Here is a 127,500-nt window from a genome sequence, read left to right as displayed (position 1 = left end):
TCCTTCGCTCTCATCTGCCTTTCCGCTTGCTATTTTCATTCCTAACAGAGTTCAGTTTAGGGCATCCTCACACTAGTTGACTTCTGCAAGAACTACAGCGACGCAAGCAAAACATGGATGGGCCAACTGCACAGCTAATGAAATGTAAAGAGTGCATGAAACCACTAAAGCATTAGCTCGCCAAAAAATGAAAAGTGTGTTATTAATTACTCATTACAATCAGTCATTCCAATGCCCTCAGTGAGACCTTCATTCAGGCCCGGATTAAGAATTCAGAGGGCCCTGGGCACAATGTCTTTTAGGCCCCCTTCCTGGCTGCACCCCTACAGTTGAATTAAAAAATAAGATTAATATATTCATTTTCTTTTCAGCTTAGTCCCTTTACTAATCTGGGGTCGCCACAGCAGAATGAAACGCCAACTTATCCAGCACGTTTTTACACAGCAGATGATCTTCATGCTGCAACTCATCACTGGGAAAAAGATTAATACAATTTTTTTTAAATAAAATGAATCTATACTGTATTGCCCGCATTTTTAAAATAAATGATATACAGTACATCAGTACATATATAGTCTACAAAAGATTTAACTTATTTATAAAGCATTTAAAGCATACTTTGAAAAAAATAATACTAAATACAACTAGTAAAAATTACTGAACTATATATAAAACTTAAATATAAAATAACTTCTACAAACTCATAATACATATGATTTGTATATACCACCTCTCCAATCCAGTCTTCTATAATACACACACTTATTAATGATTCCTACTTGTCTTCCTCGTGATGAAGAGTAGGCAAAATCCAATATGTAATGGGTAAAAAAAGAAGAACGTGTTCATCAGACGTTGGATTCAAACCGAGTTCATGATCGATTGCATCAAAACTTAATGCCATGCGCTGTACGAGCTACGCCCCTCACACTGCTTTTAATCACGCTCTTTAGTTATGTTGTTTCTGTCAGTCAAACGGTGATGGGCGGGAATGTCTTAACTAGCTTATTCCAACTAGGTGCGCTTTTGCACTTAGCCTAAATACACTACAAAATCTGCATTTTTCCCACCTCGCAGGGGCTCCAAATGCACACGGGCCCCTGGGCCTGTGCCCATAATGCCTATTGGTTAATCCGGCCCTGCCTTCATTCATCAAGATATTTTATATTTTTATTTGATATTTTATATCAAGATATTTTATGTTTGCATGTTCTCCCTGCGTTCGCATGAGTTTCCTCCGGGTGCTCCGGTTTCCCCCACAGTCCAAAGACATGCGGTACAGGTGAATTGATCAAGCTAAATTGTCCGTAGTGTATGTGTGCGTGAATGAGTTTCCCAGGGATGGGTTGCAGCTGGAAGGGCATTCGCTGTGTAAAAATATGTGCTGGACGGGTTGGCGGTTTAATCCACTGTGGTGACCCCAGATTAATAAAGGGACTAAGAGGAAAAGAAATCAACTGGTATGAACATAACAACCTTGATAATAAATCATAAAATAAAAATAAATTAATTAAAGCAATTAAACAACAAATGGGGGATATTTACCAATCACAGCAATCATAGAGTTAGGCCTGTCACAATAATCAATATATTGCCCATACATAAAAAACAATTCTAGCAACATTTTAGCTGATTGTGCAACCTCTCTATCTCTATTAGAGGTGTCAGTGTCAGTATAGTTAAAGAAACACTAAAGTATTTACTATAAAGTACTGTAGTATATTTTCATGTGGGTGAAAATAGATCTGGTAGCAGATATCGCAGCCTCTGTTATTTTTTACCTTGCACTTTTTTGTTAACATTTATTATTATTTACTTAGAATTTGCCTTTTTACATTCTGAGTCCAATGCCTATTATTAAACAGTTAAAATATTATTAAGAATGAAATATTATGTGTTGTTTGGAAAAGTGTACTTGCATTATGATGATATTATATTGTCATTCTGGCATTATATAATGAGTGGCATACTTACAATCACAGTAATATCATTTAGCGTAATATATATTGGTGGAATGTATGATACAGTAAAAATAGATATCGTGACAGGCCTACATAAAGTTCAAAATAGTATGTTCAATTTTTCCAATAAATTGTTGGCATTGTACTATAAATTTTGAGGAAATCCAGAAAAAGTTGCCATACAGTGTGAAATTGGTGTTAAAATTTTGATTCCAAGGAGCGTATCCTCTGGAGCTGAATGGTTAACGGTTTCTAACTTTTATCAAAACATATTCTTTTGTGTTCAACAACAATAACTGTAAGTGCGCATCTTAGTTTCAGTCTTACTCGCTCTGTGTTCAATTAAGAAATCTATGTAGTCAGTTTCTCGTCAGATGTCGTCTTTTAATCTCCACTTACAGATACATAAACCAATAAAAATAAAGTAAAATAAAAAATATAATCTCAAATTTCAAACATCACGGATGCTTTCAAGAAAACGGTGTGACTCCGTTGTCTTCTAAAGAATGCACCGTCAGACTTAACAGACGCAATTCTTAAAGAGCCAGTACACAATTTTTAACATGGTACATATTTTCAATGCAATGCACAGAAATGTTATCTAAACAACACATTTGAATAACGTAAATTCACGAATGCAAACAATTCAAAAATATTAAATATAATATAACATTGGTTATTCAGTCCAAACAAATAGGCTCCTACAACAACAACACACACACACAAAAAAACTCAAAAAGGTTTGTAACCATTTGAGGGTGAGAAATGGTGAGTAAATTATCATTATGGGGTGACCTATCCCTTCAAGACTGATCCGGATTAGAGCATTATAAAAGGTGCGGAGGCGAACAACCTAATCTCTAAACAGGCTTGTGTGCTTGACCCAGGGCTGACAGCAGCGTAATTGGGGTAATTACACCCCCTTAAACTATACACCCCATTCGCCCCCCTCACACTTGAATGTGCCCCCCATTTGTTTGCTATGAAATATTAACTGGAGTCAGCTGCGCACACGAGAGAGAGTGGAGGCCCAGCGCTCCCCATGACACATGTCAGATGAAAGGTACAGCTCTGCATTCACCAATTAGGACACAATAGCAGGTCACCATGTTTCTCTCACTGCCTGTGCATCTGTGTGTCTCATCTGATCAATGATGGGGAGAAAACCAGCAGCATGAAGTAGGAGAGAGATGAAGAGGTCAGAGGACGAGGGGGGGGGATCTGCTAATTCCTGCCCTGAACACTTGCCATGCTCACTCAATTTGACTAATTTTTGTTAAGCAGACTCATATGATTCAAAAAGTGCTGTCAATTTGGATATTTGTCAGAGGCTGTTTTATTAGTGTATTGTGGACTTTTTTGTTGGATCCTCCAAAGTCATTCATTCATTCATTTTCTTTTCGGCTCACTCCCTTTATTAATCTGGGGTCGCCACAGCAACTTATCCAGCATATGTTTTACGCAGCGGATGCCCTTCCAGCTGCAACCCATCATTGGGAAACACCCATACACTCTCATTCACACTCATACACTACGGACAATTCTATACCACATGTCTTTGGACTTGTGGGGGAAACTGGAGCACCCTGAGGAAACCCACGCGAACACAATGAGAACATGCAAACTCCACACAGAAATGCCAACTGACCCAGCCGAGGCTTGAACCAGCGACCTTCTTGCTGTGAGCCAACAGCACTACCTACTGCGCCACCACAATGCCATCCTCCAAAGTACAAAGTAAAATTTAATTATACTAAATACTAATTTTGTAATAGAAATGTAAATCTTCATTAGGACTATGTTATTTGTTGTCAATAAGAAAAGAAAATAGTTAATTTTAAACCAGTTACCCCTGATTAATAAGGGGACTAAACCGAAAAGAAAATGAATGAATTTGTTACACATACCGTATGTGTCAACTGACCCTGATATGTGGAACTGTTCAAGCCCAGGGAAAGAATCACACTCTTATTGAACTAAACTGAATCAACATTGAACTGACTTAAGTTGAATAATAGCAACACGATTGTCTTCTGTAGATCTGCTTATAGCTGTATTAAAAGTCTTAAATAGTTTATTAACTTCATTCAGCTGATCTCAACTCAAGTTGAGTAACAACATAACTATATTATCCAGAGCTGTTTATAGCGGAAATTAAATTAAAGCATCAAGGTACACCTTACTAGTACCAGGTTGGACCGCCTTTTGCCTTCAGAACTGCCTTAATCCTTCATGGAATAAATTCAACAAGATACTGGAAATATTCCTCAGAGATTTTTGTCCATATTAACATGATTGCTGCAGATTTGTTGGCTGCACCTCCATGATGCGAATCCCCTGTTCCACCAAATGCCAAAAGTGCTCTATTGGATTGAGATCTGGTGACTGTGGAGGCCATTTGATATACAGTGAACTCATTGTCATGTTCAAAAAACCAGTCTGAGATGATTCACGCATTATGACATGGTGTGTTATCCTGCTGGAAGTAGCCATCAGAAGATGGGTACACTGTGGTCAGCAATAATACTCAGATAGGCTGTGGCGTAGACGCAATGCTCAGCTGGTACTAATGGGCACAAAGTTTGGCAAGACAATATCTTTGACACCACCAGCCTGAATTGTTAATACAAGGCAGGACGGATCCATGCTTTCCTGTTGCTGATGCTCAGACCAGGAGAGTCGTCAGACCAGGCAATGTTTTTTCCAATCTTCTATTGTCCAATTTTGGTGAGCCTGTGCGATTTGTAGCCTCAGTTTCCTGTTCTTAGCTGATAGGAGTGGCAACTGGTGTGGTCTTCTGCTGCAGTAGGCCCATCTGCCTCAAGTTTCAACTTTTTGTCCATTCAGAGATGCTCTTCTGAATACTTCGTTTGTAAAGAGTGGTTATTTGAGTTACTGTTGCCTTTCTATCAGCTCGAACCAGTCTCGCAATGTAATTGGCTGATTACAAATTTGCGTTAACGAGCACTTGGACATATGTACCTAATAAAGTGGCCGGTGAATGTACATATATGTTTTAGGCTGAAAGAGATGATTTTTCTGAAATGCATTAAAAATGCTAATCTGAATGAGAAGCATTTCTTTCTAAAACACTGTTTTAAAATGAAAATACTGTAGTCTAAACTGGACCTAAGAGATTTTGTTATTGGTAAATGTGTCAGGAGTGTCTTAGTTAGCATCTGCCTGCATTGAAGATCTTAATTATTGATTATATAAATATTTATCTGAAACCCTTATCAAATCAACACTGAATAACAAAAAAAAAATGGTAAAAATGTTGTGGTTTCATTAATTCTACTATTTTCTTGTTTATTTCTGGGACTCTGTATTGCTAAAGGTGACTTAACTAATGGTTTTTGTTGCTGTTGAATGTGTATGTCTGTGTTAGCAGCTGATAGGTGCCACAGTGCCACAGCAGGGGTAAGACGGTGCAGAGGGCACACAGCCGGTAACAAACTCCCCACCCTGCTGTCAGTCCTGTGACATGGGAACCACCAGGCCTGCGCTCAATCACGTCCCAAACCAGCCTGCGCTTGCGGAGGTCCCAGATACCATGAATTCCTCCAAACCCTGCCTCTGTGAGAACCACATGAGGACAAAAAAAAGAAACTGGACCAGAATAGCCATTATGGCCCAGCAATGGTACAGTGGGCCCATATACCCACCACTAATGAGTTCCTCAAAGGCTCTCTGACATTTCATTATTGCACTCAGTCTCATGCAGAAGGTCATAGGGATAATGTGTTACAGTGAGGCTGGTGTGTGTTGTTGATGTGAAGTGCGTGTTTCTCAGGAGAGCCTCATGGCTGGGACGAGGGGTGGCCGACAGCTGAGTCCAACACTTTCCCATGTCGTCAGGGGTCATGGGATCAGCCCGCAGGCCGTGCGGCAGTTGCTTTGTCCACACAAGGATGGCCTGTTTGTGACTGCCAAAACAACGCAGAGGGAGTGAGAAACACAAAGCAAAACAGAAAGAGAGAGAATGAAAGAGAAAGACAGAGGCTGTGTATGTGTACAGACTCATCCACATACTATAAGCATGTTTCTGCAACTGCAGGCATTTGGCCAATGGGTTGATTTTGACCAAAACAGAACTATATTGAAAATTTGATGAAAGGTCAAACTGAAAAACAATCAATCTCAGAAACATAGATGGCCAAACGATGGACCGTTGTCCAGTCATAGTGACTGCAGTGCAACAAATCACAAGCAGATACAACAGTGGTGACCAGGGCAATGTGTTATAGCATATAGTTCATCACAGACTTCAGTTCAACAAAACATGAAATGGACCCTAGATCATCAAGAGTGGACTGAGGATGATTGGAAGAATGTGGCCTGACTGATCAAGATTCCTGGTGCATCATAATGATGGCAGAGTGCAGATACACTGATTACCAACAAAGGCCATGACACCTTTATGTACTGGTAAGCAGACAGATATCAAGTATTTTGAGAGATGTTTTTTGAGACACTTTAGGCCCCATTGAAAATATAAAAGGGTTGAAAATATTATGTGTGCATTTAGAACACATAAAATGCCTGCTTACTGCAATACTTATGAAAAAACAACTAGTTTAAAAGTTGATGGTGGACCACCATCTTTTCATGTAGTGAATATGACATTGTGATCTGTGATGGAATTCCCCCCCCCCCAACAAATTTTTGATGGATAAAATATGTTTTGCTGCTGAATATCTTGTAAATATGTCAGATTACAGAACAACAGCCATTTCATCTTGCCTTTCAAACCCCTGTAAATCTGACCTTCCTCATCTACAATGTTATTACACCTGAGCTGACATCACTTCTGGCTAACCGATGTGTTATGTACACTAAACCTGCTATTTTACTCTGGGAGAACGATACTGTTCAAAGTTTCAGAAGGCAACATTAGTTTACTTTGTCATCTGGCTATTATTTATCTCCTTTCTTCAGTTCAACTGATACACTGTCTGTGTTTAATTGTCATCTCCTTCCCTCAGGGCTTCAACGCCTCTGGATGTGATCTACCTTCATAACCTTACATACACTGTGTGTGAGTTCATTCCTCATGCAGCAGGCCTGGTCATGCAGCGAGGGTTTTATTTTACCAGGTGCAAGAGGACAAAACTCCACCATCCCAGGGCACATTTAAAATCACTTGTGCAGCTTCACTGTGGGACCCTCAGTCATAAATACCTCACTGCTGGGCTACTGAAATAACATAAGATTAATAAGACTGCTGCTGAGATTAGAAATTGACAGAATTTTGACATGTTTTTATACATCCAATAAGCATTTTACAATTTGAATTGTCTGAATTATGTACTCATTTATAATTTCATGCCCTCTACACTCTCAGAAATAAAGGTATGAGAGCTGTCACTAGGGTGGTCTCTTTTAAAAAGTGTACATTGGTACCTCAAAAGTATATATTAATACCTAAAACATTTAAGAGGTACAATTTTGTACTTTTTAAGTACTAATGTGAATCCCTGAGGTATTAATATATAATTTATATTAATAATAATTTCGTATTTTCATATAAAATCGTATTAATGTTAATATTCCCCTGAAATTACACAAATAGCAAAGCTGGCCTTTACAAAACATGTATAGCAAATTATAGTGCATTAAAAAATAAATATACTTTCAGGATTATCAGAGCTTCTGAGCTCCCTTTGGAGGTACATTTAAATGAGTTCAATCATATAGCATGAAGAAAAATGCATGTATGCAAATGGTACTTAAACGTAACCAAGCATGCAAACTACAGCTACAGCAACAGTGAATAAATAAAAAATACACACATTTGTGCAACCGCATTGTCTCAGTCACTCTTTCCTTTGGCTAAGTCTCTGCTTTATCAAGAATTGCCACAGTGGAATGAATCACCATTTACTCTGGTCATGGTTTAAAAATGTTTTTCCTTATGCCCAAAGTATACACGTTTGTTGTTTTTTTTGACGCATACACTAGTGGGTGCACAGTCAAAAGCACAGCCTTTCATAGTATAATTCATTTGTCTTGTATGCATACATGGTCATTAGCAGAATATGCAATACAACAACTTTTAAAGGACTATTTCAACCCAAAATGAAATTTCTGTTATTAATTGCAGACCCTCGTGTTGTTCCAGTCCCCTGTGACCTTCATTCATCTTCAGAACACAAATTAAGATATTTTAGATGAAATCTGAGAGCTCTGTCATCATCCATAGAAAGCAATGATCCTGTGACATTCAAATTCGAGCAAAGCAACCAAAATCAAAATATTCAATGTGTCTTTAGCAGTTCAGGACACTTCAAAAACACTTGATCAATCAAAAAGATTGTTTTTGATCTCTGAACATCTCTGGGCAATAAACGAAAGTCTCAGGGGATTGGAACGACATGAGGGTGAGTAATTAAAAACAATTTTTATTTTGTGGGTTACTAACACTTTAATATATCCCCTGGCCTACGAGCGTCCATCCATGCACAATTTTTCGAGTTATAAAACATCTTTGTATTTTTTTCATGCTAGGGTTGAACAAATTAGTGTAATTTCTAATCTCATTCTGCGATCTCTTGTCTATGTAGGCATCCATTGGTGCTGTTGCTTACACACACTCAGGTCTGTTCTAATTATGCGTACACTGTCAAAAATGTTGGGTTCCACATAATTCCATCACTGTTGTCCCAACACAAATCGTTTAACTTAATTGTTTTTACAAATTTAAGTGGATTGAACCTGAAACACTTAAGTTGTCCCAAAAAAGTAAGAATTGTGTTGTTTCAACTCATTTTAAAGAGCCCCTATTTTGAATGATAAAAGGTCATATTTTGGTTTTAGGGGTCTCCAACAACAGGCGGATATGATTGCAAGGTCAAAAAACACTTTCATTGTGTTATAATATGCATTTATTTTTACCTGATTATCCCAATGACTCCCATATATTTGTTCAGCGATTCATTTGTTCCTAAACCCCTCCTTAGTGCGAAGCTAATCTGCACTGATTGGACCGAAGACCCAGTCTGTTGTGATTGGTCGACTGCGTTCAGCGAAAGACAGAGAGAAATGCTCACCATGGCTGTGAAGTAGCAGCCAGCGAGTATGTGAAAGCCCAAATGCAGGAATGCAATAAAGCCATGCAGCTAAACACCAGCATATTACTCTACTCTAACGCGACACACATTCAGTATTAATCCACGCAGTGGCAAAAGTTGAACTATTTTGAAAATTAATCGCGCCACATATGAGGAACAGCTGATGGAGGCCATAGCAACAAACAGCAGAGGATCGCGAGTTCAGAAACGCATTTATATCAGTAAAAGAAGAAGCACATGCTGCATTTTCAATGTGGTTTTGGACTTGATATGTGAACAGCCCCATAAAGATTTAACCTGAGAGATAAAGATCAAGCACTGATCTATAATAAATTGATTACAAGCCGCGCGGATCAATAACAAATTATAACTTATAACACACTATTAAACACATATTTAGCAAACTACACAAAACAGGGCAACAATTTTAATTTCACTTACATATTATGATCCGGAGGAAGAAGAAACTGGTCCATATGAATTGTAACAGTATCTGACAAAGTCCCTGTCAAAGTCTGACAAAGTCCCATAGTCTCTGCTGCTCCTTCCTTTAATAGCAAACGGCCTGTGAATCCTGCATTGCAGAGTAGGTTATTGTATTAACCATCAGAAAAATGACAGGAACAAACACAGCACTAGGTTGGCTATACTGTAATGTGTTGTTGTGAAAATGAACTTTAACTCTTTATTCCCCGCAGCCAAATCTCCGTCTGTCACTGATCGTCATCTTAGTGTCATGATCCGTCCCGTGATCCCCCGCACTCCGCTAGTGTCTGAAGGGAAAGGCACGTTCACGTTTTACCGGATCTGGAACTACATATTTGGTGATGTACCGTATCGACATTGACGCATTCAAGCAAAAGATCCGAACCCAACATGATTCGTTTATTCAACTCTGAGTCGACTATTTCGCTAAAGAATCAATAGTTTTAAACACGGTGCACTTTTAGATTTAAACCTCAGCTTGATGTTTTCATTCACTTAGAGCTGTGTTACACACTGCATGGAAGGTCATTTTCAAAAACCCATAATAGGGGCTCTTCAAACAAGTTGAACAAGCAGCAAAAGTAATTTTGAGTGTATTCTGATGACGAAATTCACGCCACATGCACTGACCCTAGTGTACATAGAAAAAGTGAAGTATATTTTGAGCTTTACAAAAAATTCCCCAATGAAATCACAGAATTTCAGCTGAGAAAATGAATGTGAGCCCAGCGGAACAGCCGTCTACAAGTAGAGAGCAGTTACTCCAGCAGTTAACATGAGCCCTTTGAAGGAGATCAATGCTGAGACGGCTGTGTTTTAGATGGGGCCCCGTCCTTTACTGTGGCCCCTCTGCGTGTGTGGTGTGGTTAAGGCCCAAGAGTGATGGAAAACAACAAGAATCCTCATGCCATTTCCAATCAACTTTCTGTCTTACTTGCTTTCTGTCTGTGCGTCTGCTTCTTTTTACCCACATTCTTTCTCTGGTGGTTTGGGTGTGGTCAGGGGGATTCAGAGCCCCTCTTTTCTGTCGCCTACCAGCACGTCTGGCCCAGTGAGGAACAGCTTGGTTATTCTTGGCTTTTGCCGCTTTGTCGTTGGGCCACAATTTAAAACCACTTCTTTTTTTATTTTTCATCCAAGTTTTCACAAGGATGTTTTCAGAAACCTCACCCACATCAAACGGGACTGTCCGAATTTCCACTTTGTGCTCGGCATGCCATTATTGCGGCCCTGACAGAGAGGCTTCTTGCAGTCAAAGTTTACATTCCAGTCTATAAGTAGAATGTCCTGTGTTTTAAATAGTGTGGCATCAAGAGGACATCAGTTTCCTGGGTGACAAGAAGCTCTAGAAAAACACAGGTCGCCTTGACATAGACGTAGAGCTCTTGGAGGAATTGTTGGTCATGTATTCTGCTCATTCAGAGCTGCTTTACTGCAAACAATGACTCAAAGGTTTATGTGTCAGGCATCACAGACCATTGTATAGAATGAATGAGTCTGTTCCTAGTCTGGCAATCACGCGGTTTGATGCAATGGGAGAGGCAGGTTCTGTCAGGCAGGTCCGGACCTCCCGGCGCCTGGCCCGTCACACTGCCCAAGAGAAAACAACAACTTGGCTTTGACCACCAAACTGAGCTCTGAGGAGAAGTGAAGGATACCCGTGCTTCTCTCATCATTAATAAAAGTTTATGAACCCTTTAGTGGTGGTTCTTGTAAATAGCTTTGGCACACTGCTCGTCAATAGAATGTGCAAAAGAAGCTAGCAGAGGTATATAAACTGTCAAGAATATAATAGACAGTAATCAGACAAGCAGCAATAAAAAAGGTTTACTGGAATATCAAACTCATTCATTTATTCATTTTCTTTCCAGCTTAGTCCCTTTATTAATCTGGGGTCGCCACAGTGGAATGAACCGCCAACTTATCCAGCATATGTTTTAGGCAGCGGATGCCCTTACAGCTGCAACCCATCACTGGGAAACACCCATACACTCTCATTTACATACATACACTATGGACAATTCAGCTTATCAAATTCACCTATAGCGTATGTCTTTGGACTTGTGGGGAAAACCGGAGCACCCGGAGGAAACCCAGCGAACTTCTTGCTGTGAGGCGACAGTGCTACCTACTGCGCCACCATGCTACCGCACCACTCAAGTATGTTAAACTCAAATCTGTTTAATAGTTTCAATGTAAAGGGGTTTTTCTTCTTAATTGTCAAATGAAATTTAGTAAACACAGCTAAAAATGTCAAACTTTGTGTCTGCTTTGGGGAGTCATTTGAATGAAAGCTGAATTTTGGTGCCTAAAAATGCAAAACATTTTAAAAAAAGAGCAAGCTTTTGAAAACCTTTTTGAAAACTTAATGTGTTTGTGTAAATTACCAAAAAAAAAACATGAATTTGTAAAAACGATTAAGTCTCGCTCATTTGTACAAAACTGCATGTTCAGTCTATACACTTTAAAAAATATATGTTATTTAACAAGTTCTGTATTCACAGATGTTTTCTTTTTATTTACTGTTGTAAATTGCATTATCAGAGTTTTTTCTCTGCTTTGTCCACTTTTGATGTTGAAAATTCAACTCTATAGTTTTACAAAGTGACTTTTATTGACATCTTAGTAGTTTGAGACAAGATATTGTTTAAGAAACTAACTAAGTTTGTAAAAATAAAAGAAAATGTAATGGCAGCTTATTACCAGGGTTTTGTACTGAAATATACAACACCAACCCAGACAGTATATCACTTCAAACTACACTTTAGAAACACACTTTTCAAACACCAAAAGCTTTTGAATGAAAGATCAAGTTCCCAAAATGCAATTTAAAATCCCCAATAAGTAAGCTGAAATAAGTGATCAGGAAAACTGTCATTTTACAGATAATTTTTACAGTGTAGAGTAGATAATAGTGAAACAATAATAATGAACTAAGAGAATGTTCATTTGTGTAGTATTTTTTACAACGTGACTTTGCTGTTTATTGGCTTGGCATGTATAATACAGCATTTATGCACGTCTGTGAATGAATTTGATGGTGTGGGTTTTCTGATGGATGTCCGCTCCAGGATGGAGTAACGCATGTAAATTCTTATGTCTTTATGATTATTAATAAAGTTGAATGTTTAAGGGACTAGACTATATGATGACCTTAATGTGATCCAACTAAAACTGGAATAATATGTATGTCATTGCTTTTTCTGTAAGCCAAATGATTTGTTTCCTCAGGATCTACCCAGCAAGGTCAGAGGTCATGGAGACCTCTTGAGTGGACCTGGACTGTTGAAGAATTGGAAACAACTGTCTCTGAGTTATTTGCCATTTTATGTGTTAAAACTAATCTGTCAGTTTGGATGTAGATTGTACCGATTTTTAACCAGTTTTGATAACACTGCTGAGAGTACACTCTGCCTTGGGTAAGAATCAGATTGTACTTTGTGTGTGTCTTCTATTCCTTTTTGGACTATTTCACAGGTCTGGGGTCAGCTCTGAAGTGGCTGTCTGACGTTTGCATGCTTGAGATATTGAGATATTGTACATACACACACATGGAAATTTTTAAGTCTATCTATCAGGTTAAAACACCTATTTGTCAATGCAGTTAATGACGTTATGTAAGAGATTAGAAGAGATATAAGAGAAAGAAGTTAATTTTTGAGATTGTAATAAGACTGTCATGACAACTTTATAATCTTGATATAATTAATTAATCATTAAGTGTCATTCAGTCAGTTATGTCATTTTAAATGCAAAGGTGACATTGTTTGAGATGTCTCTGTTAAAACAATTTTGTCACTTTTGACTTTGTCACTTGACATTACCAAGATATCAACTTATCATGAATGAAACTGCTACATGAGTCATTATAACTGATTCATGAATATTTGTTTTCAGTGAAACAAACTGAAATTGTGGTTAAAATGTCTCATTAAAAGACTCAATACTCTGTCAAATAATTTTATAGCAGTGTCATTCATATTTAATCAAATTTAATGACATTTTAGAGCAGCCCAGGCTCATTCTGAAAACGTACCCTTTACAGACGTTTCTGGAGGCTGCGAAATACGTCCTGGCAGCACGTTTTTCTGCAGTTTTACTGCTGTGTACGCTTTTTGAGATCTCAAATTTCCCTCGCAAGTGCTATTCGCACCTGCTGTTCTTGCGTAAACCCACCAGAGGCCGCTGTCGACTGACTTTTTGACTGACTGAGTGAGCGATCGACTGATCCACCCTCCCCCTTCCCTAAACCCAACCAATTTTATTGATTGACCCGCCCACCCACTTCCATAAACCCAACCGACACATTTCAAAAGCAATTTTTTGGATTCTGTTTTTGACTTCCCTGCTTTCTGGAATCGTTCTTCACCGGACTCAAACCCCGTCGTCGTGGTCAACTTATGGATGGCTTTCCCGCTGATACCAGTTTGTCCAATTAGCTTGCCATGTACATCAGTGGACTTGAGACATGGAGAGGAGATGACCACGACGACGAGGTTTGAGTCCGGTGAAAAATGGTTCCAGAAATCGGTTAAGACATAAGCAGAAGCCACAAAAAAAAAAAGGAAATAACAGGGTGAGAATGAGGGTGAGAATGTGGTATAATCTGAAAACGTCGTAAAAATAAGGTGAGGGCTTTTCTTTTTCTGGATTGCTTTTTAAATTTGTCGGTTGGATTTAGGGAAGTGGGTGGGCGGGTCAATCTGTGCTTTTGAAAATAGTATTGTCGGGTTTAGGGAAGGAAGAGGGTGGGTTAGTCAATCGGTCAGTCGACAGCAGCCTCTGGTGAATTTAAGTGAGAACAGCAGCCGGTAATAGCACTCTGGTGGATTCACGAAAACAAAAACATAGCTCCTGGGACAGATTTGGCAGTCTCCAGAAATGTATATAGAGGTACGCTGTCAGAATGAGCCTCGGTTGATCATGTTTATGACAGATTTCTTACAAGTTATGTTGTCTTGGTAATATCAAGTTGTCATGGCAAAGACAGTTAATTATATATTTTATTAATGTCAAGTTATCAAAGACAGTCTTATGAACACCACCTTCAAGTAAAACATTACTTCAGTTTTTTTTCCTGTAATTGGACCCCTAAAGATTGTACTTAAATCCACAATGTATTTGCGTGGACCAACAACACCAAAGCAACCACATATCAATCTTCTAAAACAACTGAACCTTGAGGTCAAAGATCATCATGCCAACCTGGTATTGGTACAGAATTTCAGTTTTCATCCATTCTGTCTCATTCACACGTTCTACAGTCTCCGTTCCCAGCTCTCTCAATGCAGTGGCCCACAGAGGAAGTTCTCACCAGGGTTTTGAGACTCACCCGGTCATGATGAGATGCCAAGAAGAACATCTGCATGGATATGTTGACTACCAAAAGCTGGATGGATTCATCTTCTCTACATGTAAGAGGGTGGGACGGCTCTGCATCAAGTTTTCCCATACCAAGTGACTTCTGAAAATGAACATTTAATTGTTTGAATAGGCTGTTGATTAATTCATCATCATCAAATCTGCTTTAATTCACATTTAAGTGTGTGTATGTTTCAAATATAGCATGCAAAGACGCAATCAAAGTTTGCTATCACTGTCAGACATGTTTGATGAAATTCAGAAGTACATTTTGAGTCGATTTTCTATATGTAAGATGATCTGCTAAATCTTCTAATGTCTGAGCTGATATTTGAATTCTTGACTGTCTGAATGATTACAGATCTCCTTACTATAGACACACAGTGACAGAGTGTATGCGCTGAACTCCAGTGATCTCCTCCCTGTTTTTCTTGTGTCTTGTGAGTATTACCGCACAGCTTAACCATGTGCAAGAACAGCTGGATCCTGCTGTGGCCAACGGCTGCGCTCCTTTATTATGGCAGAGGGAAGTGACATCAGTAGCCCAAGACAACAATAAAGGAGACGAAATCACAACAGCCGACCTTTGGGACACATCAGGGCTGTGATTTTTGTTCGACTGAGCTCCAAACGCACGCAGCAGTTGTAGCTTCAGAGGATGTAATTAATCCAAGAACATATGCATTTGGAAAATATGGTGCGTTTCGCGTCTAGGAATGACACTAGCAGACATGCTCAAGAGAGCTAATAAAGCAAACATTCGTCAACAATATGCTAAAAGAAGCACAGGATTTTCCTCCCAATGAGTAACTGAGGATTACCTTTAGAATGGTATATATTATTCATTCATTCATTTTCCTTCAGCTTAGTCTCTTTTTCAGAGGTCACCACAGTGGAATGAACTGCCAACTATTCCGGCATAAGTTTTACGCAGCGGATGCCCTTCCAGCCACAACCCAGTATTGGGAAACACCCATATACACTTATGCACACAAATACACACACACACTATGGCCAATTTAGTTTATTCAATTCACCTATACTGCATGTCTTTGAACTATGAGGTAACCCAGTACTGGGAAACCCATACACTCTCGCACTCACACACTGCTAATACACTAATTCACCTACAGTGCATGGGGGAAAGCGGAGCACCCTGAGGAAACCCACATGAACATGGGGAGAACATGCAAACTCCACACAGAAATGTCAACTGGTCCAGCCGAGACTCGAACCAGCGACCTTCTTGCTGTGAGGCAACAGTGCTAACCACCGAGTATGTTTTAATTTTATTATAAACGTAAGAACTACAGTAACTGCATTAATATACTAAAATGACCTTGGGACCAGAGTTATTTGCAGGCTAACAAATTTTCCATAGGCAACAGTAGCCTAATTCAGCTATTTTTCTTGCAGTGATGCTTCTCTGTGCACAAATGTCTCACTGTCTGAACTGAGGTAAAGAATCAAACCTGCTCAGCTCCACACCTGTCTAGAAAAGTAGAACAGTCAGATTGTTTTTAGTCAGTCGGTTCATCCCAAAGGGACTTTTCTTTCCTAGTGTAGGCCTACTGCAATTCTAATGAGTTAGTTCATCCAAAACTACAGTTCTCTTACATAGAACATTTCATTTTTGGAATTGTTTTATTCTAAATAAGGGCACACTCACACTATGCTATCCGAACCGTGCCCAGGTGCGTTTCCTGGTTCCTTTGAGAAGTGTGAGTGGTTCAAACGGGCTCAAGCGTGGTTCAGTTGACTGGCCCAGGCCCTGTTGGAAGAGGTGTGCCAGAGCGCGGTTCACTTGGGCTTTGGCACGGTACACTAATAGTATGAGTGCAAAGCGAGCCTGAGCCCGATTTTCATATGGATTTATTAATCATTCTTACTTTTCAATGAACGCAAGATGTCATAGTTTATTAAAGATGCAAATCCCTCACTGCAAGTCAGCTGCACCTTCAGCAAACCTCCTAATACATGCAGCACGAGGACTTTTATGATTATTTATGAGTGTCAAATATTGGCTGATCTGTTTGGCGAACAGACTAAAGTGATATAACTAAAGAAATCTCCACTGTGCTGAGCGAGAGCGCTTCTTTTCTGTTAAACTAAACAGCGCATCATTGATGAAGTAAGCGTACTCAGGCTCGAATGCAAATAATGTGCAGGCTGTCGAGGGAGAGGGGAACAAGCCTGCTTCGACACGGTTCAAGGCAACTGTACATAGTGTGAGTACGCCCTGAATGTCGAATTGTTTTATTGAATTGTCTTGAATCTTCTATTTAAATGTCTTGTACAATCAATTGATCAATTTGAATCTGTTGTAGAGTCCGTATGTACTAGCTTTTTAAATTAGCAATATGTTAATTAGGGAGTAGCACTTTGTAGCCTATAATTTTACATCTCTGATTTAAATGATACAGACACTCACATAAATTTTCAGACACTCACATGAAAATATGCAACATAGGCTCATTCTGAAAATGCAGCCCTATATACATTTCTGTAGACATCAAATTATGAAGCCAGAGATACATATTTCATCTTTAAAACGAATGCTGCGGGTTGGTATGACGCTGTACCTTTTGTCACGTACCAGTTGACCGCTTACCACTGTATGGACAGCTTTTCTGCTGTTACCAGTTTGTCTGGTAGCTCGACACATACGTCAGCATAGTTGATATGCAGAGCAGAGTTGACCATGACAATGGGGTTTGAGTCTGGTGAAGAACTGTTCCAGAAAGCAGGTAAAACAAAAACCAAAGCCAAAAATAAATAAATAAATAAGTAAATAAAAGGTTGAGAATTCGGTCAAATCTGAAAACATGGTAAAAATCAAGGGCTTTTCTTTTGTGGATTGCTTTTTATAATACTGCGGTTGGGTTTAGGGAAGGGGGTGGGCAGGTAAATCTGTGCTTTTTAAACACTATTGGTTGGGTTTAGGGGAGGGGGAAGGCGGGGGGTATAGGTCGGTTGGTCAATCAGTAAATCAGTCACTTGACAGCGGCCTCAGGTGGATTTAAGCGAAAACAGCAGGCATGAATAGCACTCGCAAGAGAAATTAAGGATCTGAAAAAGCATCCTTCACGAAAACAAAAACTGCTAATTAAAACACAGCTCCTGGGATCTATTTTGCTCTCTCCAGAAATGTATATAAGGGTACATAATCAGAATAAGCCTGGGTTGCAACTATAGTAATTTATAATAAATACTATAGTGTTTTTAACCATACTGACACTGACACCTCTAACAGAGATAGAGATGTTGCACAATCAGTTAAAATATTGCTAGAATTGGTTGTTATGCATGGGCGAAATATTGCATCACCAAAAAATGATTGAGGTCATGTCCATGTGTTGTGCGATAAGTCGATAATTAGATTTTTGTGACAGGCCTGCATATTAATCATATCTAATATATAGCCACTTTTTCATATTTTTCTTACAACTATATTTGATGTTTATTGCCAGTACACGTTTTAAAGCTACTCTGTATATATGATTACATCATATTTAATATAGAGCACATGAGACGGACCAGCACATGTGTGAGAGGAAGCAAAGACCTGGCTGACTATCCCACTCGGGGATAGTGCCTCTTTTATGGGCCAGTCTGTGATTGTCCCTAGTTCCTGTTGTTCTATTTGTGACTCCGTGGTCGTCTCAAAGGTTTCCCACCAGATCGGATTGCCGCAGCACACAGCCTAGACAAAACTCCATTCAGGTCCTTACCAGGCCAGCTTCTCCCTCTCTCACCACCCTCTTTCCTGTAACCCTTCCCCAGTCGGGACCCAGCTGGAGAACAATGCGTCGTTACCTACAGTGTAGTGTGGCTGGGTGAGACAGAAACCAATCCGCCCCAAAACTGCCTGGGAATTGGCTCCTCAAGGGACAAAGGAAGCGTGTGTGTCTCTATATGTGTTTGTGTGCGTGTGTGAGAGAGAGAGCCAGAGAATGAGTTTGTGTTGAAAGCGCTTATGTGTATTTGTAAAGTAAACACACCGCTTTACAATAACACTGTTGCTGTAAAGATGGAGCTGTAGTTCGTTTTCGATGCAAACCCTTTTTAATGTTTAATCAGCCTTTAGTTTCAGTTTAAAACTCCAAACTTAAAACAAGATACATTTACTTTAGAAGTATAAATCAGAAGTATAAATAAAGGCCTGTCAAAATATTGGTGTTTGCTTTGTATAATATATTTCTTGTACATATTTTTTTCTGTCCAAACGTTTTAGGAGTGAGCCCCACTTAAAAAGAGGAGTGAATGCCTTAGTGTATACAGAACATAACTCTTGAAATTACAATATTTGTAACTGTTGTAAGCATTTCTGGCATCTGACATGTTTTGTATTTGCTAATTTTGTCTATATTAATATTTCATGGACCAAAGATTCATTAGATTCATCAATTTGAACTAAACCATCAGGGCTTAAGTTGGAGCCAAGTTAAGTTGGCTGCAGAATGCCATATAATGTAATGTGCATGTATACACGACCTGACAAAAGTCTTGTCACCTATCCAAGTTTTAGGAACAACGATTAATAACTTCTAATTGATCATTTGCTATCAGAAGTGGTTTATATGAAAGGCAAAGGCCTCTAGATTATGCTTATTTTACCTAAATAAAATATAATTATGCCTTGATTTTTAATTATTTAATAAGGACAGTAAGGTCTGACTTTGCTTAGACAAAAGTCTTGTCACATAACAGAAATAATGTACAGTATAGAATATAAAGTCATGGTGCAGTGGAAAAAGAATGAATATTGAGTATGACTCCCATGAGCTTGGAGGACTGCATCCACACATCTCTGCAATGACTCAAATAACTTATTAATAAAGTCATCTGGAATGGCAAAGAAAGCGTTCTTACAGGACTCCCAGAGTTCATCAAGATTATTTGGATTCATCTTTAATCCCTCCTCCTTCATCTTACCCCAGACATGCTTAATAATGTTCATTTTGGTGACTGGGCTGGCCAATCCTGGAGCACCTTGACCTTATTTGCTTTCAGGAATTTTAATGTGAAGGCTGAAGTATGAGAAGGAGCGCTATCCTGCTGAAAAAGTTGCCCTCTCCTGTGTTTTGCAATGTGCAGCACAAACATTTGATACCGCAGGCTGTTGATGTTGCCATCCACTCTGCAGATCTCTCGCACACCCTATACTGAATGTATCCTCAAACCATGATTTCTCCTTCACCAAACTTGACTGATTTCTATGAGAGAGACAGTGTTAACCACAGTGTTCAGAGGAGACAGTGTTAACCACTGAGCCACCGTGTTGATCAAGCATCTTGGTTCTTCATTTGTAATGGAGGTATGCTCCAACCAAAACCACTCCAGGCTGTTGGTAGAGTCCTGCTGATGATAAGGCTCTCTAAACTCCAGTGTTGACAGGTTTCTCTCTGCCAGGGAAACTGTGCTTCCTTGTCCTTTCCTTAGCTCAAGAAAATAAACGGCACACTGTGCAGGTTAAACAAAGTCAGGGAATGTGCAGGAACTGTGTAAGCTGTTTTGACATGGCATTACGAAGCAGCCCGCTTCCATAAATAAGCACACAATGCAGTGAAAATAACGTCTCTGAAAGAAAAATGTTTGCTTTGTTCTTTTTACTTGAACATACATTTCTTGGAGAGGAAAAAAGTAAAAGGCTATAATTACTTAAGCCCAGTCAGCTTAGGGTTGGTTCTTGTTCTCAGCCTTGTCGAAGGGTCACCGCAGAGGCAGCTGCCCACTTCCTGTTGGGGCAGCCTAGCACTTCTGCTTCTAGCAGCAAAACCTTGGGTGAGACATGCAGAAGAGCTCCTTATATGAACTCTTCTGACTTCAGTTGTGCACTAAGAAACTACTACTTTGAACTTTAGATATGCTTCCTTGTGCTAAACATTTCAATATTATTGCTACACAGTGTGTTGTGGGTGGTTCTAACATGAAGCTAAAATCATAGTTTGTGCAAAGTATTTAGTTTGTTAGTTGTACCTGCTTGTGCAAAACATCACACGACTGATGATAAATAACTATACCAAGATGTAGATTGTTTTGGCGCAGCAAAGTGGCTCAGTGGTTAGCACTGTCACCTCACAGAAAGAAGGTCGCTGGTTCAAGTCCTGGCTGGGTCACTTTGCATTTATGTGTGGAGTTTGCATGTTCTCCTCGTGTTTGCGTAGGTTTCTCCCAAAGACAAGCAAAACAGGCTCATTCTGAAAACGTAGCCCTATATACATTTCTGAAGATCGCGAATTATGTAGCCAGAAGTACATATGAACGCATTTCATTTTTAAAACGAACGCTATGGGGCGGTATGACGACCTTCCTTTTCACGCAGAACCACCAACTATTCTGGCATATGTTTTATGCAGCGGATGATCTTCCAGCCATACTGGGAAACACCCATACACGCTCACATTCAGACACACACACACACACAAGCGTGAAATTGTACCTCTATATACATTCTGGAGAGTGTATATAGTCGCAGGAGGTGAGTTTCTTGCAGTATTTGTTAGCGCGAATCCACCAGAGGCCGCTGTGTATGCTTTTTGAGATCTCAAATTTCTCTTGCGAGTGCTATTTGCGCCTGCTGTTTGTGCCTGCTGTTCTTAAAACCACAAGATGCCGCCGTCGACTGACTGTTTGACTGACTGAATGACTGACTGACCGATCGACTGACCTACCCTCCTCCTTTCCTAAACCCAACCAATAGTATTTTCAAAAGCACAGATTGACCCACCCACCCTGTTCCCTAAACCCAAACGAAAATTTTAAAAAGCAATCCAGAAAAAGAAAAGCCCTTGCCTGATTTTTACCACACTTTCAGATTTTACCACATTCCCACACTGTTATTTACTGGTTTATTTTATTTTTTGGATTCTGTTTTTGTCTGGCCTGCTTTCTCGAACCCCGTTGTTGTGGTCAACTCCTCTCTGCATCTCAACTCCGCCAACATACATGGCGAGTCACTGAACAAACTGGTAACAGAGGGAAAGCCGTCCATAGGTAGGTAAACGGTCAGCTGTAAGTGAGAAAAGGAATGGTGTTATAACACTCCGCAGCATTCGTTTTAAAGAGGAAATGCACGCATACGTACTTCTGGCTACATAATTCGCAATCTCCAGAAATGTATATAGGGCTATGTTTTCAGAATGAGCCTATGTTGGCTTTACGTTCCAGTTTAAGAAAGAACTTACGATCAGTTGGTGCAACTTTACCCTAGTACCGATTTATCTGCACCTGTATGATGGCTTGCGGAAAGATTTAAATATTCAGAGAGCAGGTCGCGTGCCAAATAAGACGCCTACTTCATCACACCACATCTTTTCTAGAAGTTTGCAAACTAATGCAAACTTGTCTGTCTGTGGGAAATAGAAAAAACAATGTAAAGTGGTGATACGTCATGGTGGAGTTTCCCACACACATTTACAACCCCACCTACTGCTGTAAAAATTATTATTTTGGGTGAACTATCCCTTAAAACCCCAATAGAGATACTAGCTTTAGCAAATACCTTTAAGGTATGGAGCATTGTAGCATTATATATTCACACACACTACTCAATATGCATGTACAAGCAAATAAATGCACAGTTGCACAGACACGCACTGACTGGCACTGATGACATAAAGACATACCAGTCTCTTCTGCTCATATCTGTCCTGGGGCAGGGGCAGGGGGTGGGCCACGTGTGGGTTGTGTGTCTGTGTTTTGCAAGTACAGGATGGGAGTGTGGTGGCTACATGTCCTCAGCTGTAATCCCTGACCCCCTCCTCTCGTCCCTCTCCTGTCCTGGGAAGCAGCAGAGGGGGGTTTCACACACACACAGACAGCTGCGGGGCTGGTGGAGAGCAGCCGTTACTGCAGGCCTGAGTACAGCCTGAGCCACAAGCTGTCTAACAGATATCAGACTGGAGGGGGGGTCACAGGCAGACAAGCCCAGAATATGCCAAAGACTTCACTGTGTGTGTGTTAAAGAGCATGCCATCTATCTTTCTATCTATCTATCTATCTATCTATCTATCTATCTATCTATCTATCTATCTATCTATCTATCTATCTATCTATCTATCTATCTATCTATCTATCTATCTATCTATCTATCTATCTATCTATTTGTCTGTCTATCTATATATTTGTCTGTCTGTCTGTCTGTCTATCTATTTATTTGTCTATCTATCTATCTATCTATCTATCTATCTATCTATCTATCTATCTATCTATCTATCTATCTATCTATCTATCTATCTATCTATCTATCTATCTATCTATCTATCTATCTATCTATCTATCTGTCTATCTGTCTGTCTGTCTGTCTGTCTGTCTGTCTGTCTGTCTGTCTGTCTGTCTGTCTATCTATTTATTTGTTTGTCTGTATATCTATATATCTGTCTGTATATCTATCTATCTGTCTATCTGTTTGTCTGTCTATCTATATATCCGTCTTTCTGTCTGTCTGTCTGTCTCTCTGTTTGTCTGTTGAGCCAACTTTAAAACAAGGCTTTGTTACATTTGTAAAGACTTTAAAATAAAGTCTCAATTTTTTTGTTGCATACTGAGGTTTGTCCCCTGACCAAAAGGGTCTTATGTAAGGGTCAGTTTTTGGGAATTGAGATTTTACATTATATAAAAGCTGTACAAATATGCTCTACATTGATGTATGGTTTGTTAGGACCATTTTTGGCTGAGATACAACAAATTGAAAATCTGGAATCTGAGGGTGTAATAAAATCTAAATTTTAAAATAAATCAGCATTAAATTTGTCAGAATTAAGTTTCAAGAAATGCATATTACTAATTAAATTAAATTACTAATCAAAAAATAAGCTTTCATATATCTACAGCTGGTAATTTACTAAATATCTTTATGGATCATAAGCTTTACTTCATATTCTAATAAGTTTTGGCATAAAAAATTATTATAATTTAGTATCTTGACCCATAAAACATAATACTAGGTTTGTGCTCCAGGGTCACATTTATTGCACAATTTTACTACACATTCAGTTTACTTTGGTATAAGTTATTTTAGATAAAACATTTGCTGTTTGCTCCCTCACCTTATATTTAGGGATTAAATTAGACACTCTGAGTTATGAATAGTGGAGAACACAGATTCACACTTTACAAGGTGTGTCATGATTGATATAGAGACACCCACTGCATTTACACACTACCGTCTATTAATCCGTGTATTCTCCTAAACTTTTCTCATGTTCCACAGAAATAAAGTCAAGCAAGTTTATAGTGCCATTAGGGTGAGTACAAAATGTCAGAATTACAATTTTTGCATGAACGAACCCTTTAAACTCCAACAGTTCGCCTGTACACGGAGTCATGTGAAAACTTGACGTGATGTAAAAATAGCCCATTTCCAGAGTTCCCACAACTCCACTTTCAGTCATAACAAGAGCCAGAGAGTGGCCAGTGTTTCATCTCGCATACTCCGTATTACAGGAACTTCTGAGCCGAGGTTTTGGGAGGCTGGTGGGGGTGAAACTCCAGTGTTTGTGTTACTGAAGCAGCGGGACCTTCCGAAAACAGACTGTCAGAGCTGAGCGGTGGCCTGTCACGTTAATGACTGCATAAACACTAATCAGCCTATCGAAATCTTACCTTCGCGACCTCTAGAGGCTTTAACATCACTCAAACTCCTCACACACTCCAACAAAGGAGCGCGAGCCTTACCAAAAGGTAAACGTGGGTCAAGGTTTAACCGAATCTTATACTGGAACAACACAGTTAAAGAAAAGATGCCTGGTTTTGAGCTATTTGCAATGGCCAGGCATAATGTATTGTGTTGCAGACTGAGAGATTAAAGCTGTCTATACCTGTCAAATGCAATAAAAGCACTATCAGGAGAGTCAGATCACTTTACTTGTGATCTCTGCATGGAAACTGAAGTCTAGGGTAAATCTCAGAGGATGTCAAGCAGTTAGTCTGTGAACCCTGACAGTTCCGTGACGTTTATGAGGCAAGTGTGACCTCACAGCTGCTGTCAGTGATCAAACTCACAGCTCCACAAGACTCCAGCACATCAGGTTAAACACTCGCACTGTTAAGTAAGCAGACTGGTGTGTGTGTGTGAATGTGTGAGAGGGTGTTTGCTGAAGGAATCTGGAGAAAGCATAGAGTGTGTTCACAACACCTGTCCAATCACATTAAAGAGATGAGAGCCAGAAACAGGGGGTGAATCTCAAAGAACTAAAAAAAAAAAAAAGATTATATTTCACAAACCACTTCATATTTTGCATCATCATCATCATCATCATATTACTGTTTTTATTTCTGTAATGTCCATATATACATAGAGCATAATTTGGAAAATATTTAAAAAAAGAAAAAAGGGGGGCTAATAATTCTGACTAACTGTATATGCTAACTAAAACATTTGGGGAAAATATTTTTTTACTGCTAATAATTTGTATAATATTTTGCTAATAATAATATTTAAAAAATTTGTTTGTATAATAACTTGGTTTATTTGAAGTTATAATACAAGAAAATATTAAAAATATTGTTTCAGGTTTTCTTTACTGGAATAAAATGTACAGCATATTTCTATTTGAATTAATATTATTATTAGTAGTAGTAGTAGTAGTAGTAATTGTGGAAATTATTAGCAATGAAAAATATAATATAATATCATAAAAATAAATATAATAAAAACAGTTTTATTGTTTTCATTTTTATAACCTTTTGTACCACTTATGTTTTTGAATTATATGCTGACTAAACGGGGGAACATTTTGTGAAAATATTTTTTTACTGCTAATAATTTTCATATTTTTTGCTAATAATAATAACATTGCAAATGACAATATGCTGTACATTTTTCCAACAAAATCTGAGACAATACTTTAAATATTTTTTGTATAATAACCTGGTTTGAAGTTATTATACAAGAAAATATTAAAAATATTGTTTCAGGTTTTCTTTACTGGAAGAAAATGTACAGCATATTGTCATTTCAATTAATATTATTAGTAGTAGTATTAATTGTGGTAATTATTAGCAATAAAAAATATAATATAATATCATAAAAATAAATATAATAAAAAGTTTTTTCATATTTTATGTTCAGTTTTATTGTTTTCATTTTTATAACCTTTTGTACCACATATGTTTTTGAATTATATGCTAACTAAACGGGGGAACATTTTGGGGAAATATTTTTTTACTGCTAATAATTTTCATATTTTTTGCTAATAATAATAACAATGCAAATGACAATATGCTGTACATTTTTCCAACAAAATTTGAAACAATATTTACATTTTATTGTATAATGACCTGGTTTACATGAAGTTATTATACAAGAAAATATTTGAAATATTGTTTCAGGTTTTGTTGACTGGAAAACATGTACAGCATATTGTCATTTGAATTATTATTATTATTATTATTATTATTATTATTATTATTATTATTATTCATAGTAGTAGTAGTAAATTTGTAAAAAAAAATTTAATTATTGTATAACTGATTTTAATATGCTTAATACAGTACTTACTAGTTCTATACCCTCCTTTTAAGCAAAAGCAGTTTCACTTAGTGTTGTTGCTAGTACCAGTCTCGTCTGCGATTTCTCCCCCCATAATGCTTTCCCCCTGTCAGGTTTCACTCTCTCTGTAGCTCCAGACAGACAGAGACGGGTGTTGGGCCGTCCCGCTGCATGGGGCTTTTTCCGGTTGCGTCTGCTGCCCTGCTGCTGGCCCTGAGAGATTGATTTCACGGCTCAGGCGGACCCTCGAGATCCCAGCTCACACTGCTGTCAAACAGGCTGATCTCTGACCCTCTGCATTACGCAGGTCACGGGGCAGCGCTCTCCCAGGCTGCCCGCACAAAGCCCAATATGCTGCCATTTTGTCAAGCCAAAGGTCAACTACTCGCATGTTTTGATCACTAGCGACTTTATCAAATTAGAAACTACATAAGTGAGAAGGTATTGTGGCTGTGTGTGTGTGTTGTGTGTGTGTCTGCAAGGATACATGAGTCTGAGTGGGTCTGCTGGGACTTGACAGCTAAAGTAGTGTTCCCAAATGTTTTTTCTTTTCTTTTTTCGTCTCATGTGCCCATGCAGAGCAGCAACGCTGATAGAAACACTTTGATGTTTCTGTATACAGTTGGATTATAGAGTTATGAAATCAATGCAAAAAGCAAACATGATGAGGACTTTGAATATTATGTTGAAGTTAGATATTGAAATCATACTTTTAGTAGTATTTTTCTAGTTTAAATCTAATAGGTTGGATACGTCAGAAGCACTGACTGGTTCATCTTTTGACATATTACAGTTTTTCTCAGTTGCTTTGGTGCATTTCTCACAACACAACACATTTGTGCACATCATAGTAGCAGTTTCTCATTCCTTCCAGCAAATTGCAAATGTTTTTGGACCTGCATCAAATGGTTTCATACAGCTCTCTGCTATTTTATAACATTATCATTTGCTTATGTCATGTCAGTCAAAATGAACTAAACTTGTGAATGCTGAATAGTCATTCCATAATAGTCCTCATTTCATTACCCGAGTCATTACATACAAAAATGTTGAACTAGTTGTCAAAATCTGTCAAGCAAATTTTATTTAAAAAAAATTACATCTTTTTTTCCTGAAAATGTCTGCTAAATTGAACAATTTCATGAATGATTTACAGACTTTTGTATGTTGTAGATTTAGTTCCAATATACTGCAATATTGTTTACAGTTGTGCACAGCTCTACCCAAAGGAAGTGTTTGTTTGTTGTAAATAAGGGTGTGTTTATTCTTTTACACAATGCTGTGAATAAATTAGAATTGCAAAGAGAAGTAAAAATGTGAAACATACATATTCAGTGTCTTGTACTCAGATACCTCACTAAATGCAGTGATGTCTAACTTTACTGTAGTTTTCAAATGGCTGTGCCAATAGTATTTAGTGCTGTATTGAGAATTTTCAGGAAGTGTCACCAAAATCAGATTTTTTTTTTGCATTGGAAAAAATGTACAGAGTAAACTGTCATAATGAAAACATGATAAAGCCATTTGACTATCTTGTTGATAAACAATGGTGTCAGGACATTTCATCTTGATGACACTGACACTTTCATTGACATCAATACTTGCCTTTGAGGAATGAGCTCTCCATTTTGAGCAAGTGACACGCTTTTGCAGATTATCAACTAGGTTTTGCAGTTTGTACTAATTGTTTTGAGAAATGCATTAACTGTTGTGCAAATGTAAATAGTGTTGTGAGAAATGCACCAAATCCACTGAGAAAAACTGTAAAACAAACGGGGGAGGGATTTTTTTAAAATGAATTGAAATATGTTTTATGTACAAAAGTATTTTTATTATTATTAAAATATTAATATAAATGAATTGTGCTGTTTCATTCATTCATCCATCCTTTCATTCATTTATACATACATAAAATGCATATGCTATATTTGTTATAGTTATTAAAAGTGTTTTTGTTTTTTGAAAGTCCAGTTTATCTTTCTTAATACATTTAATCAAAATAAAAATACAGAAACTTTGTGAAATTTACAATTTTAAATAACTTTTAAATAAATGTACATTTTTATCTAATTTCTTTTTAAGTTGAATTGATTATTTTATTTGATCTATTATATTAATATTATAAAATACTTTAATTAATTCATTAATTCATTAAATAATATTAATTAATTATATTTTTCATTTTATGTTATTTATTACAGGGATTTATAGCTGGCTTTTTTCATTTATTCATTTTCTTTTTGGCTTAGTCCCTTTTTTAGTAAGGGGTCGCCACAGAGGAATGAACCACCAACTTATCCAGCAACCCTTCCAGCCTCAACCCAGCGCTGGGAAACACCCATACTCACTCAATCACTATGGACAATTTAGCTTACTAAATTCACCTATAGCGCATGTCTTTGGACTTGTGGGGGAAACCGGAGCAACCGGAGGAAACCCACGCGAACAAGGGGGAACATGGAAAGCTCGAACCAGCGACCTTCTTGCTATTAGGCGACAGTGCTACCCACTGCGCCACCATGTCCCCCCATCCCAATATATTTATTCAAAATAAAAGTATAGAAGTGCAGCACGGTGGTGCAGTGGGGAGCGCTCTCGCCTCACAGCAAGAAGATCACTGCTTCATGCCTTGGCTGGGTCAGTTGGCATTTCAGTGTGGAGTTTGCATGTTCTCTCCGTGTTCGCGTGGGTTTCTTCCGGTGCTTCGGTTTCTCCCACAAGTCAAAAGACATGCGTTATAGGTGAATTGGGAAAGCTAAATTGTCCGTAGTGTATATGTGTGAATGAGAGTGTATGGGTGTTTCCCAGTGATGGGTTGCAGCTGGAAGCGCATCAGCTGCGTAAAACATATGCTGAATAAGTTGGCACTTCATTCCGCTGTGGCGACCCCAGATTAATAAAGGGACTAAGCTGAAAAGAAAATGAATGTGTGAAAAAAGTATAGAAATTTTGTGAAATATTATATTCAATTTTTTTTTAATATATATATTTTTATCTAATTTCTTTTTTAATTGAATTTATTATTTAATTTTATTTATTATATTATTATTATGTTTATTATTATTATTATTATTACATAATTCCTTAATGAATTAATCATATATTAATTAATTCATTCATTATATTTAGTATTTTATGTTATTTGCTGGTTTTAAACATACAGAATAATAATGAAATACAGTCATGTTAACCAGGGGTTCCCAAACTTTTCAGCCGCGACCCCCAAAATAACAGTGCCAGTGACTCGCGACCCCCACTATTATCTATTACCATATTAAGTAGATATAATAATACAAACGGTGCACGCAACGGCTCACACACACTAATAGGGCTATATAAACATGAGCATATTAACAACATAAAAAAGTGCAACAGTCTAAAACCATATAATTTATAATTATTACTATTATTTAATATCAACCTCACCTAATGAGACTGGTGGGCACAATGTTTACATCACAAGTCTTTTCTTGGGTTAATTTTGGAGACCATCACTCGGAAATCATCCTCCATTTTCAGTCGTGGGCTGTGTTTATTTTTAATGTACCTAAGTGCCAAATAGGTGTCAGTAAGTTTAGGCTGGTGCCTTAAAATCTATCTACTTAAATGGACACTATTGCTTTGTTGTTAATCTAACATAAAAACCACAGGCGTTGCAATCCAATGAAAAAAAAAATCGGAAGGCTGATGTTTTTTTTTATTTTCATGTTGTATTTTTAATGTAACTATTTATTATCTTCTATAGGTTAAGGATAAACAATGATCATTTTAACAGTTTATTCAAATTTATTATTAGATTTTGGGAAATCACCAAGTGACCCCCTCTCATTGCCCCATGACCCCCACTGTAGGAACCCCTGATGTAAACAACAAAAAAAGCTGTATTTTTAGCATCTTTAGTTCAGAAAGTATTCTAATGTGCTGGTCTGAAATATTGTTTACTATAATAAATGATGAAAAGTTGAGCTGCTTAATGTTTTGTGAATATATTTTAAGTACATTTGTTCAAGATCCTTTAATGAATCAAAAGAACAGACTTTATTGGACATTTTAATGCTTTATAACATCATAAACATTTTTGCTTGTTTGTTTTTAAAATGTTATGTATATTTGTTAATTAAAAGGATTAAATAATTTTTTGAAAGTCACTGAAAGCAAATCTTTGAATCATGTTGTAAACTTTCTCTGGTGCATTTTACGATCCGCCTGTCAAAGCTTTGCTATTTCTATTTCTTACTTGCAGACACACACACACACAGTCCCCACACACACCACCAACTATGCAGGCAGGAGGAGATGAAAGCATGAGAGTTCAGAGACCCTTTTCCTCCCTGCCCACAGTCCTGTTGCTGATGTGCTCATATGGATGACCACCCACCTCGAGTCACTCCACCACTTAAAACAGCTAATTACCAACAACTGCGTCTTATACCAACTCCAGCCAACATTAACCTCATACTAAAGAATCCCTCAAGAATCTTTCACCACACACCTAAAAATGCCATAGTTCCATAAAAGCCATTCTATCAAGATTGAACAGCCATTTATAACTCAAAGTCTCAGCCTAGCAAAACAGCGAAGCCATCAAAGAAGCTTTGTTTCAATTCTTTGGAAGGACAAATAAGGTGAAACTGCTTGATGTTGAATACTCAGGCTCTTTCACATAGAGTGTCATCAAATGACGCAAACCTATAGATCCCAATGGAACTATCTGCCAAAGAAAAGTGTCCTGAAAAAAAACGGATGTGAAATGTGTATAGCTAGCGCTCAAGAACAGAGATCTTTATAATAACTACACACTATGAATCATTTATTAAGCATTAGCAATGAGTTAACCAAGCAGCAACCTCCCGCTCTCCCTCATGAAGCAAATACGGAAGTAACTGAAACTGCAATTCTGCTGGTCCTGGCTCCATATAGAGCAAATTTATATTGACCCCACTGTAAAATGGCCGACTTTACAGCAGAAAAAAAGGTGTTTACAGCCTGGTACAAAGAACGATTTTGGTTCAAATAGCTAATATTACCCTTCATGACAACTCTGGGGGGGTTTTATTAAGTCTGCATAATTAAGGGCTTGGCCACTTGAGTGGCAGCTAGGTCTCGCTGGTCGCCGTCACGTCACCTCAGCTGATTCCGGCTGATTAGCCACTGAACTCGACATATACATCGTATTTTTGTTTTGTTTTATGTGGCTTTACACAGTCAATTGCCTTTTGGAATTATTTCTTACAATTATCAGATGATATGGCATGTTGTGTGCACTTAATTGTGCTCACAAACCATTTGTGAAATTATATACTTATTTACCATCTCTATGAATGTATTTGTTTTATTTCAAGATAATTTATCATTTATGTTTTTCTTCAGACCTGTAAAGCACTCCAGAATCTGACAGATTAGCTTTAGGCTCTAGAATAGTCATCTGAAGTGTTATTAGCTTTAGGCTCTAGAACAGTCATCATACAGTGTTATGCCACGATAGTTGGCCACGCCTACTGGTAGCTTCTTTTAGGTTCTTCAGAAACCTATGGGTGACGTCACGGATACCACATTCTTATCTTTTACAGTCTATGGAGTTAGTAAGCAGTTTATAACTACAGCTACAATTGATGTATTCTTGACTTATAAGCACATGTATAATGCACCCAATGATTGTGGTTTTATACTTTGTTAATGATTAATTATTCATTAATAAATTAATTATTGCGTTATTAACAAACCAGTGATTTAAGAATAGTTGGTGTTTTTTTAAACATTTATACATGTATTTATTATTTTTTCAGGCATTAAGTAATAGTTCACTCATTCATTCTTTTTCATTCAGCTTAGCCCCTTTATTAGTCAGGAGTCAGCACAGCGGAATGAACCAACGTCAGTGGTCCCCAAACTTTTTATCACTGCAGACGAGTGAACGGTTGACAATTTTATCGCAGGGGAGGGGGGCGAGGGGTGGGGTGTTGATGGTTTGTAGGTTGCTAGGCAATCATCAACCGTTTTATCTGAGGCCATTTGACAAGCTGACAAAACATTGCTGTCACTCTGATACAAGTTTTATTTATGGAGAATATTACAAAGCACTGCAGTGTTTGAGTGTTTTGTGTTTGTCCGAGATAATTAGTCTACTGAAATGTGTATATTCCATACAAGCTAAAGCTGATCAATCAGTTCTTGTCACATGACTCAAGGTGCGCTCTTTGCATTTATTTAACTGCGTGTGTCTAGAAGGCGCAAGCACATCCCGCCGCTTGCGCACGCAAGTCGCACACCTCCATTGTAAATAACAAACTCTAGAAAAGACGCGACATGCGAATGTCATTTGCGATCTCCAGCAGTTGATCTTCTTGCACAGACATGCTGTATTCACTTGATTTGTTGACAAATGGGTTGCACATCTATTCCTTGGCAGTCAGAGGGTCCTTCACTGGGACTTTTCCCCTTAGCAAAGAAGATTTCCAAAGACGTCTGTTTCTTACTCATTTTGCTGCTCGTGGGTTAAATTTGGGAAACCCAAGCGAACAAGGGGAGAAGATGCAAACTCCACAAAAAAATGCCAACTGACCCAGCCGGGGCTCGAACTAGTTGACAGTGCTAGCCACTGAGCCACTGCGCCGCCCCTAAGTAATAGTTACTTACTATATTAATAAATGATTTATTAACAAGATGGGTATTAGAAAAGTCACAGCAATTGTATAAATGTTGACAAAAAAGTTCTTTGCAAAAGAACTGACAGAAGTTTTGGTCCCACTTTATATTAACTGGCCTTTAATATGTACTTACATGGAAATCAAAAATTTGTTACAATGTACTTATTGTGTAAATACATGTTTCTACATTGTACGTTTGCTTGTTTATAGACCTGCATTTATTTTTCTGTTCATACATCTTTAATTTTTCTGTTGACCATGCCTTATACGTTAACCCACCCATACCACCAACCGTGTCCCTAACTCTACCCGAGCACCAGAAATATTCTGCAATACATTTTGAACAAATTAAGTACATTGTATTTATTTTAAATATATAACTTAATATAAAGTGGGGCTGAACTTTTAAATGATAGGTACATAATTGCACACAAATCCACTGTAAAAAGTGATTAGTTACATTACTTAAAAAATGAGTAAACGTGTTGCCTTAAAAGCAATCAGTTGACTTTACTTAAAAAAAGTGAGTCAGCCTATTGTAACCTGGAACTGTTAAAGTTAATTTAATTAATTTTTATAATTAAACACATATTTCATTTACTTAAAGTCTGTGTGAACCAGAGGTTGCTGAGACTTTTATTTCAGTAAGCGGATGTACTTCCACCTGAAACTAACCATTGAGTAGTGGGTGGAGCTTTTTTACGCATCATTCCCTTGTAAACTAATGGTAAGAAGGGTGTGGGTATGAATATTGTGGCTTAAGGGTCAAAATGACGCCAACAGAGAAGCCATCAAGCATATGGTCAAACTTTGATTGAAGATTACGAAAAAAAATTCTGTGAATTAACTTGTACAGATTTATTGTTCACATTAAAACCCTGCTCACACTGTTGGATTTCAGTTATGATTTGGTCGTCTAAGACAAATTTGTGAAATCCTAAGATTGTTACGTATAAGATACGGGGGAAGGATCCAAAGTGCAAGTAAAAAATGTTTATTTGACACAGTCAAAATAACCAGACAGGACAGGGAAAAATGAGTGAGAGAACGAGGGGTAAGGGTGGTAGCAACCGGGAGACAGACAGACGATAATCAGGTCCAGCAGACACTCCTCACAGTCCTGAGCACAGACAGACATACATGAGCAAACACAACGAACTGACAAGGAAACATAGAACTGTAGCCCAGATATAGACCCACAAATGAACCTCAGCTGTCGAGCTAATCAAAACAGCTGAGTATCGGCATGACACGTGACCATAACAAATACACGTAGACAACCAAAACAAAACAAACCCACGTGACAAAACAGACGCTCCGGAAAGCGCACAAACCTGCAATCGTGACAGTACCCTTCCTCTTAAGAGCACCTCCTGGTGCTCCCAGAAGAGCTTACCTGGCGATTGTAATCATCGATAAGAGAGTGATCCAATATGTCCCTAGCAGGAACCCAACTTCTCTCCTCTGGACCGTAACCTTCCCAGTCCACCAAGTACTGAAATCCTCGCCCCCTCCGTCTCGAATCCAGAATGCGCTTAACCGAATAAACGGTCTCCCCATCTACGAGACGCGGCGGGGGAGGGACCGGTGTAGGCGGATTAATGGCCGCATGAAAAACGGGCTTTAATTTGGAGACATGAAACACGGGATGTATTCTCCTGTACGTTGGAGGAAGTTTGAGGCGGACTGCCACCGGACTAATGATTTTGATGACAGTGAACGGGCCAATAAATTTAGGTGCAAGTTTATTACATACGGAACGCAAGGGAATATTCTTGGTTGAAAGCCACACTTTTTGACCGACGACGTAAACGGGAGGCTTAGACCGGTGGCGATCGGCTTTAGCCTTGGTGCGCGCACCCACTTGGAGGAGGGTCTGTCTGGCCCTGTTCCAAGTGCGTCGACACCTCTGGACAAAGGCGTGGGCGGAGGGGACCGCGACTTCGGATTCCAGACTGGGAAAAGCTGGTGGCTGGTAACCTAAACTACACTGAAACGGAGAGAGGCCCGTGGCAGACACTGGTAATGAGTTGTGTGCGTACTCCACCCAAGGGAGTTGCTGACTCCAAGAGGTGGGATTCTGGGAAACCAAACAACGTAACATGCGCTCGAGATCTTGGTTGGCCCTTTCGGTCTGTCCGTTACTCTGAGGATGGAAACCAGAAGAAAGACTTACAGTCGCCCCCAATAACCGACAAAATTCTCTCCAAAATTTAGAGACAAACTGAGGCCCCCTGTCAGAAACCACGTCCGTCGGGAGGCCATGAATGCGAAAGACGTGATTAATGACAGCATCCGCTGTCTCTCTGGCTGAGGGTAATTTGGGCAGAGGAATAAAATGAGTGGCCTTCGAGAACCGGTCCACTACGGTCAAAACAGCCGTATTGCCACCAGATGGCGGGAGACCTGTGACAAAATCTAGCGAAATGTGCGACCAGGGTCTCGAAGGCACTGACAGAGGATGAAGGAGTCCAGCGGGAGGTCGATTAGAAGTCTTAGAAACAGCACAAACAGAACAGGCCAAAACAAACTCACGTATGTCCCGTGCCATAGCTGGCCACCAGAATCGCTGTTTAACCAAAAATATAGTACGACTCACCCCAGGATGACAAGCCACTTTGGAGGAATGCCCCCATCGAATGACGTCAGACCGAATCTCCTCCGGCACAAACAAGCGGCTGGGTGGGCATCCGGCCGGGGGCGTTACCCCATCCAGGGCTGTGCGAACCCTGCTCTCGATTTCCCATGTTACCGCAGAAATACAAATCTTCTGAGGAACGATGGTTTCAAGAGTCGTATTGCGCTCGGAAAAATCAAAAAGACGGGATAACGCATCGGGTTTGATGTTTTTAGAACCCGGTCGATAAGAGATGGTAAAGTCGAAACGTCCGAAAAATAATGCCCACCGAGCCTGCCTGGAGCTAAGTCGTTTGGCGGACTTGATGTATTCAAGGTTCTTATGGTCGGTCCAAACGATAAAGGGAACCCCCGAACCCTCCAACCAATGACGCCACTCCTCCAAAGCGAGTTTGACAGCCAACAACTCCCTATTACCAATGTCGTAGTTACGTTCTGCGGGAGATAATCGGTGTGAAAAAAACGCGCAAGGATGAATTCTGTCGTCCGAGGATGCACGCTGGGACAGGATAGCGCCCACCCCCACCTCTGACGCATCAACCTCCACCACAAACTGCCGGGAGGGATCAGGAGTCACCAGAATGGGGGCTGAAACAAAGCGGCCCTTTAATTTTGTGAATGCAGCCTGTGCTGCACTCGACCACCTGAAGGGAGTCTTGGAAGAGGTTAAGGACGTCAGAGGGGCGGCGAGCTGGCTGAAATTGCGAATAAAACGCCGGTAAAAATTGGCGAAGCCCAGAAATCTCTGCAGGGCCTTACGAGACTCCGGAATTGGCCAATTCACCACAGCCTGAATCTTCTCTGGATCCATGCGCACCCCCTCGACCGACACAATGTGTCCTAGAAATGGAACAGACTGTGCATGGAACACGCATTTCTCCGCCTTGACAAAAAGCCCATTCTCTAGCAGCCTCTGAAGCACTCGCCTGACGTGCTGCACATGTTCCTGGAGAGAACGGGAAAAAATCAGAATGTCATCCAGGTAGACATAAATAAACTGATCTATCATATCTCGCAACACATCATTAACGAGTGCTTGGAAAACTGCGGGGGCGTTGGAAAGTCCAAAAGGGAGAACACAATATTCAAAATGACCCCTGGGGGTATTAAATGCAGTTTTCCATTCATGACCCTGCTTAATGCGAACCAAATGATATGCGTTGCGGAGATCTAATTTCGTGAAAAAAGATGCCCCTTGCAGACGCTCGAATGCTGAAGACATCAGCGGCAAAGGATATGTATTCTTCACCGTGATGTTGTTCAGCCCTCGATAATCAATGCAAGGTCGAAGAGACCCATCTTTCTTTTTCACGAAAAAGAACCCCGCCCCCGCCGGTGAAGAAGAAGGGCGAATGATCTTAGCCGCTAGAGAATCAGAAATGTATTTCTCCATGGCCTCCCTCTCAGGAATGGAAAGAGAGTATAACTTGCCTTTAGGCGGAGATGTACCTGGCAACAAATCTATAGCACAGTCATAGGGACGATGAGGAGGCAGAGAAGCAGCCCGAGACTTACTGAACACTCTCTTCAGGTCAAGGTACTCACTGGGCACGTTTGACAGGTCCATGCGCTCCTCCTGAAACACAGAACAAGACACAGCAGAACGAGCAGACGAAAGACAACACTCATGACAGTTCTCACTCCACGAAAATATTGTATTAAGGCCCCAATTGATATGAGGTTTATGGAGCACCAACCAAGGATGCCCTAAAACCACCGGTGTGTTAGAACAGTCTGTTAAAAGAAATGGTATGTGTTCAACATGATTTCCGGATGTAATAAGCTTTATGGGTTTGGTAGAGTGAGTGATTGTGGGAAGAGAAATCCCGCTGAGGGCGCGTACAGAAATAGGTTGTGAAAGAGCGATAACCGGAAGTTTTAAACTGAAAGCAAAACTAGAGTCAATGAAATTCCCCTCTGCCCCGGAATCAATAAGGGCATGGGTGTTCTGGGTTCCGGAACCCCAAGATAAGGTAGCGGGCAGTAATGTAGTCGCCGCAGAGGGTTTATTCAGACTGATTTCACCCATCAGTAACCTCTTACCTACTGATGGGTGTTGTCTTTTACTGGACAAGAATTCACGCGGTGTCCAGCGCCACCACAGTAGAGGCAGAGTCCCTCATTTCTCCGTCGCCGCTTCTCCTGCACGGACAGGCGGGATCTGCCCACCTGCATGGGTTCCGGGTCAACACCTCCCACTTCCGCCGCCGCAGCCAAAACCAGAGGGTCCGAGACTGGATCCGAATGTCTCCCGTGCTGCATGCGATTCTCTCGGCGAAGTAGTCTGGTATCCACTCGGATAGCCAGATCTACTAGTTCGTCCAGAGTCTTAGGGAGTTCCAATGTATAGATCTCGTCCTGCAGACGATCAGACAAACCATGCAGGAACATGTCCCACTGTGCCTCCATGTTCCAGCCGCATTCAGCGGCCAAGGTCCGGAACTCGATCGAGTAATCCGCCACGCTCCGACTCCCCTGCCGGAGCTCAGCGAGGACTCGGGCGGCCTCTCTCCCGGAAGCGGCCCGATCAAAAACCTTCTTGAGTTCCTTAGAGAACAGTTCAAACGAAGCACAACATGGCAGCTTTTGTTCCCAGGCTGTGGTCCCCCACAGAGCCGCCTTTCCCGAAAGGAGAGTTATGACGAAGGCAACCTTAGACTGCTCCGTGGAAAATAGTGACGGTTGCAACGTTATATACAAGGAACATTTAGACAGGAAGGACCGACACAAGTGAGGCTCTCCAGAATAACAGGTCGGGGGAGGAAGGCGAGGTTCGACAGCACGGTTGGCAACCACTGGTGCTGGTAGAACTTCTGGAGCTGGTACAGCTGCAACTTGTGCCGCTCCAGTAACCAGCTGCTGGACCTGAGTGGTAAGCAGAGACACTTGGCCGACCAAAGTCTGAATGGCCTGTGCGGTGGTAGCCAAAGCCTCATCCTGCCGATCAATCCTGGCATTGCTGAGCGAGACGAAATCCGAGATCTGTGATATACTCGCTGGATCCATATTCAGGTCAGTTCGTTTTGTTACGTATAAGATACGGGGGAAGGATCCAAAGTGCAAGTAAAAAATGTTTATTTGACACAGTCAAAATAACCAGACAGGACAGGGAAAAATGAGTGAGAGAACGAGGGGTAAGGGTGGTAGCAACCGGGAGACAGACAGACGATAATCAGGTCCAGCAGACACTCCTCACAGTCCTGAGCACAGACAGACATACATGAGCAAACACAACGAACTGACAAGGAAACATAGAACTGTAGCCCAGATATAGACCCACAAATGAACCTCAGCTGTCGAGCTAATCAAAACAGCTGAGTATCGGCATGACACGTGACCATAACAAATACACGTAGACAACCAAAACAAAACAAACCCACGTGACAAAACAGACGCTCCGGAAAGCGCACAAACCTGCAATCGTGACAAAGATAGGCTAATATTGGTGTTTGACATGTTCGTAGACAGCTGCTTAATGGCCGCTGTGATCAGATTTTTACCTCCGATGAGGTTCCGGCACTATCAGAAAATGTCAGACCTTTTCCAGTGAATCCAAGAACCAACATGTGCAACAAATCTGATGACAAAATCCACACGACATCTTCAAAACACTGCGGGGAAATATCGAAACTGTTTGTTTCTTGGTTTTATTATTGAGGCACGCTATGTGCAAAATTTCAGCTACAGATTGTTTATGTTTGCTGTGAGGAATCATTTCAGAAAGTGGGATAGTGAAAGTGTCACAGAAGAAGGACCTCAAACTCCAGGTGAGTTTTCTTCAGTGTTTAGTGCGTCTTCATTGTCGTTCACTCTGACATTATGATCGCTGAGATCTTAAGGTGTGACATGAGAGTCATGTTTGTGCAGTCTGACATAATAAAATTGTTTAGGATTATTAAAACTCGTAAAGTGTGAGCCGGGACTTAGACTTAGAATGTATACTAGCATAATGCATGTAAAGTTTGATTATACATGAACTTTAATCATTTTAATGCAAAGGGATTTACTCACTTTTTTATTTGAAATCTACTAGCTGCTTCAAAAACAATGGGTTTATTCACTTCTTTAGTCAACTATTGGCTTTTTACAGTTGACCCTTTATAAATAAAGGATATTTAATGGCATGGTGGAAAATCAGTCCACTCAAGGTTCTATACTCTAAAAAATAAAGATTTGAGACGTGTGTTTTTGCAGAAATGCAATAAAAGAACCTTTTTTTTGTGAAAGGTTTTTAGTGGAAGCAAAATAGTTCTTTCTGTTATCACAGTGAAAACCCACATATACATCTTTATTTTTAGTAAGCTCTGAATACACACACACTGACACTGTGTCAGGGTGTATCTGAGATAATGCAGCAAGGCCATTGGAGAAAAGGACACAAATATGGGAGGCGGCATCCTACAGATCATCATTACAACACTTCCTCCTCTGCAACACCACACAAAAAGTAGCACTACGCTACACACAGATGCATAATGATGTATGGTAAGTTCACTCAATACTCAGGGGTCAAAGTTCGGGACGACTTCAAAAGCATCTTTGCCACTCGGATGAGAATATAATCTGTCCCTCTGTGTGTACATATACACACAGACACACTTCCACAAATGACACAATGCAAGGTGTCACATGTATCTCAGAGAATTAAGCTGCGCTTCCTCTCTCAGTGAGAGAAACAAAGCCGCTCTTCCTCTTCTGTGTGGACTCAATGCATTGCTATTTATAAACAATAACATGTCGCCCTGTGGCTCCTCCTGAGGAGCGCAGGATTGTTTCACACATTGTTTCAGGGAGCTGAACATCTGTCTGCACAGAACACATGACGCCACGACCCAGCGTGAGGCAGACAGTCTGCAGTGATGTGAACAGTTGCACTCAAACACACTGACTTATCTGCTAGAAGAAATACAAGCTTGTTTTGCGATGCAGGAGAAATATCGATGCCTGATAAATGAGCTCATCCAAATGGGCTTCAGACAGAGACATAACTCCAAAGAAAGCAGCGTGTCCGTTTTAAACCATCGTCTGCCCTCCTTGTGGGTAGACTAGCTTCTTGGCATGGACATAAAGAGTCTGAAATGAAAACATGGCGACATGGAGACCCACTCAGAGGAGCAAAAACCTCAAGCTTGGAATGAGAAGAGGCTCTGGCATGCTTTGTGGGGGAAAATACTGTTGTGTTGTGGGCCCACACCTTCAAAAGGGAGCACTAATCACAACATGTGATGAGACACAAGAACAAAGAAGAACGTCAGTAGAAAATAACAGCGTGGGAAACCTCTGCGAACTTGAGTTACAACGACAAAAAAGAGCCACCCCCATCCCCGAGCACATAGAAAAACACACATACACGTACAAACGCGGCGGCCCATGGTCCACCCCGCTGCCACCCCTCTGGAGGAAGTTCATCCATGCCGTCCAGCCGAAGCTGGTAGCAATAACAACATGAAATCAGCCAAAGAGCTTCCTCTCATTCATGTATGCAGAACTGATGACAATTAAGCATGATGTGCGCGGGCTGATAAGGATCCAGCTGCTGCGTATCGGTCAACAGCACACACCAGAACTCGGCTCTATTGATTAAGAGATCTTCTCAATGCTCTAGCAGCCTCAGGCAGCAGTGCTCAATATGTTTGCTTCACTGTATATTATATCGTAGCTTACAGATGATCACTCACAGTTCTTGAAGATGTAAACTGAATTTTAAAGTATTTTATTACATAGTTTATTACATTCATATTAAGTGGTTATGTATTAAATAGTTATCTGCTTCACATATCATTTGATGAATTCAGTTGTTAGCTTGAAGTTTAATCATTTAAAATATAATAACATTAAGAATGATCAGCTATTTTATTTCAGTAAGTACAGGTGAGAAACAATAAATAGTTTATTTTTATACAAAAATAGCTTTGTCATATATGACCATCCTTTAATTATATTATTCACAAATATTATTTAAAACATGTAAGCCAACACTTTGTAGCCTAGTGGTTAAGTGTGTCGACATATAGCATTGTGGTGCTCATGGCAACCAAAGTTTGATTCCTGCCTCTAAGTCCTTTGCCGATCTTTTACTTCTCTCTGCTTCCCCACATTTCTTTCTACACTGTCCACTGTCCAGTCCAGTAAAGGTGAAAACCCCTAAACAATAATAATTATTTAAACAGTGAACACTTCATTTGCATTTAATATACAAAGAGTAATTCAGAGTGAAAATTATTTTGTACATTTAATTGAATGATTAACGAATATTTATACAAATGTACCACTATTGATTCAGTTTTAAAAAGTTTAGAATTTAAATGTTTTCAATTTTAAACACTTACGTGACATGTTTACATTAGAATTGAACTTTTAAAGTGTTTAAATGTCTAGTTCAGTATGCCAACAATAAGTTTGTACCTATATAAACAATGCATAACTGAATAATTGAAAAAAATAAATAGCAGATGAATTACAGCCTAGGGGCGTCACGGTGGCTCAGTGGTTAGCATTGTCACCTCACAGCAAGAAGGTTGCTGGTTTGAGCCCCGGCTGGGTCAGTTGGCATTTCTGTGAGGAGTTTGCATGTTCTCCCTGTGTTCGTGTGGGTTTCCTCCGGGAGCTCCGGTTTCCCCCACAGTCCAAAGACATGCGCTATAGATAAATTGAATAAACTAAATTGGCCGTATATTTGTTTGAATGCAAGAATGTATGGGTGTTTACCAGTGCTGGGTTGCGGCTGGAAGGGCATCCGCTGAGTAAAACATATGCTGGATAAGTTTGCGGTTCATTCTACTGTGGCGACCCCAGATTAATAAAGGACTAAGCCGAAAATAAAATGAGTGAATGAATGAATCTTTGAGCTATATACTTTTAATCAATATATAAAAATATACCAATAATATTTAAATGTACCACTAATGATTCAGTTTTAAAAAGTTTTAGAGTTTAAATGTTTTTAAATTTTAAACACTTATACATGTTTAACATTAGAATGTAACCATTAAAGTGTTAAAATGTCTAGTTCAATATGCATTTAATATGTTTGTACTTATATAAACAGAATATAACAAATGTGTAACTGAGTAATTGGAAGAAAAAAATAGCAGATGAAATACAGCCTAAGCTATAAGCTTTTGGATTTAGATTTAGATTAATTTTACAGTTTTTATGCTGATCTGTTTCAGTGCAAACTATTGTACAGATATGCATGCATGTAGAAAATTCTTTTAAAAGTTTTAAAAATATATAATGTTCCTGACGAGCTTATAATGCAAGTGGAAACTCCTAAATTTGTCGCCGTGTCTTTTGGTGCATCTAAATTGACTGTTCACTTTAAATTGCAAAGCACCTTTTGGAACGCCGTCAAAGAAGGTGCATGTTTGAGCCTCGCGGAGTGCATTTAGACTTGGTGGCTTCCTCGTACACACTGCACTCCTTCGGATGAGTTAGTATTAGATTACAGGTTCACACGCTCACTCGCAGACCGCCCGTCGCCCCAACCAATTGCCCCATTCATTCCAGCGCCGGAGACGGCCGTCGCCCCTCATTGGTTATCAGCGTTCAGCTAAGAAACTTTCCCACGGCCAGCGCGTGCTGACAGCCGGCCAGCCACTCCTTTCAGCCGGGCGAGACAACACGAGCACCGGCGGAACCCGCGGGCGGAGCTGCTCACTCACGGACGAACACGCCATTGGTCGTTTGTTGAGCGTATTCAGAAAGGAGGCGGGGCAAAAAGGAGGCGTAGACGGCCTACGTGTCACTCACACGCAGATGTGTTCGCTGATTGGCTATCCGCACGCTCAGACACGCCTCTCTTGGCGAGTTGTGGAGTTGAAATGATACCGTGGGAAAGCTTGTCGGTTCATACGGATGAACGTTTGTCTCACCTGACGCACGCTGAGGATACGCGCTGTTAAACTGTCCAAAAATGAAGAGAAATCACGACTTTAGCTCGTCGGACAGTGAGCTCGATGAGAATATCGAAGTGGAGAAGGAGAGTGCGGATGAAAATGCGTAAGTGAATTGTCATTTGATTATTTTGAGTCGTCTACTTGCTTATTTCTGAGAAATTAAAGTTTCAGCAAAATAAAACAACAAACGATAATTAATTTGTGTCGTGCACAAAATTCAGGTTAATAATTGTAATTCATCTCTGCCAGCAGAAGCAGATAAATATTGACTAGAAATAGTTTGGTTTATACGATGGTTAAAATTAAATGTCATAAATATAATTTTTCAGATTTTGTTTATCCTGGAACATTATTGCTTTCTGAAAATGAAAACTTAATCCCAACTTCTAAACCTAAGTCCATCTATAACTTTTCCCCTAAAACCAGTTGAAAATATTAAGTGAAAAAGAGCATAACCATGATTACAAACCTAAACTTAACAGAAAGTGTCAACTTTCCCTCAATTGGTTGATTAAAATGTTGTTCCAGGATCAACAACGACGCTGTTTACAATTTAGACTTAACCCCGTTCTGCGTTTATATTAATCGTATTGCTGTTTTGTTTTTAAAGCGGTGTGAATTCTCCACTCGGGTCAATGTCTCCATCCACAACCTCTCAAGTGCAAGCAAGAAAACGTCGCAGAGGGGTAAGACCTTTTTTCTTAACGAAGTCTTACGTTTGTAACGTCGAATGGACGACTTAAATGTCCTCAAGTGAGCGTTAATAATAATTTCGCAATATATCTGGACAGATCATCGAGAAGCGCCGGAGGGACCGGATAAATAACAGTTTATCTGAGCTGCGCAGGCTGGTGCCCAGCGCCTTTGAGAAACAGGTGAGTGAGTGTCAGTCAGTGCACTTGACTCACATCGCACAACAAATCAGCATGTGCACGAGTAATTTGGCTTAATCCTGTAGCCTATTATTTATAATTTCTATTGAAAAAAAAGACAGTGAAGCAAACGTTACAATTTCTTATAAGAGTATACAAGTAGACAAATTAATAAATACTTTTTATTAGATCAGTCCACCACTTATCATTCCACATTTTGACATTTTGATTAAGAAAATTGTTCATTATAAATGTTTTTACAAAATATATGAAACCAAAATGAGGATGTGTGTTGTAGTCACTAAGTGTACATTTACAGTCTTTTAACACGTTTATTCTTGTTCTCAGGGCTCTGCTAAACTAGAAAAAGCAGAAATTTTGCAGATGACCGTAGATCATTTAAAGATGCTTCATGCTGCAGGAGGAAAAGGTAAGATTTAACCACTAACTACATATACTTTATAATGTGTTTTAATATTTTATTGTATTTATATTACAAATAAAATCAGAATATGCTGTTTCTAATCATCCATAAATGCTGAAAGTCATTGTAAAGTCTTACCAATTTACAAACCTCACCGTTCATTGTCGTATTTACCTTTGCATTACAAGATCATCCAAAGTTTGGGAATCTGCTCAAGGAAATTCCCACAGTGAAAATAATTACTAGCTCCTGCACAACTCAAACAGGACAAACTAGATGTGTAAAGTGCCTTATAATCTCTGCTGTTTATCTAGTGACATTTCTGTTTCGCCCTCAGCCACTCCCACTGTGATCTACCAACTGCACAGTGTGTTTCCTGTAATGATTATCAGATCAGATCACTCAACGCTCTCTTTCTCTGTCGCACAGGTTACTTTGATGCTCACGCTCTGGCCATGGATTACCGTGGACTGGGTTTCCGCGAATGTCTAGCAGAGACTGCACGTTACCTCAGTATCATCGAGGGCCTGGACAACACCGACCCCCTCCGCATCCGCCTGGTTTCGCATCTCAACAGCTACGCCTCTCAAAGAGAAGCTCACTCTGGTTTGGGGCACTTGGCATGGGGTTCTGCATTTGGGACACCTCCCTGCCACCTGGCCCACCACCTCCTCTTGCAACAGCAGCAGGGGGCGCCATTGGCACGCAGTACCAGCAGCCCTCCATCCTCAAACTCATCATCGCCCTCCTCCTCCTCTCCATCCGCCCCGTCAACAGAGCCTAGGTTGAGCGGGACGGTGATTAGCGAGGCGGGGCAGACGGGAACGCTAAGGGTGCCACCCAGTACCTCCCTTCCCCCAGGCCTCACTCCACCTACTGCATCTAAGCTTTCTCCACCCCTCCTGACGTCACTTTCAAGCCTGTCAGCGTTTCCCTTTCCGCTGAGTGCTTTTCCTCTGCTGTCCCCGAGCTCACTGGGCCCCACAACGCCCTCCAGCAGCCTAGGGAAGCCCTACAGGCCCTGGAGCATGGAAATAGGGGCCTTCTAAACTCAACATGAACGCTCTTAGAAATGACTTTACTTCTGTAACATCAGACTATTTCAATCAGATGCACAGAAACAGACTTGTACAAAGGGAAGACACCAATACAGATTCAATTGACTTACCAGAACGATTGTTTGTCCCGTCTCAGCAGATGATGAGTTTTGGAAATGGTCCAATTCTCGCCCAACTGATTTAGGCCTTTTGTCCCTCGGGGTACACTGTAAAATATCTGCATTTTTCCATATTTTGTGATTCATGTTTTTATTTTAAATTTTTTTCCCTTTTATTTATGTTTTTGAATTGCATTATGGGACATTGAATGTTCTTCCAACAGCTTTTAACATTGAAATGTTTGAAAAAGTGAGTTTTATTAATATTTTAATACTTTAAAGTGATATATTGTCTGGGTTGATGTTATATATTACGGTACAAAACCCTTGTAATAAACTGCCAGTACATTTTCTGTTATTTTACAGACTTATTTCTCTATATATTATTTCTTATACACTGTAAAACCAAAAAAGTCAAGGTAACTCAAACCATTTGAGGAAACTGATTGCAACAAACCATTTAAAACTAAAAACTAATCCTAATGAGTACTGTGAACTTAATCCATTTGAGTAAATGAGCAATTGAGCAATTTGAGCACAGTAAAACCCAATAAATGAAAATAACTCAAACCAACTGAGTACTGTAAAACCCAATAAGTTAAGGCAACTCAAACCATTTGAGGAAACCGATTGCTACAAACCATTTGAGTTAAAAAAACTAATCTCTATAAGTACTGTGAACTTACTCAATTTAAGTTGAAGTAATGAGGTGTTTATTTAACTCATTATCTTCAACACTGAGTTCAAAACTCTTCTCAAATGAGTAGAATTAACTTAAATTAAATGAATAGTAAATTATGAGTTAACTACACTCATTTTATTTGATAAAGTTAACTGTTGGGTTTTACAGTGTATATTTTATTATTTCAAACTACTAAAATGTTAGTAAATGTCACTTTGTTAAACTGTAGAGCTGAATTTGTAACGTCAAAAGTTGACAGAGCAAAGATCAAGGTCCCATAATGCAATTCACAACCGTAAATAAACTGAAAACACTTGAGAATCTCAAAATACAGAAACTGTTAATTAACAGATATTTTTTACAGTGTACGTTTACAATGATGTACTAAAAATGGGGATTTCTTATTCTTTATTTGGCATACAGACAACAGTGTTGTCAAAATGATTCCCTTTCATGTGGATCTGCAAAAACAACTAAAACGCCGTATTGTACAGTACATGCCAGGCCAGTAGTTGGCGATGTCGCTTTGTAAATAAACACTATGCGACTGCACACATTTTTGATTGTGTGCATTTTCACACCCCCAAAACAGTGCTGTCGTGTAAAGTGAACTTAACACTTGTTTAAACCATCCAAAATGCATTAAGCTTCCAGTTTTTGGTTGAAAACAGTGTCCTGTAAACATACCCTCAGTGGAGAAAACATACAAAATATGTCTCATTTTGAATACTGCACCCTCTAGAGGTCACATCTATTATTTGTCCAAAAAACAACCATAATAAACTGAAGGTTATTCCTTTTGAAAAATAGATTAAATTGAGGCAGTTCATTCTGCAGTGGCGAACACTGATAAATAAGGGGCTAAGCCGAATAAAAATGAATGACTGAATACTTATAATTTTATAAAACAAATGTGAACACTAGAGGGCGCACCATATGAAATGAGACCTAGCCAGAGAGAGAGAGGTGATTTAGATCAAAATACATCACTGAATTGATGTTAAACTCAAACTAGATGCTCATTTTATAACAATAAAGATGGTTCAGGAACAATTAGTCCACATGCAACATAAATTAGCATCTTAACTCCGGGAATGACTTTGAATGTTTTGAAATCTGTTGGAAAAACCTATGCAACGACATTGATGTTTTGCAAATTTCCCTTCACAAATATATGTGAAACCTATGCAACCCATGTATTCCTCAGCTGATCTCGATGAGTACTTTATTTTTATAAAGATTATATGGTCAGTGACCTGCAGTGTGTTTTTTTAGATGTAATGAATTTGCTGTTTGCAGGAATGGATCTTTATGGAGACAATCTAGATAGACAATCTCTCAGAGCTGCACTAATTTAATTGTAGCGAAGGCACTATTAGGTTTGTTAATAGAGAAAATGTGCATATGTTTGCCCTTTATGTTCAAATCATCTCTCTCTCTCTTACAGTTTTCTGTACTTGAGGAGTGTTTTGGAAAACCATTTTTTTTGTGGCAATAGGGAATTTGCACTGGCAAATCAGATAATATTAGGGGAATAGATAGTACTGGAAGAGATGATGTGGTACTGTGCCTGTCCCTCACTAACCTGTGTGACTTTCCTGTAATAAAATATGTGTAGCTAACAACTCTGGATTTTTGTGCTCATGTTTTTGTTTTTAAGAGTCATAGACACATTCAAAGTCAAGAACGCAAAATATATTAATAGTACATTAGTATAGTATAGTACATTAACAGTTACTGTTTGACATTAGTGACAAATTTTAGGATGAATGTATAACTATTATAGGATTTTAATATTGCTCTAACAAGTACTTAATAACCAGCTGTCTATTTTTTCAGTGGTAGAATTTAAATGAGAAATTATATATTTAATAACAATTTTTGGATCTTTTAAAATTATTTTTACCAAATTCTAAATTAATAGATCTTCTTCAAAATGTACATTATAATGTTATAATACCTCATTGGAAAGTTGGAACATTGACTAAAAGTAGTATTCATTCATTTACTATTTTAAATGGATTTTAGTTTTTTGCTTTATTTTTAATTTTTATAGATATATATTCAAATTAATTTGAATATTGCTCATTTAAAATATAACTTAAAAAACTAATTTTGGACAATTTGGATTTTTTATTCTTATTTTTTTTTTACAAAATTCTCAATGTAAACAAATTTTCATGCTGTAAAATATAATTTCGTAATTTCTAAATAAGTCACAGCATTGAATTTTATTTTTAATTTAATTTTATTACACACTCCCCAGCCCCTTTATTAGGTAAAGTACACCTGTCCAACTGCTCAATCATTCATTCATTCATTTTCTTTTCGGCTTAGTCCCTTTATTAATCAGGGGTCGCCACAAGGAAATGAACTGCCAACTTATCCAGCATATGTTTTACGCAGCGGATGCCCTTCCAGTTGCAACCCAATACTGGGAAAGTCCAACAACTCTTTAACGCAAATTTCTAATTAGGCAATCACATGGCAGCAACTCAGTGCATTTAGGCATGCGGAAATGGTCAAGACAATCTGCTGCAGTTCAAACCAAGCATTGGAATGGGGAAGAAAGGTGATGTAAGTGACTTTGAACATGGCATGGTTGTTGGTGCCAGATGGGCTGGTCTGGTTCGTGCTGATAGAAAGGCAACAGTAACTCAAATAACCACTTGTTACAACCAAGGTATGCAGATGAGCATCTTTGAACACACAACATGTTCAACCTTGAGGCGGATGGGCTACAGTAGCAGAAGACCAAAAACAGGAAACTGAGGCTACAACTCGCACAGGCTCACCAAGATTGGACAATAGAAGATTGTAAAAACGTTGCTTGGTCTGATGAGCCTCAATTTCTGCTGCGACATTCTCATGGTAGGGTCAGAATTTGGTGTCAACAACATGAAAGCATGGGCCATCCTGCCTTGTATCAATGGTTCATGCTGGTGGTGGTGTACTGGTGTGGTTTTCTTGGCACACTTTGGGCCCATTAGTACTAATTGAGCATCGTGTCAATGCCACAGACTACCTGAGTATTGTTGCTGACCATGTCCATCTCTTTATGACCACAGTGTACCCACCTTCTGATGGCTACTTCCAGCACGATAACGCGCCATGTCATAAAACGCGAATCATCCCAGACTGGGTTCTTGAACATGACATTGAGTTCATTTTACCCAAATGGCCTCCACAGTCAGCAGATCTCAATCCAATAGAGCACTTTTGGGATGTGTTGTAGGGATGTGGGAGATTCGCATCATGGATGTGCAGCCGACAAATCTTCAGCAACTTGGTGATACTATCACGTCAATATAGAGCAAAATCTCTAAGGAATATTTCCAGTACCTTGTTGAGTCTATGCCACGAACAATTAAAGCAGTTCTGAAATGGAGTTCAACCTGGTACAAGTAAAGTGTACCTAATAAAGTGGCCGGTGAGTGTAGATTTAATATTCCTATCAAAGAACAATAATCTAAAGAAACCTATCTATTTTTATGTTGTAAAACCTACAAAAAATTATTTACATTTATTTAGACATACATTTATAGTTAAAATATAATTCAAATATTAACCATAACATAAAAAACTAAAAAAAATTACTTTCTACAGAATAAGATAGAAAATTTAAATTTGTGCTTTCCTAATAAAACTCATAATATTTTGTTTACATAAAATGACCATATTCACTGACATCTAAATCATGACAATTTTAGGCCAAACTTCACAGGCTCAAAACTTCACACGTAAACGGTCACAGTAAACCACATTCATATGTTTTTATCATCCAGATATGTTCCAAATGTTCCAGTCACAGGTGGATATACATAAAAAAAGCCATTGGGCATGAATAGCTTCTTTCATGCCAGCATGATGAGGCACTGCAAATTTCTATAGGCTTGAACCAGTGCCTGCATGCGTGCGTTTTGAACTGATATCAAACACGGCCCGGGGCCTCTCTGTGGCCTCTCTATGTATCCAGGAAGCCATTAACAGCCAGGGGATATCCTGGACAATGGCAGCCTGGCTGGCCCACACTGCACACGGAGGAAAGAGAGTGCTAAAGAGCCAGAAGAGAGAGATGGAAAAGTGGGAGGAGAGGGTTGCACAGTGCAGCTTTGTCCCAGAGCAATCACTGCAGTTTACTGAGCTCCTGGTGCAGTGCAATCCCACGCCACCACCACCACCACCACCACCACCACCACCACGAGTAATACAACTGCCAGCCAAAACCGTAAAACAGATTGCCACCTACACACTGCCAACATACAGCTTTATTGCACTCTAGCTGCCTTGAAACCCATATTAGAGGCTTTTATTGCGTGTTTTGCCCACAGAGGTGAAGGTTGGATTTAGCTCAAATTAGAATATTAAGTAGAAAGTGCAGCGGTAATGCCTTTGGGTTTGGAATGGCCTACTATTTATGAAGTATGCAAATTGCGTCCATGTATAAAATATCTGCATTTTAATGGACGGTTGCCTGTGGACTGTGATTAATTGCTCTTATCTGTTTATTTACTCTTTTGAATTGCATTATGGAACTTTGACAGAACTCTGCAGTTAAAAAAGTGACTTTAATTGACATTTTTAGCACTTTGTTTAAACAATGCTAGAAATAAATAGTACTAGGAGCTCCTTTCCTATGGTTGTATTTCAATTTACATGTTCATTTATTCATTCATTCATTTTCTTTTTGGCTTAGTCCCTTTATTATCTGGGGTCGCCACAGCGGAATGAACTGCCAACTTATCCAGCATATGTTTTACACAGCGGATGTCCTTACAGCTGCAACCCATGACTGGGAAACATCCATACATTTACGCAAATACACAACAGACAATTTAGCCTACCCAATTCACCTGTACCACATGTCGTTGGTATCGGTTTCCACCACAGTCCAAAGACATGCACTATAGATGAATTGGATAATAGAACTGGCTGTAGTGTTTTGAGCGTTTGAGTGTGTATGGGTGTTTCCCAGCAGGGGCGGATTTAGTGATTTTTTGGGCCCTAAGCAATTCGAGCCATGGGATCCAAAATTTTAACACGCACCTTTGTACTTAAATGTTTTTATTATTATTAATTTGCTGTTTTTTTCTTATATCATGCAATCTCCTTTTCTGCCTTTTATCTTAATAATAACATGTAAAGCACCTTGTAAAAGTTGTGAACCGATTTGTTTTTGTAAGATGAATTCACTACTAAAAAGGTGGGGGACTGAAGATTTCCTGGGGCCCTAAGCGGCTGCTTACCTTGCTTATTGGTTATATCTGCCCCTGTTTCCCAGTACTGGGTTGCGGCTGGAAGGGCATCCGCTGTGTAAAACATATGCCGGAATAGTTGGAGGTTCATTCCGCTGTGGCAAACTCTGAAATACAGAGACTAAGCTGAATGAACATGAATGAATGAATGAATGAATGAATACAGACAAAAGAGTATATCCTTTATTAGACTACTAATGTCAATATAAATTAATAAATTAATAAATAACATCAAGTTTTTGGAGCAGAGATCAAGATCCCATCATGCAATCCAAAAGCATAAATTGATGCTATGGGCAACTGATAACTGACAACTAAAATTTTACAGATATTATTACTATTAAGTCTCTTATTGCACTTAGATTTACAACACTATAGGTGCTACTGTATCCCAAAACGCAGCATCCTTTGGACCAGTTACTTTTCTTTTTTTTTCATCATGCAAATTGACCTCTTAACTCATTATTTGGACCGAACTACCAAAGTTCACCAAAAATTGGCTGATAAATAATTGTGTCTATGACAATAGCTAGAGCAGGGTTGCCCAAACTTTTTCGTATAAAGGGTCAAAAATCAAATATCATGGAGAGGTGTGGACCGAAGGTAAATATACCAAACTAATGCAGTATTTTTTTAAATGACAAATTATTACAATAAAAACATAAACAATCGCATTTATAATGAATCCACTGGTCAAGCAAAATCTGCAATTGCCTTCATTTGCTCACTGATGTCTCTGCATTGTCTTCTATCCGTATGTACTTTTAGGAAAAAAATCGGAATCGTTTAAAACATTTTGAAACATTTCAAAACATTTCATTTCATTTTTAGTAGCAACGAAACAAACAAAATGTTACATTAATTTAGAAATGACAGTCTCTTAACCATCCCCATCATTCTCCTTCTCAGATGGGATGGTGGGCCAAATAAAAGGTTACCGTGGGCCAACTTTGGCCCGTAGGCTCTAGTCTGGGCATCTCTGAGCTAGAGTCACTAACGCTTAACATAGTAAGGTCAAACAAGATAAGGTGTACCTATAATGCATATATTTGCAAATAGAGGTACAGTTTCATATATTGTACTATATTAAATGTGTTGCGCAACTAATATTACCTTACTAACAATAACCAAAATTAATTATTATATCAACATTTGGCATATTACATATGTATTCTTCATTACAACAAATATACACAGTATACAGTAAAACTCCAACATGCTACCAATATCCAGAGCCATACTTTAAAGTTTTACATAATTAAAAAAAAAATAAATGATAGATAGATAGATAGATAGATAGATAGATAGATAGATAGATAGATAGATAGATAGATAGATAGATAGATAGATAGATAGATTGATTGATTGATTGATTGATTGATTGATTGATTGATTGATTTACAATGCTAACATGTACCTAGCATGATAAGCACAATTTTTTATTAGATTTACAATGCTAACATGTTTCTAGCATAATGAAGCACAATATTAGAAATTTACAATGCTAACATGTTCCTAGCATAATGAAGCACAATATTTATTAGAGATGTACAATGCTAACATGTTTCTAGCATAATTAAGCACAATATTTATTAGGGATTGACAATGCTAACATGTTTCTAGCACGATGAAGCACAATATTTAGCAAGTTGTTATCATTCCTCTAGATTAATTCAACCAATAAAACTTTCACTTTACCTCAGTTGTTACTTCATCTCCTCTTGCAGGGCTCACGTTAGCTTAAACAAATGGAATTTAGCCATTAGCTCCTTATAAAAGCGGTTATTAAGCACGATAACGTTATGATAACATTGCGTTAAACGGCAGCTCTCAACTGGTCGTCATATCAGTGAAGACGTTATAATTTCGTCTTTTCCTCCATAACATCAATTAAGTAGAAGCTCAAGTTTAAAATGAGACACGTGGAAAATGATACGTAAATATACAATGTAATACACTTTATATGATTCAAAAACACTATATTTTACACTATTTAGTTTTTTTTTTTTTTTTTGCGTGGGATTACATCAATAATACAATACTGCAAGATTCACGGGCGACACGGTGGCACTGTCGCCTCACAGAAGGTCGCTGGTTCGAGTCCCGGCTGTGTCAACAGTTGGCCTTTCTGTGTGTTTTTTTGTTTGCATGTTCTCCCCGTGTTGGTGTGTATGTGTGTGTATGTAGGCTTGGGCAAAAATACATCGAAATGTATTTTAATACAAAATATACATTAATTTTACGCGTATCAAAATGAACTACAAAATACAGCAGCCACTAGTATCAAAATAAAATACTGTATTTTGTATTTTGAAAATACTACAAAATACTTTTACAAAGGAGCATGACATTTCTCTTCTTTTGGATCAATTCCTTCATTAAACAATGTTTGATAGTGAATGTGGCCAGTAAAATTGCCATCATCTCTGTACAATGATTATTCAACCCTAATATTTTTAAAGGGTATTAAATAAGGGCATACGCTGTGTAAAACATATACAGGATATAGTTGGCAGTTCATTCCCCTGTGGCGACCCCAGATAAATAAAGGGACTAAGCCGAAAAGAAAATGAATGAATGCTTTTCAAATGTAACATCTTAAGGCTTACATCGTTCTACTTCATAAACTATACGGACTGATCTACTGGCATTTGAAACAGCCAATGAAGTATTGTAGGAATCACGACTGTATGACTTATTTTAATGTTTGTTTTAACGACAAACATTTGGCATCAGCAATCCATCCAAAACTATTACTACTCCTAAGATTTTTTCAATTCTTCTTAAAATGAAAGAGTCAATATCCAAAACACCATTCAGACGGTGCATTTGAGGTAGATTAATGTAGATTTCTTACTAAGTATTTTACAGTATTTTAAAAAATACAAAAATACAATACACTAAAGTATTTTGATACAAAATACTAACCCATTTTCATAAACGCTATCAAATACAAATTACAAAATACTGTTTTGTATTTAAAATACGTATTAAAAATGTATCATGAATACTGCCAATCTCTGTGTGTATGGATGTTTTCCAGTACTGGGCTCCCGCTGTGTAAAACATATGCTGGATAAATTGGCGGTTCATTCTGGTGTGGCGACCCCTGATAGATGGGAAAATGCAAGAATTAATTAATGAATGCAAGACTTATATTATATTGCCATCTCATTATTTTCTTTGTAAGTATTTATTGCCACCTGTTGGTAAACGAAGGTATTGCGCTTTAGGTCCATACGTTATTCAAAAAAATGTGTGTGTGTGTGTGTGTGTGTTAATACAAATTGTATGAAATAAAGCAAAACCAAACACAGATATTCTCATTCCAAGAACCCCAAGCCTTTATTCACCACAGCTTGCTCCCAAAGTTACATGTGTGAAGGGAAGAAAACACACAGCTGGAGGAGGAGAAAGATGATGGTGGGCTGGTTTGGTGACTTACACAAGAGCAATGGCACATTATAACACCGTCCACCCACACTGCTCTCGACACACACACACACACACACACACACACACAATTATACATTAATTTTAACACCCTCAAAAAATTCTTTGAAGAATCAGAACAACACCCAATTCTCAAGAACTCCCTTTCTGTTGCGCCGTCAGCACAAAACAACCCAGACTGTGGTCAAACAGGGGTCAAGAGACATCATATGACTTCGCCAGGGCTAAATTCACAACTCCTCTTGAGCAACATGTTTTTTTTACTAAATCATGCTGGTTAGACTCCTTTATATATGTGTGTGTGTGTGTGTGTGTGTGTGTGTGTGTGTGTGTCTTTGTGTCATGATGACTATATGCCACTGTATGGATGTATGAAAAAAGTTAGTAAGAGACTGTTTGTAAATATTATGTTCATGACCTGTACTGTACTGTAATGTGGCGGCTTTTACTCTTTCCACACAGACATCAGAGAACGTTGGGTTTCGAGAAGACGTTGCAAATGTCAGCTATCCAGCAAACTCACAAACACCAAAGCCTGGTACGAGAGAAACTGTTGCAGATTTGATCGAGAAAAAGAGAGAGAGAAGAAGAAGAAGAAGAAGAAGAAGAAACAAGTACATCCACTAAAAGAGAAAGATACAGAGAGAAACTTATAAAAAATGGCACACCGCAATACTTTTCATCGTCTCATATAAAACAAACAGGAAGTATTTACAAAAAACCACACCCACTTTGACTGGTTTGGAATTGATCAAAAACATTGTGTTCCTTTTGTCTTACGGACTATAATGGGGAGGATGCGGTTGGTGAGGGGGGCGGGTCAATTCCCTTGGCCTGGGCGGGACGGGGCAGGGGGCGGGGGGTGGAGGGGGGTTTGGGGTGTCAGAGGCTCTTTTCTACATGGGATAGCGGTGGCGGGGTGAGAAGGGTGGGGTCGCAGGTATTGGGACGGGGGTGGGGTGATGTAGAGATGTGCTCATGCTGTCAGTTCTTCCCTCAGCTCTTTGTTTCTGCGCACCAGCTGAGCGTGCTTCTCCTGAAAACACAGAGAAATGATACAGGGAATGGATTAACAGTTTAGAGAGGATTTAACATAAAGAAAGGGAGCATTTAATGCAGTTAAGAGGGGTTTTATTTTGGAAAGTCTAGAAGGGATACAGCTGTGGATATGCATGTCAATTTTTGTGACGCTGTACAACAATAGTTACTATTTTTATGTTACTGTGAGGTTTGGGCTAGGGGTAGGTGTTGATAAAATGCAATTTAATGGGTAAATTAATTAATAATATGAATAATACTCCATATAATGTGTGAGTGAATATTCTGGAGATGGTGTGGAATAATTTGGTTGAAAGTGTTGAGTTTTAACATGATTGTATGGACTGTTTCCAATTAAGGAAAAGCAAAAACTGTGTGGAATAGTAAAAACTGCTGGTGCAATAGTAGGTAAAGCACAAAGACAGCAGGATGAAAAGTATCTAATGAGAATTAAACAGAAAGCACGTCATTATTGAAGATTGTTTCCATCCATTAAATATAAAATGTCAACTCTTGCCATCAAAAGACGTTACAGGGAACCTCAAGTAAAGTGTATCAAATGTCCTTTGTGCTGACTGCCATTAGAATTTAAAAAAATATTGGGTTTTAAGGATGAATAGGGTTTAATTGAGTTTATAATATGATTTATGTGATGATATTGATACATTGTGTTGCCTGTTTTCTGTAATCTGTGTAATGTGAAGCCAAAATAAATTTCCACTTGTGGACAATAAAGAAAGTACAGTAATTGCTGTTTTTACATTACTGTCAGGGATGGAGTAGGGGTGGGCGTTGATAAAATGTAATTTAATGGTTAATTGAATTAATAATATGAATAATTCTCCTTAAGTTCAGACCGCACCTGCATCCCTTCTATTTTTTCAAAACATTTATTTTATAACAGAAAAATGCATTGCTACATATCATTTACAATAATAATCATTGGATTATTTACAATGGTGCCAATAAAGAATGTAAAAAAGATAAGCATCAGGAAAAAAAACAACAGAAATCAAACACAAATTTAAGAGATATCAATAGGTCATCTGGTCTGAGGATAGATATTTAATAAAGAAGAAATTGAGAGTGAAAAGGGGAAAATAATATGATAATAGCAATTTAGAGATTTAATAGATTATACATATTAAAGGTTCTGTCAACTGAATATGTTTTGAGTGCTTTCTTGTTAAGTGAATCTGGAATTAAAACTGCATGCCTTCTAGCAACAATTTTATTTTAGTTTAGCGCCCTCTTGTGGGAGCGAAATCTGGAGAAAATATATACTTTTTTAGTTTATTTTTGACAGATAATGACTATCATACACTTTTACCATGATTCACAGAGGTTACATACAAAATAAAAAAGAACAAGAATTATTTCATGATTAATTAGACCATTTGAGGATCACAGTCCAGCCCCAATTAAATATACTTTATTTTATACTTTGTAGCTCGTAAACTACTATGTTTTACTCAATTGTCAGCAAGAATATAGAATTTTTACACCACAATATAATATGACAAGATCACAAATCATATGAGACATTATTTTAAAAATGATCAAGACTTTTCTACATTCAATTCAAGCCTCCAGATTAAAAAAATCAAAAACCTTAGATTAGTTTCTGCTTTTTTTAACTTTATTCATTTTCTTTTCGGTTTAGTCCCTTTATTCATCAGGGGTTGCCACAGCAGAATGAACCCCCAACTTATCCAGCATGTTTTACACAGCGGATGCCCTTCCACCTGCAACCCAGTACTGGGAAACACCCATAAACACTCATTCACACACATACACTACAGCTAATTTAATTTATTCAATTCGCCTATAGCGCATGTCTTTGGACTGTGGGGAAAACCGGAGCACCCAGAGGAAACCCACGCGAACACAGGGAGAACATGCAAACTCCACACAGAAATGCCAATTGATCCAGCCAGGTCTCAAACCAGCGACCTTCTTGCTGTGAGGCGACAGTGCTAACCACTGAGCCACTGTATCGCCTAGGAAGGATATCTTAATATGTAATGTTACCAAATAATTATATTTCATCAGCCAATCCTATAGAAAAGTCACAGTTTCCACAAGATGAAGATGAAAGCAACACGTTTTTATTAACGATTGTTTTAAATTGTAAAAATATTTCACAGTATAACTTTTTTATATCAGTATAATTATTTTTTACTGTATATTTGACATATCTTATGCCAAACTAATAGAATAATGAGTAATTGGTTTATTCTAAGTCCTGACCTTCTCATGCAGTCGGTCCATCATGGCTGCAAGGTGTGCGTCACGGTTCTCTTTGATTTGCTCCATCTTCAGGATCAGTTTTTCCTCTGCCATCCGGCTGAAGTTACTGTTCTCCTCCATGGCTTTCAGCAGGACGTCCCGTTCGTGCTCACGCTTCTCAGCCAGAGCCTTCAGGACTTGAGCCTCCTGGGACTAGAGAGGAAGAGTAGAGTAAGCGAAGAAGAGAGACGAATAAATAAACAATCTGGAAAATTCTATGTAATATATTGTTTTAAGTTTTATTAGACAGATATAGACAATCCATCATTCAGAACTTTGGGATCAATTTTAAATGTTTTTAAAAAAAAGCCTATTCTGCTCACCAAGGCATTTATTTGATCAAAAACACAGTAAAATCTGTACAATTGTGAAAAACTCTTACCAACTAAAATACTTTTTTTTAACTTTAGTTTAAAATGTAATTCATTCCTTTATTGTTACTTTAGCATTCAGTATCACATGATCCTTTTTTAATATACTAATATATTTTAATATATTTAATAATTGTCACGGTCACCAGCGATCCAGCCTGTGCAGATCGCTAATTGACTACAAATCCACCGGTATATGAACTACAAGTTCCAGTCATGCACCGCTCACATGCACCTGTTCCTCATTTGGTAGATTACACACACTCACGGCTGGGAGCTGCTCATGAACTGATTACATATATACATGTACTATACATGGACTATTTATACAGCACACACACACACACACACACACACACACACACACACACACACACACACACACACACACACATCATTGCTGAGTCTTGTTATACTCCTTTTGTGAACATTATGACACCTTGCCCTGCCACTGACCCTCGCCTTGTTTGTTCGTTTACATTGCCTGCTGCCTGCCTGTACTGACCATTCGCCTGATATTTGACTAAAACTCTAGATTTCCTGTGTACATCTGTTTGCCCCTGTACTGACTATTGTCTGCCTGACCATCCTGTTAATATATAATATAATATAATATAATATAATATAATATAATATAATATAATATAATATAATATAATATAATATAATTTAATATAATATAATATAATATAATATAATATAATATAATCACATTTTCTTGTCGGCTTAGTCCCTTTATTAATCTGGGGTCGCCACAGCGGAATGAACCGCCAACTTATCCAGCATATGTTTTTATGCAGAGGATGCCTTTAATAATAAATAAATGCAGCCTTGACGAGACTTCTTGAAAACAGTTTTAAACTTCCTGACCCCAAACTTTTGACTGGCCATGTATTATTGAGATGAACGGGTCACTCACTCTCCTCCTGTCCTCAGCTGCCTCCAGCTTCTTCTGGATGTCCTCCAGTGACATGTCCCTCTTCTTTGGAGGTGAAGTGATGCTGTAGCCTCCTTCAGTTGTTGGAGAAGGAGGCTTCAGGATGACCTCAAAGGACTGGCCCGAAGCCCGCTTATTAATGGCCTTAACCTCCATGTCTGTGCATGCAAAACACAATGATATAGATGTAATTTCGCCAGGCATACTGTAAAATGTGATCAATTCAGATTACACAAAACATTTGGAGAAACCTACTGCTTTGACACATTTTTAAGTTAGCAGAAATTAATTTGATTTAGTTTCATATTTGTGACCCACTAGTTTAGGTTCACCTTTATATAATCCAATTTTGAGTTCGTGAAAATTGTTTCTATTAAGTTTGAGTGAAATGTGAGTGAAATTAAGTCAGATTCATTATTGGTTTTGTCAGTTTTAGATTAGTTTTTATTTTGAGAACCCATTTCTATTTGAATTTCACATTTACTTTCAGTTTTAGCTTCAGTTATTCTAGTTTAATGGAGTCGACTAAAGCAAAGTTTATTGTTTGCACAATCTACATTAATTCGTTTTTATGCAAACCTCTTAGCATTAAAAATGAAATCCTTGATCAGATCCTGAACCCAAAACCATACAAATAAAACAAATTTTTACAAATATTTTGAAGAATTGAGACAAACTTCATATCAAATTTAATACATTTTGAGTTCACAAACTTGTTTTTATTAAGTTTGGGAAAATTCTGACTGAAATAAACTTTTTGGTTTTAAAGTGCAGCAAATATTTATCTACACCCAAGTAATTATAGTTTTACATTCGTAAACTAGTTTTTATTTCAATACTATTTTTAAATTTCTGTACACTTTAGGTTTAATAGAGTTTCTATAATGATTTGGTAGTTTTAGATTGTTTTTGAGAACACATTTCTATTTAGTTTTTTATACAATTACTTTCAGTTTTAGTTATTATAGTTTATGAAGTTGAACAAAGCAAAGTTTAGTGTTTGCCCATCCTACATGAACTCTTTTTGTGTAAACCTCTTAGTAATAAAAAAAAAATGTTCAACCAGATCCTGAACCAAAAACCATACAAATGCAAATAAAATAAACAAAAGTAAAAAATATGAACAATTCAGACAAACTTCTTCATATCAAATATAATATACAGCCAATAACATGCTTATTTTGGCTAGTAGAGCTTTAAAAAAAGTGTCATGTTTGTGATCCACTTCTACTCAATCAGTTTAGGATCACATTAATACAAATCATTAAAACTGAGTTCACGTAACTTGCTTTTATTACGTTTGAGTGAAATTTGAGTGAAATTAACTCAGTTTTATAGTTTGGTTTTACAGTGCAGCCATTATTTATCTACACCCAGGTAATTATAGTTTTGCATTATTAAATAATTTTTTATTTGCTGTATATTTCAGTTTAGTTTTAGTTCAGTTTAGTTTAGTTTCATTAATGGTTTTGTAAGTTTTAGATTAGTTTTTTTTTCAGAACACATTTCTTCCCTGTAAAACCCAGCAGTCAACTTTATCAAATGAAATGAGTGTCGTTAACTCAAAAATTACTGAAAGTTATTTATAACTTAAATCGAGTAAGTTCACAGTACTCAAATGGTTTGTAGCAATTGGTTTCCTCAAATGGTTTGAGTTGCCTTAACTTATTGGGTTTTACAGTACTCAATTGGTTTGAGTTTTCTTCATTTATTGGGTTTTACTGTGCTCAAATTGCTTCATTTACTCAAATGGATTAAGTGTACAGTACTCATTGGGATTAGTTTTTGAACTCAAAGGGTTTGTTGCAATTCGTTACCGCAAATGGTTTGAGCTACCTTAACTTTTTGGTTTCACAGTGTTTAGTTTAGTTTCTTTAGTATATATTTAGTTATAGTTGTAGTTATTCTAGTTTATGGAGTCGACCAAAGCAAAATTTATTGTTTGTACATCCTACATAAACTCTTTTTAAAGAATTATTTTTTTTTTATTTATGTCTTTTTGACAGGACAGTAAGCTGACAAGAAGTGAAGTGGAAGAGAGAGGGGGTGGCATCAGGAAAGGTCCACAACATGTAATTCAACCTCAAGACGCCCGGAGCACTGCCACATTTGTCGGCACACTAACCACTGGGCTATCGCACCAACTACATTCAATCTTTTTCAGCAAACCTCTTAGTAATAAAAAAAATTGTTCGACCAAACGCTGAACCCAAAACTGTCAGAATTCTGCCACTTCGATCTTGTCAATTCTTGTTTTGATGGCAGAATTATTGTCTTAATTGTTGTGCTCTGCTCGAGGAGGCTCGGTTCGCTCGCTTCGCTTGCTCTCGTGCTTATGTTTGTTCTGTCAGCAGCAAGCTGCTTCATTCTCAGCGTCTCAGTCCAATTGGTTTTGGTTTTGGATGGCGCTGAGATGAAACATGCACGTTGCATGTGTGAGCACATGATAAGGTGTTTTCATTTATCGTGTGCTCGCTTCTTCCGTCTGTTTATTTCTGTGCTTTCTAGGCACGTGGCTCAGAACACGCGGTTAATGAGTTCTCTGTTGCTTATGTGTCATGTGCTCACCCGTCTATTGTCTAGTCCCACCCTCATGTTAACCCATTATTAGTTTATTAGGTTCACCTGTTTGTTTTTTTGTTTGTTAGTTATTTTTCCTTTATATTCTCCTCTTGTTTGTCCTGTTCCAGTTTTTCGTCAATACTCCCTGTGTTCCTGCTCCAGTCCTGTCTTGCCAGCCTTATTTGCCAGCTTATTTGTGTTCTAGTTATGTTTTTCCCCCTCGAGGTGGTTTTTGTTGTCGTTTTGTTGTATTTTAACTATTTTTAAACCATCTTTTGTTGCATTGACTTCTCGCTCCCTCATCCTTCCTGAGACACCTTGACAAAAACCATACAAAGGCAAATAAATGAATAAAAGTAAAAATTATGAACAATTCAGACAAACTTCTTCATATCAAATATAATATACAGTCTATAACACACTTATTTTTTATATTTATGTTTAAGTATAATTTTTTGTTGTTTTTGTATTTGTCTGTAAAAGCACCATCTATTCACCATCTATAAACTCCTTAAATTCAACTTCAGAATGAGTGTTTAAAAATGTTTACAATTTATAATTCTATTAATGATTTTTGCTAAATGTTATTTAATTTTAGTTAGTTTTTCAGTAAATGTTTAATTTACTTTCAGTTTTTCCTTTATTGTGATTTTTTCCAATTTTATTTCAGTGAACTAAAATGTTTTTTGACCAGTAGTTTTACTCTTAGTTTTTGTTTACTAAAATATCCTCAGTATACACAGTGGTAGAATTTGAGCTTCCATATCCATGCAATAAATTGCCTCCCACTCATGAAACGAGCTTGTAAAACTTTGTTAAACAGTCATCCGGAACATTTATTGACCTACATTAGCTGTTAAGACAGTAAATGTGAAGTATTGCTCGTATACGGGCCAATAAAAAGATTATTAAGATCAGACAGAATGAGAAACTATAAAGCGCAGCACATTATTGGGAATTCCTTCTCCACCGCGTCTCATTACTGGTATTACATTTTCATTTCCTACCTTCAAACTCGCCCATGATGTTCTTGCGCGCCTCTGGGTAGAGACAGGAGCAGATGAGGGAGACGAGGGAAAGCTCCTTCATCTTCTCTTTGTATGCTGCGGGGAGACACATCAAACAAAAGCATTGACCCAGATTCTCTCGTGCTTTTTTAGGAATGATTATTCAAAACTGCATCACTAATGTTACAGAAAATAACCAAGATCATCTAGGTTTTAAGCCAGGGGGTACTATTATATAAAATATGTAGAATAAATAGTAAGACAATTATGCAGATTAAAACATACATATTATGTACATATATGCTGTAAATTGTTTATTGCAGATAAATAGACAGACTGACAGATTTTTATAGAAAACCATTTATAAACGATTATTCTTTTGTAGATAATATAAAAAAAAATATATATATATATATATACACACACACACACACACACACACATTTATACAACAGTTCTGTCTGGTTCTTAAATCTGATTGGCTGATAGTCGTGTGATATTCTGCAAGTAACAGCACCAGTCCAGTCTCTTCACCCTTCACCCTTGTTACCCACATACAGCAGCAAACAGAGGACACAAATATTGCTGCTGTTGGACAACATAATCTACTTTTGAGGCTTGTTTTAGGCAAAAATGTCGTTGCTTAGATTGCAACTAAGGGGGTTATTTATAAGGATAGCGCCTATTTTTAAATATTTATAATTTCTGAAAGACATTGCGTTGGTGGCCATTAGCCTGTCATTGAGTAGACTGAAGATGGCTGATGTTGTAATAAGCCCTTACAGGAAAGGAAAATCCCAGCATAACTTTAGGCTACAGCTGATCAAATCATTATGAAACTGGTAAGTGACTTTTTAAGTCGATCTGTCTCTTTTGTTTGTTGTAGTGCTGTATTTATACCATAGTAATTGTAGTGTGTTGAGTGTGAGATGGGACTCTACTTAAAGTCTTAAAACTGGAGATGGCCATCAGTTTCTAATGAGTCTCCTGCTTTCGGTACTGCAGACTATTTCATTAAAAAGAAAGAAAGAAGAAATGCCCGCATGTGTTTAGCATTTTTCCTTATCGCAAACAAAACAGTAATCTGGTAGTGTTTGCGTTGCTTTGGTTTTTTCAGGGTTAATTATTGTGATCTCTCGATTGCAACAGAGAAATACTGAGACATCTCTGTAGACTGATGGCATTTCATACTGTTCAGCCTTATAATCTTAAAATGTGAGCAAAATCACCTGTTTTGTCATCATTTTAAACATTACGCTAGAGAATTATTCAAATACTAGCTCTAAAGTGACATTGGTGAAGTAGCAACACTTCCTGCTGTTCTAATGTCAGCTGCAGATGTGAATGAATGGCGGAAAAAAGTAGTTCCTCTTTGTTTGATTTTCTTTTTTGTACAACTTTTTCGGCAATTAAGCAGTGCGATGTGGCTGTATATCATCATTGGTGGGACACTAACGCACGCCTCCCTGCTTAATGGTCCCAACAGTTTTTTTTATGAATGCATTACTCATTAAATACTATTAAACTTTATAGTTTAATAAAATAATAAAAGTTATAAACTTTTCTGGTTTCTATTTAAAAATATTATTTCAAATAAAATAATAACACAAATATATTAAAGAAATCTATACTTAACACACACATACACATATATAAAATTATAGTTGAAGTCGGAATTATTAGCCCCCCTTTGAATTTTTTTCTTTTTTAAATATTTCCCAAATTGTTTAACAGAGCAAGGAAATTTCCACAGTATGTCTGATAATATTTTTTCTTTTGGAGAAAGTCTTATTTGTTTTATTTCGGCTAGAATAAAATCAATTTTTTAAAAACATTTTAAGGTCAAAATTATTAGCCCCTTTAAGCTACACTGTAAAAAAAACCCCTAATTTTACAGAAAATATCTCTAAATTTTTTACAGTATTTTTTTGTCATTTCAAATTAAATTCAAAACTTAGTAAAACGACAAGCAATCTTTCTAAATTAACAGTTTGACTGTCATTTTAGGTACTTTATCATTAAAAACAAATTACTGACGTTTTAGTTTTTTATACAGGGAAATTACAGTATTATTTATACAGTATTTTTTCTGTTATTTTAAATTATATTCAAAAGTCCGTAAAAATTACAAACAATATCTGTAAATTAACAGCTTGACTGTTATTTTATGTACTATATAATTAATGACAAATTACAGCAATTTTCCTGTTTTATACAATACAATTGCCGTATTATTTACACAGTGTTTTTCTCCAGTTTTTTTGAAGTACATTTAAAATTACGTAAAATTAAAGTAATAAGTTGTAATTAATTGCTCTGTTAAAAAAAAATTTAAAATCTTAAAAAAAGGGTCAAATGACTGGCAGCTATGGCTGCCAAACAAAAACCATAAAATTACGGTAAAATTTCTTTGTTGAAATAAAGTGCAAAAAATAATAAATCTACAGATATTTTCATTAAAATGTTTACAGAGAAACACTGTTATTTTACAGACTTTTCCTAGATTATTACGATCAAATCCGTTCAATAAATAAAATAGATAAATTCCGCTCACATGCACCTGTTCCGGATTCCGCTAATTGCACACACAGTCGGAGGATCGTTATGAACTGATTACATGGACTTTAAAAGCAGCACAGACGCACGCACCAATTGCTAAGTCTTGTTATACTGTTATTGTGAACATTATGATGCGTTTCTTTCTTTTGCTGTGCTTTGTTTGTTAATTGTTTATGTGGTTTGCTGCTTGGACTGACTATTTGGCTGTTATTTGACCATGACTCTGGATTCCCTGCATACATCTGTTTGCCCCTGTGTTGACTGTTGCTTGCCTGACCATCTCTGTGTAATAAACCTGCATTTGGATCTGCACTCCTTTGTCAGCATCCCGTTCACATTAAAGTTCCATTTCATTTAAGATTTGTAACTGAATTATTCCATATAACTTAAACATTTACATGTTTTACATAAATACTATTCAATAAAATGCAACAACTGTAATCTTAAAGTTGTGAGAATTTTAATCAGTTGTATCTCGTTTGTTGTTTTTCCAGACGTTTTTGATCCAAAATAAAACTGTTAAATTACGACCATGAGCATGTCTTGACATTTTATTAAAGGTGTTTAATTGTAATGGTTGAGAGATAAAACTCTTTTAAATAACATTTTTTCTCTTGAAATTTTAGTGCAGTCACTTTATTGATGTTGTTCGATCATAAAAATCTAGGAAAAGTTTGTGAAATAACAGTGTTTCTCTGTAAAACACTTAGTTTGTAACTTTTTTGAACGGATTTGATCGTAATAATCTAGGAAAAGTCTGTAAAATAACAGTGTTTTTTTGTAAACATTTTAATGAAAATATCTGTAGATTTATTATTTTTTGCACTTTATTTCAATAAAGAAATTTTACCGTAATATTATGGTTTTTGTTTGGCAGCCGTAGCTGCCAGTCATTTGACCTTTTTTTTACGATATTTTTTTTTACAGTGTATATATTTTTTGATAGTCTCCAAATGATAGTCCAAAACAAACCATCATTATACAACAACTTGCCTAATTACCCTAAACTGCTTAGTTAACCTAATTAACCTAGTTAAGCCTTTAAATGTCACTTTAAGCTGTATATAAGTGTCTTAAAAAATATCTAGTAAAATATTATGTACTGTCATCATGACAAAGATAAAATAAACCAGTTATTATAAAAAAATAAAATAAATAAGTATATATACATACATACATATACACATATATATATATATATATATATATATATATATATATATATATATATATATATATATATATATATATATATATATATATATATATATGTATATTTATATATATGAGAGAGAGAGGGAGGGGGAGAGAGAGAGATGGTCCCTGGTTTGTTTTGATTGACAGTCTGAATCTCTGAGGGCAAAAAAATGTCGACATCCCCCATAAAGCATCCTTCTTTTTTTCATATGTGCTTTCGAAGGACAAACCCGCAGCCGTGTCCTCACATGCTCTGCTTTCCAACAAGACAATGTTACAATGTTCACCTAATGTTCACCACAAGATACACCCTTCCCCCACCACCCAACCAGCAGTCCTACATAATTTATTGGAATCCATTTTTACTCAGACTATTGAGGGGTGTGCGGGAGTGAGTCGACAAAACCAGAAGACACGAGGCGAAATGCATTTCCACCGGTCAGACTGCAATCATTCCTCATCCATGACTTCACAATCACTTTTCTTTTCCGCCATTTAATGCTTAAGTGCAAACAAGCCTAAATCATACAAACATCAGAGGGGGCAGATAATACATGAAGCACATTAATGCATCTGATTTTCCTTGAACACACACACTTGACAGCGTTTATCAAGGCTGGTGCATGTGAGTTATAAATCAATATCTTGACAGCAGAGCGGTGTTGGTGTTATCAAACCGTGAACGCCTGGGTATCTTCAGCTAGATATCGCGCTTTCCAGCAGCAGCAGCCTACTTTCCGCCCAGAGGAGCCTGGAAAAATCTGATCAACTCCCTCTCACTCCCTGACGAGCTTATTAATCCCTCACAAATGGATGGAGAAAACCGTCGGGATGGGAGAAAAGAGGGGAGGAAATCACTGTATTCACTCCCGCTATAGGATTAAAAGCCCTCCGGCTGGCTGCTTTTGGTGTAGGGGGTTTTAATTAGTAATTACTGGAGCAAACCATTTCTTCTGGTAAATTGCAGAGGTGGCAATGGACCTCAGTGGGCATTTCTCTTCTGCCGTCTAGTCAGAGTGAGATAAGGACGATAGACAGCTCGCTGAAGCAAGTAATTCAGGTCAGCCGGCTGGTGAGCAGGTGAAAAGGATCTCACACAGACCACTGAATCTGTACGTGTTCAATTCTGTGATCTGATATAGAGATTCAGCTAGAAAACATAACAGGGTTTGTCATTTAAAAAAAGAAAGAAGCAGCAGCCACACCCTTGGCTTGAGCTGTGGCTATTGTGGCCGCTGGTCAAAAAATAAATCACAAATATTATTGATGGAATGGGACAATAATGTATAGCAAACATTGTCTTACCGTAAATAGTAAGAAATAATTCATTGTATTGTAACCTGGCTGACTGTAATATATCATTCTTTCACTTTCACATTATTTTCTACACACACAAACACAAAGTATATATGCATATAATACATTAAGTTTGATTACTGATTCTAAAATATACTTTCATTAAAAATTACTAAATGAAATTAAAATGAAAATATAAAGTAATAATATAAAAATCTATGAATATTAAAAATAAATACAGGTGTTTGTGTTACATAACATTCAACAACTATCTTGATTCAGCATCTTTATATTAGTCAATATTTAGTTAATATTTGGTTAGGTATGTATATTTTTATATAAATGCAGCAGTCTAAAACTGTTAGAAAATGAACTGGAAGACCCTGAAAACACAACAATTAAAATGTAACATTCACCACACTATATAACAAAAAGAACTAGCTATGAATTAAAATAAAAATGGGTATAAATACAAGAGAAAAGGAGAAAACAACCAAGGAACAGGTGAGCATAATCAGAAACAATGACAATGGTTTGTACAAAATCCTAACAACATTCACACTGAAATGTACAACAAGGTGTGTCCCTAACCCCACCCCTAAACATACCCATCACTTGGGCGTGGCCAAATCGTACTTAAATGTAAAAATGAGACAAACTCTTCCAAATTAACTGAATAAAATAAGTTGGGAATTGCTGTTATATTGCTTTAAAGAGAAATAACTTGATATGATAAATCTAACTTATACATACTAACATGCACATTTCTCACATATTAATACTATTTACATCAAGTAAATAATTCTAATTGCAACTTTTTTTATTTCTTAATTGTTTAACATATGACACGTCTATGCATAGTGCACATAGCATAAATACAGAAAGTGAAGAAGCATTTTCAATTTGCATTCAGGTTCTGTTGCCCAGTAGACAAGTGAAAAGTCCTTTGTGTGGTTTGCTTGATAATGCATCAGCATGACCACCCTGGTAATCAATAATGGCCCCTCCTACCTCTCTCTTTCTCACACACACACACATGCACACGCACACACACACACACACACGCACACACACACATATATAAATGCTCTGTCCACTGCAGATGGCCAAATGCCCCCTAAAACCAAGGTCTGACTTTTCACCACATCTTTTCACGTTAAAACCACTTCATTTTAATCACTACAACTGACTCGGATCCATATGAAATTGGAAAGTTATGCCAATGTATGCATGTGGAATGAAATATGGTTGACATTAAAACTCAAAACATAATTTATCTTAAAAAGCAATGGCCCCACCCCGGTGCTGAGCAGCACTGCTGAATATGTATATTTAAACTTCCTGTTAGGTCATTGATTAATGGGGGTTTATTGGATTAGTCATTCAGCCTTTGCATATCCAGTAATCTTAGATGCTAAACACGTGTGGGCCGGGTGGGGATTATGAAGAAATGTATTATATACAAATAAGTTTTGATTTATCACACTCCGTTTCAACAGGTGAAAACGAGATTGTGGATTGTGTTATTCAATCATTAATTCAAATCCCTAATCATAGAGACAACAGATTATCTGTCGATTAAGACCAAATTTTTTATTTTTATTTTCATTTAGAGGCTGACAAATGCCTTAAGGTCTACCGGAGGCTCTTTTAAGTCCTATAAATATTCCAAGAGTATTGATTATATTGACTGGCACGTTCTTTCTCATTATTGGAATTATTCCCACTGGTATTTGTCAGGATATTCCTTGTGTGTTCTGAAAATCCTTAAGACACGGCCCCATGTAATTGCATTTCACAGCAGGCTTAAGTGCACACAACTGGTATTGCACCACGAAACAGATGTCTCTCCAAGTTGTCATTGAACATTTCAAGCGACATGACAGCTCGAATAGAGACGTTCAGCCACAGTCCATGAGTGCCCTGCCCTGAAGCGTCTCGCCGTGATGTGATACAGCCGACACGCACCTTGTCTATGGTATGCCCCAGTTTGGCTGCCTACAGCATAATCCAGAATGATAACAGCACTGAGACATGCTTACCGGCGAGACGACTTCAGCCCTGGCACACTTTCATTTAAACATCAATCATCTGATGCTGCAGTCTCGGAAATGGTGTGTATGAAAGGATGCACAATTATATCTTACTAATTTGTGTGATGAGTGGGGACGAGCTTATTTATTTATTTATTTTTTGATGATGACACATATGCTGTCAGATTGTATCTCACATGAATACATGTAGGTGTGAGAACATAAAAAGGGTAAATACTTTGATAAACTCACCAGCTAATAATAAAATGCAAATCCAATCAATTATGTCAATAATTAAGAAAATTTGTGAGGATAAAAGCAATTTCAGAAAGGCTGATTTATGAACGACCATGTCTTATTTCATTCCAGCTACGTTTTGAATAAAATCTCCCAACCACACCTAGCTTATTTTCTAAAAATGAATATAATATATCATATCTATCACTCTGAATTGCTCTAAGCCAGAAATTGCCAGGCTTTATTGGATTTTTTGAAGGCTGAAACACAGAGCAGGATCTTGGGTGGGGTCCTTCTGCATTATGCTGGAGATGCTGGAGCCGGCAGGTGCACTGTCACCATAAGAAAATCAATTTATGGCTTTTAAAACATTTGGAGTACATTTCATAAGTGATATCATTTTAGAAACACCCTTTTAATTATTATGAAGTCGCCCTTTTCTATGCAAAAGTGAGTAGGCAGCTTGGACGCACAGCCATATTTGAAAATAAAACAGCATGGGGTGTATGGAGAAATCAGATTTAGAATAATTCAAATCATTTTTACATATATATTTATATATATCTGACGCGTTTCTCCAGCATCATAATGTTTGGTGAATTTCTCAGCATCCTGCATCAAAGACACACGAACCGGCGAACAAGATGAAGAAAGGTTTGTCTTACCGATCGCAGTTTTGGCCATGGCTGGAGTTGTGTCGGTGACTGGTGCGTCTCAGCTCTGTTCGGTGGCGAGGAACCGGTTGGTTCTGATAAGGCACTGAGTCAGCAGATCGGCGCTCTGAGGGAAAGAGTGCGGCTTCGGGGATGAGGAGCGGGCGTGGGTTCAGTCAGATTGGCTGCTGTTGTCCCTTTACGCGCAGCGCCGAGTAAAAGCCTGTCTCGCGCCCGGTCTAATGTACAGGAGCTTGTCAGCGGTGTCGAGCGTACAAGGTGACTAATTGTGTCTCCCCCCCTTTTTTCCAGCAGTGGTGCAGCCCGTTCCTGCACAGCTCCAATTGATTTATATCCATTTTATAAGGTGGATCACATCAAAGACGGTGGTAGCGTTTGCTTCTTGCATACATGTTCTTTTACAGTAACGGTTTTGGATAGATGACTGTTTTCTCACATTACTGTATACAGGAAGCCACGTCTTTCTCATAGCTGAATTCGTAATCACACATTAAACCCTGTTATTACACTCAATCAATATAATATGTGATATTTTAAAATTCATTTGACATAAATTGTATATTTGTATAGCATTTGGAGAGATATAGTAGCAGTGGCACCACCACTAACGCAGCACTGGGACACAAAAGTGCCCCTCCCAGCATCTTCAATGGCCCCTTGAGTGTAAATATCTGTCTTGTGCATCATGCCTTTTTGTGCATTTAATGTATTGTAACTATGTAATTAATGTCATTATAGATTTTAATATTATTATTGTTTTTATTATTATAATATACGTGTATATTAACAATGTTATTATATATTGGCAGATTTGTAAAAAAATATATAATTTGAAGAAAAAAAATCATATAAAATAAATACATTAAATTAAGAAGTAATATAATTATTAGATAAGAGAATATTGAATTTTAGCACAAAGTAAGTTATCTGAAATGTCAGAAAATACAAATACTGTTTTCACAAAGCTCAAATCACTTCAAACTGAAAATTACTAAACTTAAATGTTCTCCATAGGCACCAGATTTCAGTTCAACAGAGCACCTTTGGGATGTGCTGGAATGCAAGATGCTGGGAAATGACAGTATCACGCAATGGCTGCAGATATGTTGGTTGTGATTTCCCATCACAACCAACATATCTGCAGCCATTGCGTGATACTGTCATTTCCCAGCATCTTGCAAATATATGCCACAAAGAAAATAATTAGGGAAATTGTGAATGTAAAAATAGGAGATCCAATGTTGTACAAGCAACAAAGTGGAAGAAATAAAAAAATTCAAAATACTGTCTATAATAAATTTATCCATGTATTTACATCCCACACCCATATATCTGCACATTCAGTCCAGCTCCCTCTAGTCATGGCTAGCTTTGCAAGCATAAATTATGAAAGAAGCAAAGTCTGCATGATAAATAATACAATTTCTGGTGTCTGAAGAAGGCATGTTAGCAATTGCACAGTAGTGAATGATGGATATGCCTTGAATTGGCTTAACAAAAAGCAGAGACCATGCATGCATTATCTAAATCAGTAAATAAAATAATCCATGACATATCAGAAGAAAACCTCTAATGTTTTGATTTAAAAAAAAAAACATTATTATTATAAATTCATGGCTTAAAATGCTTGAGATGTCAGTTCTGGGTCACGCCTAAGACGATTCGAACTGAATTGTCATATTAAACCACAAGGTGGCGCTAGAGTCTTAATTACTGAAACAAGCGCATGACTTCATTTACAAGTTGTCAAGGGGAGAAATGTTTTAGATAAGACAAAACAATACATATGTTCGGAAGACAAATAGATTCAAATGTGCAGGACTAATCTGTGTTCATGTTGAATGGTGATTATGCTGAATTACTTAAACATTAAAAGGACAAAGGGCAATGAACCAGATATCTGAAGTCATTTATTAATCAAAATGGTTGCCTTAATGAATTTAAAATGAGCTTTAGTTATGCTTGACTGCATAGTTTTCAGATATAGCCATTGGGGAGTTTAGTTGCAAGAGCAGTGAGAGTAATTTTGCAAATGTGAGAAATAGTTTCATTAAAGTTTGTGGTTTCTCATTAACTAAAAAATAATTGAGGGCTCTGTTATGTTTCCAGCATGGCAATGGGCACTGAATTCACAAAGCAAATAAAGCAACAGCTTTAAAAAATAATTCTAGCATAAATCGTTTGCCAAACCAGTTGCTAGTTCTGAAAAAGTTCTCACTAAACTTTACACTTGACAGCACCTCATTTCTACTTTAGCTGAATATAAATGATTTGCCTTAACGGGCTGCAGAGTGAGCAGAAACACAAATTAGATTAATAAATTAGCTGTGAATTTCAAAGAAATTATAACCATGTAAATACAAAACAGGGGTGGCACAATGGATCAGTGGTTAGCACTGTCACTTGACAGCAAGAAGGTTGCTGGTTCGAGTTGCAACTTCTTTTTATGGAAAAATAACCTTTACCACATGCTAATTTTAGTATGACAATTTTTACAGTACTTTACTGTCATTTATGTAGAGTTTACACTAGTAGTACAAAACTTTTCTTTTTTGTATTTACTATTATATTTAATAAACTCAATACCAAGTCACTAATTTTGTCTTACAGTAGCAGTACTTGATTACTTTGATTACAGTAGAATATAGCAAATTCCTAATATGAAGTAAGTTACTGTAAAAGGTTTAAAAGGACCCACAAAATGTATGTGGTACTTTACCGGCTGTTTTTGCATTAAATAACTGTAAAATTGCGGCAAAGTCTAACCAGTTGGCAGTTCTATGTGGAGTTTGCATGTTCTCCCTGTGTTCATGTGGGTTTCCTCCAGGTGCTCCGGTTTCCCCCACAACCCAAAGACATGCGCTATAGGTGAATTGAATAAACTAAATTGGCTTTAGTGTATGTGTGTGAATGAGAGCGTATGGGTGTTTCCCAGTACTGGGTTAAGACTGGAAGGGCATCCGCTGCCTAAAATACATGCCGCAAAAGTTGGTGGTTCATTCCGCTGTGGTGACCTCTGAAATAGAGACTAAGCCAAAGGAATATGAATAAATGAATGAATGAATACAGAACAATCTCATTGTATACATAAAGATGCCTATAGTGGCTGAGAAAGCTCAATTGTGCTTAAAATTAAGAAAACACATGCAAATAGAAAACAAATTAAGAAAACATCTTCATTAATTTGACAATATACGTGCAAGCAAATTCTCACAAAATATGCAAATACAGAAACATGCTGCAAGTAGGGCAGACCACAACAAAAATTTGTCAAGGACCCCAAAAAGTGACAATCCCAACTAAAAACTTACCTTTCGCACCTTTTACAACACAGTTGATTCTAAACCAGAAGTAGCCATGTTCATCACTTTTTGGGGTCTGCCAACAAATATCAGTTGTTCTCTGTGCTCTTTAAAGCATTTCTGTTTTTGCATTTGTACTGGGAATTTGCGTGTGGGTTTTGTTGTCAAATTGCTTTCACAATTTTTGAGTGTTTTTCACACTCAGAGGAAACAACACAGGGAGAACATGCAAACTCCACACTGAAATAACAACTGGCGTAGTCGGGACTTGAACCAGCAACCTTCTTGCTGTGCCTATACCTATGTCTGTGGCATGACTGTGCACTCTACAAAATGTTTGGATATTTAAACCCAAATTTTGGGTGTAATATGGACTAAACAAACTGCTGGGTTAATTCATTCATTTTCTTTTTGGCTTAGTCCCTTTATTAATCTGGGGATGCCACAGCACAATGAACCACCAACTTATCCAGCATATGTTTTTTTTTTTTGCAGAGGATGCCCTTTCAGCAGCAACCCATCACTGAAACATCCATACACACTCATTCACACACATACACTACGGACAATTTAACCAATTCACCTATATTGCATGTGTTTGGACTGTGCATGCACATGTTTGGACCTTCTTGCTGTGAGGCGATCGTGCTACCCACTGTGCCACCTTGATGATTATTGCTGTTTTTTTAATTAAATTAATAGGGCCAAATTTAACCCAATGTTTGAGTTGGTTCATATTTTAAATAACCCAGCATTTGTAAGAGTGTGACCACATATAATTATACCACATGTCTGTGGAGGAAACCAGAGCACCTGGGAAATGAACCCACGCAAACACAGGGAGAACATGCAAACTACACACAGAATTGTCACCTGGCCCAGCCGGGACTCATACCAGCGACCTTTCTGCTGTGAAGCCACCGTGCAAACCACATAAGCGACCATGCCACCATGCTTTCAATCACAACAAATTAAATGTTACTCTGAACAATTGTCTTAAGGAAGAAAATGCTTTAAATTACTTTTATATAAACTTTTATCAGACTTATAGAATGAAACAAAGATTAACATTTTACTCAGACCCATCATGCCAATAAATCCAGTAAAAACAGAGACATTTTCTGAAAATATATAGACTAACACTGGGTCCTAAACTGACCAGTCCACACTGACTGAGCTGAATTTGCAACTATATGACTACAGTCACACTGCAGGCAAATGTGCTTCATGGCAAATGTACTTTACATAACTAAAAAGCTGTGCGTGGGCTAATTGTCTGTTTGCCCATGTGGGTCATTTTGGGACTAAGATCACTAGAAATCTGACATTGGACACATTTAAAACAACTCTGTGAACATTCATTCATTTTCTTTTCAGCGTAGTCCCTTTAATAATGTGGGGTCGCCACAGTGGAATGTGCCACCAACTTATCCAGCACATGTTTTTCACAGTGGATGCTCTTCCAGCTGCAACTCATCTCTAGGAAACATCCATACACACTCATTCACACACATACACTACAGACAATTTAGCCTACCCAATTCACCTGTACTGCATGTCTTTGGACTGTGGGGTAAACCGGAGCACCTGGAGGAAACCCACGCGAACACAGGGAGAACATGCAAACTCCACACAGAAATGGCAACTGACCCAGCCGAGGCTCAAACCAGCGACCTTCTTGCTGTAAAGCGACAGCACTACCTACTGTGCCACTGCGTTGCCCTTCCTCTATGAACAGCTATGCACAAATGAATGAATGAATGAATGAATGAATGAATGAATGAATGAACAGATCTTAGAAAAATACTCATATTTAAACATATATAATATTTACTCACACTGATCATTCATAAATTCCTATTTACCCCTTCCACACACACTGATGTGCAATCACCTCTAACGTTACCCCACCAAACAGAAACTTTTCATTTACTTGCCGGTGGCCACCAGCAGCACCATTCGTGGATGAAGCTGGAGGAGGAGGATGGCCTAATGTAAGGGGAAGGCTTGCAGTATTACTTGTAGGAGGATGTCACGAGTCTCCTCCTCTTCCACATTTCCACGTCCGCTGATGCACGCACATGGCCATCTCTCTTCACTGAGAACAGGTGAGATCTGATGATTAGATGAGTTAAACTTGATCTTTCTCTCTCCTGCTCCATCCGCACCAGTTGATGGTAATGTTAGCGATGCGAGAGATCAGCAGCAGAGCAGTTTGTGAGACGGCTAGTTCTTCAACTAGCTAACAGCTGTGGATGGAGGCAGATGTTTTCTTCTCCTTTATCCTATGGCGGAGAGCTTAGTCTTAGTTCTGAAGCCAAGAAAGATTAAAATTGTAAGGTTTTTTGGGAGGCAATGAGAGTGCTTAGCAGTGTGAGAGTAAACCTGAATAACGTGTGGGTAACTTCCTCTTGCGGTAAACGACGTTGGAGACGGATATAACTTATAACGTTCGTTGACAAAGAAAGGTGTTCTACCGACTACACTCGGTTTGAGGAGTAGTAAATAAAGGTTATTTTGTAATGTTCCCTGTTTTGTTTGTTTGTTTGTTCACATACACTGAAGCAAATCGTTTTGTGTTGGCGCGAATCGAGCATTTAAACCCGGGAATGTAACATTGTTGCACAATGTATGATAGCGCGCGGAAGTTTAAAATGTAAAAAAAAAAAAAAAAAAAAAAAAAAAAAAAATATATATATATATATATATATATATATATATATATATGAAAGTAATAGAAAAGAATTAGGTTTATGTGTTCATTTTGTTGTTGTTTTTTCAAGCAACAAGTTACATTGTCTTCCGGGTTTGTTTAAGCACCATAAATGTCTGTCTAAGTTTCAGTGGTTGTTAGTGTATTTTCACAAGTAGTGTAAATCATGGTGTAAATGCACCACAGAGGTTGTAGTATTCCTGTATGAATAGCATGAAAAAGATGTGTTTTGAGGATGCTGCATAATAAATTGTAGTTTATTTTGCTCAATTCTTAGAAATTCTTATCTATTATTAAATGTTATATATTTGTCAATGACTTACATTTGTGCAATGAAATGTATGTTTATAGTTTAAAAATGGCTTCTCACTTTAAAACTTTTATTTCAATCGCCTCTTCTAAACATGTTGTTTAGTTGGAGAAAATATGCAGTTAATATTCTGCTGTTTACATGGTCATAATGTGGCCAGATTTAGATATGGCAAGACACAGACTGTTGGAACAAAAACAACTGAAGGTTTAGACTGTTTGTTTTCAAGTTAAAAACTTAAAAGCTTCAAAAACAAAAACCCAATTGTCAAACTTACCCATCCAGTATATGCTTCCATAGATGAAAAAACATAGAAAAGCACCCCAGTAGCAATTAAATAGATTTTCCTTATTTATGTAAATTATGTCAAGTTATACAGCAGAGCTTGAAAAGAATCAAGGTGTGTTTTTCACTTTTCTATCACTCATTACATGCTAATTTTTGTTTCAAAGTGGCTATGAGTTCTTGAACTGGTCAAGTAGGTCATCTTTCAGGGTGTGAACATTTGGATTGAAAGTAACTCAGCTGCAAATGCTTTGTTTTTTGGGGTTAATTTGAATAATTGTAAGTGTTGCTATGCAAACTCTAGTGAGCACCAGACAAGCAAAACCAAATGCTGAACAGATTTTTGGAGACTTTTAAGGCGTGATCAGAAAGTGTATGAGGACAAAATGTATTATTATTTGTAATTAATTAATTAAATTTATTTATTTATTTATTTATTGGCCAAACTACAAGTGGGAAAAACCTGTCGAATGCATTGTATAAATGTCTTGGGTAAAAAAAAAATATCTCAGTCATGATTTTGATGAGCTAATTCTTTTTTTTTCTAGTGTATAACAAATACATGGGATATAGTATATTTGGTGTATAATAACAGAGCCATGCCATTTTAGATGTACATTAACCCATGTAGATTTAGTGTCAAAAAAGTGGCACCAGTCCCTATGTTTTATCTCCAAAAGCAGTTGTTGATGACCACACCCAACAAGTGTTGCCTAGTTTTTTTTTATCATGGTTCCCTACTGATCTCACTACAGTCGCTCTGACGTTCTGGGCATCAGGTGTGAGGCTCAATTAAAAAAACTTGTTCTCCAAGAGGGCTTGTTAACATTGATGATTGAGGCAAAATGTTTTTGTGTTGTCAGCAAAACCCTACAATACCTGTATTTATTAACATTCCATGACTTTGTTTTATCTCTTTTAGATTGGACGTGGAAAGAAAAACAACATGAGACCAAGCTGAAACTCCATACTTGATGTGAACAGACCCTAATGTGGTTGATGTTCCTCCATCACAATCCTGATTCTTAACTTTTGGAGAGTAAAGTCCATTCAAGTTCATCATGGGGGACAGTGGCTCCACCAGCTCCATGCGTCTCAAGCAAGAGATCTCGTTACTGCATGGCGTTTGTCTCATCGTTGGAAACATGATTGGTTCGGGCATTTTCGTTTCCCCGATTGGTGTTCTTGAAAAAACTGGATCTTACGGTTTGTCACTTGTTGTTTGGGCAATCGGAGGCATCTTTTCTGTTTTTGGTGCTCTGTGCTATGCAGAGCTCGGCACTACTATTCGCAAGTCAGGAGCCAGTTATGCCTACATCCTAGAGACCTTTGGCGGTTTCTTGGCCTTTATTCGTCTGTGGACATCACTGATGATTGTGGAACCGGCCTGCCAGGCAGTCATTGCTCTTACTTTTGCTAATTATTTGGTGAAACCGTTCTTCCCCACTTGCCCAGCACCATATGATGCAGTACGGCTCATTGCAGCTCTCATTATTGGTAAGTGCTTTTCCACTCATTCATGCACGAAGAGATTGCTTTGATAAAAACACATGTAACAGCACTTTAAGCCGTGTAAATAGTGGCACGATAAAGGCAACTTTCCCTGGGATTCACTATGTTTACTGTTCACACAGTTTAGCTTGTGTGAGATTACTCTGCATTGAGTGCTTCATGTCTACATGTTAATGGGCATGGTGCTGATCTGGAGTTTTAATTTTTATTTGATTCTCGCAGTTTCAATATTCGAATAAATTTCGAATACACCAAATATATCTACTAAATATAAAATAGAAATATATTAACTAAATATATAACTTCCAGTAGTGCTGCACAATATATCATTTAAGCATCGATATCGCAATGTGATCATTCGCAATTAGTGGTGTAGTCGCAATTTCGCAATTTAGTCACGGATTGGCCCATTTTTCAGATCAGCCAAAAAGGGGAGGAGATAACAGTCATTTGCTTTCCATTAATTACAAAATCAGTACTACAAGGCACTTTTGGTTTCAACTAACAGAACTTAGAACCTGTAAACTTATTAAAAATAAATGAAGAAATAATCAGCTGAATTAAAATAAATTGTAAAATATTCAGTACTGTAAAATTAATTCACTGTTACTACAACTACTGTTGCTGATAACGCTACATATAGAAATCTAGCATTATAATTTGTACAACCCATATTTATTTTTAGTCTTATTTTTAATAAATTATTCAGTTATTCACTCATAAAACGTCATGTTTTATTGCTATATGTATAATTTTTGAAGAATTATTCAGTGGCATGTTTTTGATGGCTGATTGTTGCCACCTATTGGATAAACAATGTAATTGCTACCTACAACTTTTATTTTTGACCGTCAAGTTAAATGACAGTGATCGTAATCTTTACCATAAATATCAGTGGTTTTATCTAAACTATAAACTATTGTGATCTTAGATTGCAACAGGAAATATTGGGAAATCTCTGTAGACTGATGACATTTCATGCCGTTCAGCCTTATAATCTTAAAATGTGAGCAAAATCACCTGTTTTGTCATCACTTTAGACATTACGCTAGAGAATCATTCAAAGAATGAGTGGCAGAAGAAAGTAGTTCCTCTTACAAAAAGGTTTTAAGACTCTCTGTGTTTGACTTCCTTGTTTATATACACGATTATGCGGTCGAACTGTTGTATAAACGCAATAGCACACTCGTAGAAGTGCGATATGACTATATATCATCACTGGTGGGACACTAAGGCACTCGGCCTGTGGCACACCTCCGACCAGTGCCGATATACAGCCATATTGCACTGCTACTTCTGTGATATTGTTCATGTAAATCGCAGAATTTCAAAATATTGCAATGTTATATTTTTCCAATATTGTTCAGCCCTGACTTCCAGTGTTATTGTTAACTCATACTATAAGTTGACATTTTAATGACTTTGATTTTAATGAAGTTTTACAATGTTAGACACTTTACTTGCATTTTATTATGCTTTTATAATTTGTTGAAAAAATAACTTCGCTACTACTTTTTTATTTTGCTAAATGAACTAAAACCAAGAAAAGTTGAATAAAAAGCACAAACTAACACCTGCATTAAAATTAATGAAAAAAAACAAATAAAAAGAATTCTAAAATCTAATAAAAGCAAATTTTAAATAAAAATAAACAGCGCTGAAATAACACTAAAATAACACTGTTCTAAATGCTAGGAGAGTTTGCTTACTTTAAAACTTTTAAATATCTTCAATAAACCCAGGATGCTCAAGGTGCATGCTTTCTCTGCAAAGTTATTTTATTAATATCCTTTTTATTAGTTCATTTTTTAAAAGCAAATTTGTGTGTGCTTTTGTTTACGTTCGATTTTATTTATATTAAAAAAAACTTTTTTGCAAAAACAAACTCCAAACTCTCATTTTTAGGTAAACTACCTCTGTGTAGCATTACACAATCCAGCAGATGAGCCTCAACACGAGAGTGAACAAATGATGTAATGTTTTTATTTGCTTAACATGCTTGCTCTAACTTTTTTTTTTTTTTTTTTGGGTAAACTTGTACTTTGCCCATGTATTTTGTCTAAACGGAGTGAGTAACGTCTGAATAAACCTTAAAGCATGTGCTTTCTGTTAGTTCAGCTGTTAGTTTCACCACGGCTGCCAGGCTGCTCTCTCCATCCATGTAAGTGTTGGTTGGCATTATTCAGCCGTGTTTTATTTATGTCAACCAAATACTTTCCCTTTGGACTTTAGTTCGCAATCCTGCCAAGACTTCCACAAGACCTTTATAAAGACTACAGTGATGTTGATGTGCAGTTTGATGGAGTTCATGGAGTTCTAGGGTATTTGTCAGATTACTGTGGCAAAGTCCACACTCACTGAATTACTGGACAAACAGAATCACAAATCTACAAATCTTATATAACAGTTTAATTCTAAAGGGTGTATTTTCCTTTTTTTTTGAGACTGAAAGCACTTTATTTGGTCTTGGTCTCTGTGCAACGTCTCAGAATGAGGTGACATTTGGGTTGAGATTAAATCAGGTACAGAAATACCTCAATTAATCTCCTGGGTATCGCAGCGCCGGGACGTCCAGTCGGGCTGGCATTTGCAGTACTGTAGGAACAACACCTCAGAGCCAAAGTCTATTATCGAGGAGTGAATTACTGTCAGGCCTACTTTGTTGGTGTAATTAGATGCCAGAAGTGCCCACTGCAGTATCAAGTAAGTGGAGGAACTTGAATAACCAGTCAGTAAAACAGGAGTTGAGTTAAGAAATTACTCACAGAGCCTATTTAAAGGATTAGTTCGCCAAAAAATGAAAATTATGTCATTATTTGCTAACCTTTATGTCGTATCAATCCTCTGAGACATTCATTTATCTTCACAACACAAATTAAGAAATTTTAGATGGAATCCTGGAGCTCTCTCATCCTCCATTGACGGCAACAGTCCTGAGATGTTCAAAGTCCAGAAAAGGAAACAAAACATTCAAAGTGAATTCTGTGCATAAAAAAGACTAAGACCTTCTGCGTCAGGTTAGGTTGTGCGTTTACTATGGGCAGTACAGAGTATTACCATTAGAGACAGCAGTGCAACATGCAAGCATCGTATTGCCCATAAATGCACATGATCTTGGTGAACACATGCACCTTTTGGTTCCTTTTCTGGACGTACATGGAGGAGCTCTCTGATATCATCTAAAAGACCTGAATTTGTGTTCTGAAGATAAACAAAAGTCTTTGTGTTTTCAATGTGAACGTTTAGGGGTTTGCAATGATGAGGAATGGTAATTCTGGGTGAACAAACGCTTTAATAGCCTTGGATAACCAATTGGTGAACAAAAATACTGGAAGGGGATCTTCTTTTATTTTTATATATATATATATATATATACACATGCACAGCGTGGAGGAGAAAGATGGCGAGATGCGCGCCAAGTGACCTGGTCTCGAAAAAGAACACAACTTCTGCAGTTTGGCAGTATTTTGGGTTTCGACCGAACGAGAAGGGAAAGTTTGGTGACGCTGTCTGAGCCTTATGTCATAATGTTCTTTTATGCATGTTAATACTGTATACCCAGGTAAAATAGGCAGGTATCAAAATTTGGATACAGCCCAAGTCTATCCTGTAATTATGAAGCATTTAACTATTACCTAAATTTTTAGGAAAATCCAGTTGCAATCAGCAGTTTAAAATAGTTAAAACCAGCAGTTTCACAGTAGAAACTGCATCCTCAAAAGTTGCTGTTTGGATTTAAGTAAGCTAATAATTAAGGGTCTATGAATAGATCTACAATGAAATTATTCATATGTTTTTGGTTTGTTGTATGTATGACAACAGTTCTTTAAAACTCTATCTGTTGCAGTGTTTACCTTTTATTTATTTATTTATTTATTTATTTATTTATTTTAAAAAAGCTATGGCCATACATATTCTATGGGCATAGTTGGCAACTTCAATATTCATTGGTATCAAATTGTGAAATAAAAAGCCAGAAACATTTTAATCACTACAATAAAGATCCAGTGATTGACTCTTACAAGTATATTGCTAACAATGACCAGCTAGTGTATACTGTCCATTTTTGACATGTCTGCCTTCGTGTTTTTTTGCAGGTCTTCTGACTATAGTGAACTGCATGAAGGTGAAGTGGGGGGCCATTCTTCAGGTCATCTCTACTCTAGCTAAAGTTCTGGCTCTCATAGTCATTATCATCGCTGGAATGGTTGTCCTAGCCCAAGGTTGAACATACTGACACACACACACATACTGTAGTTTACTTGTATGCTTATTCATGTTCTTATTTTTCTATTTATGTCTGTGCTATGTTTGTACATTTTACACTCTCTGTACTGGTACCTCCTATCATTAAGACAAATTCCTTGTGTGTGCAAGCGTTCTTGGCTATAAAGCTCTTTCTGATACTTTGTATTTTTCCCGTTGATAATTTTTTGTTCAGCAACAACATATTGAATTGAGCAAACATGATGCTAAACCTTAGATTAATCAAAGAGCCTTAAAAATGGAATCAAGTTTTAACAGAAAAGTTAGGCGCATCTGTTTGTAATGTTTCCTGCGCACCAAATCAGTATATTAGAACAATTTTTGAAGGATCATGTGACGCTAAGAACATATATATTTGTGAACATATTGAAATAGAGAAGTTTACTTGTTTATTTACTATTTGAATCTTTATCTAATAAATACAACTTAGATTAAACTTTAGTGCTACACATTTAAATTCATTACCATTTCTTTCTGATGTTTTACTGCAATTTGCATTTCAGGAAAAACAAACAATTTTATGGATTCGTTTGAGAATTCTAAACTGGACCCAGGCAACATGTCTTTGGCTCTGTATGCCGCTCTGTACTCTTACTCAGGCTGGGACACCCTGAACTTTGTCACGGAGGAGATTAAGAACCCAGAGAGGTACATATATCCATGACATTTCACTTTAAGTAATAATAATCTGTTCCACTCATTAATAAGGATCAATTATAATTGAATAGTTTACTGCAGACTCACTTCTTAGGAGCAAATATAGTTGATTAAACAATTTATAGGGTTGCATCTGCTGAAAATGTCAACTTTATGGCTCTATAGCACTTTCAAAAAGTCGCTCTGTTTAAAGTAATGGTTCACCCCCAAAAAAATAGTTGTTAACTTGCCCTCAAGCCATTCTAAACCTGTTTGAGTGTCTTTCTTCTTTTAAACGCAAAAGAAGATGTTTTGAAGAATGCTGTTAACCAGTTGCCATTTACTTCCATACCTTTTCCCTACTGTACATTCTTCAAAATGTATTCTACTTTGTAAATATAATATAATATAATATAATATAATATAATATAATATAATATAATATAATATAATTGTAGATATAATTAATAATAATAACAATAAAAGCTCATGACAGTTTGGAATCAGTTAAGTAAATTACGAATAAATTATTATTTTTTTAATTAAACAAACTATGCCTTGGGGCAGCGCAGTGGCTCAGTGGTTATCACTTTTGCCTCACAGCAAGAAGGTCGCTGGTTTGAGCCCCGGCAGGGTCAGTTGACGTTTCTGTGTGGAGTTTGCATGTTCTCCCCGTGTTGACGTGGGTTTACATTTACATTTACATTTAGTCATTTAGCAGACGCTTTTATCCAAAGCGACTTACAAATGAGGACAAGGAAGCAATTTACACAACTATAAGAGCAGCAGTGAACAAGTGCTATAGACAAGTTTCAGGCGTGTAAAAGTCTAAGAAGCAAAACATTAGTAGAAATTTTTTTTTTTTCTTTTTTTTTTTTTTTTTTTTTTTAGAGAGAGAGAGAGAGAGAAAGAGGGCTCAGTTAGTGGTATAGCCAGAGAGGCAATTGCAGATTAGGAGGAAAAGTGGAGACTAAACAGTTTTTAGTCGTTTCTTGAAGACAGCAAGTGACTCGGCTGTTCTGATGTAGTTAGGGAGTTCATTCCACCAACTGGGCAGATTGAATGTGAGAGTTCGGGAAAGTGATTTCTTCCCTCTTTGGGATGGAACAACGAGGCGACGTTCATTCACAGAACGCAAGTTTCTGGAGGGCACATATATCTGCAGAAGTGAGAGCAGATACGAAGGAGCACAGCTAGAGGTCACTTTGTAAGCAAACATCAGAGCTTTGAATTTGATGCGGGCAGCAACTGGAAGCCAGTGCAAACGGGTGAGTAGCGGAGTGACATGTGCCGGGTTTCCTCCGGGTGCTCCGGTTTCCCCCACAGTCCAAAGACATGCACTATAGGTGAATTGAATAAACTAAATCAGCCGTAGTGTATGAGTGTGAATATGAGAGTGTTTCCCAGTACTGGGTTGCAGCTGGAAGGGCATATTCTGCGTAAAATATATGCTGCATAAGTTGGTGGTTCATTCCGCTGTGGTGACCCCTGATAAAAAAAGGGACTGATAAATAAAGGGAAGCTGAAGGAAATTATTAAATGAACGAAACAATGCCCTTAAAGGGTTAGTTCACCCAAAAATAAAACTTCGGTTACTAATTACTGATCCTCATGTCATTCCAATCCTCTGACACCTTGAAGATGGAGATATAAAATGAAGATATTTTAGATGAATTTCAGGAGCTCTCTCATCCTCCATATATACAGCAACAGTCCAGAGATTATCAAAGTCCAGAAAAGGAACCAAAAAACTATTTCAAAACAGTCCTTGTGACTTTATAGCTTTAACTCTATTCATATGAAGCTCCAAGAACACCTTTGTGTAAAAAAAAAAAACTGTAAAAATGCCTGTTCGCCAATGTCTTCAATGTCAAGTCAGGGTGCATGTTTACTGTGAGCAAGACAACACTTGCATTGCTTGTAGGAAACACACACCCTCTTCTGTTGTGAAAGAGAAGACAAAGTTGAACGTTTTTGGGGGGTTTTTTTAGCACACAAAACTGAGGCAGGGCTCAATCACAATTAAAAGTTGTGTTTAGAAACCTGTTTGAAAACAGCTAATTGCAATCTCTTGTGACCTAGAATTTACTTGAGCTCAATTGACTGTTCAGCCTTTCGTTGAATTGAAAAGATCGTTAAATATCTTAATTTCTCTTTTATAGGAATTTGCCGTTGTCAATAGCAATCTCCATGCCCATTGTCACAATAATCTACATTCTAACTAACGTGGCCTATTATGCAGTGCTGGACATGAATACACTGTTACAGAGTGAAGCAGTGGCTGTGGTGAGTAAATCTTGGCTTGGAGCTAATCTTTTATCATCGCATCCCAATAACTCTAGCTACTGTATAGTCAAACTCTTTTTATTTTTATCCACATGATCCTGGATGCCTCGTTCAAGTTAATTGTCAGCGTCTGTTCAGTTTATTTGCTCCAGATTTGATCATGTTTTCATCTCCTGTTACTCTGATCTAGTTAGGCAGAGCAGCTCGAGGCGGGTCCTCTCTCTAGAGATGCTCCATGACATTAGTCCAGAGCCACAGATGCTCTGCTGTCTACAATTAAGCTAGTTTGCTGCTTCGGAAAGAGTTTTTATGGCTATAATGTCCCACAAACCATGTTTACTGTTTTTGATGCACTGTTTTGTTGCTGATTTGAGGCAGCTGTAGACTACTCCAAAGAATTGCTGTTTTTTGTCTGTGTGTAAAAATCTCAACAGGAGCTAAACAAAAAATACTAAGCATTTGGAACAGGGCTGCAGCTGCATGATATTTAGAGAAGATGCAAGTAAAATTGTGCCATGTTCAATATTCGTATTATTAGTGCAGTTACTAAATCGCAAATACGGTCACACTGTGTTTGTTTGAACAAAAGCAACTCGCAAGGTGTTTTGACAGTCTCAAAACTGCTCTGTTCCCCTTATATGCAGTTTTGTAGGAACTCCATATCTTCATGTAGGGCTGGGCGTTTTGGCTTAAAATCAAAGTCTCAATTAATTGAACATTTTAACTCGATTACGATTAATGAACGATTATTTTATTTATTTATTTATTTTATTTTTTTGCCATCATAGTTCACTGACAGGTTTTGTACAGTAAATATGCTCACATATTACAAGTGAGAGATTTTTGATTGAAGGGTGCATTACTTAATTTTAAAATAACTGAAGGAAACACGCTATCTAGAATCTACTATCTATGATTATTTATTGAACATCAACATTGAACAACTGAAATTAAAACACACATTGCCTAAAACAAACAGTCACTTTTTTCTTATAAAAAAATGAAAATAAAGAACTTGCACTTTTGGAAACAAAATAAATTATTTTAAATGTTTTTCATATTAAAAGTATTTTAAAATAGCAGTATCTTTTCTAAATAAAATAACTATTGCATATCCTGTAAATAATATTTTAAAAGGTGCAATTCTTGCATCTTCTGTAAACAAATATTTTAATGTTAATAATACTTTTATTGTAATGGAAAATATGCCGTCTGGTGGAGCTCCCAATCATTGTCAATGTAGTGCAAACGTGCAACGTGTAGTTAAATTTTTTTTAAGGGTCCGAGGGTAAGCGACCATGCGAAGGCTGCGCCGGATTTTACACGTGCATTCGACACTGTGTAAACCAGCCTTAACCGAGTGGGGTCACATGACTCCACATGCAGTAGGGAAAGTAATTGAAAAAATTAGATCGATTATAGGTTCTGAATGTTGATTACTTTTCGATTAATCGCCCAGCCCTATCCTCATATGCTCTAAATTTAGGTTGATTGTAAAGCTTTGTGGGAAATCATCTTGTTAATGAGAAGCGCTTTTTTATTCAGCTTTAAAATGAAAAGTAACCTTTATGTTTCCACCAAAGTATTGTAAAAGATTGATGGTTTTTGAAAATGATTAAATTGTTCTAAAAATGTATTACTATTAATAATAACCAAATTAATTGTTAAATATTCCTTATACCGTGAAATTTTGCAGTAGTATTTGTTTTTGTAATAAACTTTATGTAATAGTACATAGAGTGATAGAATAGTAATAGAGTGGAATATTAACTATAATTAGTGTTATTGTTATTTTGTCATTCCTGATATATTATTACACAATTACTTTTTTCCTTGCACCAATAAATGCAATTTTATGTGGCATCAAACAGTTAGGGACCTAATAAAACCAACGCTAATAAAAGCACTATAAATTAAATCTTGAAAAAGTGAATCTCAATTTTACTGTATTTATATTACAAGGTTGATGCCTTTTAAAAATGTATAAATGTATTGTCAGTTATTATATTCATTTAGATCAGGGTAGATTGGATGATATTGCAAAAATGCAATCTCAATAATTATTTTCCCTATTGAACGATAGCTATATATATTTTCGACACAAGTTGTTAATTCTTCCACATTTAAGAGAACCCCAACAATGACTGAAGCCACAAATATTAGAGTGTCCATTAAATGACATAACATTTTCGACAGATACATTTTTGTTGCCCAAAAAGTTGGTATATCTCTAACACACTTCTAGATTCCCATTGTTGCACATTTCTGCTGTGTGATTGGCTCTTAGATCAACACAGAGTAAAAACAGTTCAGAGCTTATTGTTATTGACAAATTTTATCGCGATTCGATATAATATGGTTTATCGGCCCAGCTCTAATCAGGGATGCCCAAACGTTTTCCTATGAAGGTCAAAATCCAAACTTCATTGAGGGCTGCAGGCCGATGGTAAATATAGAAAATTGTATTACATTAAAGTATATATATATGTTTTTAGAATATATAAATAAATAATGAACGTATTACAGTAAAAAAAAAATCCAATTTATTGCACAGAGTTCAATGCCGAATACACAAGTCAAGCTTTTGCATTGATTTGCTCAGAATGTTTTGCGCATTATCCTCTGTCTATCGAGAGACAGTTTTTTTTTATTTTGATTCATTTACAACATTTAATTGAAAGTTTAATTTCAGTTTGCTTTTTTGTAGCTCAACTCAATAATGAAACAAACAAAAAAAAGGTTACATTAAATTTAATATGACGATCTCTGTGCCCTATTCACACGGGCCATCAGTGTCAACGCTTTACATTCACTTTGAATGGGTGACATCAAGCATTGCCGAACTGAATCGTAGATTGATCGGTGCTGCTTCAGTGGCATTGTTTGCTGCAGAAGTTGGGAATTTCTCAACTTTTCAAGCACCAATTGAAGCATCAGCCAATCAGATTGCTTAATGCGAATACCCCAGCTAAGACATTAGCCGATTACGGACTAATTTCATTGTGAATGCACGGTTAAAGGCATTCTCCCCAAAGCTCCCCATCATTCTCCTTCTCTTCTCAGATGGAATGGTGGGCCAAATCAAAGGTTACCATGGGCCAACTTTGGCCTGCAGGCCCTATTTTGGACATCTTTGATTTAGATGAATGAATTTAGGTAAACTAGTAGAGAAAATCATCCATTTATTGGCTGTAATATCACTTAAATAGCACCTTTTCTTTTGTATTTAATGCAGACGTTTGCTGACTATGTGCTGGGATATGCAGGCTGGCTCATCCCGCTGTCTGTGGCCATCTCCTGTTATGGAGGCTTAAACTCATCTATCATCGCTGCCTCCAGGTAAAAAAGAAAAAATAACATCCTCTCCCGATAGTCTCTTATTGTTTAGTAACTTAATGTTTGATTGCATCAAAAAACTATTTCTGTTTCCAGGTTATTCTTCGTAGGCTCTCGTGAGGGCCATTTACCCAACGTTCTCTGCATGATACACGTCAAGCGCTACACTCCAATCCCAGCCCTGCTGTTCAATGTGAGCAAACAGGCTCAGACATGTCTATACTATGTTGAAAATCCAGATTCTGTACTGCACAGTTTGGATGTTTTACAATCTGTATCATCTATCCCCCCTCTTCTCCTATAGGGTGGCATGTCGCTCATATTCCTCTGTGTAAGAGATGTGTTTCAGCTGATTAATTACTTCAGCTTTAACTACTGGCTCTTCATTGGCCTTTCCATAGGGAGTCAGATTTACCTGCGCTTTAAAGCACCTGACATGCCTCGTCCTATAAAGGTAAGTCTGTTTCAGAAGCTAAAGAGCTACTATACTAGCTACTATTTAGTGGCCTTTATCACTTCCTGCTCTACAAAAATGCTGTTCCACACAATTTCTTTGTTTTCACAACTTGAATTAATTGAGTTAACTTACAGTAATTGTTTTTACAAGTTTAAGTGTATTAAACAGGGGTTTCCTGCTGAGTTTGGCTCCAACTTTCTTCAACACACCTGCCAGGATGTTCTTAGTATGTCTAGTAAGAGCTTGTTAAGCTGGTTCAAGTGTATTTGATTAGAGTTGGAGCTGAACTCTCCAGGACACTGGCCTTCCAGGACAGAGTTTGGGCACCCCTGGTATTGAACATAAATTAAATTGTCCAAAAGAAACTTTAAGAATTGTATTGTTTTAACTCCATTTTAAATAAGCAGTCTGAACAAGCACCGAATGTCATTTTTTGAGTGTTTGAAAGTAGCATTTTTGTGTAAAGTAGAAACTCAACTGTCAGGTTCTGTAACTTAAAAAGCCCTTCCTTATTTCATAGGAGATAATTACATTTAAGCTATAATGTTACACCTACTGTGAGTGTAGAGATTAGCCACTTTCGACAGCTTTAAGTAGTAGTCGAAAATGCCTTCAGTCGGGTTGATTTTGTTGTGTAAACCACAAAAGACCAAGGTTAAAGTCAAAATTGTTAGCCCTCCTATGAATTCTTTTTCCAATATTACCCATATGAGATTTAACAGAGCCAGAACATTTTCACAGTATTTCTGTAATGTTCTTTCTTCTGGAGAAAGTCATGTTTTGTTTAATTTGTTTGGCGCAGTGGGTAGCACGATCGCCTTACAGAAAGGTCACTGGTTCAAGCCCCGGCTGGGTCAGTTGGCATTTCTGTGTGGAGTTTGCATGTTCTCCCTGTGTTTATGTGGGTTTCCTTCGGGTGCTCCGGTTTCCCCCACAGTCCAAGGACATGCGCTATAGGTGAATTGAATAAGCTAAATTGTCTGTAGAGTATTTGTGTCAATACAAGAATGTATGGGTGTTTCTCAGTGTTAGGTTGCAGCTGGAAGGGCATATGCTGGATAAGTTGGCGGGACTTAAAGGGACTAAGCCGAAAAAAAACGAACTTTTTAACTTCAATATTATAAGCCCCCTTCAAATAATTTTTTTGGATTTGCTACAGAACAATCTACTGTCGTCCAATGACCTGCCTAGTTAACTTAATTAATCTAGTTAAGCCTTTAAATTGCACTTTAAACCGAATAGTAGCATTCTGCAAAATAATCACTAAATTACAACAATTACTACTAATAAATAATAGTGCTGTCAGGAAATTTTTAACCAAGCATCACTAGCAAACATCTAGTCACTTATGCAATTAAGTAGTTAAATTGAATAATTATTTTTGTGATTTTTATCAAATTACAATTGTATTAATTTTTTAAATTATGTATTTTATATTAGTTTGCCGTATATAATTTTGTCACATTAATAAAAATATGTGTGAAATAATGTTTCCTCATTTTAAAATAACAGCTATTTTTATGTAAAAATGAAACCACACACTAATGCTGACCTGTATTTATTAAAATGCGGTGTATAAAATAATAAGTTATCATACTTAAAATTACATTTAAATTTGGTGGCAGAACCGTAAAACTTAAGTGGAGCCTTTTAATATTCATCAAATGAATAATGCTACTATATGCACTCTGTATGTAGGCATGCATGAAACTCATTTCTAATAACTGATTTATTTTACCTTTGCCATGATGACAGTAAATAATATTTGACTTGATATTTTTCAAGACACTTCTATACAGCTTAAAGTGACATTTAAAGGCTTAATTAGGTTAACCAGGCAAGTTAGGGTAATTATGCAAGTTATTAACGATGGTTTGTTCTGTAGACTATCAAAAAAATATAGAGCTTAAAGGGGCTAAACATTTTGACCATAAAATGGTTCATAAAAAAATTAAAACTGCTTTTATTCTAGCTGACATAAAACAAATAAGACTTTCACCAGCAGAAAAAAATATTATCGGACATACTGTGAAAGGGGGTCCAACCCAGTACTAGTAAGGTGTACCTAATAAAGTGGCCAGTGAGTGTAGGTATTCATTCATTAGGTTGTCATTATTCAAATGCATGGCTTGTACCCAAACACATGCTGCTTGCGTTCATTCTTTCATTCAAAAGTATTTGTGAACATTCCTGCAAAAATGACACAGAGCATGACACAATGATAGAGAAATATGAGCACCAGTACAAGTGATCACAAGAGATGCACTTGAATGCATGGTAATACAAGGCTTAATTTGATAACACCTAATGTCATAAATCTAATACTTACAACCCAGCTGACATTTTTATTAGCTCTTATCGCCCTCGTTTATGATCTCCCTAACTGACTCTGTCTTTTGTGTGTCTGTTTCCATGCAGCTGAGTCTGTTCTTCCCCATAGTGTACTGTCTGTGCAGTGTGTTTCTTGTGGTTGTGCCACTCTACAGCGACACAATAAACTCTCTAGTGGGAATCGCCGTCGCTCTCTCCGGGGCGCCAGTCTATTATATATGTGTGCATCTCCCACCCAGCTCGAGACCTGCCTTTTTGGGACAGATGCTTGGTATGTGAGCACACACAAACGCACTTATAAACCTCTCATTTCTCTTGTGTTCTTTGTACTTTTGGTTCTGGCAACACCTGCACTGCTCTGCTTTCTGCTGCAGGCTGAAGGAAGCATTTATTATATTGACACGTTCTCATACGGCTACACCCAGGCTTTTTTTTGCCTTCTGGCGTTTTCTGACATGCTTAAATACATAAATGTGGTAATGTTTAATGAATTTTAGGCCAACTGATTGTAAAGTTTTCTATATGTATGGCAAATTGCTTCACCACGAACAACAACTCTACTGTTTTTTTTTTTATAAGAGACTGATGCTTTTAAACTAGGCTTCCATTAATCTGGCGTGTGTTAAAGGAAAAATATAGGATGTCAGTCATGGGTTGGTGGTCTTGAGGTTATTAGATGAGATTCCAGTTGCAAGCGATTTGTCTGTTCACACCAGACTCAAGATAAGGGATTAATAAAAATCTCAGCCAATCAGAAGGAGGTGTGAGTGGGCTTAGTCAACAAACGTGCTGCCTTTACAAGAAAATGGATGCATAATCCAACTCATGAATATTAAATTTTATTGTCAATAAAAGTGCATGCTGAGTTCTCAGCTTTAACATTCATGTTAAATGTTTTTAAAGGGATTGTTCACCCACAAATACGTATTCTGACATTATTTACTCACCCTCAAGTGTTTACAAAATATATCTGTTTTTCTTTTTTAGGTAAAGGTTCTTTTAAGAATGTTGACAACTTGTAGCCATTATCTTCCATAGTATTTATTTTGAAGATGGATGTCAGTGGTTACAAGTTCCAGCATTTTTCAAAATATATTTTGTATTCAACAGCAATGAAAACCCATCATATTCCCTTTAACTTAATTTCAAGATCCATTATTTACTTTTGAAATACATTGTCATTTAAAACATCATAAAAAAGTACTTAATTCATTGAACACTTAAACAAAGCTCAATCTGTACCTTGTACGTTGTTAACCTTGGAAAAATATCTTTAATTGCGTGTTGTGGTGTGTTACTTTGCAAGGTTTTGAGTCACTTGTACTGTGTAAACTTATAATGTGTTTTAATACAGACTTATTCAGAATAATAGAAATATTGAAATAATCCTGTAAACAGTCACCTAAGTAACACCTTGGCCGAATGCAAAACTTTGGTAAATTCTTATAACTACTACTTGCTTACTCCCAGGGCCATTTATATTGAAGTTGATATTTAGCTACACCATGTTGGTATTTCGTAACATTTAATTTTTACAAGGTGGGTCATTAGCCTCAACCCCCAACCTAACAAATAAGAACATACACACATACTACAGACAATTTAGCTTACCCAATTCACCTTTAGCCCATGTCTTTGGACTTGTGGGATAAAGCGGAGCACCCATGCCAACATGGGGAGAACATGCAAACACCACACAGAAATGGCAACTGACCCAGCTGAGACTCGAACCAGCGACCTTCTTGCTGTGAAGCGACAGTGCTAACCACTGCGCCACTGTGCTGCCCTACAACAACTACTACTAATAAATAATAGTAATGTCAGGAAATTTTTAACCAAGCATCACTAGCAAACATTTAGTGCAGGTGTGTCAAACTCAGTTCCTGGAGGGCCGCAGCACTGCATATTTTAGTTCCAACCCTGCTTCAACACACTAAAGCAGCTGTCACTCTACACTACACTACACTTTTCACCCTATAGACCATTCATATGCATGCGAATGTGACAAACCGGAAGCGCAATCTCGTGCAACAAGCTTCGCAGCTCGCTGCATGGCAAAGATCAAGCTTGGTGAACTCTGACCTGCGAAATCGCATCATGTGATTGCGTGAGACCAATAGAAGATCAAAACATGACCTCTCTTTACAGAAATGTAAAATATGGACCAATCGCTTGCTTTTTTTCATATCTAATCAACTCGTTTAATCCCACCCTTTTTCGCTGTACCGTACAACAGAATTTTGCATGCTCAAACTAGTGTGGCAGCTTTAGGGGAGAGCGGGGCACAAAGGAACACTTTGTTTTGGGCCAATTAATGAACAAAGTAATAGGGTTAGACAAACCCTATTTTTTATTAACAACACTCCACTGGTTGTATGATCACCTAACCTATGGTTTAGTACCAGGAGTACCAGGAGTAAAAATGTTACTATTTACCCCACCTGCAAGGCAAGTTGTAACATGCTTATAAAGGCAGATTTTACACAATTCATTTAAACCGAGTTTACTTCAGTATGTAGCTATGTTTCCTCAGTACTTAGCTCAATTTATTTTTATTCTATAAAGCAGAACATGTTTGTTTATTTTTCTATTTATTGGATAAACACATTTGGATTAATTTGCATTATTATCCATTATTATACAATGCATTTATTTGCATTATTAGCAATAAAATAAATAATTCTATTAAAAATATTTTCTATTTAAAAAAATGTATATAAAGTTCTCACCATTACAATAAAATTTCAAACAAGATTTTGTTAGTTCAATTGGTGTCCAACAGTGTGCGGCTGAATTGTAACATCCTGTATAACTAACCCCGCTGTGTCGTGTTTTCCTCAACTGGCTAGCAGTCACTGTGTTTTTTACATCTTTCAAAATGATTCCATCTTTTAGTCAAGAAGACGGTAATCACAGCAATATAAGATTTTACATACTTTCATAGATTTTGTTTAATCAAAAAATACAGTGTATAATAAAAAAATACTTTAATACTGCAAAAATAGTTTCTTCTGTTTCTCTCATCCAAATTTCGCCAAACTTCTTCAATAATTGGCATGAAGACGTCCGCCGACACTGTGGTGAAAACCTTGGAAGCGTGCCATTGTTAACCCTGAGCAAATACCTTAATTCTGCCTAACATTTCAACCCGCGTTACACAACCCCTACCTGTAGGTTTCAAACAGGCCTGAAGGACTCAATTGGTTTGATCAGGTGTGTTTAATTAGGGTTAAAGCTAAACCGTGCAGAGCTGCGGCCCTCCAGTTTGACACCTGTGGTCTAGTCACTTATGTATTTAAGTAGTTAAATTGAATAATTATTTTTGTGATTCTTCAAATTACGATTATATTTATTATCATTATTATGATTATCATTATGTATTCTATATTAAATTGTATGAAAATGTGTGAAATAATGTTCTGTCATTTTAACATTGTTTGAAAATAAAACACAATCGATATATAAAAGCCATATTGCACTTTTATCTTTTTGATGCTTTAAAAAATAAAACAACTTTTCCCCTGAAGATTAGTATTCATAACTCAAACCGACTGTCCTATATTATTTATATGAATTATATACAACATGGAAAACTGTCACCAATTGTTTTCAGAAAGTTTGGTGATCTGAAATTGAACTTCTATTTTAAAAAGCTTTTCATTTAATAAAAACAAAAACCCTCCAGCCTTATGTTGAACAGTAATATTAATCAACAACAACATGTTTTGCCTTCTTTTACTCTTGTACCCAGATTTAATTAGTATTCTGCACGATTTTCACTTCCTTCCTCCTTTTTTTCAGATATGTTTTCATTGCAAACACAGAAGCTTTGTTACTGCTGTGTAGCAGAACCTGGTTTGGACCTGGACAATCCGCCTGAGGACCACAAAAAAGAATAAACACCAGCTCTAAAGTAAGCTAAACCAGTGATTTAGCCGGATTAGCCAGCCTTTTCATGAGAATAAGCCAAAACTCAAGCTGGAATAGCACGTCTGCACCTTCCAGGCTGAGCGTGCAGGGAATGGAGCAATGGATGCAGACGGAGATTAGGTTTGAAATATTCAACCGAGTAAACAACTGATTACACAAACACACACCAACACAAACACCCTGTGCCTCTGATTCCTCAGACCTGCGACTGTGTTTTGATAAGTGTTCAGTCCAGTGTAATAGAGCGTTCAGTTTCAACCTGTTGTGAATGTGACGGTTATGTGGTGTTTTCTCAGTCAAAGACTTGTATGTAATAGTTTAATAATAATAGTCCTATTTTAGCTTCTTGTGTTTATCAGTCTTGCATATATGAAACTCCTTACTTGAGATGGTCTACTTTTGTTAGGTCTGCTAGCAGAAACATCTGTAGAAGATGCCTTTGCTGGATTATGAATTATGTTTACTGAGATGAAGGATTGTTGCTTTAGTACTCCAAACTTGATAGCCATATCTTTTTTCTTATTTTTTTTAAACACCTGTTTGGGAAAATGACTTCCTACAGCTATTGGAGATTTCCTGGTACCATCAAGCACTAAAAGTGTTTTTTTTTTTCTTTATTTGGTAGATGTGTCAGTTTTTAAAACTAGCCTTCATTTTTAGTGCATTATAGTTTATTTGGTCTTTTGGTTCTCATTTAAATTCCGTTATATGGTGGGTGTTTTTTTTCCCTCTCCCAAAAAATAACATTCATTGGTTATTGCATTGATTCTTTGAGCACTGTCAAAATGTGCAGGTACTACATTAGAAATGTGTCGAGTTTACAGCACAAGGCCAGTAATGGTGTAAAACAGCAGCTTTTGGGTTTACCGCAGTGGATGAAGGGTTACTTAATACCAAAATAAATATTCTGTTAGTATCATTTACTCTCGCAAAGGATTAAAAGGATATTTCACCTAAAAATAACAAAATTCTGCATTTTACTGACACTTGACTTGTTCCAAAACTGTTTGAGTATTTTTTTATTTTTTTTTAAGTATTATTTGTTCTGTTGAACACCTAAAGAAGTTATTTTGAAGAATGTTGGAAACCTGTAACCATTGATGTCCATAGTATACTGTAAAAAAATGTTGGTTTCCACACAATTTGCGTTGTGTTTTTACATTAGTTTTTACAAATTTAAGTGGATTAAACAAAACAATTACGTTGTCCCTCCCAAAAAACTCAATTATGTTGTTTCAGCTTAATTATATAAGTAGTTTGTTTTTGAGTGTAGGAAAAAAAATGTAAGTCAGTGGTTACAGGTTTCCAATATTTTTCAAATTATCATCTTTTGTGTTTTTGAATCTTTATTTGTTCTTCTTTTCGCTTCTAGTGGCTAAAAGCACATGAGTTTGATTAAATAATATTATTATTTTAGTTTTTTTGGGTGAACTATTCCTTTAAGTGTCAACTGTTTGTCAACTTATCTTGACAAACTACATATAATATGCATTTATCATGTATTGTTTTCACAAGTGTGAATTCAAAAAGTGGGGTGAAAGACGCAGAAGACTTTTGTTCATCTTCAGAATACAAAGGAAAATGCTGAACAATATCGGAGAGATCCATAAAAAGTCCAAAACATTTGTATATGGAATAAAACAATAAGTCTATATGACTCTGAGTGGTATCCAAGTCTTCCAAAGAGATATGACCGCTTTATATGACCACAGATTTTATTTAGGTTTTTATCCACACACAAACTCTGATAAGCAAAGCTCAGTCATTGTTTTTTCTAATCAAATGTGCCACATGACATGCAAGAAAAGTCTCATTAGTTGTGACAAATCAAGCAAGCATGATAGATTCTGTGATGGAATCTGTAAGTGGTACACATTGTTAGCTGATCTATATGTGGGAAAACCTAAAGTGAAGCCAGTCTGTATTTTAAAATTGATTGTGTCCCTTTAAGTGGATAAATTGGATTAAAATCGTGTGGATTTATCTTTATCCCTTTATGAAAGTTTTAAGCTTCATGATTTTGGTTGAATTGACTTTAAATAGAAGGACAATATTTAGTTTTTTACTTTGTGTTCAAAATACGAATGAAGGTCTTATGGGTTAGGAATGACATGAAGGTGAATAAATGACAACAGAATTTTCATTTTGGGGTGAACTAACCTTTTTTATATTTATTCATCGATTTTGATCATCACAATGTTATTTTTCTCTTTATTTTTCCACTTTGTTTGATTGTTGACATGCACAGATATCACTTTAAATGCTGACAGAGTTGACATTTTTCAGGATTTCTCCAGAGTTCATCAGTTCCTTATCAGATGGACTCATTAAATAATACACCAAAGAATTGATCATAGAAAAGCCAGCAATTATGAAGCCTTATGTTAATGGTAGTAGCTTTAATGTGTCTTAACTGCTAAATAACAGTAGATCTCACCGTTGATCTTTTATATTGTACTGCAGAACTTGATTCATTGAACAGTTCATCCGTTATTCCAATATTGTCACCAAAGTCATGTTTTAATCCATCCAGAATGAATCTTGCCCTTATATTATTCCTTTCTTAATATTTTGACCAAAAACCTCAACTTGTTTTGCAAAGAGTTGTTTGTTAGGCATCAAAATGGAACATTTAAATGTTGATCGTCTTCATTTTTATGTGAAGAATATTCCATCCGTAGTGTCATATATGGTGATTGAATGTGCCTTTAAATAAGTGTGATATCTATGGCCGGATGATCAATATTTGGCACAAAACGATCTAATTTTCTATATGTAATCTTCTGGGTGTCAATGTTATAAATATGTGCTCTGCTGAACGTTCTTCCACTGCATTCCATTTGTTTTGTATGTTCATGTGAGGCTTTGTGTTACTTTTCATTGGTTTCTTTTATTTATTCCATAGATGCGAGTAGTACTCTTAATAAATGATGATAAAAATCCTTTGGTCAATTTCCTTGTTACAGTTTTTGTTGCAGTTTTCACTCTAACGAAGGCTAATTTAAGATTACAGGTTTTATCAACCTCAAAGTGGAAATTATGCAGTATGTTTGTGCTACACTCATAAAATGGCAGCTCATGTTGCTAGTTTTCTGTGGTATTAGCTACACTTAGAATTCCATCGTAAATATGACTTAAAGTTATCACTTAAAATTAAAAACCTATTTAAAAACCTTCAGAATCTACATGGCAAGACCCTGACAGCCACTTGGGTCAGTAATGCTGACTTTTAAACCACTAGTATGAAGTAATGATGGATTAGAGAAAGACCACCAGAGGGCGACAAAAGACTACGATGATTCCTTCAGCATCAAGCGGTTAGAAGAAGTAACTGGGTTTAAATAGCGTTTTACATCGGTCTAAATTGATTTACGCTGGATTTGGATTAGTGAGCTGCACATTAAATGGCTGCTCGTCCACTTTGCTGTTTTCTGAAGGTAAAAACAATAATTTGATGGTTTAGATATTTTTAAGGGCTATGTGGAATTTAGACACTTGTTATTAGCTTAGCGTGGCATAATTCGACAGGTGAGGTACTTGAAATACCAGTTTTATAATAGTTCAATGAAAGTAGCCTTTTTTTTAGACCGTACGCATAAATGTACGGTTTTATAAGTTCACGACACTTACAATTTTTTTAAACAACAGCAAATATACAATTTAAACATGGCATCCAAAAAATACAAATGTAACTTATAACATAAAATAAACTAAAATATAAATTGCATAATCAAAATAAATAAAAAGACAGCTTCAACATAGACACCTTAAGGTTTGAACCTAAAATTTACAGTGATAACCTACCAAATTGATAGCAAGTTTACTATTCAATTAACCAGCTCATTTTTGCAACTATAATTGTATCTTGACATTTCTTGCTATTAATATACTGGAGCGAGTCTATATACAAATGAAAATTTATAATAGAAACCATTAAACAAGGTTTAGAGTTATTCAATCTACATTTATGAATATGAAATTTACCAAATAAAATCAAAAGATTCATTATAAATTCCACAGATAAATTGTTTGAGACAAAATAAAAAATAACATCTTTAGGGGGTCAAATTTCATCTAAAACCTGATTTTTTTTTTGACATACAACGATAAGTCTTGTTCATGATACTCACATTGCTGTAGACAGCGCGCGTTACGTCACATCCTGTCGATTTTCCAGACAAAACGTCTCTTCAAATAAAAACAAAGCATTCTGGCCTTCAAAGGCAATCCATGGGCTCTTGCTTTATGGTTAATTGTTATAATTGATGATTTGTTACAATTTATTGACACATTGGCATTAAAATTACACACTTTAAATGGAAGTTGATGATGAGAACACACTGATTGAGAGTGATCAAACACTTAGGGAAAGGATATGCATAAGTTCACAGACAATCATGAAACACATTAGCAAAATGCACCTTTCAGGTACACAAAGACATAATGCATGTTCCCTGTCTGCTATATGCAATCTCTTCTTTTGTGCAGGAGACAACTAGAGTCATGTTTCAGTTCGACGTGTCTGTCTGTCTGTCTGTCTGTGTGTTTGTCCATGGATAGGTGGTGCTCCTGGGATCAAGAAAAGCTGAGTATCGTCTATGTGTCAGAGAGGCAGAGGGAGTTGGGTTCCCCTGACTCATGCATAAAATATAGATCTCAGGCAACGCAAACAGTTGAGACGACGGATACGCAGCCAGACAGAGCGTCTACTTTGAAAACTGGACAAAGACCCTCAAAGGGTCCAGTGTTTGCTTTGGATATGAACTCATGGTTGGGGAACAAGTGGAGAAGATTGGGCTGACGCTGGTCGATGACGTCCTGTGGGCTCAGTCTGGCCCACAGCCATGGAACTGTCACGAAAGCTCCAATGGATCCGCGAGCGGCCCTGGAGGGCCCGGGCTCGTCACAGGAAGTTCAACAGTGAGTGTGATATGTTCATGTATGTGTGTGAAAGAATGTGCTGGAAGAGTTAGCTCAGTGTAAATAGTCTATACATTTTTTTTTAAATGAAGGTGATTTATTAGCCAGGTGGGCCAAAACATCTTTCCATTTCACAAAAGGTTATGTAAAGATAAAAAGACTGAAAAGTTTGCTGTGGAACCTTCTGTAGCCTCATTTTGATATTTTATTTTTAAGAGTGTAAAAGGCTGCTGAAATGGAAATGTTCTATTATACAATGCTCTATGCTATCAAATTAACACTTTTGATACAACATTCAAATGAGTTAGAATTTCCCCGCTACATTTGCATTTGGGTCTGTGTTCACATTTGTGTGTGAAGAAAAGTGGGGAAAGCATGAAGGGAGTGTGAAGGCATATATCATCCACAATGGCTCCTCTTCTAGCTCTGAGGTAAACACCATGGGTGTTTGGGATCAGGTGTTGGTCATGCTTTGACTCACACTGCGTGCTCTGATTGGCTGAAGGCCAGCATTGGGGATGTTTTTGTTTTCTTCTTTTTTTCCAGATTAATGGCCGACTTGTTTAACCATTGGTTCACTCGGATTTTAAATAACATAGTTTAGCGTGTCTTTAGTCCTAACATAAAATGTTGACCTACAACCAGGGTGCGAATTACAGGGGGGTTGACGGTGGATTGACCCCCCTAATTAACGCTTGATCCCCCCCTGAGGGAGGAAAAAACAAGATGAAGGGGGGGGGGGGGGGGGGGGATTAGGTCAGTTCTTTAAATACTGAGAAATATTTCACTCTGACCTATTTTAAATAATAATGTTAATAATTAAAATAACAGATAATATAAATATACATTTGACCACCCTGAGAAAAAAGACTGAAAGTGGCAGATCTAGAGCACCATCAAGACTTTGTTTTCTTGTAAAATAGGTGTTTGTATCTATATTTAGCTTGAAAATCAAATCAAATTAGACATAGTTTGTAGCTTAACCCACAGTAAAATCTGAAATGTTAATCAGAGAATACTGTAGGTCAGAATACAAATAAATATCACTCAAAATGCTGAAAACTTAAATACGTTTTATTAATAAACTAGATGTATTAAAAAATAAATACATAAATGACTGAAGCATTTAATACACAAATGAACCAAAACAGCTGACCCCCCTGATCGTTAATGTATAATTCGAACACTGCCTGCAACACTAATCAATGGCCATCAAATCAAAATGCTACCCTTGCTCAAAGATCTTTGATCTCAAAAGGATCAAGTTTTTCCTGGCTACACACTTTAAAACTTGTTACTGCTTTAAATATGAAAGTTGAATCAAGTTGACTTTTGAAAATCAATTACACTGACTAAAAACATCAATAACTTCACGTTGAAACTTGATTAACTTACTAAAACTTTTAAAGTGGCGGCATGGTGGCTCAGTGGTTAGTACTGTCGCCTCACAGCAAGAAGGTCACTGGTTCGAGTCCCGGCTGGGTCAGTTGGCATTTCTGTGTGGAGTTTGCATGTTCTTCTCGTGTTGGCGTGGGTTTCCTCCGGGTGTTCCAGTTTCCCCCACAGTCCAAAAACATGCGCTATAGATGAATTGAATAAACTAAATTATCTATAGTGTATGTGTGTGGATGGGTGTTTCCCAGTACTGGGTTGTGGCTGGAAGGGCATCCGCTGCAAAAAACATATGCTGGATTAGTTGGCGGTTCATTCCATCGTGGCGACCTCTGAAATAGAGACTAACCGAAGGAAAATGAATGAATGACTAAATCTTAAAACACATTTAAATGATCTATTTAAAATAACACAGTCTACGGCCCTCTCGCAAGTTATTTCCTCCGGAATATTCAAATGTAGATAACACAAAGCTGCACGCTTTCAAATATTTTATCAACATATTAATATTTAACAATCTTTAAGCAATAGAATATGAGAGGCTGTGCCAAACCTAATGCACATTCAGTCTTTTGCTTATTTTACCAAATTACTTTACTGCTCCAATTTTGTCTTCTGAAATATAAACATTTAAAAATGTATCATAAAAATGTAAATATAAGTTTGGGAGATTTCAAAACCACTATTTTGTATTTTGTATTATACAGTTGAAGTCAGAATTATTAGCCCTGCTGAATTATTATTACCCCCTTGTTTATTTGTTTTTTCCAATTTCTGTTTAACGGAAAGAAGATTTTTTTCAACACATTTCTAAACATAATAGTTTTAATAACTCATCTCTAATAACTGTTTATTTTATCTTTGCCATGATGACAGTAAATAATAATTGACTAGATATTTTTCAAGACACTTCTATACAGCTTAAAGTGACATTTAAAGCCTTAACTAGGTTAATTAGGTTAACTAGGCAAGTTAGGGTAATTAGGCAAGTTATTGTATAATGATGGTTTGTTCTGTAGACTATCGAAAAATATATATAGCTTAAAGGGGCTCATAATTTTGACCTTAACATGTTTTTAAAATTAAAAAATTAAAAACTGCTTTTATTCTAGCCGAAATAAAAACAAATCAGACTTTCTCCAGAAGACAAAATATTATCAGACATACTGTGAAAATTTCCTTACTCTGTTAAACATCATTTGGGAAATATTTTAAAAAAGAAAAATTCAAAGGCGGGCTTCTTCTAATTTCAACTGTATATCATTTGATACTTGAGAGATTCTTGAGAGACAAGATATTGCATTTTCCTAATTTTGTATCAGAGTTGTCTTCTGCAGTCTTGTGTGTTTGTGGCTGAGAGAGAGAGAGAGAGAGAAAGAGAAATACATTATCACCTATACTACATCTTTGGAAAACTGGAGCACCTGCAAGAAACCCATGCAAACACTGGGAGAACATCAAAAATATATACAGAAAGGCATTCCGGCTTGGCCAAACGTGAACCAGGTAGCTTCTTGCTGTAAAGCAACCATGCTAACCACTGTACCACCATGTTGGCCATCATTATGAAACACTGGTACAGAATTATATACTGTAATGTATTATAAAATAAACATACAGAAAGCTAATGTTAGAGCCATTTATACAGAGAGCAGAAGACATGTGATAGCTAAAGATAGGCAGGCACTGTAGCACATGTGTGCATTAGCCTGAGTGGACTGACAGGGTTTGAAAGGAGCAGTAAATTATGATGTTTACTTTGCCTATAATCATCGTAAGTTACTGTAAGTGTTTGTATAGTCAGCCAAGTACAAAATATGCAAATATGGCCAACTTAGAAACGTCTTAATGCATTTTATTGTGACATTTAAGCTTAAGGATTGTAATTATGAGATAATTACTGTATGCTTCACTGTGATTTAACTGCAGGGGACGCTATTTGGTTAGCCACAGCTTAGTCTGCTTGTACTCAAGCAATGATGGTTTGGCTCAGATGAGCATTATCCTGTGAAATTAATCAGATGTTTATTAAATAGGACATGATGCTGATTCGCTGGTACTTTTGTCTGGATCTCGCATCCCCATGTCAGAATTAGTACAGCGCTAACCCTGTTTTTAATACCACCAAGGAAAGCAGAGCGAGATAGAAACAGAGAGATGAAATCCTGTTTTACATGTGACAGAAAAGATTTAGTTCAAGCTCATCAGCCGAATGCCCCGTGACAACAGCAGGAACCCATGACCTCAGAATGCCTCTGCATGGCTAATTAAGGGCAGGCATGTTTTAGCTTAGCAGCAGAGGTGCAAATCATTCGCCTACAAACCGAAACATAACTGCATCTCTGGGAATGTTGACCATGTGCCACGAATTCTGCCTCTGTCACTCCTAGATTATTAATTTCCATCTGCTTCTCATTTGGGGAGAGTCTGATCTGTGCTATGCTATTTATCTCAGACATGCTACGTAGCATTTGTCTGCCTATTTTACAGATGTTGTACATTCGCTGATTTGACATGTTCTGAAGTGTTATTTTAGGCATCTTCTAAACAGATGCAGTTAAAAAAAAAGAGTGCTAGTCTATCTGTTGGGACATCAAGAAGCGTAACAAATGCAGCATCGTGTGTTGTACAGTCTAACACACCATATGACATAAAAATAATCAACAATGAGTATTAAACAGTACCCTATGTCAAATGGATGGGGGAAAATTGGACTGAAAGCATGTAGTTTGAATTCTGCATTAAATCCATGGTACTGTAAACGTAGTATTGTAATTACAGTAATTTCAAGATTAAAAACCAACGAAATTACATTACAATACATCTGCACATGTATGCAGATGCTTGAATATCAGGCCCGTAGTTAGGGGGGTCGTATGGAAGACCAACCCCTCACAGACAAAGGTCCAGAATTTATCCCATACATGAGCTCATTTGTCCTATTTTGACTACTATGTCCTAATGAATTGTAAAAATAACACATCAAAAAAGGCTTTAAGACCAAGCGGAATCCTGTGTTGGCTGTCGGGACAGAATTTGGGACACCGAATTTGGCAATTTTGGTGCCAAATTCGGTGTCCCAAATTCTGAGTGTGGAAAGTTGAATGTGCTGTCCAGTTTGTTATTTGCCTAATAAAAGAAAATAGGCTACAATTTTTACATTTAAAAACAGATTCCCATTTTTTCTAATAAAATATGATGTGATAAATTAGTATTTCTTTAAATAAGCATTTAATTTTATTGACTATATTTTTCTATTATTTCTTTATTCTTTAGGAAATGTTTTTGGTGCATCAAAAAGTGTGACCATGCGACAAGCTAATCCAGCAAAAAAGTGCTTAAATGCAGTATTTAAACTTCATAATTAAATAGAAAATGAGGTGAATAACTGCAAAGAAACTTTTTGAGAAAAAAGAACCACCCCTTTCACCAGGCTGGCTACGGGCCTGAATATCTATATATGCTTTCACATTGTGATGTATGCTGCCTCCAAATCCCATATCCCAAAGACATGTCAGTCAACTTAATGTTGGAAATCCTAAATTTGCACAAAAAAAGAGTCAGAAATCATCTCTTATTGGCTAGTTTTCTTTTTTTTTGTAAAATATTCCAACACATTTAAGATCAATTAGTTTGTGTACCGATTACTTTCAAACACTGAAGTAAAGTATTTGATCAGCCTAAAGTAAAGTGTTTGGTGACACTGCAGGACTGAAACTCATACAAAGGATTGTCTCCATTTTTGGGTTGTGTTTAGTTGCGTCTTAAAATAATGCCTCTGTCTTTCACTGTGGTGTTTCTGCATCTCCATTGTGTCAATAAAGAGACTGAAAGCTAGCTGTGCACTGTAGATAAAAAGATAATCTGTGTGAATTGAACCCCGCTCCACCCGTATTTAAACTAATTGTTAGGAACGCCTCACCATTTCTTACAGATGAAACACACATACACACACACACACACACACAGAGAGCTTTGGGGGCCCTATTTCATTTCAAAGGCTTCTTTCATCTCTGTGAAGAGTGGATCTGGGTAGTCTGGGCTATTATTGCTAGCCTCACATGTAGGCATGTTGAAGAGGTGTTTGTACCAGCAAGACAAAAGGCGGCAGGACTCGATCCTCTCCACATGAGGGGCTTGAAGGTGTCTGAGGGGTGGCGGAAGACCCCACTGTATCACAGCCTGTGGTGTCTTTGGGGACAAGAGCTGTCTGCTGTCTGACTTCACCTGCAGAGACGGCCTTTGAAGAGAACAAAAAATACAGCGCACCAGAAACTGGAAAAGCATAATGGGTGAAACACCAGCAGAGCGTCTGACTATATGGAATCCATTGTTGCCGGAGTTAAAATGCGGGCTTGCTCGCTTCAATTACCTCCAAGGCTCTTGTTGAAGATTTGGATAAAGGTGTGGTATTGATTCACGCTTGAGGAAAAGACAGGCCTTTGTAAAGAGTAAAGCCTTCTGACAAGACAGACTGCATACATCCTCAAAGAGATGCCTGATTGTGGTGATTTATCGGATCTGCTCAACATTGATTTTCACCCCGGTTGACCCCAGAGACTTTTTCAAGGTCTTGATCAGTCTTTAAGATAAGTAAGATTGACGGGATTTGCAAATACTTCCTCTAGTGTCAGTATCTTAGTCTTGAGGAGCTGGTTATCCCAAAAAAATGTATAGACTGTAGATGTATGTGTTACATACCAATGATAAAAATAAATAATTGAAAAATTAAATAACATTAAATGTCTGACATTGTTAATTATAAACAATGTTGAGGGATTCTTGTTTTTGAAAATAATTGGTCAGTCTTGGAAAGGTATCCAAAAAAAAAACTAGATGTACAACCCAAAACCAGAAAAAGTTGGGACAGTATGAAAATTACGGATACAAAAAGAAAGTAGTGATTTCTAAATTTACTTGTATTTCATTGCAGACAATACAACAAACATTATTTCAAGAGGTCACACTTAGCTGATGATTGATTGTAAAGCATGTTTGGCATGCTGTCCCAGGAGAGAGCCCTGAGCTCATAAGATCCTCGAGCCCGGGGCTTCCTCCCGTTTTCAAGGCGAGATGGGAGTTTGAGCTCAGGTAGATCGAGAACTCCTCTGCTGTAGTAGCTAATGAACAGATAGTGATTGCTCTTAAGAGATAACTACTTACTAGGTGCATGTCTATGGTGGCATGATTTGAATTAGTCAATTATCTTAAGTTATCTTAAGTCATGTTTTTGGATGGTGGGAGGAAGCCAGGAAACCCGAGGGAAGCCCACGTGAGCACGGGGAGAATGTGTAAACTCCGCACAGGAATGTCGGCTGGCTTGGTGAGAACTAGAACCAGTGGCGTTATTGCTGTGAGGCAACAGTGCTAACCACTGGGCCACCGTGCCACCCATCTAGGAAGGGCGGAGGACTAGGGGTGGAATGAGGCATTCTTTAAAACGAAGATGGCTGTTTTATGGAACTTAGGGTATTTATAGTGGCTTAGGAATCGTCTGATTGGTGAATCATAAATTGGATAATGCGGGACTAGCCCAAGCTATCTTAAGCACGGGATCCTCTCGAAATTCATTTATAAATAAACTTCACTTTATGTGTTCCTGTGATTTTTATTGTTTGTGTTTTTAGTTTTAAAATAAACATCTATTCCAATTTTGGTTCTTGCAACCCATTGCAAAAAAGTTGGGACAGGAGCAATTTGGGGCTAGTTATCAGACAATTTGGTTAAATAATGATGTGATTTGAAACAGGTGATGTCAACAGGTGATTGTAATTAGGATTTAATACAAAAGCAGAATCCAAGAAAGGTCTAGAGCAGAGATGCCCAAAGTAGGGCCCACGGCTCAATGTAACCTTTGATTTCGCCCGCCGTCCCATCTGAAAAGCGAGCGAGGGAGAAGGGATGTGAAAGTGGGATGGGAAGGTGGTTTGGGCAAATACCTTTGACAGAGATTGTGATTTTGAATTTAACGTAACCGTTTGTTTGTTTGTTTGTTTGTTTGTTTGTTTGTTTGTTTGTTTGTTTGTTTGTTTTACTGCTGAGCTACAAAAAAGCCAACTGAAATAAAATGTTTCAATTAAATGTTGTAAATGAATCAGACCTTTAAAATGTAAATACTGTGACTTGACAGATAGAAAACAATGCACAAGACATCGAGCAAATCAAGCTAAAGGCAGGAGCAGCTCGACTAGTGTGTTCAACATTGAACTCCATTGTGTTATAAATAGGATTGTTTGTGTTTTTCTAGTTTTCAAAATTTTCTAGTTAAAAAATAGCAAATAAATGAGGAAATTACCCATGGCAAATTTTATTGTAATACGGTTTGGCTCATTACATGAAAAAGTTTGGGCACCCGTGGTCTAGACCTTTATGGGCCGAGGATTGCCAGTTTGCAAACAAATATGTGAGAAAATGATTGAAATGTCTAAAAACAATGTACATATTCATTCATTTATTTCGGCTTAGTCCCTTTGTTAATCCAGGGTCGCCACAGCGGAATAACCGCCAACTTATCCAGCATGTTTTTACGCAGCAGATGCCCTTCCACCCGCAACCCATCCCCGGGAAAAAAATTTATATATTGCAAAACATATCTCAACTAGACAATGCAAACCCTCATTCTGCACACATTACAAAGTCCTGACTCCGGACAAAAAGGATTTCTTGACTGGCCTGCCCGCAGTCCTGATCTGTCTTCAGTAGAGAATGTGTGGCACATTTTAAAGCGCAAAATACAACAACAGAAACCCTGTACTGTTGCCCACCTTACTTGTTTGCAGAAATAATGGGACAAAATTACACCTGAAACACTTCACCACTTGGTGTCTTCAATCCCTAAACGTCTTTTAAGTGTTGTGAAAAGAAATGCTTTAATGTTTCAACTATTTTGAAACCAAAATTAAGATACGTGTTTATTTTGAAAAAACAAAACAACAATAAAAATCATGAGGAACACATTAAATAATATTTGTTGTACTGTCTGCAATGAAATAGAAGTCAAAGTATTTGAATTGAATTTAGAAATCACTACTTATAACATGTTTATAACATAACATTAAAGAAAAATAAAGGATGGAAAAAGTAGACAACATCAAATGTATAATGTACCAATCTTCATTATGAAACAACAAAATTGAGTTATAGTTGTTGAAAATTTTGGAAGAATTGGTGTACATTACAGTCTCCAAACTTCCCAGACAACAATATATGAATGATTCATTCAAAGATGATTCACTGCCTGACCATCTTATATTAGGCATGTATATAAACAGATGGTCATCGTATGTGAGCATATATTAATACCATTTGATCTTCACTTTTGGCATCTGATAAAGGGGTTGGATTCAAAAAGTCTTGACACGTGCAGTCAGACTTAACAAGTAGATTATATTTTTTATGCTTTCAAAATGAATTATGAGAGCCAGTGTTTAACTTTTAATGTTGAAAAGTTACTTTAATTGACATTTTTAATGGTGTGAAATGATATATAGTTTGGGTTGGTCATGTAAATTACTGTACAAAAATGGGTTATGAGTTGCCAGTAGTTTATTTTACTCATTTATCTGTTTATATACAATATGTTGTTTAATAAAAAGTCAGTAAAGATCACTTGGTTAAACTGTAAAGTCAAAATTTCCAGATCAAGGTCATAAACACTAGTGATTCGTGATGAGTGTGAGCTCAGCTGTCAACGTTTTCTGTGGTAACTAGTATTTAACCCTGAAAAATATACATTGACAAACTGTTTCTTTACCATTTTCATATGAACTTTCTGCTTCTGCTGATTCTTTCAGCAGTGACATCTGTGTCATCAGAGAGGCTGTGACAAATCGCTGAAGATAGTTAGATGCCCAAAATAGTCCTCTTTTTTTCTTTGATAACCCGGTTCCCTTCTGAGGAGTCTGAAACAGAGCACGTTATTCTTAGAGTCCTGTTTGACACATCTGTCTGTCTACAATCAGACAGATTAGTGCTCTGATCCGTGCCTGAAGAGCATTTCCACCCACAAAAACACTCCAGAGACGGCAGTGTGTCCACCCACTGGAGCTCAAACCATGGTTACATTACAGTGGACAAGGTTTCAGTTGATTATCCTTATACTACGTCCGTAACTGCTGAAGAAGAATTATGTTTTAGTAATGATTTGTGCATTTAGGTCTCAGCCATGCTTTTAGGATAGGTTGTGTTAGATAATTGTTTCTGACTGAAACTGAAATTCACAGTGTAATAGCTAAATACACTCACCGGCCACTTTATTAGGTACACCTTACTAGTACCGGGTTGGACTCCTTTTTGCCTTCAGAACTGCCTTAATCCTTTGTGGCATTGACTAACAAGGTACTGGAAATATTTCACAGAGATTTTGGTCCATATTGACACGATAGCATCACACAGTGGCTGCAGATTTTTCGGCTGCACAACCTTGATGCGAATCTCCCGTTCCACCATATCCCAAATGTGCTCTATTGGATTGAGATATGGTAACTGTGGAGGCCATTTGAGTACAGTGAACTCATTGTCATGTTCTAGAAACCAGTCTGAGATGAATCGCGCTTTATGACATGGTGTGTTATCCTGCTGGAAGTAGCCATCAGAAGATGGGTAGTACACTGTGGTCATAAAGGCATGGACATGGTCAGCAACAATACTCAGGTAGTCTGTGGCACTCAGTTGGTACTAATGGGCCCAAAGTGTGTTGAGAAAATATCCTCCACACCATTACACCACCACCACCAGCCTGAACCGTTGCTACAAGGCAGGATGGATCCATGCTTTCATGTTGTTGACTCCAAATTCTGACCCTACCATCCGAATGTCGCAGCAGAAATCGAGACTCATCAGATCAGGCAACCTTTTCCAATCTTCTATTGTCCAATTTTGGTGAGCTTGTAATTGTATTCTCAGTTTCCTGTTCTTAGCTGACATGAGTAGCACCCGATGTGGTCTTCTGCTGCTGTAGTTCGATGTGTTGTGTGTTCAGAGAGGCCCCTCTGCATACCTCGCTTGTAACGAGTGGTTAATTGAGTTACTGTTGCCTTTCTATCAGCTTGAACCAGTTTGGCCATTCTCCTCTGACCTCAGGGATCTCCTCAGCCCACAGAACTGCCACTCACTGGATATTTTCTCTTTTTCTAACCATTCTCTGTAAACCGTAGAGATGGTTGAGCATGAAAATCCCAGAAGATTGGCAGTTTCTAAAATACTCAGACCAGCCTGTCTGGCACCAACAACCATGCCACATTTAAAGGCACTTTCTTCCCCACCTTTCTTCCACCATGTCTACATGCCTAAATGCATGCTATGTGAAATGCATGCATGCATGCTAGTTGCTGCTATGTGATTGGCTGATTAGAAATTTTCATTAACGAGCAGTTGTAAAGGTGTACCTAATATAGTGGCCGGTGAGTGTATGTTAACATGTTACATGGCTTAAGTCCAGCTCACATTGTGATTTTGGCCATAATTTCATAGTGTGAAACAAATTTAAAAAATCCAAAAAGATCCCTATCTATATGCCTAGGCTTAAATCTGTGGTCTTTTGTCATTAGTCTGACAGCCAAATAATGGCTGTTGTGATCAAATTTTGAAATTATGGCCGTATCTGAATATTTCAGACACTTTCCTGCAGTGTGACTTCTCTTAGGGTTTTGTTCTAAATGACACACTCCGGACTTGAGTACACACTTTGATGATGTCATGTGGGTCAGACCTTAGGAATCCTTGATGGGAATCCATGAGGGTGCACTTGAGACGTATTTTGGGACGTATTTAATTGTCAGGAAGAGGTGTGGTCAGTGTTCAGCACTTTTCACCAAGTGCAAACATAAATACAGGGACACTAGCATTTGAAATCTGTGTCTTTCAGCAGTGAACAGCAGTGAATACTGGTGAAGCAATACCTTCAGGGCCAATCACAGTCATATCTGTTGAGCACGTGAACACAATGACCAATCAGCTGTGTTTAGGAATGTGCTCAGCAGTGCTCAGATGATAGTGAAAAATTGACATTTTTAAAAGTTTGTTTGGTACCAAAATTATTTTTGTCAACCTTAACCGTATATGACACTAATACTTTCCTCTCTGATATGTTTACCCGTCAGTACTGTGAACTCCTATCCATTTCCTGACTGGTCTTTTGTAAGGACACACCAAGCTGACACCAAACAACTAGCGCTTACGAAAACCAAATGTATTGTCATCTCATGTGGGTTGTCTGGGCCAAAAAACTGCACATAACACACCAAATGGATGGTGGCCATCTGAAACAAGAGCAGTGATCTGTTTCCTCATTCTACAAAGAGAAACCTCTGTTCCCTCTTTAAATGAATTGTTTACTTGGTTACATCACTTCAGTTTTTGTTCTTGTACTTTAATTCCTTGCTGAATAACCAATCAGAGCGGTTTCTTTAGCTGCCGCCCAACACTGATTCTACACGCTGAATCGGGCAAACTCGATTCAACATAAACCTGATAAGAGGTGACTTGTGGATCACACCAAACCAACTGCCATGACCAAAACTGTCCAATGGTCCGACAGTCCCCAATGACCGACATTCGCCCTGGCCTTGAGTTGAGTACTTGTTTATCTGAAAAATAATGCTAAAGTCAGTTATTCTCCTTGGTAAACATGCATTTTTGTGCGTTGCCTGCCTTTGTTTTAATTTCTATAACCATCCCAATGCAAGTTTACCCAATTATATTTCAGCACCCCAGGTTGTCTTGGTGGAAAACGCACCGTATTTCATTTCAGTCTGGAAGGTTTCTTCGATGTATGTGCAGGACATTCGGAAGCTTCTGAAAACAGATTCAGAGTTATAAAATCCACATTATGTGGTTTATAATTAGCAAATAACATAAATACTACAGATGTAAACAAAAACAGATTCCTTTTATTGAGCGTCGCATGTAGTTACAGTGTAGACTCAGTAGTCAAGGCACACTTGCTTGTGTTGGTGTCGTCAGTATGGCAGCCTGATTTGCATGGAGTAGTCAGAGGAGGGACTGGGTGAAAAAGTGTTATGATTTTGAACTGCAATACCTAGTTTAACCACTGGTGTCAATTTTACTAACGGCACCTTTAAGGCCATGAGGCCACAGTGTGCCATTTGGGCCAATGATGACCAGCTGTCAAGCTAAGAACGAATAGGAGTGCTGAACCATGAGGCTTGAGAACCGCAACCCTTTTAAACCACCATGGAGAAACATCGAAACACAACTTTTTGTGTTTATCAAGGCATGTTATGAGCAAAATTAATGCTACAGATTGTTTGCTACCAATTCAGAATGTGGATTACTGAATGGAAGATGGATGACATCAAATCTCTGGATGACTCTTCTTGCGTGTCCATTTTCATACATTATGACAACTAAGACAATCTGACAAACTACAGTCTTAAAGGATTATTTTAAAACATTGCACAGTGTAAGCCTGGCTTTACAAGCAAACAGGAAAGCGAGTAAAATACTGTTTAAATGCTATGAAAGCAATCACACAATGCATTTATGACTACCTATTAGGGTTGTCGCGATACCATTAATTCAAGTTATGATACAATACCAGCTGAGGTATCATGATTCCAAGTAGTATTGCGATACTGTATTAACTCAAATTATAAAGAAAATTGTCAGAAAGACTATGTTTTATATGTTATAAAAGGCCTATTTGAAGTTAATTCATAATTTCCTTATAATTAAAAAACAAAGTATTATTTGCAAGTCACTTCATCTAATAAAATACATTAAAATAAAGATACAAATTATACCAAATGAAATTTGTTACAAAAAGAGCATTTTTCCAACACAAGTAGGTTATATAAAGAGGTCAAAAAATGTTTCTTGTTGCTAATTTGGGTTTTTCATCTATTGTTTTTTTTTCCTTTCAGTCTTATCAGGTAACAATGCAAAGTAAATCAAAATTTCACTTCGGGAGTCATTCTTTTTAAGAGATTTTCGCAATTGTTGTAGCTATTAAATCATATTGACAGGAACAGAAATGAACCGATTCAGATGTGCGTTCGGTGCGTTCAGAAAACGAGCAACCTCAAAGGGCTCCACAGACTATTAAAATAAAATGGTCTATTGTTGCACAAGTGTCAGAATTTAGTGACTTCTCCATATGCAACATTAACTATTGTAGATAGACTGTTAATGACGATACTACCGTTTACAAACTACAGCAGGACCGCCAGTATTTTGGTGCCATAGTATCACGATACCTCCATAGTACCAGTAAACCGTACAACCCTATTCCCTATTCAAAATATTTTAGACCTTGCTTATATTTATGGTGAAGTTTTTTCCTCGCTGCTGTCACCACTGGCTTGCATGGTTTAAGACCTGTAGAGCTGTGCATTGATGGATTTGCTCTTCAGTATTTGGACTCTCAGCAGTGAATAATAAACCACACTGAACTGAGCTAAACTGAACTGAACTTAAACTCTAAAAACTGAACTGACACCGTTTCAATTTACTATAAACTTCTATGTGAAGCTGCTTTGACACAATCTACATTGTAAAAGCGCTATAGAAATGAAGGTCAATTTAATTGAATTTATATTTAGCACTGTTTGTGGATTAATGCGATTACAATGATTGGCAAAATGATAAAACCTGGTAAGCAATAGTCCTCATAATTTTGTAAACATGCATGCATGTACATCCAGCTATTTCAGAGACGTTCATTCAGGGATTTAGCATACAGCCACACGACAGCCGACTGTTTAACACAAGCTCGCCAACAATGACTGTTACTTAATATTGCCATCCGAGAGGCCTGAAAATAAGGCACAAGAACCCCCTAGAGAGAGGGCGGTGAACATTAAACATGCTGCAATGGCGTCTGTGGTGTTGCTAAGTGTCATTGTTTTCCTATCAATAATCTAAACGTCAGGTTGGATTTTTTCAGTCTCCACACGGTGACTTGACACACAGTACTGCACTTACAGTCAGAGACAAAATTCGGCCTCCTGTGAAATTTCTTATTCAAATATTTCCCACATGATGTTTAACTGAGAGGTTTTTTCAACACATTTTTTAAAGTTTTAATAAATTATTTTGTATTTGAAAAAATGACAGTTCATAATATTTTTATAGTTATTTAACAAGATATTATTAGTCAACTTAAAGTCCAATTTAAAGGCCTAAGTAAGCTACTATACAAGTTAGGTTATACAACAAATTCCAGTATGTCAATTCAATTGGCTGAGCAACTTTTTAAGAGGGACAATATAAAATCAACATTTCACTATTTGCATCACAATGTTGACTCTTTATGAAAAAGTCATTGAATCACTCTTTTAGGAGATTCATAACAGAGTTTTCAGTTTTGGGTGAACTATCCCTTTAAGTAGACATGTTATCAAGTGCAAAGACCTCAGCTGTTGGTTTTTTAATCCAATAGATACCAAAAAATGTAAAAAGTTTTAATAATGTATGAATGTCAGCAATGATGTGGTTACTTGCAGCCCAATTTCCAATAATTGTTTCTTATGCTGATTTTGCACCAAATGTAACATGTGAGTCGCATCACTCATAGGTTAGTCGTGGGATGTTTTTAGCATCTTGAGTTTAATCAGCTTGAACTTGTGCAGAGTACGCAACCTAACTGCACTGGCAGATGCTCTGATATGTTCCTAGTTTGTATCTTCTTAAATTATTAATTTATCATATTTAGATGGTTATTTGTTGCAGTGTGAAGTCTCTTTGTTTTGAATACTGAACCTTGTTTTGTACATTTGTCTTCCTTTCTTTTCTCAACATTTATCACTTCACTTTCAGCTTTAGAGGCAGAGCGGCATCTTCCCACTCCATGGCAACACGCCTCTCTGGAGCTAATAGAGGATCCTTAATCTGGAGGTTCAGCACCTCGGAGAGTTTTAGGTTACAGAGACGTGAATCACTCGCACTCCTCTTACTCTTTCATTTCCTTCCCTTCATTTTCTCCATCTCCAAGTTGGTGATTCGCAGAGAACAGATATTACAGGGGGTATTTAGACATCCACAGTGATGTAACTGATTGTTACCCAAGACCTTGATGACAACATGGCCTTCATAATAAAAAAGATGGAAGTCCATTGAAGCACACTGATGCAATTAAGGGCACTTGAACATAGTAACAGTGGGCACCGTGCAGCAACCATAGCGGCCCTCTCAGATTTTACAAACACAGTCTTTGATCACAATGTCAGTAATCCTGAATGGCCCCTGGTGGAAAGGAATTTATTTGCCTGCTTACAGCATGAGCGCTCCAGGTTCAGCGTTCACCTTGTTCACTGTGTTTTCTTAAAGGGATAGTTCACCCAAAATGGAAAATGTTGTCATTATTTACTCAGTAGTTGTTTTAGTAGAGTTTCTGATGAGCACAAAAGGAGATATTTTGAAGAACATGGGTACTTTGTTGGTCCCCACTGGCTTTTTTTACATACTAAGAAATTCACAGCAACAACTTTTTGATTACCAATTTATTTCATGTTCAGCAGAAAAAAAAGAGACTTGTACATGTTTTGAAACATCTTGAAAGTAAATAAAATCATGGTTTCCACTACATTCATTGTCCGTGGCTGGGTGCCACACCAAAGTTCATCCCGCCACGGCTACATTACAGCTTCTCATTCAAAACATTCGGTCGTTTTTTTAAATAGCGGGTTATAATCGCACCAAAACGTATTAAAAGGTAAGTGAATTATAACAGCGCAAACTTCTGAAATCGTAGTAGTGCTGTGCGTTATTTGTTTAACCCTTTAAGGTGACATGCTGACAGACTGACTGACTGACAGACAGGTGTGTGATGCTTGAGGCCAGCAAACACAGCGTAGCTTTCAGTTATGATGAACACAGTTTACATAATTATATTTTATTTATAGATAAGGGTCTGTGGTTCTGCATACAATGACTTTATCTTGCTGGAGTTTATAGCCGTTTCACTTTACTTCAGGACGCATTAATGCCGCTTTGTAGGTCTATTGGAGACATTCATAAATATTCCTAGCAAATCTAATAAATGCTGGAGACATACTCGTTACATTAACGTGCTAAATCACACTTCAGCAGCGTTTATTTGAGGGTGCGCAAGAAAATCTGCACTTGAGCAGTGAGGTAAACAATGATTGATAACAACAACTTTTCTCTGAGCAAGTTTAAGTTAGCTTCTCTGCTCCTCATTCATCTCTACTGGACATGAGGAGGTAAAATGTAACTTGTGTTTCTTTTTGATTTTAGTATAGATTTTGGACAAATTTCATACAGAAAGTCCTGTCTTGAACATGATCTCTTTAATCACTGTAAAAACAATTAAATGCAGATAATGAGTTGGAATCAAGTATTATCTCTTGATTGTGATAATTGCCACCATCTCTTAGAAGTCTTATGTTTCAAAATGTTTACAATTTCAATCTTCAACACTCAATGTAAAATCCTGATTTCTGAAAACTACTAAAATCCTTTTTTATAAATCATGTTTTTTTTGGAGTTGTATTCTTCAATACACAATATAAAACACGATATCTCAAATAAAAATTAGCTATCTGTTTTTGCTGCCTTAAAACCTGAGTTTATAGTTACTGATTAATTATGTCAAAGCATGTAATTAACTATAAAGAGCACTTGCAGATCAGCTACTGGCATTTGAAACAGCCAGTAAGGTTTTGTAGATATCGCCACTGAAGGACTTTATGTTGTTTGTCTTATTTTTCTGTCTTATTTTGACTTGCTCCCAAATCTACACTTGCTATATGTCAGTTACTTTCTTTATATGTGTTGCATAATTTCCATCCATATTTCAAGCATTGATCAGCCTCTTCAATGTTTATCGATTTTCTCTTCTGATCTCAAGCCTCTAGGCTAATAACTGAGAAACCATGTAAACTTTAAACTAAGTGTTTTACAGCATTTTAAAAATACAGAAATACGAGACACTAAAGTATTTTGATACAAAATATTAATCCATTTACATCAACCCTATCAAATACAAATTACAAAATACTATTTTGTATTTAAAATACATACAGTTGAAGTCAGAAATATTAACCCCCCTTTGAATTTTTTTTCATTTTTTAAATATTTCTTAAATTATGTTTAACAGAGCAAGGAAATTTTCACAGTGTGTCTGATAATATTTTTTCTTCTGAATAAAGTTTTATTTGTTTTATTGTGGCTTGAATAAAAGCAGTTTTTAATTTCTTAAAAACTATTTTAAGGTCAAAATTATTAGCCCCTTTAAGCTTTATTTTTTTCGATAGTCTACAGAACAAACCATTGTTATACAAACACTTGCCTAATTACCCTAACCTGTTAACCTAATTAACCCAATTAAGCCTTTAAATGTCACTTTAAGCTGTATAGAAGTGTCTTGAAAAATATCAAGTCAAATATTATTTACTGTCATCATGGTAAAGCTAAAATAAATAAGTTATTAGTAATGAGTTATTAAAACTATTATGTTTAGAAATGTGTTGAAAAATCTTCTCCCCGCGAAACAGAAATTGGAAAAAATAAATAAATAAACGTTGATAATAATTCAGGGGGGTTAATAATTCTGACTTCAACTATATATTAGAAATACATGTATCATTAATACTGCCCATCCCTGGGCACAATATACTGAAAAATTATCTCTATTGCGATATTAGTATATGTAATATTTGTATGTAGAAAAGTTTGATGAATTGCATAGGTTGATTATCCAAATTTGACCCATCAGATGAGGCCTTACTATCTTTATGCCCAACTCCCCAGTAGGTGCTGTTCTGCTATTGGCTAGAGCAACTCAAAGCTGGCCCGTATAGCTGGAAATAAATGCTAATGGTGAAGTTCAAAACAAGAGAGGAAAATGACAACAGCCAATCAGAATCAGAATATCTCCTAAGTTTGCACTCATTCATAGTGTTTACTCATTCTTTAGTGTAAAGCCTAATGTTCACACCTTGACCTAGTTTTTTTTTTAGATTTCTTTTAGATTTTTAGATTTTTTAGATCATAAAAATATATTTGTTTATTTTAGGTGGTGGTGCAGTGGGTAGTGCAGTCACCTCACAGCAAGAAGGTCGCTGGTTCAAGCCTCGTCTGGGTCAGTTGGCATTTCTGTGTGGAGTATGCATGTTCTCCCCTTGTTGGCGTGGATTTCATCCTGTTTCCCCCACAAGTCCAAAGACGTGCTATAGGTGGATTGGGTAAGCTAAATTGTCCAAAAAGTATGTGTGTGAATGAGTGTGTATGGATGTTTCCCAGTGATGGGTTGCAGCTGGAAGGGCATCTGCTGCGTAAAAACATATACTGGATAAGTTGGCGGTTCATTCCGCTATGGCGACCCCTAATTAATAAAGGGACTAAGCCAAAAAAAAATGCTTTTCGAATGGCAAAACTGGCTTTAAATTAAGCCAGCGGATGCAACCCATCACTGGGATACACACTCATTCACACATACACTGTGGACAATTTTAGCTTACCCAATTCACCTATATCACATGTTTTTGGACTTGTGGCAGAAACCGGAGCAACCCACGTGAACACGGGGAGAGCATGCAAACTCCACACAGAAATGCCAACTGACCCAGCCGAGGCTCGAACCAGCGACCTTCTTGCTGTGAGGCGATTGTGCTACCCCGTGCGCCACCGTGCTGCCCCTAGAGTGATATTTGTGTGTCAAGTTGTGTTAAGTTATTGGTAATTTCACAAGCATTTTTAAAATGATTCAATGTTTATAACCTGTTTTACTCAGAGTAATAGATGCTAATGTCCAAGAAGAAGTTGTAAGGGAAAGAAATGAGACATCAGATATCATTCTGCAGAATGCTTGTAAACAATATACAGGGAAGTCAATTGACATGACTATGTAGTACTTGTAATAAAAAGGTTGTCCTTTTAGTTTTTGAAATGTTTTGCAACCAGAACTTTGTCAACATTGGCAAATAATTCTTGTTAACACAGATCCTACTAAAAATATCACTATTCTAGAGAATTCCCCCTCACAAAAACTATAAAACATTTTAATGATATGCAACTGGTGTAACCAAGCAAAATGCAAAATTGTATGAATTCAAGAGTTCACACTTAGCTGATAATCAATAAAGCGTATTTGGCATGCTGTCCCGGGAGAGAGCCCTGAGCTCGTAATATCCTCGAGCCTGGGGCTCCCTCCCGTTAGAAGGGCGAGAGGGGAGTTCGAGCTCAGGTAGGTCACGAGAACTCCCCTGCTTGTCGCCGCGTGAGAAGTGTAAACTAGGGTTGTTTTCGGTGACAATTTGGTTAAATCTATTGCTATAGTATATGTTTTTGGACGGTGGGAGGAAACCGGGGGACCCGGGGGAAACCCACGCGAACACGGGGAGAACATGTAAACTCCGCACAGAAACACCAACCAGCCCGATAGGAGGTTGGACCAGCGGTGTTCTTGCTGTAAGGCAACAGTGCTAGCCACTGGGCCACCGTGTTGCCCTATCGGAAAAAAGAGGGAGGAAGTAGGGGTGGAAGGAGGGGGAAGCTTCAAGACGAAGATAACTGGAGTGAAAAACTCTGGTTATTTATAATGCTTCCGTAATCATCTAATGGGTCACATTATGGAGCTAATGAGGAGCCAGCCGTGTTGATCATAAGCATGTGATCCTCTCGAAATTAGTTTATAAATAAACCACACTAAAATGTGGTGACTTTTTAGATATTTTTGATATGTCGAGTGAAAAAGCAGGCGCTAATGCTAATGCTAAAAACAATATTATTGTTGGCTACAGCATAATTATAACCATCCATAACATGTATTGTAAATTAATAACTTTTGAAATGCAACAGTGCATTTTTCTCAAATTCTGAAGGCATGTCTGAATATTTATCAGTGCTAACTTTATTAACCAGACAACAGATGGCAGAATGCTGTGTCTTCACCAGTTTCATTTTCTCTCCAAAAAGCTGACAGTCACAAATGAGTCATTCCAATAAATCCAGTCCTAAAGAAACCAGCAGCAGCCCGCAGGAATGATTGCAAAACAACTCTGAAGCCAATAAAGCACACGACAATAAGTTGCTGAAGCCTCATTTAAAGGGGACATATTATGCTCCTTTTCATAAGGTGTAAAATAAATATCTGTTGTCCCCAGAATCTATCTGTGAAATTTCATCTTAAAATAACCCACAGATCATTTGTTATAGTTTGTCAAATTTGGGTGTGAGAAAAAAAACATGCAATTTTTGTGTCTCTTTAAATGTAAATGAGCTGCTGCTTTCCAGAATAGGGCGGAGACTTTACACGCAATACTGACACTCCAGAAACAGCAAAACAAGAGACTTTTGAGGCGCAAGGAATGATAATCTCCTGGAAATCGCGCTTCTCTCCCCGGTCCACAAATACGTTGTGCAACCCTTTCCAACGCATCCCTCCCTGCTCTTCAGATACGTCGCGTGCAACCCCAGCATCCACCGTCCCCCACCGTTCTTCAAATACGTCCCACCCGGAAATCACTTTTCCCATCTTGGGATGTCTGTATACTGCTATTTGCTTGTGCAACGTTAAACACCATAAAATGTATTGTAGGCCTATTTTGACGTCTAAAATACAGTTAGCATGTCAATTTTTTTTTTATGATTTAATTTTGGCCTTTTTTAGAAAGAACATTAATGAGACAGGAAGCGAAGTTGGAGGGAGAGAGGAAGGGTAGGGAAATGTCCTCAAGCTGGGATTTGAACTCAGGACACCCTGACATGTTAACCACTAGGCTATTGCGCTGACTAGCATGTCAATTTTATTTTGAATTGTAGCTCATTGCTCTAAAAATAACAATGTAACCTGAAACAAGTTATTAAAATAGGCTTAATAAATAAATAAAATGACGGGCAGGCCTAATAGCCTGATGGTTTATAGCGGCGTTTTTACAAATTTAACCAATTTTCACAGTAATAACTGTGATTTTTCTTTACCTAAAACTTTAAACATTTATATTTTTTAAATAAAGCAGAAAGAAATAACATTTCTGGAGATTGTGAATTATGTAGTCAGAAGTGCGTATGGCTGCATTACATTTTTTAACGGTAAGGGGCGGTATGACACTGTTCCTTTTCGTGCTTATCAGCTGACCGCTTACCTCCGTATGGACGGTCAATCAGTGTCTTTTAAAATATTATTGGTTGGGTTTAAGGAAGGGGGAGGGTGGGTCAGTTGATCGGTCAGTCAGTCATTCATTCAGTCAGTCAACAGCGGCCTCTGGCTGATTTACGAGAGAACAGCAGGCGCGAATGGCACTCCCGAGAGAAATTTGAGATCTCAAAAAGCGTACACAGCAGCCTCTGGTGGGTTCGTGAAAAAACAAAAACTGCAAAAAAAATTGCTCCTAGGACGCATTTGGCGGACTCCGGTAATGTATAAAATGGTACGCTTTCAGAATGAGCCTGAACTCATTTTAAATTAGTTGTTTGAACTAGAAGCAAAAGTCATTTTTTGAGTGAAGGTTTACAAAAACAACAGTACTTGTTTGTCCTTTTTCACAATTTCCATGTTGGTAGATGCACCAGGGACCCGATTGTTGATAGTTCGCTTGAACTGGAAATTGATGAAACTTTTATTTCAGTACTTACAACTGAAACAGAATATTGAGTAGGGAGTGGGGCTTTCTTTTTGTGCATCATGCCCTCATAGCAAACAGACAGTAAGAGGGGCGTGGTTAAGAATATTGTGGTCGAACCTGTCAAACTGACATCAACAGAGAAGGGCCGCCACTCCAAATGTGGAAGTAAATGGACAGACTTTGATTGATAGCTAAATAAACATTGACTTTTTAATTTAAAACTCACAAACATTAAAAGTCATGATATGACCTAAATAATATTGCATTTTATTACAAATGCAGCTTCCCAACAGGTACGCATTACTGCAACAGAAGATTGTGCAATCCTAAATGAGGGTCCCAGTGTTTTCGAGAGCTCTCTAGTCTGCGAGGCCTGGGGTTTTGATGGCTTCTGGGGTGTTTCCATGGCTCATCGTTGTTTTTAAAACAGGATGTGGGCCTGCTGAGGAATGCCAAGATGCCTGGGTTGGCTGGGCTGAATGAGCAGAGGGTGACAGCCTCGCCAGGCACGCTGGGAAAGAACATTCTCATGCAGATAAACTGGAAAAGAGCTCCTTGTCTGGAGTCCTGGAACTCCATATGGGAATCTCACACTCAGTTCTAGGATAGAATCTAAAAGCAGCCAGACTGTTCTTAGCATGTGTAGGGGTGCAAATTTTAAAATTTTCAATTTAATGTGATTTATTTTTCATATAAATTATATAAATTCTTTGGAGGTTACTTAATAAAATTGTTTGTTTTTTATTTTAAATAATATAAAGCATTTATTAGTTTTATATAAAATACATACAACATATATAATATTATATAAAATACATAATAAAAATCTATATAAAACACATAAAACATTTAAATAAAATTTCTTTTTATTTTTTTATTAAATATTTATGGTTATACTTATTTTTTAAAATTATATTATAATTGAATTTACAAGTCTACATTTACAAGTCTGCACATTTATATAAATTTAGCATTTATTCAAATTTAAATAATGTAAATATAAAATACATTTATTAATTAATAAATAAAATAAACATAAAAAAATTATATATATTTTAATATATTTATGTAATATCACTGTCAATGACTCTCCTTCTGGTTACTCTCTGCTTTATCCAATGTATTAATTTATTTATTTTTAACTGAAATTAAATAGTAGCTAATATAAAATATTTCATGCATATTTAAATAATTGAATATAAAAATGTTTAATATAACATTTGTTTATATGTTTAGTTTATGTACTAAAATAATAAAACTACAAATTAAAAACTGTCTTATTAATATAATTTAATAGCAACAGTTGATTAAGATGCTATTCAAATGTCCTCCTTAGTTAATTCAATAGAAAATCCCCATTCACCAATTTCCCATCCATCCCTCCCTTTTTTTTCTCCCTCTCATTCTCTCTGTTCCCAGCAAAAACAAAAAGCATTAAATCATCAGCCACAAAATCATGCTTGCATTGTCCACATTTTTCAAGGGAAATGAGTAGGCATCAACAGAACGTGTGCTACTAAAACAATTATAATATAGATCTCATTGGTCTGACCTCAATAATTTCACTGTAATTTCACCACACTTGTACCATTTGTTGGGCAGTCCCTTTATTGCTTGTTTGTAGGAAGTGGTGGAAAATAAAACATGCGCAACTAAAGCATGCCCACTATTTCTCTTAACCAACATCAGCATAATGTATCTGGAAGGTGTGGCTCTTTTCCTTCCCTTTTTCTTCTATCTTCCTTTCTCTCTCTCCACCCCCTGTTGCAAACACATCCCTTCTCTCTGGTCACCTGTTTTTGTGGGAACGGATGTGATGAAAACCACAGAAGCGTCTCCACCCAGAGCCTGTCCTGTTTTTAAGAAAAGTGTTATATTGTTGTTTAAATGTCTCTTTAATTATGCACTTACCACAATGTTTGTGGTAAGTAATGTTGGTAATGGTGTTTACTTAAAAAAAGTGAGTAATATTGTTGCCTTAAAAGCAATAAGTTGACTTTACTTAAAAAAGTGAAAAGTCCATTGTAACTTGGAACTGTGAGGTTAGCTTATTTTTTTTATAAATATGCACACAATTTTTTTTTTATCATAATTTTAAGGCAACAGCATTAAGGGCTCTATTTTAATGATCTATGCGCAAAGTCTAAAGCACATGGCGTAAAAGCAAGGGCGTGTCCGAATCTACTTTTGCTATTTTAAGGATGAAAAAGTATGCTCTGTGCACTGGTGCATGGTCTAACAGGGTTGTGCTTATTCTCTTAATGAGTTATGGGTGTGTTTTGAGCATAACGTGCATTAAACCAGAGTCTCATCTCCCATTCCCTTTAACAGTCAGTTGCGTCGAGCCATGGCACATTTGCTATTTACATGACGGACTTTGTAAGTTGAAATACCGAACGCTTCACTAGCGGAAAAATGGTTAAAGACACCATCTGCAGCGTGAAGATAAAGAACAAGCATCCTCTATTCAGCCTCTTTACTTTCTCTTTACTTTACTCCTTTACTTTTGTGGATAAGCAAACGGTGTTGTAAGCACTCCACTGAAAACATCCATTAGCCTACATATTTAATTTAGTTTCTTAAGTGCAAAGATTTTTTTCAAAACGGTTTTTAAATTCAGTCCTAAAAGAATAAATGAACAATTATAATAAAGTGTGGTCAAAAACCTGAGTTATATCCAAACACACGTCCTATTCTTATGCTCCATATGGTGATGCATGCATCTCCAAAACCTAACAGGTGGACAAATCTAAACTTGTTTTTATTAAAACAAATATAAATATGCATATAAGAAATAATAATGTTAATAATAGTAACATTATATAAATGCAAATTGTCATGAATATACTGAAAAAACCCCCGAAATGAAGAAGGCATGGAGGCAGCGGTTTTTATATGTTTTATATTTTTGTAACATTTTAATCTTTTATTTATAATTTTTCTATATGTAAAGATATTTGTGTATTGCTGTACATTCTGGGTGTATTATGCAATGTGTAAGCGTTTGGACCCACATAGGGGCATAAATAATGCGCTCTGCTCTGTTGGTCAATGGCGCAGTCTATTTTAGTTTCTCAAAATGCGCCTTAACACACCTCCTTTTTAGACCGGAACACCCATTAGTTCACAAAGTGGTGCAAATGGATTTGCTATTTAAACAATGTGGCCCAAAACATGAAAATTAGGGTTGTGCTGGTCTGAAAATAGCATCAAATCCCGCCAAACATGTCTTGCGCCTTATTGCGCCGGGTGTATGATAGAGCCAGGGGCAGATTTAACCAATAAGCAAGGTAAGCAGCCGATTAGGGCCCCAAATAAATATCTAAAAGTGCTAATTATAGCTATAAACTATATACAACATTGTTTTCTATCATATTTTTTACAGTGAGAGTCAAACAAATGAAATTTTTACATTAAATATTATTTAATGTACAATAAAACAAATATTATTATAATAATGTAATGTTATGTAATTATAATATTATGAAATAAAATGTCCATCACCCTAATCATGGAGCATTTAAAATATAGAGCTTGCATTAAGATAACATGTAGAAAAGAAGATTGAGTGACATAATAAAACAGCAAAATAAATAAAAATTCAATAAAAGTAGAATGAGTGCATTTTAGGACTTGGGCCCCATGGCTCGAGTTGGTTAGGGCCCCCAAATCACTAAATCCG

At 37.3% G+C, this 127,500-nt stretch overlaps 3 protein-coding genes across 3 annotated transcripts; 2 read left to right on the top strand and 1 right to left on the bottom strand.

The window, feature by feature from the left end:
- The first annotated feature begins 43,494 nt into the window (after positions 1 to 43,494).
- Positions 43,495 to 48,313, top strand: hey1 (hes-related family bHLH transcription factor with YRPW motif 1). Its single transcript, XM_056480241.1, has 5 exons — positions 43,495 to 43,657; positions 44,165 to 44,240; positions 44,346 to 44,429; positions 44,775 to 44,856; positions 45,280 to 48,313. Exons 1-5 carry the CDS (start codon positions 43,572 to 43,574, stop codon positions 45,897 to 45,899), a joined length of 948 nt encoding a protein of 315 aa, XP_056336216.1. The 5' UTR covers positions 43,495 to 43,571; the 3' UTR covers positions 45,900 to 48,313.
- A 6,950-nt stretch (positions 48,314 to 55,263) lies between these two features.
- On the bottom strand, positions 55,264 to 71,857 carry stmn2b (stathmin 2b). Its single transcript, XM_056480408.1, has 5 exons — positions 71,588 to 71,857; positions 63,601 to 63,696; positions 60,014 to 60,189; positions 58,685 to 58,876; positions 55,264 to 56,432 (listed from the first exon to the last, which is right to left on the bottom strand). Exons 1-5 carry the CDS (start codon positions 71,604 to 71,606, stop codon positions 56,373 to 56,375), a joined length of 543 nt encoding a protein of 180 aa, XP_056336383.1. The 5' UTR covers positions 71,607 to 71,857; the 3' UTR covers positions 55,264 to 56,372.
- A 5,090-nt stretch (positions 71,858 to 76,947) lies between these two features.
- si:dkeyp-120h9.1 (Y+L amino acid transporter 2-like) lies at positions 76,948 to 98,726 on the top strand. The gene is made up of 10 exons (XM_056479699.1): positions 76,948 to 77,006; positions 79,129 to 79,703; positions 83,816 to 83,941; positions 84,488 to 84,632; positions 86,783 to 86,906; positions 90,142 to 90,245; positions 90,339 to 90,435; positions 90,547 to 90,696; positions 93,118 to 93,301; positions 96,832 to 98,726. The coding sequence occupies exons 2-10, from the start codon at positions 79,268 to 79,270 to the stop codon at positions 96,927 to 96,929; spliced, it is 1,464 nt and encodes a 487-aa protein (XP_056335674.1). The 5' UTR covers positions 76,948 to 77,006; positions 79,129 to 79,267; the 3' UTR covers positions 96,930 to 98,726.
- The last annotated feature ends 28,774 nt before the right edge of the window (positions 98,727 to 127,500 follow it).

This window comes from Danio aesculapii, chromosome 19 (genome assembly GCF_903798145.1).
Source record: "Danio aesculapii chromosome 19, fDanAes4.1, whole genome shotgun sequence".
NCBI classification, from domain to species: domain Eukaryota; kingdom Metazoa; phylum Chordata; class Actinopteri; order Cypriniformes; family Danionidae; genus Danio; species Danio aesculapii.
This window is presented reverse-complemented; position numbering and strand designations above follow the sequence as displayed.

What these genes read in the sequence shown, in the direction of transcription:
- si:dkeyp-120h9.1 (XM_056479699.1), top strand. Translation starts at nt 79,268, where the DNA reads ATGGGGGACAGTGGCTCCACCAGCTCCATGCGTCTCAAGCAAGAGATC. An exon ending in AGAGTGAAGCAGTGGCTGTG is followed by an intron (nt 86,907 to 90,141) that starts GTGAGTAAATCT and finishes TATTTAATGCAG; the next exon opens with ACGTTTGCTGACTATGTGCT. An exon ending in TCCCAGCCCTGCTGTTCAAT is followed by an intron (nt 90,436 to 90,546) that starts GTGAGCAAACAG and finishes CTTCTCCTATAG; the next exon opens with GGTGGCATGTCGCTCATATT.
- hey1 (XM_056480241.1), top strand. Translation starts at nt 43,572, where the DNA reads ATGAAGAGAAATCACGACTTTAGCTCGTCGGACAGTGAGCTCGATGAG. An exon ending in CCAGCGCCTTTGAGAAACAG is followed by an intron (nt 44,430 to 44,774) that starts GTGAGTGAGTGT and finishes TCTTGTTCTCAG; the next exon opens with GGCTCTGCTAAACTAGAAAA. An exon ending in TCATGCTGCAGGAGGAAAAG is followed by an intron (nt 44,857 to 45,279) that starts GTAAGATTTAAC and finishes TCTGTCGCACAG; the next exon opens with GTTACTTTGATGCTCACGCT.
- stmn2b (XM_056480408.1), bottom strand. An exon ending in CATCATGGGCGAGTTTGAAG is followed by an intron (nt 60,190 to 63,600) that starts GTAGGAAATGAA and finishes TTGCATGCACAG; the next exon opens with ACATGGAGGTTAAGGCCATT. An exon ending in CAGCTGAGGACAGGAGGAGA is followed by an intron (nt 58,877 to 60,013) that starts GTGAGTGACCCG and finishes CTTCCTCTCTAG; the next exon opens with TCCCAGGAGGCTCAAGTCCT.